This window comes from Coenobita brevimanus, chromosome 100 (assembly GCF_032717465.1).
Source record: "Coenobita brevimanus isolate Jiangsu-jjx chromosome 100, ASM3271746v2, whole genome shotgun sequence".
In the NCBI taxonomy this organism is placed as follows: Eukaryota; Metazoa; Arthropoda; class Malacostraca; order Decapoda; family Coenobitidae; genus Coenobita; species Coenobita brevimanus.
Genome location: NC_137053.1, coordinates 61,231,752 through 61,375,930, shown reverse-complemented (window position 1 = coordinate 61,375,930; position 144,179 = coordinate 61,231,752). Strand labels below are relative to the sequence as shown.

Genomic DNA, 144,179 nt, shown 5'->3' with positions numbered 1-144,179 from the left:
TTGTTATTGTTAATAATATCATCTTCATGCATTGTGTTAGATTGATTGTTAGACAGTTATTATGTTCGTTTTCCCTCCCTGATATGGATTTGCCACTTTTCCCTAAGCTGTATAGGTGTTGTGGCCCCAGGCTCATCTAAAATGGGAACTCAGTGGACTGCAGGCATGAAGTTACCCATCAGCAGTAGTCTGTCATCTTCCTTTCTGGGAATAAGGATGTACTTGAAGGACATTTGTATAGCCAGGGAATGAGCCAGGCAAATAACATAAAGTGGATCATTTTATCTTAGGCCCCCTGTACTAGTAGTTGAAATAGTTGCTACCCCAGTCTCATCAGAACCTGAAGCCATTGGACTGCAGGCCAAAGTTTCTTTTCCGTTCTCTTGGGGGATAGGGATGGGATTGTGGAATGTTTATACAATCAGGCAGCTCCTACATCAGGCTATATCAGTGCCACCACTAGAAGGCATCCTTCTCCATCACCAGTACAACAGGGTTAAATTAAGGTCTGTATTGAACTCCAGACACAAATAATTTATCAGCAGACCTGAGAATATCCCCTAAAAACTTGCCATATTTTCAGGGGCCACCTCCGCTACTCGTGGTGCTATTCCAGCTACTGCTGTGATTGGTGCTGCTGCTTCTGCTGATAGGAATAGTGCCGCTGCTGCTGCTGATAGGAATGGCGCTGCTGCTGGGATTGGCACTGCTCTTAACTGGGGTAGTAGTTGTTCCCTAGGCAGTCTGGCCGAACAGCCGCGTGCCACTGGGGTTGATGCTGCTGGTTCTGCGTTTTCCATCATAATGCAGTGGCCTTTAACCTCTGGGGAAATCTGTTTGACTGACCTGGAGAGCTTCCGGTAGGTCACCCATCTTCAGAATTTACCTACACCAACTATGTCATTGAACTCTAACTGGTACGGTACTATTACTACTGCAGGTACCACAACAGTTTTGAAACATACGAGTCACACAATTTTTTGGTTCATCCACCTGGACTTGGCTGAGATTTTTGTCCTTTGGCAGCCTAATCCTTTTAGCCCAGAAGCAGAGTAAGACAAGGATAGCATTGCTGTGGCTCTGCATCCTTTCCAAATCACATTTTAGTCAAGTTGTGGTGGACATAGTGTGTTAACAGTTGCTCCCCTACTTAGGAACTTATTTTGAGAATTCCTCACCTCATACTTGAGTGGAAAAGAAAAATAGGTAGAGCTGGCTAATAATGATAATACCTAATGATGATGATGGTAATCGTAATCAGTGGCAGTGCATGGCTTCATAGCTTGATCATTCCACTAAGGTATACAGGGTCAGTTACTTCATCTAGACACTGTTACTCATTTAACTTGCTAATGGATGACAAGGACGATGATGATGACGGTGACAACGATTGTGGTGTTAGGATGATGCAGTGCCAGGAATCAGTCCCTGGCACTATCAGGCTACCAGCTTCATTGTAACAGTGCTAACCACAAGGCCTAATAAAGTCTCAAGCAGGTAAGTCAACAACAGAAGTTTGAAACTCAAATGTTCGTAAGTGAGAGAGCAACTGTCTATTCCATCTAACTCCAGATGATTTTATTCAGCTGAGAATGATGCTTGGGGATCCAAGGATAATAATGATCTTTATTTTTAACTTATTTATTTATACTAGGCTGTGCACAATAGTTATAGTTCTTGCACCTTTAATTGGCCCAGCTTTTTTGCCCATTCACAAGCTTTATTCATGTAGCTGTGGTATAAGAGCACAAAACGAAGGTCTACATCCTTCGTATTGCACTTCTTCATGACAAGCATTCTGTTGGATAAACTATAGCTGAGATGATAATTTTATATCAGGTTAGAGGAATAATAGTATAGTAAGCATATTTCCCTGCCATACAAGTAGCAGATAGTTTTGAAATCTTTCCATTGCTTTTCTTCATGATTAGCATGTCTCCTTACGAACTATTGCATCAACTCAACATTATTTCAAGTTGATAGGTAGAGAGATAGAGAAGCAGCACACAGATATGTATAGATAATGAATAGATTGCTAGATTGGTAGGTACACATTACACAGGTACACATAGTGAATAGATTGCTAGACAGACAGGTACACAGATAGATATAGGCAAACATTACGCTGATACACATAGATAGTAGGTTGATTGCAATATTGCTTGAATTTTGAGACAGGTAGACAGAAAGGTTCCGCATGTTATTTTTTATGCCATTGACTGCTAGTACAGCATTTCTCTCAGTTGAACAGTGTGTGGTGTTAGTTCAGTGGAAGTGGCTTGTCTTTGTGGGTGTGGTGATTTGCTAACATATTTTCTTAGCAATCCTATGCCACCCAAAAGACACCCCAGTGAATTATGCATGTGGTTATTTACTAATTATTGTTATTATTGTTATTTTTTATTAGATGTGCAGTGAACAGATTTTTATAGCCTGTGGTTTGCAAGGTTGTTCCATTTCAGACATTAGTCCATTGGATTAGTATAGTGTACCGGTATACTATATATTGCAAGCTCCCAAAGCTGATGATCAGTTTTCCAAGAACCTCTGCTTCCCAGTTAAACTTTTTCATGCAAATTTCCTTGTGGCATTATCTATGTATGAGACTATTCCCTGAACTTGTTGAAGTTGCTGCTGTTTTCCATTTCAATCACCCACACCAGTCGACCCTGTGATGTCGGCATTGCTAATTGTTTACTGTACAAACCTCGGCCATTGATTCCCCTTTGTCTGTAGTTAACCTTATCGTTCCATGAAAGTGTGTGCTGCGGGAAAAGTGATTATGATATTCTGAACATGAAATAGAAATTAGATGTATTGTTCATTTTCATTCATGTACAGTATTGTACTTTTTAAAAATGTGCTAAAAGTTTGAGCAATATTAGTAACTAGAGACGTGGGACTAAGCTACCGACTGATGTAATTCCCTTTGGGGCCACGTCCAGCTGGAGTTCCTTAACTCCTTACACCACCATGTGTGTGTCTAGTTGTATGTTACCACCAGGTGTTGTAAATCATATCCTGGGTAGCAAGAAGCCACTTGGCTTGTCATTCACTGTAGTCATGGAATGTCCACTTTACTTAAAATTCATCAAACCATAGTTATGCGGTAGAAATGAATCTCCTGGGTTAGTAGTTATATCAAACCACCAGTTTCACTACATGGTACTGTCAGTTGAACAGAAGCAAGGCATCTTTACCAGATTTGAGTAAAGCGACTAAGGTTAGAGAGAACTGGCCAGCTGTACGCTGCCACAGGCTATAAATGTTTAGCAAGACTCCTGTCCTGAGCATGAACAAAAGTATGTAGGCACTACTCTGCCAGCTGTAGCAGTGGAAGGTGTTTGAAATATTTTATGCGATATGGACCAAAGTTTCCGTTCTTTCATAGTCTACCATCATCCTTTAGGGAGATTGTAAAGGAACTGTAGGGTGTTAATATAACTTGACTACTTCAGTATCTGATCATTACCATATGAAGGTGTCTGTTCCAAGCATCAGTAGTGTGAGTAGAAAGAATGCTACTCGCATGTCATATGGGGAAGAGTGATAAATATGAAATACAAGTTAGTGCAGGCAGAGTATTCTTGGCATACTTTTGCACATGCCTGTACATCACAGACAGATGCAGTAAGTCGTGGTTATATGCCACAGATGCTAAAAAATACAGGGTGGTTCATATATAACATGTCTGATTCCATGTGTTTTGTCCATGCTTTTTGAATCATACCTTACCCCATCCACAAGTGGGAAAAAGAGGTTAGGATGATGATGATGATGATTGCAATGATGAGTATAAGAATAGTGACTCTGATGTTGATTATTATATCGATTATCAATAATAATGATGATGATGTTATTGTCTCAGCATTACCATCTCTGCTATGCATCATTCTCTGTTTCTTATAACTCTTTCCTGCTTTATAGTGATTCCTTGTTTGCATTGTTTTTTATAAAGTATTCAAATATCTCTTCCTGCTTTTGGCTCCAGTAATTGAATAGAGCTCACTCATTTTAAGTAAGCAGAGATTTTTTCCCTTCTCTGTCCTTATCTAGCTATTGCCAGGCACTTCAATCCCATAATGGATGGCCACAAACAAATTAACTCTTCATCAGTCTGACTTCTGCCATGTGAATGCACTGTCTCCAACTCACATCCCCCACCCTCATACATCACTCCATTTATCCATATCAGCCTTAGTCTCTCCCTCCACCTCACTCAAACACACTCTTCTAGTCAATCTCGCAATTTCCATCCATCTTCTTTACATGGCCAAACCATCTCAAAGTATTTTTCCTAACAGCACCACAACACTTCTTTACTTCCTCATTTGTCTGTCTGCCTGTTCATAAAACTCCACACACTCCCCACTTCATTTCCACTGCTCTCTCTTGACTTGTGTCCTTCCAGCAGGATCCAAGCTTCTCTTCCATGCTCACTTCCACCCCCTTTCCTCATATATCCCTCCATTCCATTCACCCATCTCAGCCTTGGTCTCCCCCTCATTCTCTCCCCCTCCACCTCACTCACACACTTTCCTGGTCAGACTCTAATTCTTCATCCTCTCTATATTGCCAGACCATCTCAAAAGTATTTTTCCTAAGAGCACAACAACACTTCTTTACTTTCTCATTTGTCTGTCTGTTTGTCCATAAAACTTCACACACTCCTTACCTCATTTCCACTGCTCTCACTCCAGGATCCACGCTTCACTTCCATACTCACTTTCCTCTTCCTTTTCACAGCTTTCAGTGATCCAGCAACTTTTTTTTACACTGCTGTACCCTTTCAAGCACCCTTACTCATCACACTACATAAGTACTTGGATGCACTTTCATTCTCCATTTCTTCACCATCGAGCCTCACTGTGTATGCTGTGCCTTCATTTCCCTCACAGACCTAACTGTACTCCTCTCTATAATCTCTTTTAGATTCTGTTTCTTACATACATCCCCAGACTCATTGATCAATCCTTGCAGTTCGCATTCATTCTCACTTAACAATACAGTATCACCAGCAAGCAATAGTTCAGGAAGATTCCACACTTTACCCTTTCTCGTAAGATACTCCAGTGTATTCACGTTCCTACCTATAGCTCTCTCACTGTTCCATCCATATATAAATTGAACATCCACAGAGACATGACACAAAAAAACATGACATAAGGAGACATGATATACAAAGTCATGACATAGAATCAGGACACAGAGACATGACACACACAGACAAGAGATTTTTATCCTTAGGCAGACTTACTTCCCATACCACATTGGCAGAATAAGGTAATACTGTGGCATAACATCGTTTCCATAGCACTGCTTCATGACAAGCACCATGTTACAGTATTGTTTCAGCTAGCATTTACAAAGGAATGATGATAATTTAATCATTCCCAGTTAAAGTAAACAGAGCATAGTTGAGCTCAAGCCATCAAAATGCCTGCGTCCCCCGTACCAGAAGACTGAACCAACAACACACGATATATGGGCAGCCCTGTATTGTGGTTTATTTAAATGTGAGCTGCTGTTGCTGTGGTCCTGTATTCCTCTGCAGTAGTGCTGTAACCAAACCACTTCTCTTAATCGATATGGCGTCAATTTCAGCATATTTGCCAATGCAGTATTTGGTTCCTAACTTAATTGTCAGTTGTTTGGTACCTTATCTGTGTATGCTGATCATCTAACTTGTTGAATGAGATGTGGCTAAATGAGCTGAGAAATTTTTCTGAGGCCATATGCATGTCATTTTTCAAAGTAGACTGCTGATTGTAAGATACACACACACACACGCCTGAAAAAGATTATTAGAGGATAATCTGTGTTGTAAGGATAATTTGAAACTCACATCCAAAAGCTCATATGGCCTCGTTTCTTTCATTAAATTCCAGTATTTAGTTCCTTTGTGATTCTTGGGAGCAGTTAAAATGAACCTGGGACCACCACAACAGCATATATTATTAGCCCAAAAGATCATAAATAAATGTGGTATATAAAACGACCGCTGAGAAGAGCCATTGTTTATTTTTTTACCGACCAATAAAGATAGGTGTTTTGCCTATATTATCCTACCTGAAGTATTGATATTGGTTGTGTTATATTTTATGCTAATTTTCTTGTAATGATGTATGTAATTTTTGCATTTTTATTATTGCTATTTCATAGTGGTGAATTGCACAGTCTGCCACAGGAAAAAATATGCACCTATAGTTCTTGTTTGGAACATTTTAATTGGCAACAGGTCTAATATGGAACCGTCTTTCTCAATCTGTATTTCCCACTGCCTGTGACCTCCAGTCTTGTGCAGGAAGTTCAGAGTTAACGAATCTTGATTTTGGCTCTCTTCTGTTTTTCTGCAGCCTTCAGTTTCTTCTTTGCATTAAAAGCATTTCTGCCCTGAGTAGCACTGAGATATTAAAAACTAACGAGCATCCTTAGTCAGTGTCCATTTATGTCAAAGATTAATGAGCATCTTGAATAGTTTCCCGTAATTTATATCCAAGAATAACAATCACTCAGAGTAGACTATCTTCATCAAACATCCCCAGTTAATTCCATTCGTTTTTGTCAGAATTTAATGAGCTGAGTTTTTTCCCTTCATTTATACGAACATTTGTCATAATTGTTTACTTTTTTTTCCCTGTGGCTTACTGTGTGTATTTATACAGTGATGTGGGTATGTTTTTTGGTGCCTTTTTATATCTATTGATTTATCCTATAGTCAGTTGCTTTCACCTGAAAGAGATTCATAACCCCTTAGCTTGGATGATGGCCAGGTGCAGTCAGACTGAATAGCCGACTTGACTAGTACTCAAGGAGACTTATCTCTGCCTGGTCACTAGGGCTTATTGAATTTTACACTCCCACAACTTAGTATTGAAGTTATAAAAGTTGCCTGGTTTTGTCAGATGAAAACAAACTGACGTTAGGTGTTGAAGTGTAATATGTATGCTGTTTTTACTTTTCTGTTCTTATTTATATTACAGTAGTGTTGGAAAATATGCCATTGTATAGATATCTTCAGCTGTTTAAAGTTTAATTGAAATAAGGAAAGGTCCCAAGGTGCCCCAATGGACAGAACTGTTTTGATATATAAACTGTTTCAAATCACATAGTCATTTACCATAATTTCTGTAGCATGTGCAAGAACTAATTTTCCTGTCATGGCCCTTCCTGTCGTCTGTTAACCCATGGTGTCTCAGAAATCAGCAGTATTATGTGTTGAGCAGATTATTTTGTGCAGTATGCAATATTAGGTGAGGCAGACTATGCTGTATAAAGTTGTAAGGTCTAACATCACAACCAATTGTTAATTTTATACATTTTAAGAATTACTATCATTAGGCAATGCTGTTGATATTTCTCTTACTTTGTTTCTTTGTCTTGTTTTTTTTTTTATCATTTTAGGTGTTTGTGATAGTGTTCGTGTCTGTCAGGGTAGGTTGTGGTGGTTTGTGATTCTGTAAGAGAGTGTGAAGTACTGTATCTAAATGACAGTGGTTTAATTTCAGTTTTGGAGTGAGCAAGGATGTGTGTGCATGCTTTAAGATTCTGGGATTTGATTGGTGAGTGAGTGTATGAATCATTTCAGTGGTCTTGCAATTGGTTAGTTTCTTTCTTTGTTGGGTTTCATCTTTGTTTTATGGGTCCAGTTCATTTCATCCATATGTAAAAAAGAAAATGGAGTGGGTGGTGGTGGTGATTATTTGGGAAAAAAAAAAAAAAAAAAAAAAAGTTACAATGGTGATTGAAAAATAATTGGTTATGGTGATGATGATGATGACTAGTCCACTTCACTGGGCATGATACTGATAGTTCTTCCACTTTAATGCATGTCCATTCTTTGTTCCTTGGTCTACCTCAAGTGGTTCTAGCTGGAGAGAGAGAGAGAGAGAGAGAGTCATGGGGTGTGGCAGTGGGTTCCGTGTTTGTGTTTTTCTTGCTTGAGGATCCCTTGGTTTTCCTGTGTATGTAGCCACGCGGGATCTTGGTCGTTGAATCAACATCTGGTCCTTTGCAGTGGACATGGCCTGGCTATATCGGTGCCACCACATGAAGGTGTCTCCCCAGCACATTTTTATAACCATTGGGTGCGGAAGGTGAGAAGTGAACGTCAGGAGTAGGGTTGTGAGAAGCAGACCGAAAAAGACCTGGGATGAGGTCATAGAGTGTGATCTCAGGGATGAGTAACTAAACAGGGAGGCTGCTAGAGATAGAGCAGCGTGGAGAGCCACCCATTAGATGAAGAAGGCCAATGTATGCATGTTGGAACCTTGATAAACGATACGAAAATACGAAACCATTCGCAGAGGCCCATCATGCACTCCGAATTTGAGTATTGCAGCACCTAAATATGTGCACAGGATTGAAATATATTTAAACACAGTCATCGGAGATCTAATGGCACATTTTCCACACTATTACAAATTGAATATGTATTACATTCTGAGTTTCGTTTTTGTATAATGCCAACAAAAAGTAATTCCTCATTTGATAATTGATATATATTGTAAATTGCTGATAGGTGAATATTGCTTGAAGTTAGGGTTAGGTCCCAGCAAGAGGGATTTTTTTCTCGAGTATCTAAGGATCATATTTAAGACAGCAGCTATAAAGATGTGTATTAATGTTATTTTCAATTAAGTAATATATTAATTAAGAAGTTTGTGAAAAGTGTTTCTATTTGACTGACATTAATAGACAAACTGTGCTTAGTAAAAGTATCTTAAATGAGGAATTATTGATAGGGGTTTCACAGTTTGGTATTATTATTATTATTATTAATGATACCTCTAGTCGGCATTTTACTACAGAAAACAGATTTGAGTGTTATTCTTTGTGTATTTTAGTATTTCATATGTTTATCGTTATGTATTGTATTAGGCTCCCTCCCTCCCTCCACTCCCTCTTCCTTGTTCTTCTCTTCCTCTCCAGTCTCAAGTCCTCCTCCTCCTCCTCACCAAACCACCCATGCAACCTCACCACAGCCACCCTGCAATCCTCCTTGCCATCACTTTTGCCCTGGTACCTTCCCTACCACTATCAACACCACCTTGCTACCCTCCCTACCACCACCACCACCCTGCTAACCTTCCTACCACCACCACCACCACCACCCTGCTACCTCCCTACCACCACCAGTACCCTGCTACTCTCGCCAGCACCACCACCACCCTGCTACTCTCCCTGCCACCACCACCACCCTGCTACTTCCCTACTACCACCAATACCTTGATACCTCCCTACCACCACCACTAGCCTGTAACCCTCCCTACCACCACCACCACTCTGCTACCTCCCTTCCACCACCACCACCACACTGCTGCCTTTCCTACCACTGCCACTACCCTGCTACCCCCCTACCACCACCACCACCACCCTGCTACCCTCCCTACCACCACCACCACCCTGCTACCCTCCCTACCACCACCACCACCCTGCTACCCTCCCTACCACCACTACAGCCCTGCTACCCTCCCTACCACCACTACAACCCTGCTACCCTCCCTACCACAACCACTACCCTGCAACCCTCCCTACCACCACCACCACCCTGCTACCCTCTCTACAACCACCACAACCCTGCTACCCTCCCTACCACCACCACCACCATCATCCTGCTACCCTCCCTACCACCACCACCACCCTACTACCCTCCCTACCACCACCACCACCACCACCACCTTGCTACCCTTCCTACCACCACCACCACCACCCTGCTACCCTCCGTACCACCACCACCACCACCACCTTGCTACCCTCCTACAACCACCACAACCCTGCTACCTCCCTACCACCACCACCACCACCACCACCACCCTGCTACCTTCCCTACGACCACCACCACTACCCTACTACCTTCCCTGCCACCTCCACCACCCTGCTACCCTCCCTACTGTCAACACTACCCTGCTACCCTACCTACCATCACCACTACCCTGCTACCCTACCTACCACCGCCACCACAATGCTACCTCCCTACCACCACCACCCTGCTACCCTCCCTGCCACCACCACCACCCTGCTACCCTCCATGCCACCACCACCACCCTGCTACTTCCCTACCACCACCACCACCCTGCTACCCTCCATGCCACCACCACCACCCTGCTACTTCCCTACCACCACCAATACCTTGATATCTCCATACCACCACCACTAGCCTGTTATCCTCTCTACCACCACGACCACTCTGCTACCTCCCTTCCACCACCACCACCACCCTGCTGCCCTTCCTACCACTGCCACTACTCTGCTACCCCCTCTACCACCACCACCACCACCCTGCTGCCCTCCCTACCACCACCACCACCCTGCTACCCTCCCTACCACCACCACTACCCTGCAACTGTCCCTACCACCACCACCACTGCCCTGCCACCCTCCCTACCACCACCACCACCACCGTGCTACCCTCCCTACCACCACCACCATCCTGCTACCCTCCCTACCACCATCCTGCTACCCTCCCTACCACCATCACCACCATCCTGCTACCACCATCACCACCATCCTGCTACCACCACCACCACCTTCCTGCTACCACCATCCTGCTACCACCATCACCACCACCATCCTGCTACCACCATCACCACCACCATCCTGCTACCGCCTTCACCATCCTGCTACCACCACCACCATCCTGCTACCACCATCACCACCACCATCCTGCTACCACCATCACCACCACCATCCTGCTACCACCATCACCACCACCATTCTGCTACCACCATCACCACCACCATTCTGCTACCACCATCACCACCACCATTCTGCTACCACCATCACCACCATCCTGCTACCACCATCACCATCATCCTGCTACCTCCCTACCACCATCACCACCATCTTCTTACCTCCCTACCACCATAACCACCACCACCACCACCCCCCTGCTACTTTCCCTACCACCACCACCATCCTGCTACCACCATCACCACCATCTTGCTACCTCCCTACCACCATCACCACAACCACCACCCAGCTACCTTCCCTACCACCACCACCACCCTACTACCTTCCCTGCCACCTCCACCACCCTGCTACCCTCCCTACCATCACCACTACCCTGCTACCCTACCTACCACCACCACCACTATGCTACCTCCCTACCACCACCACCACCACCACCACTATGCTACCTCCCTACCACCACCACCACCACCACCACTATGCTACCTCCCTACCACCACCACCACTATGCTACCTCCCTACCACCACCACCACTATGCTACCTCCCTACCACCACCACCACCACCTTGCTACCCTTCCTACCACCACCACCACCCTGCTACCTCCCTACCACCACCACCACCCTGCTACCTGCCTACCATCACCACTACCCTGTTATCCTCCCTACCACCACCACCACCACCCTGTTACCCTTCTTACCACCACCACTACTCTGCTACCCTCCCTACCAGCACCACCACCAGCCCTGCTACCTCCCTGCCACCACAACCACCCTGCTACCTCCCTACCACCACCACTACTCTGCTACCCTTCCTACCACCACCACTACCCTGCAACCCTCCCTACCACCACCACTACTCTGCTACCCTTCCTACCACCACCACCACCACCACCCTGCAACCCTCCCTACCACCACCACTACTCTGCTACCCTCCCTACCACCAGCACCACCACCCTGCTACCTTCCCTTCAACCACTGTGCTACCTCCCTACCACCACCACCACCCTGCTACCCTCCCTTCAACCACTGTGCTACCTCCCTACCACCACCACCACCCTGCTATCCTCCCTACCACTACCACTACCATGTTACCCTCCCTACCACCACCACCACCCTGCTACCTCCCTACCACCACCACCACCACCACCCTGCTACCTATCACCACCAGTTCTCTGGTACTTCCTTACCACCACCTCCACCCTGCTACTTCCCTACCACCACCCTGCTATCTTTCCTACAACCGCTACTACCCTGTTACCCTCCCTACCACCACCACCACCCTACTTTTCTCCTGCCACCACTACCATCCTGCTACCTTCCTACCACCACCAGTGCCCTGCTGCCCTCCATATCACCACCACCACCACCTTGCTACCCTTCCTACCACTACCACCACTCTGCAACCTCCCTACCACCACCACCACCACCCTGCTACTTCCCTTCCGCCACCCTGCCACCTCCCTACCACCACCACCACCCTGCTACCCTCCCTACCACCACCACCACCCTGCTACCCTCCCTGCCACCACCACCACCCTGCTACCTCCATACCCCCACCACCACCCTGCTACCCTCCCTACTACCACCACCACCCTGCTACCCTCCCTACCACAACCACCACCCTGCTATCTCCCTAACACAACCACCACCCTGCTACCCTCCGCACCACCACCAACACCACCCTGTTACCTCCCTACCACCACCAACACCACCCTGCTAACTCCGTACCACCACAACAACCACCCTGCTACCTCCCTACCACCACCACCCTGCTACCCTCCCTACCACCACCACCACCACCCTGCTACCCTCCCTACCACCACCACCACCACCCTGCTACCCTCCCTACCACCACCACCACCACCACCACCCTGCTACCCTCCCTACCACCACCACTACCCTGCTACCTTTCTACAACCACCACTACCCTGCTACCTCACTACCACCGCCACCATCCTGCTACCTCCCTACCACCACCACTACCCTGTTACCCTTTCTACCACCACCACCACCGCCACCCTGCTACCTCCCTACCACCACCACTACCCCTACCCTGCTACCCTCCGTACCACCACCACCACCACTACCCTGCTACTCTCCCTACCACCACCACCACCACCCTGCTACGCTCCCTACCACCACCACCACCCTGCTACCTCCATACCACCACCACCACCACCATGCTACCTCCATACCACCACCCTGCTACCTCCATACCACCACCCTGCTACCCTCCCTACCACCACCACCACCACCACCCTGCTACCTCCCTACCACCACCACCACCACCACCCTGCTACCCTCCGTACCACCACCAACACCACCCTGCTACCTCCCTACCACCACCACCACCCTGCTAACTCCCTACCACCACAACAACCACCCTGCTAACTCCCTACCACCACAACAACCACCCTGCTACCTCCCTACCACCACCACACTGCAACCCTCCCTACCACCACCACACTGCAACCCTCCCTACCACCACCACACCACCCTGCTACCCTCCCTACCACCACCACCACCCTGCTACCCTCCCTACCACCACCACTACCCTGCTACCTCCCTACAACCACCACTACCCTGCTACCTCCCTACAACCACCATTACCCAGCTACCACCACTACCCTGCTACCTCACTACCACCACCACCATCCTGCTACCTCCCTACCACCACCACTACCCTGTTACCCTCTCTACCACCACCACCACCACCGCCACCCTGCTACCTCCTTACCACCACCACTACCCCTACCCTGCTACCCTCCCTACCGCCACCACCACTACCCTGCTACCTTCCCTACCACCACCGCCACCCTGCTACCTCCTTACCACCACCACTACCCCTACCCTGCTACCCTCCCTACCGCCACTACCACTACCCTGCTACCCTCCCTACCACCACCACCACCCTGCTACCTCGCTACCACCACCATTACCCTGTTACCCTCCCTACCACCACCACCACCCTGCTACCTCCCTACCACCACCACCACCCTGCTACCTCCCTACCACCACCACCACCACCCTGTTACCCTCCCTACCACCACCACCACTACCCTGCTACCCTCCCTACCACCACCCTGTTACCTCCCTGACACCACAACCCTGTTCCCTCCCTGCCACCACAACCCTGCTACCTCCCTACCACCACCACTACCCCTCTACCCTCCGTATCACCACCACCACCACCCTGCTACCTCCCTACCACCACCACCACCGTGCTAACTCCCTACCACCACCACCACCACCCTGCTACCTCCCTACCACCACCACTACTCTGCTACCCTTCCTACCACCACCACTACCCTGCAATCCTCCCTACCACCACCACTACTCTTCTACCCTTCCTACCACCACCACCACCCTGCAACCCTCCCTACCACCACCACTACTCTGCTGCCCTCCCTACCACCAGCACCACCACCCTGCTACCCTCCCTTCAACCACTGTGCTACCTCCCTACCACCACCACCACCACCCTGCTATCCTCCCTACCACTACCACTACCATGTTACCCTCCCTACCACCACCACCACCACCCTGCTACCTCCCTACCACCACCACCACCACCACCACCACCCTGCTACCTATCACCACCAGTTCTCTGGTATTTCCTTACCACCACCTCCACCCTGCTACTTCCCTACCACCACCCTGCTATCTTTCCTACAACCGCTACTACCCTGTTACCCTCCCTACCACCACCACCACCCTACTTTTCTCTTGCCACCACTACCATCCTGCTACCTTCCTACCACCACCAGTGCCCTGCTGCCCTTCATATCACCACCACCACCACCCTGCTACCCTTCCTACCACCACCACCACCCTGCTACCCTTCCTACCACCACCACCACCCTGCTACTTCCCTTCCGCCACCACCACCACCCTGCTACTTCCCTTCCGCCACCCTGCCACCTCCCTACCACCACCACCACCACCACCCTGCTACCCTCCCTGCCACCACCACCACCCTGCTACCTCCATACCCCCACCCTGCTACCTCCATACCCCCACCACCACCCTGCTACCCTCCCTACTACCACCACCACCCTGCTACCCTCCCTACCACAACCACCACCCTGCTACCTCCCTAACACCACCACCACCCTGCTACCTCCCTAACACCACCACCACCCTGCTACCCTCCGCACCACCACCAACACCACCCTGTTACCTCCCTACCACCACCAACACCACCCTGCAAACTCCGTACCACCACAACAACCACCCTGCTACCTTCCTACCACCACCACCCTGCAACCCTCCCTACCACCACCACCCTGCTACCCTCCCTACCACCACCACCACCACCCTGCTACCCTCCCTACCACCATCACTACCCTGCTACCTCCCTACAACCACCACTACCCTGCTACCACCACTACCCTGCTACCTCACTACCACCGCCACCATCCTGCTACCTCCCTACCACCACCACTACCCTGTTATCCTTTCTACCACCACCACCACCACCCTGCTACCTCCCTACCACCACCACTATCCCTACCCTGCTACCCTCCCTACTGCCACCACCACTACCCTGCTACCCTCCCTACCACCACCACCATCCTGCTACCTCGCTACCACCACCATTACCCTGTTACCCTCCCTACCACCACCACCACCCTGCTACTTCCCTTCCACCTCCCTACCACCACCCTGCCACCTTCCTACCACCACCACCCTGCTACCCTCCCTACCACCACCACCACCCTGCTACCCTCCCTACCACCACCACCACTCTGCTACCCTTTCTACCACCACCACCACCACCCTGCTACCCTTTCTACCACCACCACCACCCTGCTACCTCCCTACCACCACCACCACCCTGCTACCTCTCTACCACCACCACCACCCTGCTACCTCGCTACCACCACCATTACCCTGTTACCCTCCCTACCACCACCACCACCCTGCTACTTCCCTTCCACCTCCCTACCACCACCCTGCCACCTTCCTACCACCACCACCACCACCCTGCCACCTTCCTACCACCACCACCACCACCCTGCTACCCTCCCTACCACCACCACCACCCTGCTGCCCTCCCTACCACCACCACCACTCTGCTACCCTCCCTACTACCACCACCACCCTGCTACCCTCCCTACCACCACCACCACCCTGCTACCTCTCTACCACCACCACCACCCTGCTACCTCTCTACCACCACCACCACCCTGCTACCTCTCTACAACCACCACCACCCTGCTACCCTCCCAACCACCACCACCACCACCCTGCCACCTTCCTACCACCACCACCACCACCCTGCTACCTCCCTCCCACTACCACCACCCTGCTACCCTCCCTACCACCACCACCACCCTGCTACCCTCCCTACCACCACCACCACCCTGCTACCTCCCTACTACCACCACCACCCTGCTACCCTCCCTACCACCACCACCACCCTGCTACCTCCCTACCACCACCACCACCCTGCTACCTCCCTACCACCACCACCACCCTGCTACCCTCCCTACTACCACCACCACCCTGCTACCCTCCGTACAACCACCACCACCACCACCCTGCTACCCTCCCTACCACCACCACCACCACCCTGCTACCTCCATACCACCACCACTACCCTGCTACCTCCCTACAACCACGATTACCCTGCTACCTCACTACCACCACCACACTGCAACCCTCCCTACCACCACCACACCACCCTGCTACCCTCCCTACCACCACCACACCACCCTGCTACCCTCCCTACCACCACCACCACCCTGCTACCCTCCCTACCACCACCACTACCCTGCTACCTCCCTACAACCATCACTACCCTGCTACCTCCCTACAACCACCATTACCCTGCTACCACCACTACCCTGCTACCTCACTACCACCACCACCATCCTGCTACCTCCCTGCCACCACCACTACCCTGTTACCCTCTCTACCACCACCACTTCCACCCTGCTACCTCCTTACCACCACCACTACCCCTACCCTGCTACCCTCCTACTGCCACCACCACTACCCTGCTACCCTCCCTACCACCACCACCACCCTGCTACCTCGCTACCACCACCATTACCCTGTTACCCTCCCTACCACCACCACCACCCTGCTACCTCCCTACCACCACCACCACCCTGCTACCTCCCTACCACCACTACCCTGCTACCCTCCCTACCATCATCACCACTCTGCTACCCTCCCTGCCACCACCACTACTCTTTTACCCTCCCCACCACCACCACCATCCTGCTATCTCCCTTCCACCACCACAACCCTGCTACCCTCCCTACCACCACTACCCTGCTACCCTCCCTACCACCACCACTACCCCTCTACCCTCCTTATCACCACCACCACCACCACCCTGCTACCTCCCTACCACCACCACCATCGTGCTAACTCCCTACAACCACCACCACCCTGCTACCTCCCTACCACCACCACCACCCTGCTAACTCCCTACCACCACCACCACCCTGCTAACTCCCTACCACCACTACCCTGCTACCCTCCCTACCACCACTACCCTGCTACCCTCCCTACCACCACTACCCTGCTACCCTCCCTACCACCACTACCCTGCTACCCTCCCTACCACCACCACCACCACCACCCTGCTACCATCCCTACCGCCACGACCACCACCCTGCTACCATCCCTACCGCCACGACCACCCTGCTACCCTCCCTACCACCGCCACCACCCTGCTACCCTCCCTACCACGACCACCACCCTGCTACCTCCCTACCACCACAACCACCAACACCCTGCTACCCTCCCTACCACCACCACCCTGCTAACCTCCCTACCACCACCCTGCTACCCTCCATACCACCACCACCACCCTGCTACCCTCCGTACCACCACCTCCACCACCCTGCTACCTCCATACCCCAACAACCACCACCCTTTTACCTCCATACCCCCACCACCACCACCCTCCTACCTCCATACCCCTACCACCACCACCCTTCTACCCTCCCTACCACCACGACACTGCTGCCCTTCCTACAACCATCACCACCCCGCTACCTTCCCTACCACCACCACCACCTTGCTACCCTCCCTACCACAACCACCACCACCACCCTGCTATGCTCCCTACCACCACCACCACCACCCTGCTACCTCCATACCACCTCCACCACCACCCTGCTACCCTCCCTGCCACCACCACCACCCTGCTACCCTCCCTACCACCACCACCACCACCCTGCTACCCTCCCTACCACCACCACCACCACCCTGCTACCCTCCCTACCACCACCACCACCACCCTGCTACCCTCCCTACCACCACCACCACCACCCTGCTACCCTCCCTACCACCACCACCACCACCCTGCTACCCTCCCTGCCACCACTACTCTTGCTACCCTCCCCACATCACCTCTCCCTGCACCACCACCACCCTTGCCCTGCTACCTCCCTGCCACCACCACCACCACCCTGCTACCCTCCCTACCACCACCACCACCCTGCTACCCTCCCTACCACCACCACCACCCTGCTACCCTCCCTACCACCACCACCACCCTGCTACCCTCCCTACCACCACCACCACCCTGCTACCCTCCCTACCACCACCACCACCCTGCTACCCTCCCTACCACCACCACCACCACCCTGCTACCTCCCTACCACCAACACCACCACCACCACCTTGCTACCCTCCCTACCACCACCATTGCCACCCTGCTACTCTCCCTACCACCAAAATTGCCACCCTGCTACCCTTCCTACCACCACCACTATCCTGCAACCCTCCTTACCACCACTGCCACCACCCTGCTACCCTCCCTACCACCACCACCACCCTTCTACTCTCCCTACCACCACCACTACCATGCTACCTTCCCTACCACCATCTCTACCCTGCTACCTCGCCACCACCACTACTTTCCCTACCACCACCACCATTACCACCCTGCTGCCTCCCTACCAACACAACTACCCTGCTACCTCCCTACCACCACCACCACCCTGCTACCTCCCTAACACCACCACCACCCTGCTACCTCCCTACCACCACCACTACCCTGCTACCTCCCTACCACCACCAGTACCCTGCTACCCTCCCTACCACCACCACCACCCTGCTACCCTCCCTACCACCACCACCACCACCACCACCTTGCTACCCTCCCTACCACCACCACTGCCACCCTGCTACTCTCCCTACCACCACCACCTTCCTGCTACCTTCTTACCACCACCAGTACCCTGTTACCTTCCCTACCACCACCACCACCCTGTTACCCTCCCTATCACCACCACTACCCTGCTACCCTCCCTACCACCACCACCACCACCACCCTGCTACCCTCCCTACCACCACCACCACCACCACCACCCTGCTACCCTCCCTACCACCACCACCACCCTGCTACCCTCCCTACCACCACCACCACCCTGCTACCCTCCCTACCACCACCACCACCCTGCTACCCTCCCTATCACCACCACCACCCTGCTACCCTCCCTTCCGCCACCACCACCCTGCTACCCTCCCTACCACCACCACCACCACCCTGCTATCTCCCTACCACCAACACCACCACCACCACCTTGCTACCCTCCCTACCACCACCATTGCCACCCTGCTACTCTCCCTACCACCAAAATTGCCACCCTGCTACTCTCCCTACCACCACCACCTTCCTGCTACCTCCCTGCCATCACTATTACACTGCTACCCTCCCTGCCACCGCTACCCTGCTACCTCCCTACCACCACCACCGCCCTGCTACCTTCTTTACCACCACCACCACCACCCTGCTACCTTCCCTACCACCACTACTACCCTGCTACCTCCCTACCACCACCACCACCCTGCTACCTCCCTACCACCACCACTACCCTCCCTAACCACCACCACCACCCTGCTACCCTCCCTACCACCACCACCACCACCACCCTGCTACCTCCCTACCACCACCATCACCACCTTGCTACCTCCCTACCACCACCACTACCCTCCCTAACCACCACCACCACCCTGCTACCCTCCCTACCACCACCACCACCACCCTGCTACCTCCCTACCACCACCATCACCACCCTGCTACCTCCCTACCACCACCATCACCACCCTGCTACCTCCCTACCACCACCACCACCCTGCTACCTCCCTACCACCACCATCACCACTCTGCTACCTCCCTACCACCACCACCACCCTGCTACCCTCCCTACCACCACCACCACCCTGCTACCCTCCCTACCACCACCACCACCCTGCTACCCTCCCTACCACCACCACTACCCTGCTACCCTCCCTATCACCACCACCACCCTGCTACTCTCCCTTCCGCCACCACCACCCTGCTACCCTCCCTACCACCACCACCACCACCACCCTGCTATCTCCCTACCACCACCACCACCACCACCACCTTGCTACCCTCCCTACCACCACCATTGCCACCCTGTTACTCTCCCTACCACCACCATTGCCACCCTGCTACTCTCCCTACCACCACCACCTTCCTGCTACCTCTCTGCCATCACTATTACACTGCTACCCTCCCTTCCACAACCACCATCCTGCTACCCTCCCTGCCACCGCTACCCTGCTACCTCCCTACCACCACCACCGCCCTGCTACCTTCTTTACCACCACCACCCTGCTACCTTCCCTACCACCACTACTACCCTGCTACCTCCCTACCACCACCACTACCCTCCCTAACCACCACCACCACCCTGCTACCCTCCCTACCACCACCACCACCACCACCCTGCTACCTCCCTACCACCACCATCACCACCTTGCTACCTCCCTACCACCACCACTACCCTCCCTAACCACCACCACCACCACCCTGCTACCCTCCCTACCACCACCACCACCACCCTGCTACCTCCCTACCACCACCATCACCACCCTGCTACCTCCCTACCACCACCACCACCCTGCTACCTCCCTACCACCACCATCACCACCCTGCTACCTCCCTACCACCACCACCACCCTGCTACCCTCCCTACCACCACCACCAGTACCCTACTACCCTCTCTTCCACCATATTAACCACTACTACCCTGCCACCCTCTCGCAACCACTAGTACTACTCATGTGAGTCTTGCCATAGAAAAAAATTATTTAAAAGATATAATTAACATTTGGATTTAACATTAACATTATTTTGCGATTTATGCTTCTCAGAGTATAGAACTTTGTATTTGTCTTGATGTGCAGTTTTTGGTTAACCTTACAGTTTTCTGTTAATACCACCAACCATCCCAACACTACCACAGCAACCACTATCATACCACCACCACACAGCAACCACTTACACCACCACCACACAGCAACCACTGTCATACCACCACCACACAGCAACCACTGTCATACCACCACCACACAGCAACCACTGTCATACCACCACCACACAGCAACCACTGTCATACCATCACCACACAGCAACCACTATCATACCACCACCACACAGCAACCACTCACACCACCACCACACAGCAACCACTATCATACCACCACCACACAGCAACCACTCACACCACCACCACACAGCAACCACTCACACCACCACCACACAGCAACCACTGTCATACCACCACCACCACACAGCAACCACTGTCATACCACCACCACCACACAGCAACCACTGTCATACCACCACCACCACACAGCAACCACTATCATACCACCACCACACAGCAGCCACTTATACCACCACCACACAGCAACCACTGTCATACCACCACCACCAGCAACCACTGTCATACCACCACCAACAGCAACCACTATCATACCACCACCACACAGCAGCCACTTATACCACCACCACACAGCACCTACTGTACTTATCATACCACCACCACACAGTAACCACTTCTCATGCCACCACTACACAGCGACCACTGATCATACCACCACCACAGGAACTACTGTCCCTCTCAGCTTCTCCCTCTGCTTACTCTCCAATCCCTTTCCTTCGTCTCCATGCCCACCCCTCACACTCTTCCATACCCCTCTTTTATTTATTCCCCCCCCCCCCTTCACCCTTCTTACTCCCCTACCTATCTCCTTTATCCAGCCCCTCCTCTTCCACCCTGTCCTTTCCCCCCTAACCTCCCCAGGCATTCTCCCCACCCTCTCATAATCCCTCCCTCCCAACCTGCCTTCCCTCCCCCACTAAAATCGCACCACCCTACCTCTCCCCTTTCACGAACGCCACTTTAACCTCCCCTCTTCTACGACCACCGGTCAAACCTCCCGCTTGCCTTCTACCGGCACCACCACCTATCTGCTGTACTGTACCTGCCCCTTCCACTCAGCCACCAGTCTACCTGCCTTAATCCTCCCCCTCCCTGCTAGGAGTATACCTCCACTTCTAACAAGTACAGAGGATGGTGTGTTTGGTGAAATGTGGCACCACTGTGTTACCGTAGTAATAGTAAGTGAATGGGCAGAGCTTCCCTTCCACTATAGTATCTAGTACCCAAGAAACAATGTTTTATCAAGTCATACTTTGTCTGCAAATACAAGTGTTTGCCACCTATGTATAGTGGAAGGTAAAGAAAAATAGTAATGTCATTGGATCCCATTGTTTCTCTGACAGGAGATAACTGTGAGGCGAGGTGGAACGGAGGGGGGGGCAGGTAGTGAGGGAGCATGTATCGAAACTTTGTCGTGTTTCATTTAGAATGATGATGGGTGTGATTATACAGATGTTCTGAGGTGATCTGTAACTCCGTATGCAGTAACGAGTATTGGATAAATGTTGGAATCTTTATGTTCGTCATACAATGTGGTGAACAGCTGTGGTTGAGCATGAATGTTAGGTATGATGTCCGGTGTCTCGAAACGTTCACTTCAGTCTAGTGATAGTGTGTGACTCATCTACTGTAACATTTTGTGGCTGAACCAGGGTGGCCATAAATGATTCATGATTATGCATGTGACACACGATCATGCTATGTTGTGCATCATCCAGTCTGTTTTATTGTGAGGGAAAACAATCATTTTATCAAACCGTGGTATAAGTAGATGTCCTGTTGCATAGGATTATAGCTACTTTGAGTGCTGGACAGCTATTGGCTTGTTGTGTGAAAATGTTGTGCAGTCATCATACTGATGGATCATGCAGAGGTATTGAGATACAGTAATTGTTTAATGGTTGCATATCGTATAATAATTTAAATTACGCTGTTATGGATGTTCACACCACAAACGATGTTGCTTTCTTCGAGGTGCTATTTCGTAGTCTGGATAGTTGGGACACAACATCCACAAACATTGATCATCGTATATTTAAAACATTCATGTATGAGTTTCCATCCAAGTATTACACATTCAGGCCCTCCTTAACCCCAGACACATTTTACTATTTAATCGTGTGTCTACATTTACACACTGTTCATCCAGAGGTAGCAATATTTCCTTTACCATGCATGTCTGTCTGTTGTCTGCCATTATATCACAAGGTTTTGGTATGTGGTCACGGCTACACAAAATGTCAGTGGCGTGGTGTTGCTGGAAGAGTGTATAGTCTTCGTGTGTTTGTGCAGGGAGTCTGGTGATACACGTCAGACTTCAGACTCCTGCCAAGCCCCCAAAGTTGCGGTTTTGGTGACAGCACTGACCATTGAACATTTACCTCCCAGCAGTCTGAATGAGGTCCTGTTTTTGACCAATAGAAACAGTAATACAGTGAACAATGTAAAGTAAGGAGTGTTTTATGCCAGCGTCCAAGTAAACGTAAGCAACATTGGTGCACCTTCACTTAAATGGCAAAACCCAACCACCGCGCTTTATGCAATATACCCAAGGGTTCTGAAGCTGCCCCACGCCATCCAGTAGATTTACACAAGGTCATCGATATGGCTGCAATCGCGTCGTAGTGATACGATATAAGGAAGCCAATATCAGGTCTCGTTACCCACTATATGAGGAAGGACCGGAATTTTGTGAGAGGGAGAGACAGACAGACAGGTGCATTCATGGTGTCATTGCAGGTTACTACCATACGACATAATAGACCCAGGGAATTATAGGGTGGTCCTTGTCTCCCTGGGTGTGCACGGTAACCTCACATCACTCGTCTGTGATAGTGTGAGCATACCAAACCTTGTTTACGACCTATTGAGAGATAGAAGGTCTCTCTCTCTCCAGATGCATTATATTATTTAATAGTGTGTCTGCACTCACACACTGTTCATGCAGAGGGAGCAATATTTCCCTCACCAACACCACACTTATGTTGGTGGTGTTGCTAAGGGAAATATTGTTCCCTTAGTATGAACAGTGTGAGTGTAGACACACAAATAATAAAATGCATCTGGAGAGAGACCCCCCCTCTCTCAAACAGCCTGTAAACAAGGTTTGTTATGCTCACACTGTCACAAGCGGGTGATACGAGGCTACCGTCACTGTAGGACACCCATGGAAACAAGGACCACCCTATCCTTCCCTGGGTCTGTTATGTCGTATTGTAGCAACATCTAATGACACCATGAGTGCACAAGCCTGCCTGACTGCGTGTTCTCTCTCTCCGAAAATTCCAGCCCTTCCTCGTATAATGGGTAACGAGACCTGATATTGACTTCCTTATCATATCGCATCACTACGACGCGATTGCAGCCTTATCAATGACCTTGTGTAAATCTACTGGATGATGAGGGGCAGCTTCAGAACCCTTGGGTATTTAGCACAAGTGCGGTGGTTGGGTTTTACCAACCAAGTGCTGGTGCACCAATGTTGCTTACGTTTACTTGGACACTCCAGCAGCACTCAACCTTTATCCTTCCGTAGGTCCAGCTCATCCTTGGTCGTGTTATACTGTATAAGCCTGTATAATGACACCGTGCTTTAAACACTCCTTACTTTACATATAAACTTGTATTGTTCACTGTATTACTTAATGCTCCTCTTGGCTGAAAACAGGACTTCAGACTGCTGGGAGGTGAATGCATGTTCAATGGTCAGTCAGTATAGTCATCAAAACTGTGACTGGCTGCTATCTTGGGATGAGTGTGAATAAGTCAGTGCAGTGTTTTACCAGACTCCCTGCACAAATACGCAATTATGCACTCTCCCAGCAGCACCACGCCACCGATATATTTTGTGTAGCCGTAGCCACATACTAAACCCTTGTGTTACAATGGACAGTCATGCATGGTAAAAGAAATATTGCTCTCTCTGGATGAACAGTGTGTGAGAGTAGACACAGGATTAAAAAGTACAATGTGTATGGGGGTATGGAGGGCCTGAATGTGCAATACTTGTATGAAAATAATGTATGAATGTCTTAAAGAAAATATATACGATGATCAATGTTTGTGAATGTTGTGTCACAAGTATCCAGACTACTGAAATAGTACCTCGAAGAAAGCGACATCGTTTGTGGACTGAACATCCATAACACCGTTACTTAAATTATTATCATACAAGATATGCATTCACTTAGCAAATACAGTATCTCATTACCTCTGCATGATCCATCAGTATGATGACTGCACATTTTCACACAAGAAGCCAATAGCTGTCCAGCACTCACAGTAGCTATAATCCTATGCAACAGGACGTCTACTTATACCAAGGTTTGCGAATATAATGATTGTTATTCCTCACAATAAAACAGACTGGATGATGCACAACATGGAATGATCGTGTGTCACATGCATAATCATGAATCATTTATGGCCACCCTGGTTCAGCCACAAAATGTTACAGTAGATGAGTCACACACTATCACTAGACTGAAGTGAACGTTTCGAGACACCGGACATCATACCTAACATTCATGCTCAACCACAGCTGTTCACCACATTGTATGACGAACATAAAGATTCCAACATTTATCCAATACTCGTTACTGCATACGGAGTTACAGATCACCTCAGAACATCTGTATAATCACACCCATCATCATTCTAAATGAAACACGACAAAGTTTCGATACATGCTCCCTCACTACCTGCCCCCCCCTCCGTTCCACCTCGCCTCACAGTTATCTCCTGTCAGAGAAACAATGGGATCCAATGACATTACTATTTTTCTTTACCTTCCACTATACATAGGTGGCAAACACTTGTATTTGCAGACAAAGTATGACTTGATAAAACATTGTTTCTTGGGTACTAGATACTATAGTGGAAGGGAAGCTCTACCCATTCACCAAACACACCATTTTCTGTACTCGTTGTAGGTGTACTGTGCTTCCACATGGACATATGCGAAACATTGGAAATAAAGGATTTAAATAAAATTATTTAATTATATGGTTGTATTTATGAACACACGTGAAACCCATCCATTCTCTCCCCCCTCTCAACTGTGTTTCTTCTCCCTCACCTATACGTCCCCCTCCCCTATATATCCTTTCCCTCCCCTCTATTACATACTCTTTCTCCCTTTCACCTATATGTCTCCTCTGTCCCCTTCACCTATACATCCCCCCTTTCCCTTTCGCATGTCTCTCCTCCCTCCCCCTCGCCACCAATACACCCTTTCCTTGCAACCTATAAACCCCTTCCCCGCATGTACACCGCTTAAAAAGGTTATCAAGGTGTCTTGGGTATTTTTAAATCGCCCAGTTTTTATTAATAATCAATGTTCTTACACTTGTGACATTTATATAGATAAATGTATGTGTATGCAGTAATTTGACAAGTTACATCTCTGTAGGTTCATATGAATTTATAAATGTATGTCATAATGCCAGACTTGAAGATTGTGAACACAAAAATATATGAAATTTTAAAAGTTAGAGTATTTTATGATATGGTTGTATTTTCTTCAATATACAAAATCTGTGAAGTAAATACAAACACATAAAACACTTGACAGATTTGTTTAAAATGTTTCACATTTTGTACTCACGTTTTTCAACCTAAGCATCTTTACGAATGTGATAATTGAAAATAAGTTTATTAAAAGTATTTTATGATGTGGTTGTATTTATAATCTTTCTGTAGCCCCCCCCCCGGACATACTTAGGTCAAACTTGCAAGGTGGAATGCACCAGAATGGGTCTTAAAAATTAAGGAAAAATTCATATTTAAAGATTTTAAATACCATAGACTCTTAGGGCTACTTTAAAAATCTTCATAAAAATGATAGATTCTGAATAGCTGTCCATATTTATAAACTCAAACCTAAGAATCTTTATAAACATGAACAGCTATTCAGAATTATATGACATATTTATGAAGATTCTTAAAGCAGCCCTGACAAACTTCATATGGTCTTAAAAATCTTAATAAATATGAATATTTTGCCTTTTTAAAGACCAATTCTGGTGAATTCCACCTTGCAAGTTTGACCCAAGTATGGGGGGGGGGGGGCTACAGAGTTCATAAATACAACCATATCATAAAATCGTAAACTTATTTTCAATTATCACATTCGTAAAGATGCTTAGGTTGAAAAAACGTGAGTACAAAATGTGAAACATTTTAAACAAATCTGTCAAGTGTTTTATGTGTTTGTATTTACTTCACAGATTTTGTATATTGAAGAAAATACAACCATATCATAAAATACTCTAACTTTTAAAATTTCATATATTTTTGTGTTCACAATCTTCAAGTCTGGCATTATGACATACATTTATAAATTCATATGAACCTACAGAGATGTAACTTGTCAAATTACTGCATTCACATACATTTATCTATATAAATGTCACAAGTGTAAGAACATTGATTATTAATAAAAGCTGGGCGATTTAAAAATACACAAGACACCTTGATAACCTTTTTAAGCGGTGTACATGGGGGGAAGGGGTGTATAGGTTGCAAGGAAAGGGGTGTATTGGTGGCGAGGGGGAGGGAGGAGAGACATGCGAAAGGGAGGGAGAGGGGGAAAGGGGGGATGTATAAGTGAAGTGGACAGAGGAGACATATAGGTGAAAGGGAGAAAGAGTATGTAATAGAGGGGAGGGAAAGGATATATAGGGGAGGGGTTGTACAGGTGAGTGGGGGAGGGGACGTAGGTGAGAGGGGACAAAATGAGAGGGAAAGAGGGGACAAGTAAGAGGAGAGACAGGTGAGAGGGGGGAGAGAATGCATAGGTTAGGGGGGTTGGGATGTAGAGGTGAAAGGGGGGTTGGGATGTAGAGGTGAAAGGGGGGTTGGGATGTAGAGGTGAAAGGGGGGAAGGAACACAGGTGAGAGGGAGTAGGGAGAGGATAGGTGGGGGTAGGGAACATACATGTGGGAGGAGGGGGTGTATAGGTGGGGGGAAAATGTGATCACGGTATCTCCTGTGCCAGTTTAAGTATATCGGTGGGGGGAGAGGGCATATAGGTGGGGGTGATGGGGGCATATAGGTGGGGATGAAGGGGGCATATACGTGGGGATGAAGGGGGCATATAGGTGGGGGGGAAAGGGGCATATAGGTGGGGGAAAGGGGCATATAGGTAGGGGGAAAGGGGCATATAGGTAGGGGAAAATGGGTTGTATAAGTGGGGGTGGAGGGGGTGTATAGGTAGGGGTAGAGGGGTGTGGGTGGGGGGAAAGGGTGCGTAAGCGGGGGGGGGGAGATGCGTAAGTGGGGGGGGGAGGGGCATGTAGGTGGAGGTGAGGGGCCATGTAGTGGAAGGGTGGGGGCGTGTAGGTGGAGACGAGGGGGCAGGAGGGGGAAGTAGACATGTAGGTTGGGAGGGAGGGAGGGAGGGGGGGGGAGTAGGCGGGAGAACGCTTGCAGGTGAGGGAAGGCGTGTTGGTGGGGGGCGGGGGCATGTAGGTGGGGGGAATGGGGCGTGTAGGTGGGGGGAGGAAGGGGGCGTGTAGGTGGGGGGTAAAGGGGCATGTAGGTGCGGGGGAAGGGGGCAAAGGTGGGGGGAAGGGGGAATGTAGGTGGGGGGGAAGGAGGAATGTAGGTGGGGGGGAAAGGGGGCATGTAGGTGGGGGGGAAAGGGGGCATGTAGGTGGGGGGGAAAGAGGGCATGTAGGTGGGGGGGAAAGGGTGTGTAGGTGGGGAGGGTGGGCGTGTAGGTGGGGGGAGGGCGTATAGATGAAGAGGAGGAGGAAAGAAGAGGGACGACGAAGAGGTTGGATGAGGCAACAGATACAGATGGTAAAGACAAAGGAAGACGAAGACAGAAATGTGGAAGGAAGAGAGAGGGTAAAGGAAGGGAGAAGGCGGACAGAGAAATGTGGGGAGAGGTGACAGGAATGAAGAAAGTATAGAGGAAGGATGGTGGAGAAAGGAGGGAGGGTGGGTGGAGAAAGGAGGAATGAAGAAAAAGGGAGGAGGGAGGAGGAGGAACAATGAAGGAGGAACAGGGCAGACGTAATTAATGGGAGCTGGGAAGATGAGGAAGTAATAAAGAGGAAGGATGATGAGGTAGGGAGAGGAAATAAAGAAGGTGGGATGTAGGAATGGAGGTAAGGAGTGGTGGGGGGTATACAGGTAAAAAATATTTACAAAGTAGTAATTCAGATATAAGAACAAACTGCACTGTACATGTACAGTCAGTACAAAAAGTATCTCAAACATTTCCATCCATCCATCATCCAATCCTACGTTGCCCCATGAGGAGCGTACGAGCCCGGAGCTAGGCAAGTTGGTCCTGACATTTAAGATGAGAGTGACTAGCCTCACTCATCCCTGAGTGGCATTATGTGAGCAATAACCCTAACCACCCCTTGGATATAAACCTTCACCGGCTCAATCCGATTGGAGTGCTGCAATTACAAACATTTTCATCATATATATATATATATATATATATATATATATATATATATATATATATATATATATATATATATATATATATATATATATATATATATATAATCCAGTAACTTTACATAATTATGGCTGCTTTTATAGTGCATCATAAATAAGTAATTTTATATAATATACCAATCCATTCGAAATATTTGCCTAAAAAAAAAAAAAAAAAAAAAAAAAACTGCAACAATACCGTTTGTGAAACCAACAAATCATTTGGCTTATGATACGTTTTGGAAAGAGTGTACAGTAAAGCACAATATATGGTAGTAGCAATTCAGAAACTCTTACCTAATGTTCTGAGGGTTTACCTGTAAAAATTGCAATACTAGATTTTAAAAGACACTGTTTACCGTGTCATTTATCGTGATGACCTGCCGTGATGGAAATAGGGTGGGGGTGAGGCAGGCAGGCAAGTAAGCATGAGATTAGAGAGGACATGGCAGGAAGGCTGGGTGGTGGCGGGGTAGGATGGTATGAAGCAAGTGGGGCACGATGTCAGGAAGCAGGTGGAGAAGGATGGCAAGGGGGATGAGGCAGGATGACTGGGATGGGGTGAGACAGGATGGCTTAGAGGAGATGAGGCAGGTGTGCAAGAAGGGGGTGACACAGGAGTGGAAGGAAGAGATAAGGCAGGAAGGGAGGGGGGTGAGGCAGGCGGGAAGGGAGGGGGTGAGCAGGCAGGAAGGAAGGGGGTGAGGCAGGCAGGCAGGAAGGGAGGGGGTGAGGCAGGCAGGTAGGAAGGGAGGGGGTGAGGCAGGTAGGAAGGGAGGGGGATAGGCAGGTAGGAAGGGAGGGGGATAGGCAGGTAGGGAGGGAGGGATAGGGGAAGGAAAAAGGAGGAGGAACTGAGGAAGGCATGGAAAGACAGGGGTGTGGCAGGCACGCAGGAAGTGAGGGAGGAAACGAGAGGAGGCAGGGAGGGGTGAAGCATGAAGGAAAGGAGGGAGAAAGTTAGCTAGACAGGGAGGAGGTGAGGCAGCCAAAAAAGGTTGGATGGAGGAAGTGGGGCAGGCAAGGAGGGGGTGAGGCACGAAGGCATGCAGGGAGAAGGCGGGGGCAGGCATGGAAGAGAAAAAGATAATAGGGACAAAAGATCAAACTAACCACCAAACCCCTACTACCAAAACAATAGTAATTACCACCATGACTTCTGTTTCCCATCTAACGGCATGAAGTAGAAGTCTAGAGGGCTAGGAAACAATACACGATTCAAACCCTTGTTATGTGCTCTCCCCAGCACGTGCCAATAAATTTTTCCTGTTTTGAAATGTCAGAAAACGACTTGGTTTAATACTTCATCAGAATTTATATTTGATATGATTTTTTTTTTTTTCAAACATTCATTTCTTGGATCATTTATAGCCCCATCTTAATTAACTGTATAATCATGCAACTTTTGGATGCAAGTGTTTCTCACAAGGTTTTTGTACACAATTAGCAAACTTACACAATTTAAATGTATACAGTACTACTTTGTGAATGTAACTTATTTCTAATGTGACGGCTATCTTGAATTATGCAAAATGCTCAAGGGAGACATGAGAGGAATGTATCAGATTTTTAATCTCTGCAGTCTTAGCTTTCAAATGACACCAAGATCAAAACCATAAACAATATTCGAAGGTTCATCCCTATATCTGCTGAACTAGATGGATTGTTTGACAGCAACATGGTGTCACTTCCATTTTGTATGAATGAAAATTCAATGACTCTTGCAGCAGATTTCAAACCACCTTCAAGGAGTGTTCGACTGCGGACAGTATCATATGAAATTGAAACTGATTTTGTGTGAAATTGTATGACCAGAAAGTGACAGTACAAAACACAGCATCAGTCACATATACTCTTTTCACTGCCCAATTTATACACATTCTCTCCATATAACCATACCACCCAAACACACACATCTTTTAGTGTTACTGTCTACAGATTTCCTTATTTCATACCTCTCACAAATCGCAATATTTCTTATCCTATCCATTCTAAACTCCACACACACATTCCTTGCTAACCTTATTCCACATCTCTCACTTCTGACATTGTGTTCTCATTCCAAACTATACGATGATAATAATAACTGATCATCCAGACTTTCTTCCCTGTTAATGATGGGTTGCAATAAGGTTCAGAGACAGAAACAAAAGTGTTAGCAATGAACCTGATGTCCAGTGGAAAAGAACAAATAAAATAATAATAATATTAATGAGAGAAGGAGGTAGGTTACTTGAAAGGACAGCTAGAAAAGATTTATAAAAGGGGTATTTGAACCTCAGAACATTAAGTTGTTTACAAATTTCCCTTATTTTTCCACTTGTGCAGTCAACCAAAAAGAATCGCACACCTTGGGATCAAATATTTTGTTTTTAAATGCTCCAACATGCTTGCATGCATCAGCCTTGGTCACCTGACGGCTCTCCAAGCTGCTTGATCTCTTGTAGCTTCCCTATTCAGTCCCTTATCCCTGAGGTCAATGACCTTGACCCAGGCCCTTTTTGGTCTACCTCACGCAACCCTACCCCTGATGTATGAAAACTTCTCACTTTCTGCACCCAACTAGCATCCCCTAGCCTCTCCACATGCCCAAACCATCTCGATCTATCTCTCCTCATCACATCACCAATACACTCCAGTCCCATCCTACCTCTCAACACTTCCATCGTAAACCTAGTCCCCCCCCCCCCAGGCCTCACACTCAAGGACGCACTACACACCCACCTAATCATTGTCATTTCTGTATGTTTGAGCCTGGGATTATCCTCTTTCTTTACTGCCACAGTCTCAATACCATACAGCATCACACTCCTAACACATGCTGCGTGCAAAGATCCCTTAGCGTGGAGGGAGAACCCTCTCAAGGTCAGAAAAGGCAACAGCTCCCTTACTTCTTCCAACCACTTCTCATTCTAGCCACAGCTAGCTCCAGCCCCACCTCCAGCACATAACAAGTCTCCCAAATAACAAAACTCTTCCACACACTGGAGACTCTCAACATCAAAATCAATCCTTTCCTGCCTGACAATCTCACATGCTCTCCCCAACGCACTGCACACATGAATTCAGCATACATGAAATCGATGGTTGGGAAAATGAGCAAGTTCTGCAGATGCACGTGAATTTGGCAACACATTGCCTAAAAAATATATACCATCCAATATCGGAAGATTTGTGAGTTCAAATCATAATAATTACCAAAGACAATACAGTACTTGTACAGTATTTATAATTACAGGGAGCCCCATATATCAAAGCTTCATCCGTGTTTCCGAATGATAAATGAGGTAAGATGGCCAATGCTTTTTTTGGTTGACTGTGCTTCAAAATGTAAATTATCAACAAGAAGACTGCTGCTGTCCTCCACTTGGTAGATTAGGTGTTTACTCCATAGTTTCCTTTGATTTTCAAGTTGTCACTGTCTTCTCTGCCAACTTCTGCCTCGTTGTCTTCTCAGCCGACTTCTGCCTGCAACTCCGAGGCTGCCACCTATATCTGCAGTTTGACCTGCTGGGAAGGACAGGAAGTGGTGAAAACTTACTAGCACAGTTGCTTGAATTTATATGAAAATTATGAAATACCAAATTACAGTAAATAATACTTAACAGTATGAGTCTCAGAACCTGAGAGAGTACTGAAAATTTTCAACTGCACTTTTTTCATTTTGTTTTCAAAAACTCCAACATGCTTGCATGCATCGGCCTTGGTCACTTAATGGTGGCTCTCCATGCTGCTCGATCTCCGGCAGCTTCCCTATTCTGTCCCTTATCCCTCAGGTCACATTCAATGACCTCGTCCCAGGTCTTATTCGGTCTACCTCTCACAACCCTATACCTAATGTTAACACTTCTCACTTTCTGCACCCAATTATTATTCCCCATCCTCTCCACATGCCCAAACCACCCCAATCTACTCATCACAACACCAATACACTCCAGTCCCATTCTACCTCCTTGATGCATAGGACCTCTTCTTCATCACCCAGTCCTTAAACACCATGTTACACTCCTAGCCCCCTATAACTTTAACCTCTCTCATTTAACCTCCTATCAACCTTCCTGATCTGGAGATAGTCTATCTGGATGCTATTTCCCCCAGACTCATATGTAATCAACGTACACTCTCTTTTCATAACGTGTGTTGCACACAATAATGTTCACTGCTTCCACAAACTCGAGTATCCTTTCCCGTTCCTCATTTCTTGTACAATATGCATATCTCCCATGTAGTCTTTCATATCCTTGAGCTGCTTCACATACATGACCATTTAAGTCTCCTCCCAAAACTAAAATCTTAATCATCCCCCATACCACTTACTACACATATTAAGTCATTCCAGAATCTATCCTTCTCTACCTCATCCATGTCTGCCTGTGGAGTATACGCTGTTACAAATGAAAACATTATCCCACCTAACAAAATTTTCACTACCATTATCCTTTTGCTGACTCATTACATTCATGACATATTCCACCCACCTCTCATTAACCAACACACCCACACCACCACATCCAGCTGCCCGACCCTGCCAAAATAACTTGTAACAACAACCCCTCCCGGCAATCATTCTGGCTGATCCTCCTCTATATCTGACTTCATGACATATTCCACCCACATCTCTTTAACCAACACACCCACACCACCACACCCAGCTGCCCGACCCTGCCAAAATAACTTGTAACAACAACCCCTCCCGGCAATCATTCTGGCTGATCCTCCTCTATATCTGACTTCTTGAACAATCCAACATCCACCCACTTCCTACTCAATGCCTCAACTACGTCCCCCACTCTACCCCTCAAACTTCCCATATTCCATGACATAACTCTAATCCCCTTGGGGGATTTAATTTCCCCAGGCTTGCTTTTTTTTTTTTTTTCCATAATCGGTAAAGAATAATGGGGAGAGACACACCACGAGCCCCACCCACCGACACTGTCCCAAATCCAGGCATGGGATCTGGGACCCATAGCCCGCTAGCAGTGACCAGCCGCTGTGGCAATGGCCATGGGGCAACCTGCCAGGACAACTACAGGGACACCCTCCATGTATGCCTTGGCACCGTAACTGCCCCGCCATTATACACCCACTGTTAGGGCAGCCTTCTGGGGCGCTATGCCATGGTTCAGGCCCTCACTATTGGGCGGAAGCGGCAGCCTGGGAACCGTAAAGCCCTGTACCCTCCAGCATGTTTGAGCCCCATCCCATCCCAACCCCAAAATCTATGCTGGGTGAGTCCTCATCACGCCTCCCCTCAATAGATCTGCCACTAGATAGCGGGAGCAAAGTTTTCTGGTCGCATGCCCTTGCAAACTTCAACCCCTGTGACATAAAGGGGTACGCTGTGTGATATGTAAAGTGCATGTAGGGTAGTGCATGAGGTAGAGTGTCCGGGAGAGTATGCTGGTCTACTCTCCACGTTAGTGTCACACTGAAAAGGTCAGCAAAGGGGGACGGGCAGATATTCTGGTAGCTAGTGAAACAACCTCCAGCTCTCCCTATCACCAGCATTCCCATTCCCCTTGGGAGTAACACCCTGATCAGCTGGTGCTACAGCCTATCCCCTACTGTACTGTACTGTACCTAGAAATATCTACAAACAAGTACTTAAGTGCAACTTCAACAACCACTCCGACAACAACTACCTGAATGTTAATTATCCAGCTATAACAAGTAACCTAAACTCATCTAGCTTAATACCCAGCTAAACAGCCATTCCAACTCTCCCATCAACCATTTCCTACCACTATACCCTAGTATAACCCCACCCCCACCCAACCATCCCATCATATGTAAGCCACTAACCAAATCACCTATGCATCTATGGCACAGTGGAAAAAAATACAGTACATACATACATATATAAATCATCTTATCCTGTGTTGCCCCAAGAAGAACGTAGAAGGATGGGCTAGACAAAGGTCCTGACATTTACGATGAGTGACCAGCCTCACTCATCCGAGTGGCATTACATGAGCAAGAAACCCTAACCACCCCATGGATATAAGCCAACACAGGCTCGATTCACTTGGAGCACTTTTTTACCCACTAAACCACCAGGTGCTGTATTTGAGTATATGGTCACCACCCAGCATAGTAAATGGTTTCCTGGTGTACAAAAAACCATCTGGCTTGTCATTCAGTGTAGTCACCTGAAGGCAGAAGGAAGAGGAAAGGAAGAAGGCAAAAAAGGACATAAGAGGCAAGAAAGAAGAAAGGAAAGGGCAGCCACCCAAGAGCAGCACTACATTGAGTGGGTGGATGGTGAGTGCCCCCACCTACCACTAAACATTATGAAAAAATACATAGTGGAGTAAGCATAATGGCAGAAATGGAGGTACAGAGTGATAAGCTGGGGGGAAAACTTGTAAGAACAAAAAGGAAAAAATATAGGGATGGTCGAGAAAGAAATTAAAACCCTTCAGCCTTAGAATGTCACTCAGTTAACTCTTCCTGCTACTCAGGATCTTACTGCATGATTGAGCAATGTGGCATGAGACCATCTTGGATTTAAGGGGTCGATGACGGCTATCAGACTGCTATTATTCAGGCATTTTCATGTGTAAATTCAACCAGCAGTGTCAAGAATGAACTAATAAAGACATGGCATAAAAGGGCTTAACCCTTCCCGTCTAGGTTGTACGTATACAGTACATGTCGACTTGGGGACATCCGGGTGGCATGTATAAATGATCTAGTGTTTTGTAGTATTACTGTTACTGTATTACTATTATGATTACTGCATCATATTATTATAGCACATTATACTATAATTTTATATTGCAGGTGTAGCCGAGAAGTTATGGTTTAAATAACAGTGATTTTTAAGAAAAACACCTGCTGGTGATTTGGGTGGTGAAAACAACCCCCGGACATGATGGGTTAAAGATGCTGATAAAAAACTAGAATACTTACCTGGTACCTCCATCTTTATGGATGGATGTCAGCTCGGACCACTCTGTGAAGTAAGGGGACCAAGACCGCCACACCAGCTACGCCCTCCCTAACCACGGCCGGAAATTGGAAATGCCCCTCCTCCACCTCTCAACTGTCCGCCAGGCCACAGAGAGTTCGGGAAAGTCAGCTAATGTCAAGCGTAGGTCAAGGGGGTGACCAGGCCTGCCCCCCCAAAAGGTTTGCAGGGGTGAGATGAATCCATACCAAGCAACCGCCTTCATGGTCTTGCAGCTGTGCTGTAGAAGGGAACACTGTTTAAAACTACAGTGCTTACTGTATTTATATTCTTCACTTTAAAAGGACTAAAACTGTCTTAGAATCAACTGCTGAATTCTGGTGAACCCTTCTCCCACCTTCAGATTATCCCACCACTAAAAACATTCCAACCTACTAAGGACTTACAACTTCATAAATAGTACATTACATACCAATCTCATCTGGTCTGTAATGAACGATAAGTAGGAAAAACACACCATGGGACAAAGGTATTATTTGCTGGATCCCACCCCTCATACAGGCAGGGGAGAAAATCCTCATTAAATCTAATGTCCTTGGGGCTGAACTTTAAGAGGAATATATACCACACTCCACAGGGCAATTTCAGATTACAGTCCACTAGGTTCACAATCAGATGAGCCCATGGTTGCTTCTACAACTATTGCCACCACATTTACGTGCTGAAAATTGAGTCCATTTGCAAGAGTTTTGGCTTATGGAGGGAAATTTGGTTAAGTTCGGTTCTATTTTTTGCAACATTTTGGGCAAGGCAAATTTCTGGTTAACACTGTTCTGGGCCAGTGATGCACCAACGCATCGTTTGTTGAGCAATTTTTCAAAGTTCAAATACATGGTACAACAATTTCGTGAACTGCCAGACATGCACAAGTATTCCCACCAAATGATGGAATATGTGTGTGTGTGTGTGTGTGTGTGTGTGTTTCACAAATATTTTTTGTTTACTTCGCTATTTATTTCACTATTTTCCATCCCAGAGCTGAAATTTTTAATATGTACCATATTTCACACATTTTGATATATTATGATACAGTATGGTGAATAAACACAAATCTTGGGTGTGTTATTATACACTGTATATTTTTTATGGTTTTATATATATATATATATATATATAATATATTTTTTTTTTTTGGGGGGGTGGGGGGGGTTCTAATATCACAGACCTGAAAATTTTACGGGAAATGTGAAATTAGTTGCATTTTGTCACTATATCATCAAGTATTGAATAAATGACTTCTTTTGATGTATAAATGCACATTGTATTTTTCTTGAGCTGATGACAAGACAACTTGTCATTTTGGGGGGCGATTTTTCATTGCTCATATTTTTATGACACTGCTATATACCTTACTTCATATATGATACATACCTTACTTCATATGATCTGATTATGATACAGTAAATAACCACAAATCTTGGGTGTGTAATTACACCATACATCTTATACGCATACGGTTATTTTCTATTTTCACTTCGCTCATTTTTATGATACTGCTATATACCTTATTCATATGATATATAGCTTATTTCATATGTTTTGATATATGATACAGTAAATAACCACAAATCTTGGGTGTATAATTACAATGTATATTTTTTATGCATGATAGTTATTTTCTGTTTTCACTTTTTTGGGGTCAAATATCATCACAGAGACCTGAAAATTTTATGTCGTGCGTGAAATTAGTTTATTTTGTCACTGTATCATCAAATATTGAATAACTAAATTCTTTTGATGTGTAAATGCACATTGTATTTTTTTTACACATTCACTTTTTTTTCAAAGCACGTTTCCCAGTTATTTATGGTCAAAATCGGATGAAATTTTCATAAGTACGGTAAAACCTTACTATAACAGCCTAATTGGGGCCAAAGTCATTCCGAAATAAGCAAAATTCTGATAAAAGCGACATCCGTCCAGTTCACACCAATGGTTTTCAAACTGTTTTCACTACCACTGCCATATTGTACTGTATTATATGTTCATCAATCAAATGGTATAATATATACAATAATAATGTACTGTACACTGATAAACATGACTTTTATTAACCTTAATGTGGTGAACACAGATGAAGTGGTCAGGCAGTCTGGACTGCTTCTGGCTTTATCAGACTTTTTCCAGTATATAAGAATTACATCCAGTATCTCCTCGATTCCGATAAAAGCGAATTCCAGTCAACTGAAGTCTGTTATATCGAGGTTCTACTGTACGTGCAACATACGTTGTACATTAATATCACAACACCAAAAGTACGTGCAACATACGTTGTACATTAATATCACAACACCAAAAGTATATATATATATATATATATATATATATATATATATATATATATATATAGATATAGATATCTTTCTCTCTCCATACATATATGAAATAAAGTGCTATATTACATCAAGGCAAACCAATACAGACTACACACTTCGTGCAGTGCATGAACAGTAGGTAAATGCAGAGCCCCCCAGGGCAACACAGCTTTATTTCATTGGCAACTCACCACTGGCCCGGGGACAGGGTAGAAAAGTTAAGCAAGGTTGGCACAGTAGTGTTACGTTGCCTTACCGTATCTATGAATCATTCTTGCATCTTTGAGCATTTTAGGTTGTTAGGTTATGTAAGAATCTAATCAATTTTGGCATCAACCTGTTTTGGTGAAATTTATGCCATAATTGGCATTATAGGTGAGGTGAATTTGTGTTAGGGTACGGTATGTCACCTATGAATCTGATTAACTGGCATTGGCATGATGGGATCAGGGCAGTTATTTTGGGTGTTTAAATTCTAAATAATTTTCGGTTATGCTTGGCTGTCTAATTCTGGCATAATTATGTATGTGAGAATTTAAAATTAGTTAATCTAGCAATGTTTGGTGTGTTTTTCAGAATTTCGGGTTTTGTACTTGATTTAGGCAACTTCTGGTTAGGACTTCCTAAATCAAATATGAAACCCGAAGTTCTGTATTTGATTCTGGTAATTTTTAGTTAGGACTGTATTAAAGACAAATATATATCTACAGTATATAGCAACAAGGCATAGTATAAACTCAAAAAAACGAAACTGCACGATTGTTTTAATGAAACAATATTTAGTATAACTGAACCTGGGGTCATTATAGTCCCCCTCCCCTAAACATCTGACTTATCATCCTGTCCACCTAATTATAGTTTTCACCTGACATCCCTAACCCCTTTCAGTTCAGTTATCAAGTTTTGTCAGACTGGAGGGCTGATTCAGTTAGTAACCAAGGAGACTAATTCCTACCTCGTAACAGGTCCATTGAATTCTGTGCAACTTTTAATAGCCCTCTACTTCCCTCAAATGAAAATACTAAATACAGTACCGTACATTATACCAAGGGTTTACTGTACACAATGTGAAAAATGCTTCTGTGGTCCCGAATTAATATGGATAAGTACAACTGATATGGCCAGAAAATGATTATCTCCAACCCAGAATTATATGAACAATTTCCATCCCAGGAGAGAGAAAATGAAACCAACCCATAATGGAAATTAAAAATGAAACTGGCCCTGAATTAATGGAAAATTTAAAATACTCCAGCCCTAAATTATGAAATCAAATCTTCAGCCCTGAATTGGAAAATGAATCTCCAGTCCAGAATAAGTAGGTGGACAGAATAATACTGATTTACAGATAATTGGTAAAGCACATGGTTAACTGCTACAATAACACAAAGATACAAACTACAATAAATTATATATGGCTATACTTAAACATACAGAATAAACCCAAATGCTGGAATGAAACCTCTCCAGCCAATAACATAATTATAACATGTAATCCATGTAAAACTAACCAACGGGCAGTTTACTATTGCGGGTATGGCTCAGTTAACATCCTTCATCAATGCATTTGCTACTCCCACTCATACCCACGCCCATACCAGGCTATGCAGGTGTTTCAACGGGAAAACTATTTACAGGCCATTGCTTGGGACTTTTCCAGCTGAAATGATAATCGTCTGAAGTGATAGGGAAGCTTGGTAACATCTACCTTATCTATTTATCCTACATTACACATCAAAGACTCCCTCAGAATATATAAACAACATACAAAAGAATGATGATGTAATATGATACAAATACAGTAAATGCCTAGCGGGGACGTACTACGGGGTCTACACGACCAGTCTATGGTACTGCACGTACTTTCAGTATCATAATTACATTCAGCTAACATTATATCTGAACTAACAAGGTCATATATCCTGAAATCCCTGACTACTATGGTGCACCCTAAAAGATAAATGATAATCTAAAGGCAAGAAAATGAACTTTGGTATGGTAAACAGCCCTAACAAGAGGTAGCTACGCCATATTGGATGAGCGGCTCATGGGCAAAGAAATTCTCACATAATAGCTTAAAGTAATCCATCTCCAATTTAATTTTACCCTCTATACAACCAAAAGGACCTCTTTCACCCATATAAACAATAACAATGCCAAAAAATGACGAAACTCAGAAACTTACCTTGAAATTCGAACCACAACGCATCATAACCCCCGTCCAGTACACCTTCCTCGGCCGCCGCTACCAGCGTTGCCAATCTGTACAAGTACCGCTAAACCTGTAAAGAAAACGCTATATTGTAACCAAGTACAACATCTCTGGAAAATCACAATAGGGATTTAATCTGGAGTATAGCTAGAACTTAGTAAATTTGTTATCAAACATCCTAGCGGGTTTCGAGTTTATAATTTACTGGAATCTTAGAAAATAGATATAATCTTCAGAATATCGCTAGAACTTTGTAAATGTATCAAACATTCTAGCAGGTTTCTAGCTTTAGAATTTACTGGATTCTTTTTTACGGATTAAAGAGTTTGTGTCCAGTCCTCATCCTGTATGCCAGGGATGAAGCAGAGGGAATTTATAACATAATGCTCAATGAAGGCACTCGATTGTGCACCACACTAAACCACGTAGCAGAACCAACTTAATGTCTACTAAAGCATTATTGCCAAATTTAACTTGCAAAATCCAATTATCTGAAAGATAAAGTTCCTTTCGGATCTACGAGACTGAAGTAGGTGACGTTTGTATAACAGGGCAGAAGATTAGCTAATGTTCGATGCTACCATGTGAACACTGCTACTACAGTTAACACAAGACGCCACATAAACAAAGCAGAAGCAAATTATTTTTTAATTGCTTGTATAATAAAGATCTCAGTGCAGAGGATTTTAAATTCACACTAAAATTATTCCTGAGCAACTTACCCCACACCATTTACTGGGGCCTATTTCATAAAACTTGGTGGGACAAAAAAAATGCTACAGCTGTAACCTCCAATTGCACTTAAGTGCTGTAGTGCACGAGTAATATTTTAATATCTCCAAAAATGTTACAGATCGGGTCACGATGAGAAGGAAAATTTATAGAGGGGAAAAATTGCAATTATAAAGTACTGGAAGCTTTAACATTGACTAGGACTGACTATATGTTGTATAAAACGGCAAATTCTTGACAAATGGTTAGTCATCTGAGGGAAGGGAGTCACTCCCCATAACTTGAATATAAACTGAGGCTGCATGAATTGAGATTTGGTTATGAAACTGGAATGAGTCTCATCGGTATCTTATCCAACATAACATAGTGGCCATAAGAGCTGGAAGAGGTTATGGATGATGGGTCGATGTACCGTAGACATGGTAAACGCAAATAAAGTTTAATTCAAGAGCCTATTGATAAAAAATGGGTTACAATAAATTACTACACTAATGCTCTAAATAGGACACTTTCAAATGATTGGAATTACATAAATTACCACAAAATAAAGTATACAATGCTTTGTGTCTTTACGTAAGTGATAAAAAGGCAGAGCGGTGGAGATAAAGGATATGAGTGAAAGGAAGGAATAATAAAATTTCTAGCCACAGTCGTCCACAAGGAACCACTGAGTCACTTTCCCGAGCTAGCAGACAATGGAGCAATATCAATCCTATCCACATCACCATAACCCTACTGTATGGCTACTATATCCATCTATAGCCAGAGTCCAGACTCCATAATCCTAAGGGGTGGCCGTTTCTTTTGGTTGTTTTGCGGGGTTGGGCACTAATCCCACATCAACCCACTTAACACAAGGGGAACACATGTCGGGTGATTATATGGTTACCACTCAGCGTTGTGAATAGTTTCCTGACTTGCATGAAACCATTTGGCTTATCATTCAATGTAAGGCCAACTAAGAAGTCAAGAGTAAGAAATAACAAGTAAGACTGGAGAAACAGGAGAGGAGGGCACACACAGAAAAAAGAATGATAAAAGGTGAAAGAAGAAAAGGGCAGCACTACATCAAGTGAGTGGATGGTGGTCGCCACCACCTGCCACCGTTAATACTGCTGATTATTTTTCAGCCTGTCTTAGTGATATAAATATCTGTAGTTCATTTATAATAAACAGCCTATCCAGTTCTAATACTTGGACTGCAACACTGAAAACATATACCATACACTGTAACTCATTATCAAATTTACAAACATGGGGGAATGACAAAACATTCTTTAAAATATTGAAGCCTGTCACCTCCTGTAAACAAACATGGATACAGATGCCTGCACTGCTCTTTATTATACTTACCCATATACTATGTTAACAAAGTGGCACTATACAGTACATCACTCTTACATGGTATACTTCATCACCGTCAATCATCAGTATCATTCATCATCATCAATATCATGTCAGCATCAATCATCATATCCCTCATTTCCCACATGGCAACGAGGGAAGTGGGGTTTGGAGAAAAAAAAAAAAAAAAAAAAAGTCTGCCTAATTGGGCTACGCCCTCCACAACGCACCAATCAAGCTCCCAGAATCCTACAGTAACTCTACCTCAGATAATTTATAGCCATCCACATTTAAGAGCTTCATACCAAATACCAGCTAAACACTGGATTGAATCATCCCATAACACCACTTCCTATGTGATTTATCTTGCATATTACACTTAAGCATTGTCTTTTATGCAATTTGATCCAAATATCAACATAGTACTGGAGAGGGGCGCCTTCATGGGGTGGCACCAATGACTATACACTTCATTTTACCTTGGCCTAAAACTGCCATCCTTCCACCAAGAATGCTGAGTTACAATAATAGATTAACACTAGAATGAAGTCACAAAAAAGTGCTACAGAAAGTATGTGGTGCTATTATTATTTTTTTTTTCACCCAGTGGCCTACATGAAATAAGCTGCAAAAATATGAAAATCTAGGTAAGGTACAAGTGAATGAACTATAGGCAGTGGAGTTGTACAAGTGTGCGTCAGTCCAATCTCAATCTTCCCACAACCACACCACCACTTGTTTGGAGTTATGGAAAAATAATAATCAGTTGATGTTTGCATAATAAAAGTATTTATTAGGTTAAGTATAAAAATCAAACTATGAGCTAAGAGTAGGCTATTGAACCTTAACTTCGTGCCCAGGACATCAGCCTGTGACGAGTCCTAGAACTAATTTGTCTTGCTACCAACAATGCATAGATATATTTAAATACATTAATACAAAATGTAACTTGTAAGCTGTGTAAGATTCCATACTGTTCATGGCCATTATTATCCCACTCATTAAAACAAGAACATGTTAGTGTTAACTAAATTTAATACTGGAAATACTCAATACCTTGGTAGGCAGCCAAAATAATGAAATCTAATAATCAATAAACTGTACTACAACTTCAACTAATTCCACATAAAAAGACCACTAAATTTTATTAACTACGGCATGTAAAACATGTTGCTGATGTTCCTAAGAGTTACTGTAAAAGCCGTTTCTAGGCACTGATATTAATTAGCAAACTAAACGTGGCAAAAAAAATTACAGCCAAATAAATTAGGCACAAATTGCTTGACTTGTTAAAAACAGCATTAATATATTAATTCCAAAACATTAAATGCAAAAGCAAAATATGTCAGTTCTAAAAATGATAAACTCTTGTTTAGTATGAAGCCTAGGCTTTTCAATAAAATTTATAATTTACAGACAAGCAATATATTATATTTCATGGAAATTGTATCTACTATGCTCAATATGGTTCTCACAACTGTCATATTCAAGTGATACATTGCACTATGGCAAAAACATTTCCGGTACATTCTATACAATTTTAAAGATCTATTTAACCCTCTTCCTCCAACTAGAAATTATGAGCCAATGAAGTTAACCAATAATGAATAACTTAAACGAATCCCAAACTTTATAATTTTACAACTGTTATTCATTATTAAAAATACAGTACAGCACAGAAATGCTATGCAAATCTGTTAAATACATTGGATTTCTGTTTGGCTTTTTTAATCTTTTCATGATCAATGCATGAAAAGCAACAGTGACAACCACTTTTTATAATGCCAAACTGAATTGCACATCACTGTTTAATATATCATTAGAGATCACTTGAACTTTTCATTTGAATACTATTTTTAATGACTATGTGTTTGAACTGCAGCAAAGAGCTTGAAATAAACAAAAGCTCCCAATTATTTACAGCTTACTAATAAAGCTAAACATTAAAGGTTACTGCATAAGCAGAGTATGAAAAGTAAAAAAGTTTATAGGGTTCACGGAATGCAGAAGTCCTATTAACATGCATGAACATTACAACACAAAATACTGAGGATTTATTCCTTTGTGGAAATCAAATTTTGTTACACCTTATCATACATAAGACTTACAATTTTTGTAAACCAATCTGACTGCATACATTCAGGAACTATCTATTTCCACATATATACACACATATAAATGGTATGTATAAAAGTATAATACATATTTTGCAGCCCACCACCTTGTGAGTATGTCAGCTAAAATAGTAAAAATATGTACATCCCAAAGCTCTGACTAGATACTGTGACAGTTCTAGAGAAGCTGTGAAAGACGATACCTGCCACTTCTGTAACCTTAGAATGGCAGCTAGTTCAACTATCACAGTTACTTTCTCTGTAAGTCTGACAGTTACATCAATATTAGAGCTATTCAAGCTGCATGTCATAAATCAGTTGCCCAACTTGCTACTGTACTGAACTGATAAAATTTTCAGAGCTATCAACTCTCCTCATTAGTTCACAATCACGTTAATTCCATGAAACTGCAACTGATTATATGTCAGGCTTGATGAACAACACTTTTGCAAAACAATCACCTCACTTCCCACTGGGAAAATTTCAAGTTTGTCGCAAATGAACACAATGGAATCGAGAACTGGATGATTCTGCTGTAAGGGCAGGAGAAATAATTACACCAGAGGAAAGCCCTTAATTGTTCTTAAAGCTATCCTTCAACATACTGCCAAACAAAAGTACAGTGCTCAACTGTATATTTACCAATACAAGTTAGGTAATTGCTCAATATATTGAATATCCTAATTTTATCATCATTAATTCTTACCAAATTTGGCTCTTATTAACTCATGTTACTTTTAATATCACAGGCTTAAGTTAAGTTTTTGCTTGTTAAATACAGTACGTAAAAATATTAACTGAATACCTGTACCAGCAACTAAAGAATACAAAGAAAATGAATATCATCTTATAATTTAAAAAACAGAATTCACCACAATCCTAGTCCAGCAGTATCACACTCCTTAAAATAAAGGTTCGTCTGCACAGCAGTCATGTGAACCACGAACTATAGGTAGATATGTTCTCTCCTCCAGAGTCAAGACAAGAGCCCCCAGTGGGGTGGGAATATCGTGTCCTTATACATTAAAACTACGGCCGCTGCCACTCCCACAACCTCACACTGTCAAGTCCTCCCATTCCTCCATCTCCCTGGGTGTGATCTTGACTCTCAACTTGGTTACTTGGCTCAGGCCACTATGACTCTTGGGCGTGAGGGGGTTCTCACGGATGTCAAACTCTTCCAGGGTTTTCGCTCTTTCCACTTCCTCAACTTCAAGATCTGTTGAAGTCAAACAATCATGAAATAGCTATATCCACATAAACTATTCATTTTGTAATTAAGCTATGATTTCCTTTCCTGCTGAAAAACTGATCACTTAACAGACCCAAGAGTAAGTAAATAGTTTACTAAGTAATTATGTGTATTTAAACATCAGAAGTGCTCAGATATTGGCCACTGATATATGAATTCCTAGATTATAGTATATTAAGAGATACAAATGACAATATCAAGCAAGAAATCGATTTTTTTTTTTAGCTAATGCTGCAACACTTTAAATATCAGAGGTCAACTGGCACAGGCTATTATTCAGTAAGGGACAAAAGTTTACCTGTTATTTCACTGTGTCACCTTCACACTTATTATGAAGTATCATATCCAAGCGAATCATCTATGGGCTCAGAAACATACCAAGCCTCTCTCAGCTTACTAAAAATATGCCAGCAATGGCAAGTGAGAAACAGACGAAGTGAAATGCTAGATCTATTGCCCCCCACCTGTACTTGGCTTGATAATCAAAACATTTCATATACTAACCCATGATGTAGTTGTTGTTGGCATAAATGGCTTTGATTTTTGGGAGACGGAAGATGACACTGGGTAGATTGACGAAAGAGTTATGGCTGAGGTCAAGACGTTCCAGCTCCATGCAATCCACAAGCTCCTCTGGCAACTTCGACATCTTATTGTGGGACAGGTTCAGTTCTGGAAAAATTATGAGGAATTTTAGCCTGTTAACCTGCGTCAATGGTCACAAAACTATTGGTACCTATATATCTACATTTTTGTTGTTCTTACCCCATTAGAAGCACAGGGTCCTGAGGCTACCCCAGACATATAAGATTAAAGCAATTAGCTGCTTGCCTGAGAGGTATCACATGAACAACACGCCCAAACTACAGTACTTAGTTGTAATTATTTTTTGGGCTACATCCAGTTGGAGTACCTTAGCCTACTGAACCAATCAGATTTCCATTTGGATATATGGTTGCCATCCTATGTAGTAATGGTTTCCTGGGCTTTAAAAATTTGGCTTGTCACTCATCTTAAAGTCACCTGAAGGTAGTACTACATCATATGAGTGGATGGTGGGCCCCCTACTTAACTGCTTCACAGTGAAAAAAAAATGGATACTCTAGCTTCAACATAATGACGATATTAATTTCCTTCAGTTATTTGTACGGAACACCGTTAATGTCAAAGTGCATCTGGTCTCTCATTAATCATATGGTTTCTTTCAGTTTGAGGTGAAGGCATGCCTTTCAGAATAATTTGGTTTACCTGTTGCTAATGATCAAGCACGAAATGAACTCTTGGACCATTGCTAGGTATCCTTCTGACTGCCAGTCTCATTTGTACTATATCGTAAAAGCAGTGAAATTTTAGCAACTGGCTTCATAATATCCTGATCTCAGTAAGCTGTCAAATTAAACATTCACAGTTACACTGATTATTGTTTCCGTAACGTAGGAATTGACTTCGAAAATCTGGGGTGCAGATATGCGGTCACCCATCTCTTCCAGTAAATGACCCTTTGAAGTGGCACGTGATACTGTTGATTTTCCCCCCAAGTCCTTTAAATAACCACGGCATATCCAAAACTCCTGCATATTTAGTTTTCGAATAATTTAGCAGTGCTCTAAAGACTATTGGATACCCATTAATTAGTATAAAAAAAACAGTTCACAAGCACGTTAATCATGTGCCCATTCCACTCACTTTACCCTATTTGGTTATGCTAATGAAAACAAGACCTACACATCATGAGATTCAGGATTATTTGGAACTTACATGGCTTCAGTAAAGTCTACGAGAGTGAAGTACGGTAACTCGCGTTCGGAAAACTTAGAGGAGTGACTCACAGATACACACCCGCTACAAGAGATGTTCCCGCATCTAAAAATCCATACATCTATGTGAGCCTTTTTCAAATACGAGTACTGTACCATTGGAGAGGGGGTCATTGAGTTTTCCAGAAAGGGAAATGTCGACTATCATTACCATAAAAAACTTTAATTTTAGTACAATAAAAAAACTTTAATTTTAGTACAATCACGTGCAAAAGTCCACCTATAACCCCCTAGCACCACTGTCCTAACTTGTTTCTCATTCCTCCCCAACCTGTCATCCTGCCCTGACCGTCAGATAGCATCCTTCCTTCTCATAGTGTTCTGCTGTGTGGTTCATATTGCTGTCACATAAAACCATTTCATGTAACACCTTCCAACAGCCTGAGGAAGTGTCGGCGAACGTTTGATCGTTAATAAGGAAGTGGATCCAGACCATGAATCAAAGTTCACTGCACTACCATCTTTCCCCCTTGCAGAACATTTCACAAACGCAATTTAAAGTTTTAACAATAAACACCTGTATAACGAAGTGATTCCCGGAGAACGACTACAAGCCACGGGAAGGCGAAGACATACAATGCATGTATGGCTTCCTTCACTATTATTTTTCTTTCGAAATCCATAAATTAGCTGAAGTATGCATAAAAAAATCGTACTAACGAAGCTGACACACACATACACATGATATTAAATTGTATGTGTAATAGTCTTAGAATCAGAGTGAAATACTTAACTACTCTTCACCATTTGTATACAGTACATACCATCATAATCTCGTATGTTACATCGCTTCAGATTGAACGGTTGCCAACGAATTAATTTACTATAAGATCAAAGACCTCTTTAAACTACAACAAAATTAGATCCACGCCAAGTTAACTACGTAACATTCCCAATACTAAGTTAGTGCCTGTGCAAGTCTTAAAATAGACCGAGGGCACGTTGCCACTCTCCAACAGCAAATATATGCGAAGGAAGCACTACGACCACCACAACGCCAGATTCACAGATTTACGGTCGTTTGCCAGTCGTAACTGTAATTTATTTTAGCAAGAAAGTCAAGGAAAGGAGAGTTCAGAAACTTCCCAGTCTCTTGTTCTTCCTGCGTAAAAAATATTAAGTGGGAGATGATGGTTAAGTGTATTTGCGAATCTGCTGCACAACTGGGGCGCGGCAACCACAAAGTCGGCTCCTTTCCACAGGCATAATATTGAGGTGCCCAGAGACAAGGAAGAGAAGGAAGGCGATGCGCAGGTGGTGACGCCGTAGGGCAGGGAAGAGGGGAGAAGGGTGGGGATGGGGGCAGTGGGGAGGTTGGAGGAAGAGGGGAGAAGGGTGGGGGTGGGGACAGTGGAGGGAGAGGGGAGGGGACGAACCCACGTGGTCTTGTTGTGGGGCCAAGCAGACAACACGTGCATGGGGCTTCCCAATCTTTCTCCCATCTCACAAAATCTGGGCATTTGGGGTCACTGTGTCGCGAAAGAAGGCTTATATTAACGCCTATCGACTGCACGACGCTCATAAAGTCAGATTTTCAAAGTTTTCTGAGTCCCAATCTTCCTTTAGAATAGAATCCGCAACCGTTGATATTAATAAAAGTGAGGGTAATACTCTACGGAGAAGGTACAAGGATCCTGATTTTCATGACTGAACACTGAATTTCTGGTATTTTGCCTTCGCGGGTGCTGAAACTGATGATTGTGTTAGTCTGAAATTTCAATTAAGTTGATCCTTCTCAAAACCTGGGCTTTATGGATTCACTCTGTCGGGGGATAAACAGGGGGAATGGAAGAAGAATTTAGCGGTATATCTTTTCGTACGGTACACTTCACTTCTTTTACTAGCCTTGCGGAGTGTCGGGGAAAATACAGAAGAATTTAGCGGTATATTTCTACGTACGGCACACTTCACTTCTTATATTAGCCTTGTGGAGTACATAAGTTGATGCCTGTGTTCAGTGTGGGGGGGTTCAAAGGAAGGTAAATTGTGCGCGAGGTTCTTGGCGTGGGTACCGGGCACCGTGCCACCCCGGGTTGTCCAGGTGATTCAATGGGTTTTCCGCTGCCCCTCACCCCTACCACTCACCCTCTTCCACCACCACCCATCCACCTCTTTCCCCACCCCACCACCACCACAACCCACCGTCTTCCACCACCCCACCACCACCATCCTCTCCCCTACTACCCCTTCCCCAAGCTTGTTTCCCCTTGTCCTTGTCCACCTGGTAGTACAAAATATGAGAACCCGGATACAACACTCAGGGCTGCAAGTTGTATTCTAGGGGAACTCTGTCACTCAGCAGAACCTGACTGTCCGAACTTCACGCTGCTTCCACCCTACAGAGCTTCTACCTCTATATATCACAGCCCAAAATCCCTATATAATTACCTGGCCCCAACACCACTCACTTTCCCCTCTACATCCATCACACCACCCAAATCCTACCTACTTCCCTCCTACCTCCATATCCTATCTATTTCCCTCCTACCTCCAAATCCTACTTACTTCCCTTCATCTCCAACCTCCTAGTCCATTTAATCACCCCATTTCACTCCTCCACAGCATACTCAAATAAACATCGCTGATCACGTTTTTCATCCCCTCGTTTCACTCCTGCAACCTACGCCAGTAAACACCAAGATCATTAATTATGCCCATGCTTCATCTTGTTCCTCTCTCTCTCTCTCTCTCTCTCTCTCACACACACACACACAGCTACCACATCCCATCCACAAAACCGCACCACCCTATACCACGACGCAAACCGGCCACTAAAAAGACATACGTATAATACCTCTTAAAACTGAATTATCTTTGGCATAAAGCGTCGTGGCACTTCTTCCTGAGCGATTTATTTTGTATATTGCACCTAAACATTTTCTTATGGGATACGTACATCTCTTACAATATCGCCATGGTAACATACAAGAGAATATTAAGGCGTAATAGGGAAAATAAGTCACTGAAGAAGAGGTATTACGAAAGCCACTGAGAAATGGCCCTTAAGTCTGTACTCTTGCTGACTCTGATTTCGTAACACCTTTCCCTCAGCGCTCTACTTTGCATATCACACATTGATGACTTTCTGTTCGTTCAAATGCCCTCTTGCACGTTTAAATGCCCTCTTGCACGTTTAAATGCCCTGTCTGATGCAAACTTTACCGATATTAATTAAGCTATAAACACTATGCAAGAGACGAAAATGGTGCAATAGACAAAATAAGTCGCAGAGGAGTAGATGTTAAGAGGTACTAGGAAGTCTCGCTTCGTATCCCCCACGCCAACAACACGACCCTTACTCCTACGCATATACGCACTTACGCAATACACACCGCCATCTTGAACCATCCCTCAACCCGACACCAACACCACCATTTTTTTCTCTCTCTCTCTCTTTTTTTTTTTTTTTTTTTTCCATACAATTAACTGCTGTTGCTGGTACCTCTTTCAACCCTGTGTCCTTCATGCCATACCGCACCCTCCTCCTGTCAACCCCAACGTCCCCTACCATCCCTTTTTGCTTCACTGTTTCCATTCCCGCGCTCCCAGACACATTCCACCCGCCCTCCACCTCACTCTTCCCTCCTCTTTCTCACTGAACCCTTTCACTCAGGACTATTTTTTTCCCTAGTTTATCCTTGCTACATCCAGACGATTTTATTCAGCTTAGATTTTTCGGGGATAAAAAATACCTGTGTTAGCATAATTAAAATGAAAAACAGGTCACCGAATTAAGCGGGTTAACCTGTTCTGTAAGGAGGGATGCGTCTGTTTTTATCTTATCTTTACTGCCACCAGCGATTTATTCAGCTTGGTCTGGTAGTAATGAGGTAAATAAATAAAGACTATATACTTCCACAATGACGCTGAGTGGTTAATATCAATTTGTACGTTATTTATGCTGAAAATTGCGGTGCTGGTATGATTTAACGAATAGAGAACAGTAAGAAGTAATTAGCAAAATAAATCGCTTACGAAAAGGTATTAGGGAGCTTCCGTTAACGAAAAGAATACGGCACTGTGGACGGACCTACTGTATTAAGGAAAACTACTTCGGTCTACCGGATCTCACGTGCTGGACGTCACCGGGAAAGCCACACAACACAGTACCGTCACCTAAACCCTTTCAGTACTATGACGTCACTGTTCTCCCGATGTCACTATTTTACTGATGTCACTGTATTCTACTCCTGATGTCACTGTATTCTACTCCTGACGTCACTATACTGATGTCACTGTATTCTACTCCTGATGTCACTGTATTCAGCTCCTGACGGCACTGTACTCCTGATGTCACCTGTACTCTACTCCTGATGTCACTAACTCAAGTGAAGGCTCGCATGGAAAACACACGGGGTTTAATCCTACACTGTCTCCCCCTAATATGACAAGGATAGTCTGATGGTGGCAAAAATAAGCCACTGTAGTGAGGAGGTTACGACCTCTTGATAAAATAACACCAAAAGGAATACGAAGACTATATCCAAAAATGCAGACTCTAGAAATTCGCTTTTAAGTAACCGAATTTCATCTCTCAGCGGAAATACAACTTCCATTCGCTGCAATAAAACGGTCCAAGGCAAACATAAATATCAGCGATTCCTTTACCCGCCCTGCCTTAGCGAAATGCGTAAACACCACCTGCAACACTGACAAAAATAAATAAAACAAAGATTGGGAGAGTTGCCGAGTTTAATAAGTATACTTGACTCTGGTACTAAAAAATGGGCTTGAAATTCTGGCACACACACACACACACACGACTCACGACAATTAAGAAAAAGCCACAATCGGTTCAATTTTTGGGGGGGACTAAGACTAATTCGCCATGCATAACTGACCACCATGTTACTAAAAACAGGACGTCAGTATATGGTACACAAGCTAATGCAACGCTCATAAATTTGGAGAAAAAACACAAATACCGTAACAACACTGACACTTGCTTCGTTCACCACCATCTATGTATCTGATTCCCCTGTGATGCTATAAAAAAAAAAAAAAATCTGGTACACAAAGCAGAAAACGTGTAAGCCAGGGCCGAAATTTGCGCAGAATTGACACTTTTTGGAGGGAAAGTTGCCTAATGCATCATGATGTAAATATGTTCAAAATTCGGTAGTCTACAAGAGGTAAATCTGCAACAACGACACTCAAAAAATTACGAAAGTCGTGTTATTCAGTGTGCTGAGATCTGAACATAACTGAATTATCATACGAGTATTTTTTTGTCTTGTTCTGTGTGTTTGTGTGTGTGTGTGTGTGTGTGTGTGTGTGTGTGTGTGTGTGTGTGTTCGTAGTCCTTAAGGCCTGTGTAAGCAAGAAAGCCTAAATGTCTCCAAGGCCAGAGGTGCATTGATTATTTATTGTAAACAGTTTGAAACGTAAACAACAGATGAATGTGAGCATACCTGGACTGCATCCACCTGACGTATTTCCCACGTTTTAAAATGCTGGAGGCAGAGAGAGAGAGACAGACAGAGAGTTGCATGCGTGGCTGGTAACAGATTGGCGTTGGGGAGGGGGGGTGTAAAAAATAAAAAAAATATATAAAAAAGCGAGAGGTGTGGCAAAAGACAACCTCATTTACAGAAAGGAAATCTGACAATGATGTGTTGGAAGAAAATGGAGAATATTGTGGAACTGTAGTAATGTTAAAAAAAAAAAAAAATGGGGATGGTGTAGAAGAGTAAACTGGCATAGCAAAAGCAAACGGGTCCACTCTGGAACTGTTCACCTCAATCTCTACAGGTACGAGTATTTTCCTCTGCCTGTGACCTCCAATCTTTTTAAACGCAATGTGCCCAGACGTCTAGAAATGAACGAATCATGTTTGTGGCTTTTGTTTAATTTTCTTGGGAAGAGCAAATTTTAAAAGGCTTCCAATTTGGGGTTCTTTCTTTGTTTTTCTTTTCAATTCTTTCCCCCATACGATAAACTCACTGGGGTTAAAAAATGGGGGAGGGGGAATGGTACAGAAAATGGGGACTGGTACAGGAGGGGGAGATAATGGTGACTGGAATAGGAGGGGGAAAAATTGGGGACTGGTATAGGAGGGTGAAATTGGGGACTGGTATAGGAGGGAGAAAATGGACTCTGGTATGGGTGCTGTCTCCTCACGTTCAGCAACCCGGACTCTGAGGCGAAGGGCGTGGCGGCGGCGGCGGTCTGACTCATTCACCTAGTCCTTTGTTCACCCAGCACTCACCCACCCTACCCACCTTACTCATCTACCTCCGGACTTCCTCTCATTAAGTTACTCATTACCCGTATCTAATTACCTACTACTCATCTACCAGTTTTAGTCATTCACCCACCCAGCTCGTATTATTGGGTTATTTCTCTCTCTCTCTCTCTCTCTCACACACACACACACACACACACACACACACACACACACACACACACACTCCTTCCCTGTCATCTTCAATTGCGTCACTCTCTCACTCACCTCGACTCACGACTATCCCTTCATCACGACTTCCTTTCCAAGCCTGACTCACTGTACCCACCCACTTCACTACGATAAAGAATTAATTTATTTTTCCTAATCCCAGACGATTTTATTAAAACTCTGGAATGATATCTTGCAATGATGGAGATTAATGAAGGGCATATCTGACCCCCCAGTTCGAAAAGCCACTCTTGAAGTAAATAATTGTCTAGTGGTAAGATTAATGTAAAAATGTGTCATCTTTATAAACAGGTTACTTACGTCATTAATTTTACTCCTTTACTTATAACAAACTCACAAGTCCCCTTCGTCACAATCGCGTCTATACATTTCCTGAAGTCTGGTGAGCATCAAAGTTTTATATTCAGCTCAGGGATTTCCGGTAGTGAAAGTGTAAAAAAAAAAAAAAAGTAAAAAAGAAATCTCCATTCATCCTTCCCAGACCGTAACCTCACGACCAATTCAACGCGAGAACGTACCGTGAATTCTTGTCACCAATTCAACGCGAGAACGTACCGTGAATTCTTGTCATCCCCTGGCGATTTTATTCAGGTTAAAATATTGCTGAGAAAGCCAAACGATTTTATTCAACTTAGGTGATTGAGGTAGCGTCCCTTTCTCCCCAGCCTCACTCCCTATCAACAACGTATCCCTCTCACCACTCATCTCTTCACCCACTCCTCACTCATCTTTCTCTTATACGCACCTCCACACTCACTACCACCCACCCACCTACTCATTACTTTTCGCTCAACTCCCTTATATACGCATCTCCACCCATGATCTCACCATCTTCACCTACACACTCCTCGCCTCTCAACTCCCCCAACGTAAGCGCTTCTACTCTCACTATCTCATTCTCTTCACCCACTAACCCATCACCTTTCATTCACCTCCCTTGTATATGCATCTCTACACTCACCACCTACTCACCATTATCATTTACTCACCTTCCTCATATACGCTGCTCTTCATTCACCACCTCATATTCATTCGATCACTCCTCACCTCCCTCACGTACGCATCCCCCCCCTCTCTCTCTCCTTCCTTTGTTTACCTTTGCGTTCACCTTTATTAACCATCGCCTGACGTTTTCCCTTCCTCATCCCCTTGGCACCCTTCCCTACAGAGCACTTAGTCTTCTCTCTCTCTTTTTTCTCCCCTTTCTTTCTCACGGCTTCGTTGTACGCAGTCTCTCTCTCTCTCTATCTCTCTCTCTCTCCACATTCCGACCTTCGTTCACCCATCACCTTATCATTTCAGCCTCGACATCCTAAGTGGCACTAAGAAAGCAGTTCCCTTCTAAGATGCTCCTCATCCTCTCTCTCTTCCTTGTCTCTACGCCATGACCTCCCTCCTAATTCTCCTGACATTTTATTTTTCCTCCTCCCTTCCCTTCCTGTATTTCTCCTTGTCCCTTCTCCCTTCCTCAGGTCTTTACGCCACAATCTCCCTCTAAAGTCTTTGAACGTCTTTATATTTCTAACCATAATGACTTTAGATCGTTTTATTCCCCGCTGTCTCCTCCCCCTCCTCCGTGACTCAATACCTTTAATTCCCTTCTAATTCTTTGATCATCCTTGACTCTAACAGCAACAACTTTCTTTCTCTCCTTCGCTGCCGACAGATTTTATTCCCACGAGGTCAATTTCTGGTTTAAAAAAAAAAAAAAAAAAAAAAAAAAAAAAAAAATGTACCAGAGTAACCTTTCTACTGCTATGAATTTTGCTCCACTGAATAAAATCGTCCTAGGCTAAATAAAATTACGAACTGCGAGTAGGTTAAGAGAGCCGCCCAAAAGTGAGGAGTTTATAGGATGGCTGAGTCTAACCCCTCCAGTCTAAATATATATATATATATATATATATATATATATATATATATATATATATATATATATATATATATAAAATGAATACTGTACTCGGGCTGAACGGGTTGGTGGGGGGGAGGGGGGTCCAGGAAGGGTGTACTGGAGAAATGAAGTATGGGGACTGAAGGAGGAGGGGGAGGTGGGGGTGGCTTGGACTGGGGGAGGTGGGGGTGGCTTCGACTGTTTTGGGCCCGGAAATTCTTGGGTAACAGATTGTGTGGGATCAATAACCCCCCCCCCACCTCTCTCTCTCTCTCATGGCAAGGTGAAAGAGGAAAGGCGAGGATAATGATCACGTATCTTTGTAGGTCTCTGGAGGATTTTACTTTTTCTATTTTATTTTCGAACTGGTGGGGTTAGGTACAGCCTTCATTAACCCCTTCACTACCTGGGTGCCCTCTCTAAGCTGAAGAAAATCGTCTGGTAACAGCAACAATTAACCAGATGTCCGGGCCGAATGGATTATGTTAAAAATCGTCTCGTAGCAGCAAGATTAACGAAAGCAGTATGGTCAGTGGGGTTAACTTGACGGCTGACTTGACCAACATTCCACAGCTAAGGAGGCGACTCTGAACGCTGTACACCTACACGCACAAACAGGGCAGTACACGCTTATTTACCTGAGGCGGCAGATAATTTTACCTGCGACGGCTGATCATTTGGCTGACGCTTCGACTTTACCCGTCTGACACTGCCCAATATACTTCCTTTTACCTGGCTGACACTCTACTTCCCCCTACCTGACCTGATGTTCTATTTCTATCCCTACCTCTATGTGCCTGTCACTGCCTCTACGCTATCCATATGACACTCCACCTCTACCCTCCCTGGCTGACATCCTGAACCGTATTATCGTCAGTCAAGCACCTGTTTCTCGGCGATTTACTTTTCCTTACTATATTCTTATCTCTTATCGTATTCACGTGACTTTAATATCAACATAGACAGCATCAATACAATGCGAGTGACTATTTGCAAGCCACGTGAAGAAATTAACTGGCAAGGAACACATGCTTGGGAGTGTGTTTTTCATTTTATCTCTCGACTCTTATTCACCAAACAACAGACTTAGAACTAGAGGGGTTAGAAACAGCTTTAACCCCTTCAGTATGAGCTTTCCCCCCGAAGCTAAGTAAAATCGTCTGGTGGCAGCATAAATAAACAAAATAGGTCGTCTCGCGAATTCCAGAGGGTTAACTGATGATAATATAGCCTTGTTCCCCTACCCTACCTAACTGACGCACTACCCCAAACGGCTGGCCAGTTGGGGTGTTGGTGGTTGAGCTGGGAGGGGGGAGAATGAGGGGGGGCGACAGGACAACGCTCCCCGCAGCTGGTAGACCTGCCCCTCCCCTGCCCGCACCTCACTACCCCCTCCCCTTCCTACACCTCTCTACCCCCTTCCCGTGTCCCCAATCTCAGTACCCCCCTCCCCTTCCTCTCACCTCTCTACCCCCCTCTTCACTATCCCCTCCCCTCCTCCTCCCCCCGCACACCAAGCCCCCATTCTCCCCCCCTTCCCTATCCTGCCCACCTGCCAGCCCTCATTCCCTTGTCTTCCTCTCTACTCCCTCAACCAACCTCATTAATCCCACTCAGTGTCCCAATTTCTCACTCATATCACACCTCATCACCATTCTCATCTTTCATCTTTTAACCCCCAAGCCCCTTTAACACTCTGGGTGCTGGGATTTCTCTGGTGTTACCCAAAATAAACATTCCTGAAGTCTCCCAATAATAAGGGAAGATGTCACTGAACTCGGGATTTTTAGCTACTCACACCATGCGGTACTTATTTCCAGACATCCTATTGTCGCCTCAGCCCGTTTCCTCATTCTTAGCCTATCCTTGTCCTTAACTAGAATCTATAACCCCACAAATCTTAAAGTAACCCCAGTAGATCCTTCATTCTACCCTATCCTCTGGTTTAATCCTACGCAAGCCTTCCTATTACTCTATAAATCCTCCCACTCACATCTCTCACTCTCGTCCAAGCCCCTTCACAACTCTATAAAAACATCTCTAACCCTACCTGATCATATCTAGTACCTCATTAAGTCCCCAACTCACCCATCAGCAGAGTCTATTCCCCACCCCCCACCATCCTTACCCCCGTAACCACACCCTTACCAAGCTTATCTCTTTCTTACATGTCATCTTGCCGCTCATCACCTCCTTACACTTCTACTCACTCACCAACATGCAGATTCCCTCCCCAGCTTTCTCTCCACCTTCCTCACCCTCTACTGAGCCTACTCTGTTGATTCTGCGTCGCTCTCTTAGCCTCCTACTTCCTCCTTCCCCAACCTGCCAACCACCCCTCACTCCCCTCCCCCTACTCCTCCGCACCTCTGCATCTTTGTCACAGTACTAACCTCCCGCTCCTTCTCCCCCTACCGTGCCAACCCTCCACCCCTACATCTTCATCACTATTCTAATCCCTTTTCCTATCCCCCCACTACAACCACTCCACAACCCCTTCCCTGAGGCACCTCCACACTCCTCTCTGTCACTACGCTAACCCCCAACTCCCCCTCCCCCTCACTACCCCCTCTCTTGCCTGCCAACCCCTTCCCCCCCACCATGTCCAAGGCCCACCACCCCAGCACCCCCCTCCCTTACCTACCTTTACAACACCACATCGTCGCTAATCCCCACTCCCCCCTCCCCTCCACGTGCCAAACCCTCCACCGCCTCCCCACCACTACTCTTGCATCGTGATCTTTTGATTGGTGGGATTTCCCCCCGGTATTAACGAAAATAAAGTCACTTAACCCTTTTAATCCTCTAACGAACGTATTTTCATTTACTGAGGATTTAATTTTATGTTTGGTAAAGAGTTTTTGGACTGGAGTTGGATACAGCCATTATTTACCCTTTCATTACAAGAGGTCTCCTAAAAACTAAATAAAATAGTTGGAATAGCAAGAATAAACAGAAAATAATAATAATAATAATTCACCGATCTTGCGGGGTTAGGTATGTATTAAAGCTGAGTTGGTAAGGTACCGTAGCGTTGAACCTTCTAATCACTAGGATTTCTCTCAGGGGAGAAACTTCCTTTAGTGAGCTGCATATATCACCTAAATATCCCCTAACCAGCAAAAACAAAGGCAACAGCGGGGTCAGGAAGAGGGTAGGCTGGATACAAGGCGCAGGCGGAGTAACAGCTGTAATAGACACTATCTTCCTACCCTCACACTCATCCTCACTCCCCTTATCTCCTAAAACTCTCCACCCTACTACCCCAATATATACTCCTTTCCCTACCACACTTGTTAAATAAAATAATCACAGCAACATCTTAAAAAAAAAAAAAAAAAATCTCGCCAATGCCCTTCCCCCTCACGTCACTACCATGTCTCTACCACCCCTTCCCCTCCCTCCTCACCCTGCCAACACCCCCCTCCTCCTCCCCATCACCTCGTCTCTCTCAGGGCAACGACGCATATGACGGCTACACAGGGACAAAGAACACAGAGGGGAGCTTGGGGGAGAGGAAGAAATGGGAGGAAGAGATGAAGTTGGGGAGAGAGGAATGAGAGGTAAAAAGGGAAGGTAGAGATGAACCTGGGAAGACACAAGGGGGAGGAGAAAAGGGAGGAGATAAACTTGGGAAGGAAGACGGGGAAGACAAGAGGAAGAGATGGAGTTAAGGAGAGAGAAGGAGGGAGTGAAGCTGAAAAACAGAGGAAGAAAGGTGGGGAGGAAGGGAGGGAGAAACCAAGAGTGGGGAGCAAAGGAAAAGGGAGAAGCAGGAGTAAAAAACAAATTAAAAGCCAAGAGGACCCTGAAGGGAGATTAAAACAAAGCAAAACAAAAAGGGAGGGAGGGAGGGAAGGAGGGCGGTATGATGAGAAATGGAGAAGAGGAAACGTGATCATGAAAGGGAAATGGAAGAGAAAAAAAAATAAGGAATGCTGGGAGGAAGACATGGGGAAGGGGAGGGAGAGAGAAAATAGAGGCAGAGGGAAATTATAGAATAAAGTGAGGGGGAAGGCACGAGTAAGAGGATAAAAATAACGAGAAAGAGAGAGAGGGAGAGAGAGGTGGGGGGGGGGACTGACAAAGGAAATGTGTTAGTACCCATGTGCTGAAGTGGAGGGCGAGGAAGCAAGGACAATGAGGTAAGACAGAACAAGGAAAACAATGAAAAAGACGGGAAGCAAGACACACAGAGCAAGGGTAGAGAAAACGGGGCACAACAGAGGTAAAGAAAACAAGGCACAACAAAGGTAAAGAAAACGAAGCACAACAAAGGTAAAGAAAACGGGGTAAAACAAAGGTGAAGAAAACAATAAAAAGTGAAACAAAAACAAAAACACCATTAACCCTTTACACATATATAATGGCGTCTTTATTTTGCTACTTTAATTCAAATTTGGGGATGTCGTCCGGACTGATGGGGTTGAGAAAAACGACAATGGAAGACTGAAGGAAATTAAAGCAAGAGGCATAATAGGAAAGCAGATAAGGAAAGGGTGACGTCTGGAATTAACAAGAAAAAATACTATAAATGACCTGAGAGAGAGAGAGAGAGAGAGAGAGTCAAGGGATAAAGGAAAACAAAAACTAGAATAATATCAAAGTTAGAACTAGGCAACAATGAAAATAATAACAACAAAGGATATGAGACAAGGAATTACAAAGAATAAGACAAACGCCCTCACAAAGCCTAAGTACAAAAAGCGGAAAATCAAGACAGCAGAAAGGCGGAACGAACACATGCAAGAAGGGAGCGACAAAGAAAATGAGAACAGAAAAGAAAAAACAAGCAGCACTGGGGAGAAAAAAAAAAAAAAAAAAAAAACGCAGACAGTACGAAAAGTTGATACGCTAATAACAGCACACAAGACGAAAAGGAGAAAAATGTCGAAGACAATACAAATGAGGCAGAGACAACAAAGTATGAAAAGCAGGAAAACAAACGGAAGCACAGAGAAAGTGATGAAAAAACGAGAAAGTTTTACAAGGATGATGGCAAGAGAAAGGGAAGCAAGTGAACAATAAGCAGTGAACAATAGAGGCAGAAATGGGTACGAAACAAAAATAAAGCCACTGACAAAAACAATAATAACAGGAACGAAGCTGTGACGTAGCAAGGACAAGGTTAACAGGGAACAAATGCAACAATAACTGCAGAGACGGAAAAGGTGTGACAAGGGCAGGGGGACAAGGTGATAAGGAAACAAATGAGTGCCCAAGAAGTTAAGAACACACGCTGCCAACCCCAAACATTCGAACGTGCCACAATTACCAACGATTAACGGACGGAACTAAAAAACGGAGTACCAAGGTCTTGCTATCGACAAGAAAGTCTAATAATAATAATAATAAACTGAGGCGAATCAATTATCTAACCGTTTATCTCTATCTGCAACGTAGGAGTTATGAATTACCGTGCTACAAAAATCTACATACAAAGATCTTGCCGTCTACAAAAAGTAGGTAAGCAAGCAGTGGCAGGTCAGTTAATAGATCGCATATGAATTTTTGAAACGGGAGCTTAAGCCCCAATCACACGTACGTAAAAAAAAAATGTCCCGTATAGGTTAGTATGGCCACGTGTAAGAAAAAAAAAATCGTGGTCATACTTGGCATTTTTGTGCATGGCTATACGAGGTCAAATTGTCTCCAATTCCTTGTCTCATACGTGACCTCAAAATATGCACGTGTGACTGGGGTTATACCACAGTGTACCCACCACAAAATACGCCCAACAAGCCACGTATGGGTAAGAATGACTAATGCATACCTTGCGTACTACCCAGCATAAGTTAGGTATGGTCCCGCTTTAGCTGCGTAATATTACCCACCCGTTGCGTATCTACTTTTACGTGGCCACCCCCACGTAATTTTAAACAAGGTAAAATTTAGGTAACCCCCTCCCGTATGCCCACCCATGGCCAGGTATTTCCGCGTATGTTCAGGCAACCGTTACGATTTACCATGAATGAGATAGGTATTACCCCACATATTGCATACTGTACGTAGCTCATTCGTGGCCTCAAAATACGCACGTGTGACTAGGGTTTAGTCAACGATCCATGGGACACATCTACTTGTGTGATCTAAAAAACGAATATCAAGATCTTGACATCGGTAAATACATAATTAAATAAAAAGCTACGAACGAATTAATAGCTCTTTATTTTTCAAACATCGGGAGTTATGAATCTACTGATGATCTTAAAGCTAAATATAAACGTGTTACAAGCGATTATATACAACAGCCGCGAATGAATAACCTGTAATTGACAATGCTGCGTTTATATTTGCACCATCTGACGACGTAAGAGTACAAAATACGTTCTTTCTTTCTTTCTTCCGAGGTACATGACTTGCTTCTTTAGTAAGGATTACGATTTAAGACTATCGACCTGATTTAAAAGCAACACTGGGACTTAGCAGTGACAAAATGACCCAACAAAGTAAATCAATATAAAGTGTAAATCATCAGACTGTAATGCAGATAGCTCGTAGCATTGTGGTACGTAGAAAAGGACCCAGACCATACTTTTCATGCACAATTATAACTGCTTTATATACGTATGTTGCAGTGCTCTATATACCTTACTGTTTTGTATTTATTACCGTGCTTTATATATTACTCTGCTTTATTACTGTGATTTATATAATGTATACTGCATTACATTATGGGGCGTGCCACATAACGGCGGCCAGCAAATCGTGATCCTGGCTGTCTGGCCTTGTGGGGACGGGTACTTGCCACCGCCGAGCAGCAAGGCCAAGTCAGGTTAAAGCACATTCTTTAACATTATATACTTTTTTTTTTTTTTTAATAAATTTTCCGAAACCCTATATTCTATCTTCCCTCGAACCACCAATTTCCTCACAACATTGAATACTTTTTTTTTTTTTCTTCAACATCGATTTTCCAAACCCCTGTCTTCCCCCAACCATCAGTTTTCCTACACGTTTGTATTATTTTACGCTAATCTACCCCTTTTCATACACCCTTCCCCAACCATCACTTTTTTTTTTTTTTTTTTTTTTCCATATACATTTTCATTCATTTTTCATTTTCCATCCACCCTCCTTTTACAATACCCTACTGTATATTCCATCCCATCACCGCCACTACCACCTATTTTCATACAACTTTTATGTCACAGTTTTTCCCTCCATTCAAATACATCCCATTTTCTTTTCCACTCACCATCAGTATTACAACACCGAATATTGTAGCCCACCTCCATCACCGATTTTCCACACACCTAAATATTAATTCTTCTTCTTCATCCAATTTTGTATTCTTATATTCCACTTCTTTGTTCACCAACCAGTTTCCTTCCCCCTTTTATTCGAACTCCTCCCCGCCGCGTTCAAATGATTGTTACAACTGTCTGGTACCAAATGCAATCTCAAAACCTGATTCCACCGTCAATTTTCTTTCCCTGAATGCACATGACTTAACAGCTTCGGTACAAAACACTGAAAATGGCAGCGGTATAAGTAAACAAGAAATTCAAAGAACTCTCAGCTTGCAATATCAGCACGTCCTAACAAGACAAGGTTGTCAAAAATTTATAATACAAACAAAATAAACAAAATGACAAAATTATTGAAGGATTGAGCGTTCGTGGTGTGGGCGTCCACCATCCATTCACTCGATGTAGCACTGCCTTCAAGTTAGTCTACACTGGTTAACATGCCAAATAGTTTACTGTAACCCAGGAAACCATTTACTACACTGGATGGTAACCATATGTCCAAATTTCACCAGGTGGTCTAGTGGGTTACGGTGCATCAGCCAGACGGAGACAGCAAGAGTTAATATCTGAGGAATGATTGAGGTGTATTGCTCTCATAATACCGCTCAGGGACGGATGAGGTTGGTCACACTCGCCTTCAATGTCGGGACGGAGCTGAGTAGCCTAGTTTTGGGTCCCTACGCTCCACATGAGGCAATAATGGATTTGATGGAATGACTGACAAAGTACTGCATCACAAAATCTTTCTTACAAACTACATTAAATTCCAAAATAATAAAAATAAGTTACAAAATATCAAAAACATTCCAAAATATTACACAAAGAACAAAAAAAATGCTAAACTTACCCGTGATGAGGCAGAACTTTAGCGCAAACTTTGGCGGGATTTTTGAGAGGAGGTTGCCGGAGAGATTGCAGGTGGTGAGGGGGGTGTTCCTCATGAGGTGGAACACTGCATCTGGCACCTGGCACAGCTGGCACTCGCTCAGATCTGTACCGGGGAGAAGAGGAAATTAGGATACACGCAAGCATACTCACATGAAATTTTATAAACACTGAAATTTTATAAACGACTCAAAAAAATTCGAATACACGCAGTCACAGGATTTTTTTTTTTTTTTTTTAAATAAACGAAGATGAAAGGGAATTATGATTCATGTGAACTATCCAGGAAATTATATATTGTTAGCTGAACGGAAATTGGGATATCATAAATAACAAGCCTATTCAGGGGAAATTAAACACTAATTTGAAAGGAAATTATTATACACGTAATCATACTGAGGAAATTATCTGGGGTATAACCTAAAAATAAACAAAAAATAAATACATACTCATATTAAACGGAAATTCTGATACTAGCAAATTATTATAGGCGTGAACTAAAATTATAGTAAATGATAAACGTACATACCGAGCTGTCTAATGGTGTCCATAACTTTGATATGCTTGAATTTACTAAGGCATACTTATATCTCATGATAATGTATGAAGAAAAAAGTAGACACACAAGGTAAAGTAAATCTTGAGGAAGAACACAGTATAAGTAAAGGGAGGCAGGCTACTGAAAATCAATCATAACATTACAACAGGTCAGTAAGATTGCAGGTAATGAAAATACTTAGCCATCTATAAAATGTTCATTTGTAATATTAGGCACAGTAACTAAGCTGTCAACGTAAAAAGCATAATGCTGCCTAACTAGATTTTAACCTCAGACGAAAAAGTCCACAAAATACAAAAGCCCCTAGGATTTGTTACATTAGCCTTGTCACTAACTTACTCGACATGGAAGACAGTACTATGAAACATCACAAGGCTTTCCAGTTACCCAACGAAGGAATTCCCGGTATTCAAACGCCACAGGGCCGTTTGAAGTTTTAATTTACCGAACAGAGACGGAACTCCGGTACCAAAACAACTTGAATTTTTATTAACCCGCCACACAAAGAGCTCGCAATATACAATCGTCGCTGGGCTGAGTGAGTGTTTAATCTACCGAACAATCAGAATTATGAGTACACATGCATGACTAGGCTCTTGAGTTACCCATTAGACAAAGGAACTGGCATCAAACAAACGTCAGAGTGGTGTGTTTGAATTACCTTGAGCGCCGGGGTGGTCATGTCGCCACTACACAACGAACACTATCATCACCTAACGGAATGTTCACCCACAATATTGTATTACGATTTGTTACAGTGGAGTCGTCCTGGATTTGCCGCGATATACGCTCTATATAACCTAAATTGCAAACGTATCATGACTATAAAAACACGCCCAGGTCAAATACACACACATTGGGTACATAATCGTAACGCCAACAGTATTGCGATTATTTTCAAAAGTATAGCAACAGACACTAACGACTTAATGATCCATCAAGAACAGTTATATTTAGTTTTATATATGGAAAAACGTTGGGCTTAAATTTTAAAGATGAAAATACGTAAAGTTTAAACTCTGAAGATGATGGAGACTAGGAGAGGTTGGTGGAGGGGTCGAGGGGTGGAGTCGGTGGGAGGTGGCGCGCGCCGTGGCCCAAGAGGTAATGCGTAGTAAGTGAGGGAGGGGGAAGGCGAGTGAGGGTCGGGCGAAGGCGAGGAGGAATGAGGGGAAGGGTAGGAGATGAGTAGGGGGAGAGAGAAAGGGAAGTGACGGGAGAAAGGAAGAAGGGGTGAGACGAGAGAGGGATAGAAGGGGAGAAAAGGAAAGGGATGAAGAAGAGAGGGGAAGAAGGGGAGAAAAGGAAAGGGATGAAGAAGAGAGAAGGGGAGAGACGGGAGTGGGAAAGGGGAAGGAAGGGAGAACATGAGAGAAGAGGAGGTAGAGGGAATGGAGTGGGATGAGAGGCATCTGCGTATCCCACTCTTTTCCTTCAGCATTCCGCTTTCCCCTTCCCCTACCTTCTTCCCTCCTTTACACTGGCTCCTTCCTTCCCTTTAGCTCTAACCTTCAAGGCGTAATTTTTCTTGGATAAGGATGTTTGCTGGATTAATGTTCTCGTCCTTGCAACCTCGCAGCAACAAAACTCGTCCTTGGTTGAAGACGTTCTTGCATAACCAGTCATGAGGCGATAACTAAAGCAAGAAGTGACCCTGATTTTGTGCGCCAATCCCAGGAACATTGAAAAATATAAACACTAAAGGCGGAAAATTCAAGACAATAGCTCGATGGAGGGAAAAAAATAATCAGGAAGTTATCAGTACACACAAACTAACCCTGGAAATAAATATACCACATCCTTGCGATTAAATAGGTAAACGGAACAATAACAATAACCGTTCAAAATTTGCGCGCCACATTTGAACGCGCTTTTTGTAGATGGTGCCAAACTCCCCCTCCTCCCTTCTTCACCTCCTCCACCTTCCCGTTACCCCCGTTGCCTCCCAGATTGATGAGGTCAAAGGGCGGCGCGTGTTGCCTGTAGTTCGTGACTTCTATGTTCCTGGGTCAATATTCACAAAGGATATTAACTGACAATTTCCCGATAAACAGGTCTCCATAAAATTAAACTATAATTTGGAAGACCATATTTTTCACTAATATTCACTCTAGTTGAAGTCGTAACGGTGAGCATGAATGAGGATTAATGTATAAAAACGCTGTCGTATACACAACTTAAGACAGCTTGTGAATACGATCCATCAGTCTGACAAGTTCTCGGGTACCTTGTTCTGTTCCTACCCCCCCTTCCTCGCTCTCCCAGTCTCTCTCTCTCTCTCTCTCGCGGCGCCACATCCTCCTGGTATCTCATCCAGTGATCACAAACCCCTTCAGCCCGAGGGTCTTAATTTATTCCTATCAGACGATTTTTAATATGGGGTAGATAACAATACAAGTTAAATATAATCGCCTGACAGTGGCAAATAATAAATAGATAAAAACAACCTGCACTCCCTCAATCAACCACACTCGCCACTCAGCATTTACTCTTCAATTCTCTATTAATTCCTTCCGTATAAATGCCAAGGCGTTATCGAGAAAATCCCCGATATTCGAGATCCTTTACACGAAGCCCGCAACATCCTGGAAGAAAACGGGTCTAGTAAACATTAGGAGGAGGGGGAAACTTTTAAATCTTTAGAGGACCTAGATTTACAATGGACAGTTTCAGTGCTAGAACTTACGCTCGGTTGATGAAATTTGCGTTTACTGTAAAATTGTTGTCGAAATAAATGTTTAATGTGAGTATAATAATTTCTACCACCTGACTTTTAAGTATATACGAAATTAATGCTGAAATTGTTGGTCGCTTAGGAATATGAAGAACGCGTAGCTGAGAGAGAGAAAGAGAGAGAGAAGGGGGGAGGGTACGATCCAGACACAAACCACAAAAGTACGAAAAAAAAAAAAAAAAAAAAAAACGCTACTCGCACATTATTCACGCCTCAGAAAATTTGGCTCCACCGAAAAATTCCTAATACGATGGATATGCATGAAAATGATGAACATAACTTTATCGTCTGTCGAAGCGTTGAAGTAATTCCCTTGACAATTCCTATGAGTTGTACAGTACTAAAATTACTGGATTACATGGGTGGGAATAAACATGGCCGTAAATTATGTGGGTGTGGGGTGGCGGTGGCGACGGTGGTGGGGGAGCCCTTTTTGACCTCGTCTGCCCTGGGTGGGTGTGGTGAGGTGAGGTAAGAGTACAAGGAAATACAAAGGACTACAATGGAAAACAAACAGTCAGGAGTACAGGGGAATATAAAGGAGTACAAGGGAAAACAGATAAGTACAAGGGAATACAAAGGAATACAAAGGAAAAACAATGAGTGCCTGGGAACACAAAGGAGTACAAAGGAGAACAAACAGTACGGTAAGAGAAATGGTTATGTTTTGTTCTTTCAAAACTTTTATAGGAAGGGTTATAAAAATGTATATTCTGAGAGAGAGAGAGAGAGAGAGAGAGAGAGAGAGAGAGAGAGAGAGAGAGAATAATGAGGAAATGGGTTATGAGCAGGATACAGGTGAGTCATGGAGGAGGAGGAGGAGGAGGAGGAGGAGGAGAAGGAGAGGGGTGGAGGGGGCGAGAGGGCGGTGGCCTTGGAGGAGGTGGAGGAGGAGGAGGAAGAGGAGGGAACAATGAAGAAACTGAATGGGAGAGGGAGGAGGGGACTGGGGTAAGAGAGGAAAATGAGATGTGGCGAGTCTGGAGAGAAGATATTAGAGTACGAGGAAGAGGAGAGGGAGGGAGAGAAGATTGATGAGCAGGACGAAGAGAAGAGGAGGAGGAAGGAAAAGAGGGAGAAAAGATTGAAGGGTAGGAGGAAGAAGAGGAGGAGGAGGAGGGAGAGAAGATTGAAGGGTAAGAGGAAGAAGAGGAGGGACAGATGGCTGAATGGTAGGAAAAAGAAGGGGAGGAATGTGTGTTTTGGGCGAGACAGTGATCATGTAACCTACGCCATACAACCGTCACTTTTTTCTTTCTTCTCTCTCTCTCTCTCTGTCTTTCTCACCGTATCATCTCAACCATATCATAAAAAAAAGAAAAAAAGTGGGAAGCATGTACAATACGTGGAGAGGATCTGCGTATCAATGGAAGGGGGGGGACTGGTGAGAGGGGGGGTTGGATAGTCTGGTCAAGGAAAAAGGAGGGATGAGGATGTAGATGGCACGGTAGGCGGTGAGGATAGTACACAAGGATGACTGTATAAAGGTGAGAGAAGGAGGAAATAATGGGTGGGGAGGGGGTGAGAAGAGTGAATGGGGGTGTGGGGGAGGAGGAGTCAGTGTGGGGGATAGTCTAGGATGAAGGAGCGGAGGGGGATGGGGTGGAAGAAGTGGCTAGTGTGATGGGGATTCGGGGGTGGATGCTGTGGGACCAAGGGGATGAGGGAGAGTGAGGGGGAAGGGGAGAAGAGGGAGTGGCTCATGCGGAGGTGGGTGGGGGGAGTGAGGGGTAAGGATGCTGATGGCCTTGGTAGGAGCCATACGGGAGGGTGGGAAGATAATGGAAGAAGGGAGGGGAGGGAAGGGGAGGAGGAGAGAAGAGGACTGAACAGAAGAGATGACAGAACACGCGTAGAAGAAAATTATAAGACAGGTGGAGAAGAGGGAAAATGAAACAATAAGAGAGGACAGACGATAAAAAGAAGAGAAGTGGGAGAAGAGTTAGGGTTGGAGAGATGAGGAAAGGATGGGACAGGAATGGAGTGTTTGGGAAGATGGAAAGTAAAATAGAAGATAGGATGGTGGCGCCTAAGTAGGAGTAAAATGGCAAAAGGAACTACTATAGACCATCTAGCTTCAAGTAGGAAGGGTGAATATGAGTGGGAAATAAGACTGAGAAAATGTGTGAAAGGGTGGGATGGGAAAATGAGTGAGTAGGAGATGAGCGTGAAGCTGAACGAGTGGGAGTTGGGTGCGAAGTGAGTCAGTGGGAGTGGGGGGTGGGGTTAGTGAGACAGAATTGGGAGTGGGGTTTTAGAGAGGGGTAGGGGGCCTGGGTTGGGAAATGAGGGAGTGGACAGACTAATCATTTGGTGGAGGTAGGTTGGGTGGAGTGTGGTGGAAGGGATATGATAAATGAGAGGGGGTGTGAATAATGGGGTGAGGTGGAGTGAGTGAGAGACGAGTACGGGGACAAGGTCTGGAAATAAGTGGGAGTGGACATGAGAGGGAGAAGGGTGGGGTAGTGACAGTGAAGTGGGAGTGAGGCGACAAGGACAAGTGCAGGACTCCTTATTACATGCGTGAGAGGCTTCAAGAGGCTCCACACCTCAAAGTCATTCTCCCAGGGTTACAAGACTCACTACTTTTTAAACCTACCGCATATCTGTCTACCTCTATCTACTTACCTACTGCCAGGTACTTTAATCTCAGAGGAGGCGACCACTAAATTACCTTCACGCCACTTAATTTTGCTTGTTAACGCAAATTACGTCAACAAAAAAAGACACTCCACCGTTACTACGCTGCCATAAAATCATGGTGCAAGGTACTACGCAACGTGGACCGCTACAGGAAGAGATACTGTGACATAATAGTTCATAAAAGTCGCACATTAATTCCAGCACAACCCTTTATGGACAACAAAGCATAAGGAGAAAATTAATACAGGAGAGGGACCAGTCAAGGTGTTCGCGTCAAGCCAAGCCAAGCCACCTTGCCCGTTCACCCTACCACCCCCTGCTCACCCTAGCTCCCTCACGCTTCTCTCTTCCTACTATAACGGTACAGCACCTGTCCCTCACGTCTTGCAAGGTAATGTTCAGCTCAGCAGTTCTTTTACAGTCTCGAAACTAACTAACGATCCTGCAAAGATCATCATCACCACCACCACCACCACCAACCATCACCACCATCTCGCCATTTTTTCCCAATCATGGGTGAAGTGAGGTGGAGTCCAGAAAGAAAGGAAATAAGACTGTTGATGAATTAACAGCATGACCAATAAAATAGGCCACACACCCAGTAATCTTCAAACTCCGATCATCAGATGTGTAAACGGATCACTGACAAAAGCTAAAATCGGAGACAAAAAGTTCACCCATCTCAATTTTCGCTGGTGGGTAATATTCCTAACCTGAGAAGAGGCTTGGTCTATTTCTCCGCTCATAACACTACTCTAACCTACCTCAACCAGTACAATAACTAAACACAAACTTACCTACACCCGACACATCTAAGAAAAACTCTACACTGCCTCATTCCAACACACACACACACACACACACACACACACACACACACACACACACCAGCGTTCCTCTCTAAGCCGCCCCCAGCCAGCGTGTTTACTTGTCCCCGCTTATGTAACACTAGGCTTCCCAAACAGCGTGCTGGTTGTTGACACTGGGCACGGCCAAGTTTGAGATATGCCCAACTTTATGATAATTTCCCTTTCGTACTGTCTTTCTTTTGTAGTGACTGGCCAAGCGAAATAATAATAATAATGGCCGCGTAACTACCATCATATGCCACCGAAATCAAGAGATAACAAAGACTTCCTCTCATAAGTAATGCGTTTTTCCAGGAACGTGAGGAGGCTTGAGAACAGAGAAGGAAAGAAAAGAACTTTAACATACTTTTCCTCTCGCAAGATTTTTTTTTTCCAAGACAAAGAGGAGGCATGAGAAGTTAAAGATGGGATAATTATACATAACTAAACTGCTACAATTTCCCTATGGCACGATTATTTTTTCCAGTAATAAGTGGTCTGGAAAGATTCGGGTGCTTTTCTATTCCTTGTCCTCCCACTAGCTAACAAATCCTAACGACGTGGCATTAACCATGACTCTAAACTCCCTCCTTACCAAACCACAACGTACTTACGGCAAAGAATATCGTACGTCTTTGACTTTACGTAAATAATATCGTACGTTTCTGAATCTAAGTAACAACACTGCGACACGTCTGTTTTTAGCAGTTCCTACGGGTTTAAAAGGGAGTGGAAAACAGTGTGCAACTGTGGAGCATACCAACACAACCATGCCAGACCCCCATTATGTAACCTGTTAAAGAGAAGTCCAACGCCACGACTACCCACGCATCTTGTCACTACCAGAGATCTCCACCGAGCCATAAAAAAAAAGGAAGAAAATGACGGTAGCACAAAAAAAGGAAGAAAAAATGTCTGACGTTAGCAAAAATAAAGGAAGAAAAAAGTCTGACAGTAGCATAAAAAATGAAAAGAAAAAAAACATGAAAAAGTCTGACGGTAAATAAAGACGTCACTGTACTTAATGGCTTTATGGGGACTATTTTTTCCCCCTAGAATTAATAGAAATCTAATATGAATAAAAACAATTAACGGGAGAGAGAGAGAGAGAGAGAGAGAGAGAGAGAGAGAGAGAGAGAGAGAGAGAGAGAGAGAGAGAGAGAGAGTTCTTCCACTTTTTATTTCCACAGCTGTCATTCCACCCCTGGTTTTTGCCGTTCATGTCATTATTTCAGGTATTATTTCATCTTCCCTTTGTTCCTTGCTGTGAATCCCTGTACTACCTGCACGTCCTCTGCCAAAGCCACTCACCACCAGCTTAGCCACAAGGAGGGACTGCGCACCTAGGGCTTCCTCACCTTGGCGACCTTGAACGTTTGCACACTGTTTATCTTGCATCAGCTGTTTTCGTGTGGCTCCCTTTTTACTTTAGTCAGCTGATTTCCCGTCCATTTCGTCTGCTGATTTCGCGTGGGTGTTTACCTTTAGTCAGCTGATTTTACGCGGTTGTTTGTTTACATTTGGTTAGTTGATTTCACGTGGCTGGCTTTGTTTAGATAGGCTAGTCAGCTGATTTCACGTGGCTGTTTGTTTACATTTATTCAGCCAATATCACAGCTGTGTTTACATTTCGTTGATTTCACGTGGCAATGTTTGTTTACAGTCAGCTTATTTCAAGTTGTTCCTTGTGTTTACCTTGAGTCAGTTGTCTTCGCATCCTCTACACCACCTGCTTAACCATCAATTAATCTATATATTGCCTGACGTCGCATCCTGTGAGGAGTGGTCTTAACAATACGAGTAAGGCTTTTCTGTCAACACATTCAATGCTCTCGTGTCAAGGTGAAGGCTTCGTTAGGAAATGCTGAACAGACCTGCCTGGCAAAAAAAAATCCCTACACAGTAACGACCCTTTTACTAACGACACACTATCCTCCCTGTACACTAGCACACCTCTCTCCACGTGCCTGCTGCTAAGATGAAAAAGAAAAAAAAAAAGTGATGAGATAGGTATGCTCTCTCTCTCTCTCCACTGAACTTGTTAAGTTCTTCTTTACTTGTTCATGCGTGTCTTACTTTTACTCATTTTCATCACGTCTCACATTAGCGTCAGCTCCTGATTCTAGTCATAATTAATAGTAGACAAAAACTTATAACACAAGCTGAGTTCAGGTTTTTCTCAATTACTTAACATCTTCCAAAGGCGTGATCAGCTGATTAAGCTTAAGGCTCATTGTAACGGACATGGAATGCTACCCGGATATTGTCGGAAAAAATATATATATATATATATATACATATTCATCAGGATTTTTCTTTCACATAAATCTTGGTTTCATCGATAAGGTACGTTTTTATGTTGAACAAAAACATAAATGCCACTTTTAAATTAACATGATCCTGGGAGCAACTACTGTGTTTAGATTCAGCATTTAATCTTCTGTCCTTGTGGTGTCTTAAAAAATGGTTACGATGTTTGTGGGTTAAGTACGAAAGGAAACAGTCACTGAAGGGTTGTAAAGATTGTTTCCATAGCCAGTCCCTCGAGATGCATATTTTAACCCTTGTAAAATCGACTGAAGTAGCGGTGTGCACGCACGCGTGCACGCACACACAAATGATCTATTACAGTCCTGATTAATGTGCAGCAAGGAAATGGCTCACACACAAGGACAACATTATGACCAAAGCATTCTCCTCAAGACGTGAGGCTGGATAATTATTTCACGCACACTGCTGTGTTCAAAGTTCAAAGGTGACTTGTTCTACTGTGGAGGGGGGCCAAGGGAGGAATGAAGGTGGGCGGAGGGAGGAGTGAAGGCAGAGGGGGAGGAGGAGGGGGGAGTGAAGGCTAAGTGACCAGTGAACCGTCGTAACAAGTTGAAGGACACTAAGGAAGAACAGGTTCCACACTCCACATTAAATTAAAAAAAAAAAAAAAGAAGTCTAGATGAATGGAATTATTATGGAACTCTAGTAAGCGGAAAACGCACTAGAACGGTTAGAGTGAACAGATTTTTTTTCATTCATTGCCAGACGCCATGTATCCCAAACGGGGTGGCCAAGGGCTTAGAGTTAATTGTTTTAGAGGGAGGTGCAATCGTTAGAGATTAATGAAAATGCAACTGAAAATGAATAAGTGAATACATATACATGGACAAATTTCATAAACACTACGAGGTTACAGACTGGTTAAAGATGAAGGAAAATGTGAAGATGAATGGAAATGAATAAGTACTCAGAGACACCAGAATGGAGATGAGTGAATGCATACGACTAAGCAGCTGGTGAGAATGACAGCGAACAATGTAGAAGAGGCACAGGAACGGTAAAGATGAAGGCAGATATTGGAAAGTCACTGGGAATGAACGGAACTGAAAAACTGAATGAACCAGGCACTAGAATTTTTACTGAGGAATGAAAATCTAAACTTAAGCTGAACAGGAGATAGTCTCGTATCAGGGTATATAGCATTGCAGCTGGAAGGAAGGAAATCTGAGAGCATAAATAGAGGAATTAGACTTTTGTAGGTAGGTTCATTATGGTAACTGATAATGAAACAAAAAATGACAACTTGCACAGCAAAAAATACCATCACACACACACACACACACACACACATTCATCGCCGTGTGAATCTTCTGAGCAATGAAACCAAAGTCATAATTACTGTAGATGAAAGGTACCAAAACACAAAGGGGTCACCATCATCTTGCACCCCAGTAATTATCAGAGAGAGGGGGAGGGGAGGGAGATTTAGTCATTTGAATGTTAGGCAACGGCAAAAGAACACCAACCATAATTACGAAGAAAAACGAAAAGAAAAGGCCCCAACGTCAGCATTAACTACTTGTATCCGGCGCTTTTTTTTTTTTTTTTTTTAGATCTCCAGAATATTTTAGTCACCCTCAGGATCCTGCTCGAAATTAGGGGGTTAAATATAACTTTCATTAACCAATTCAGTACAAACGAATAAAACCACCGACGTAATAAGAATAAACTAAAGAAGACCGACGTCACGGTTTGATACCTTGGTCTATGTATACCGGTACGGTACTTTCTTCATTAGTCCCTTCGATACGTGGTCTATCTTGAGTAAAACAGTCTGGAAATAGCAATTATAAAACACCATCGTGGTGAAGGGATTGACTAAGATGGAGAGGCGATAACTCACGATGCATGTTACTAAAATGAAAGACGGTACCATACTACAACAATAACAATAAAATCTTGATCATCTTTTGAAACATCTCAAGAAAACAAAGGAAAATGCGTCACACACACACACACACACACACACACACACACACACAGAAAATAAACAGGCATATCTAACCGTGGGGACGAAAGTATTAGATGGGAGAGGGTCACTTCTCCAGAACCCGAAATACATGGCTAGAACGTTTAGAACAGAGCTGCCCATTCATGCCAGGCGAATGCAAGCCGACCACTAAAATACATGCACAAGGAAAACAATAACAGGTGCAGTGATGAGAGAGAGAGAAACCATAAGCGTACGAAAACAGAAGAACAAGCACCATCAATCACGTTATATGAAGAAAACAATAGCTATCACCGACGTTCGAACACACACACACACACACACACACACACACACACACACACCGAGTACACGAGCTACAGAAACAAAAGAACATGCACAATCATCCTCACCCACAATAACACCACACGCGCCATAAGGTACAATTACTCACGATGCTAATAGCTATGGTGAAACCCGGGATTATGACTCACCAACCGGATCACGAGGTAGGGTGAAGTGGGATTTAAGGTGTTATCGCGCAACAACCACTTCAACAAAGCGTTTGAAAGGAAAAAAAAAAAAAAAAACACTGACGCTGGAAATATCAACTTTGGTAAAAAATTTCAAGTCTGATATTCCTGCTCGAATTGGTGATTTTTTTTAGGTTTGGGGTGTCCTCGCGTTATCTAGTGTTCCGCTCGTTAGCAATGTAAATCATAAGGAAGAAATAAAGTCTGACATTTGTTGGTCTCAGGGTGCGGCCACACTTACCAGAAACATGTGATCGACAATGTAAAACTGAGGAACGAGTTACAGCCGCCACAGTATCCGAGTCTGATCGCTGGACGGACCCCTGGGCCTTCTTTTTTCTTGTCGATCACATGTTTGTAGCAAGTGTGGCCGCACGGGGGTACAGTACTGAATGAATTAATGCTTACATACGTACCGTTTATACTGAGTACGGACGAACACCCCAGTACGGCATACATCCAGTGTGAAAGACCTTCCGTGATTTGACATCTGCAAATCTTATTCTTAACTGCTGGCCAGATAATTACAAAAAATAATACGGTGTACAAAGACAGCCACAATCTCAAGTAATCCCAACTAATAGACTACACATGGAAATACCCCCTTCAATACGTTGTCACATCATTATTCTTGCAGCCACTTGGCGATTTACAGTAACTCGTGATAGAAATGTACAGAACTCTCTTGTAACGTGTTAGAAACAATCTCAGCTTAAAACCGTCTAGCGGAATAATAAAAAGGCGTTACTGTACTGAAGGAATACAACCCAACGTACCACACACACACACACACACACACACACACACACACACACACACACACACACACACACACAGTGGATACAACACTAAAACAAACATAAGCCGTGATACAACTCCCTGAACAACAACAGCAGCAGCCTCAGGAGACAATCGGGCTCACCCCAACCTTGACTACATACACGTTACAAGAAAAAGTACTCACGCCAGCTACCTGAGAAATTCCCACCCATTCTGTGATTTACAAGGCGTTAACTTTTACCTGGAGATAATGCATTAACCTTGACATTTTTTATAATAGTCTTACATGCCTTGATGTAATCCATACACCTAATAATTACCGTCTCAATCATCCACCTCCATAAATAAAAATATCATGAACAGAGCCCTGACGTTTTATTATATCTTTACGTAATTCATACACATCAACACTCGGCTGGATATTCTTATGGCGTTAGCTAGTTATTGTTGGTGACAAATATCAACGGTTCCTATAACTCATTTAGCTAAATTAAATCGTCAGATGATAGACGAAATAAAACAAGAGCTGTCCCGATCGTGAGTTAATTACCTCTGTCGTATGCAAATAAACTACAGGTACGTGAAGAAAATCAGGTTACGAAACAGTGAACTTACGTGAGACTTTAAACATGATAATAATCAACAAATATATAACTATCGGTAATCTTTATCATTCAGTTTACAATGCCAAACTTTTTCGCAAAAAATATTTACTGAATGAACAAAAGAACTGGACTTTGAAATAATGTAAGGACAGCACTCTTAATACTGCACATTTACCGAGGAACAAAAACTAGTGTTCCGAATCAGTTTTCTACTTATTTTTAACAATGAAAATAAACAAATGCACGATGCTGAATGACAAACTTCCACTGAAACGTATTACACACACACACAATCAATCAATCAAAATTATATCGAACAAGGAACGGGATGCTAAATGCCACAGCTTCTCCCTCCATCATCATTCACTTGACGCCACCAGACTAAAATGGAAACTAGCCCCCAAATGCTACTGGAATCCTAAGTAACCCTCGCCAGCATCCACGGCGCCAAACACACACACACACAGCTGACGATCATATCCCTTCCGTAACTATGTTTATTTTTAATTCTGTAAGGCGACACACAAAATACTTTAGTTACGAGAGGAATATTATCGCATATATCCTCATGTGTCGTTCTCCCTGCTAAAATAATCTTAGATATGAAAAGATTGTATCGTAAAATAATATTCACGTATGCTTTCCCTGCTAAAATAATCTTAAGTTACGAAAAGTATCTTAAATCTTCCCAAACTCTTAATCTTCCTGCTGACTATATCATCTTCGCTACGAGAGGAAAATTATCGTAATATCTCCACCCTGGTAATACAAATCTTAGTTACAAGACAAATTGCTTCTAAATCTTCCCTCGCTTCCCGTTCATCCTACAATTAATCTTAGATACGAGAAACATTATCGTAAATCTTCCCACGTCTCCCTGCTAATAAAACCATCTTAGTTTCGAAAGGACTATCATCGTAAGTTGCTTTGTTGTGGCGACGGGTGCAGGCTGGCGACACTGTGGGCAGGGTGGTGAAGTGGGTGGCCTCGGGAAGCCTGGTTCTTGCTCCCCCAACAAAAATAATACAAACACCAACGCCAACACATGGTTTTAATCGTACTTTTGTTTGCATCCTTTAATTTGTATATTTTACCAGTATTTGTGGACATTAACTAGTTCACTTTACATACATACAATCTCTCTCCAACACTGATAGAAAATTGTCAGTCTTTGTACTCAATAAATTATACAAATAAAACAGTCGATTTCTTCTTATTCCCAGCCACCGTGAGTAATTCTTATTTCGTATTGTATGTGCTCCGAAAAAAAAAAAAAAAAAAAAAAAAAGTAATGTTACTCATGAGTTTTTGTACCTGTCAAATTCTTATATGTAGGTTGATATTCGTGTTAAATACACTTCAATATTTATTTTTTATTATTATTATCGTTATCATTAGTATTAGTATTATCTCATTCACGCCAGGGAATCCTCAAGCTGTTTTGCATTTAACGTGAAGAAATCGTCCGATATAATTTACCTGTATTCGTAACTTGGCAACCACATAATATTACTCTGCGCTAGCCTATTGTTGCCTCTACATAATACTGGTGAAATTCCAATAACGCAAAAATAATAATCTCTAGACATCACGAAACACACACAATAACAGGATGGATGAAAAAGTCAGCAACACCCGAGATACAATACAATGGCTCCCTCCCTCCCTTCCTATTTTTAATGCTCGTAAATAAACAAGGGGAACACCCACTGCCGATGGCTATGCGTCATTATTACAGAGAAACCATTACAATCCATACAAACACCAACACCCTTCAGGCAAGACTACACATAAGTGGGGGTTTAAAAGGGGTTGTTTCTTATCACTGGAAGAGAAAGAGGGGAGGGGGATCATGCAGACACTAACCCATCTGACTTCTGACGTCATGATACCACCTTATATCTAATCAGCTGAGGTGTGACGTCACGAACACAACCTCCAGCACCACCACACGGGCAGGGGTACGGTTATAAATAGACGCCTGGCCCTCCACTCGCCGGCTCGATTAACAATGATTTATTCGGGTTAGACACACTGATATTCGCTATTTTAATGTTACCATCTATTTCTGGCGCTTGTTAGCGGTCTGCACATACCCAGGTGGCCTCCATTCTCTTGAGACTCTGCACACTTTGAAGCTACGTGTGCTGCCTGAACCGCCATCACTACCTCTCTCCCTCCACCGCTGTAACAACACTACTGAAGGCGTTCGGGCTGCAGCGCTGTCTTCGGCTTCATTTTTAGACCAAACCTGCCTCTTTACCCTATTTGCCCACTAGCCTGATTTCCATATTTATATCCTACACTGCATTTAGCCTAACACTATATCCTCGCGTCTAATTCTACCCTTACTCCTTCCACCTTTACTTGGTCCAATATTTCCCTCTCTCCACCTTGAATGCTGAGCTGTAACAAGAGAGTAACACTAAAATATGATGCTAGTTACGAATATGTGCTACAGGGAGGAAGTAGAGCCACTGTATTGTGTTATTCTGCCACCGAGTTACGTGAAATTAGCTGCAAAGGGACGAAAATCTCTGGTATACTGAGAACGAAATATACCGGTAACTGTGCGCTACATACTTCCCTCACACTACATCCATCACAGTGACAGTACCATACGACACATACCGTAAGCATCATTGCCAGCACCATACCAGTGTCTACCATTAGCCTCCATAGCTACCAGTGTTCTACCACTGACCTCCATAACTACAATTTTTCTACTATTAGCCTCCATATCATTCGTCTATTACCCTCCTGTCACTACCATTCCTCTACCATTAACACCAGTCACTAGAATTCCCCTACCATTAGCCCCAGTCACTGCCATTCTTCTCGCCTTCATCGTTACAATCAGTGGGGCCACCACAACAATAATGATTCCCAGACCCAATACTATAGTTCTTGCACATTAACTTGGCCCAGATTTTCGTCTTGTTGCAGCTTCTTTCATGTACATCTGTGGCAGAGGAAGGTATTACTACGGCTCAGGATTCTTCTCACAGGGCTTCTCCGTGACTAGCATCAAATTATAGTACTAATCTATCTTGACAACTCCGCATTCGTGGGGGAGAGGGCAATTTTAAGCCGAGTTAGAGTAAAAGAAGTCACCGAACCTTTAGAATTTCCTACGACTCCTGATCACTATACCAAACACTATAATTTCGTTTAACACCATAATTCCGTCACTAACTTGGCGGAATTTTCGTCCTTAAGCACCATCTCATGCAGATCAGTGGCAGAGTACGAAAATACGACTCTACACACTTTCCATGGCACTTCTTTGTTATAGCGCCATATCCTAGTGTAAATCTCTTTGTTACAGCTGAATACTGAGAGATGGCAAATTTATGCCAAGTGGAATGTATATATTTCCAGCCAACACATCTTTACCTCAAACATCTTAAAACATACGATTATTTTGGCCGAATTCTCGTTGATGGTGGATTCGTAACAAATTTTGCTCAGCAACTAACTAGAGATTTCGCAACAGCCTCAAAGACCAACTCAAAACTAGATAATTATCTTTTTGTATCCTGCTGATTTTCGTACCATCTCGATATACTGTAGCTACCACACAACCATCACACCACTCGAAGACAAACCACCATTACGTCCACTAGTACCATTCTACTGTAACATACCGCAACACACCATCTCTACCATCCCCAAAACACAACTATAAATATCACACCACCATCACCATTCAAACACACCACACAACAACCATCATTCCCGCCACACCAGTAGCACCTCAAAAGCCATATAACCACCATCATCATCACCACCACCACCATCATCATCAACGACCATTATCATCACCACCGCCATCACCATCATCACATCACCACCATAAGTACCATCTCCCTACCACCTGCCATTCAGTCACAAGCGGCCACAACTGTTGCTTTGTAAAGTGAAAGCCATTTTTACACTTGGAGTAACACACACACACACACACACACATCACGGTTCCGCAACATACCACCCGCTACACTTTTCCCGCCAACCGTTCAAAGCAGTTCCGCTAGCTTGTATTTTTACGCTACGAATCTGGTGACAATTTTCCTTTATTCTTGCTAACTTCTGGAAAAGCTTCTCGTACTGAAGTGACTGAATGTCGAGTCCTTTATAGTCCCCTGCAGCCAAGAATCCTACCCACGATGGCTTAGGTCGCTGGGAAAGGATTTGTAGGGAAGAGGTGGGGTGGGTGAGGTAGATGGTTCCATTATGACTGTTGTTCTAGTCTGTTTTAATGAAGGCTATATCTAACCCAATCAATTCACAGTCTCCCCAGAGTTGAATAAAATGGCCAGACAATTGCTTAAACAGGACATAACGGTATTACTGGTGTTATGAATGAATGTTAAGGTTTTCTTCATTGCTTAAAACATTAAATATTCAAAAGTTATTTTCATCTACACATTCCAATCACACTAAATACGTGAGCTAACCGTTCAAAGAGCAGGGAATGCATATTGTAAAGCATCAATTATGAGAATTATTTACCATACATTATTTACGTTTTACAGTTCCACACAACGCACACGATGCTGAAATTTATCTTAAAACATTCAGACAATCAGACAACAGAAATTCCAACAGCTTCCCAAAAGTCGAGTCCAATTTGTTGCGGAGTCTGTACCTTCAAAAAATGACGTCTTACAGGTCGCTTTCTCTGCATATTCTTAAGTACCGGTGATTATCTTACATTTCCACAAGCATCCACTTAACCTCACATCACGCAACTCTCAGGAACAGACTTTTGGCGCCAACTATTGTGAGAACTTCGTCAATTTTGTGAGCACTTCAGGTAGCAAGTTGTTGGTAATAATTCTAAAACCCACATGACCCACGACCAGTCAAAAATTTATGAAGAAAAAAAGGTGACAAAGAATGATATTATACAGAGGACTGATATCCTGACATTTAGCTGGAAATGTACAAAAAAGGGAAAAGAAACTGAAAAGTACTGGTAAAAATCAATATCCGAGAGAATCGCACAAAAACTATCGTATTTTTTATATTACGAGTTTACCTTGACTATACGCTGTTTAGTAAGATTTATAAATATTCAAATGCCAGTTTCATAACATACGGATTAATTATTATTTTCAACAGCTGCTTAGTATTTATCAGTAGTGTTCATATATGATTCGATGTTTATTTATTCCCTCAAGACAAGACTTTTCATGGTTTCAATACTTGCATATCCTTGTTGAGATTAATACGTGTAAAAATACTGTAGAGCGTAACTGAAGGGGAAAGTGTAAGTTACGTCCAACATCTGTCGCCACACACACACACACACACACACACACACACACACACACACACGATTATTCTGAATGTAGGCTACGTATTTAGACGCGTGAATACTATATCCTTATTCTTTTGCCTATGACAGATGATAATATAAGCACGCACAGTGTTCTTAAGGTTATTTAGAGTCCCAACAATCATATCAAGGACTACGGAGCAAAAAGATAATATATAACGATTGTGTGGTGTGGTGTCAGGTGTTGGCTGTCGTGTCAGGTGTCAAGTATACGTTTAAGTAACAAATATAACTCAAATGATCACTTCCCGTATGTTAGGTGGCAAAAATCAGGCATTAAAAGGTAACTGAATATCAGGTATAATATAGTCTATGCGGTGTCAGGAGGCGGTTACGTGGTGTTAGGAGGCGGTTACATGGTGTTAGGAAGCGGTTACGTGGTGTCAAGTGAGGGCTACGTGGTGTGTGTGTATGTGACCTTGTTGACACCAGCACAAAGGGCAACCGGGAAGCCCACCTCGCTATGCTTGCCTTCCCTCCACCACCCCACCACCACTCCTCTCATTTATCTTTACTCATCCATATTCACAGTTCAGTTTGGGATAATCTTTTGAAAAAAATCTAAGTTGCCGAAATCGCGACAAATGTATGTATGGATAATTTTTTTCCACAAGCAAGAGTAGCATACATAATTTCTTAATTTTTCTCAATAATAATAAAAAGAAGAAGAATAACCACTGTAACACATATAGTACTCATCAATCCATCTTTTGCTTCAAGAGATCATTCAGATGGTTGTGACAAACTCTTCCAAGCCTCTCTGTACCAACGTATGATCACCAGCCTCTCTCCCGTTTGCTAAATATATCTTAGAAATTCATTAACAACGTCTCCAAGCCACCACAAGGCATAAAACACACACACACACACACAAGAGGGGATATAGTGCAGTACATACCGGCACCATTTTCAGTGTAAAACTAACTCGTACCGCTTATATGTGTAGCTTTCACTGTAGGACACATTAGGCTACGGGGGAAATGAGAAGAACACGATCTCCGATACATATACAATCCACTTTTTATACTTCCTACTACATATATAGCCCACACCTATAAGGATTCTTATTAGTATTAGGCCATTATATATAGTATCGAATTCCTCTAAATGGTATCTATTTCTGGTCTACTTCCCTACACAATCTATCTACCTACCTACCTACCTATATCTATGTTTTTACCTCTTAGTTATGGTCAAGTGTTGCACAAGTAATGGCAGTTTCCGATCCTTCAAACAATGCAAAATAATTAACGCTTTCCAAAACCAATAATTGCAAGTTACGTATGCAATTAAAGATTAAGAAACTGACAGTGTTTTGCAAGTCGTTATTCATCCTTCTGTTGCAATAAATAGACGGTACATAAAGACTGTTTTTAATGTTAACTTATAATAACTGTTTATTTCTCAATCTACTGAATATATTTACTTCTTTTACACAACCTATTTACTGACTCCTACAATGTGTGTGTGAGAGAGAGAGAGAGAGAGAGAGAGAGAGAGAGAGAGAGAGAGAGAGAGAGAGATTGTGTTTGCGTGTGAGTCAGAGCAATTCCTCCACCATGCTGTCTGATTGCGTAACTCTCCGCTACGCTGCTGCTCCTCTCATCTTACGCTCAGCTTACTCAACAACACACACGCTGCTCTCACACTGCTCTACTTCCTGACGGCTTCACTGCTAAACTGCGCCATTACGTCAATTTGGGTCATGAGAGAGGCGGCGAGTGCTATGACGAGCTAAATTTAAAAGTTGTGATGATTTGGCAGCTCAATGTGGCAAAATAAAAAATGAAATACAAAAAATAAATTCGAAAGCCTTAAATATTACCTCGCTGAATATCTGGCAACTGAAAAATTTTATAACATATGCAATGCTAAAAAAAATAAACGCTAATAAAGTACATTAAACACTAGATACAAAATCGCAATGTTGACGATCTGGTGCTTTAAATATGCAACAATATTTCAATCACAAAATAGTAACTATTGATTCTTTCTCTCTCGTCTCTCTCTCTCTCTCTCTCTCTCTCTCTCTCTCTCTCAGCAGCAAATTTATACCAGACTTCGAAACTAAAAAGCTTATCTTATCTCTCTCTCTCTCTCTCTCTCTCTCTCTCTCTCTCTCTCAGCAACAATTTTAACGCAGACTTCCAAACCCTAAAAACTTTACCTCATCTTTCTCGGCATCAAATTTAACTTAGGCTTCAAAACTAAAAAGTTTCACTCCCTTAGTAATACAAATCCCCTAAGCAGAAAATCAAAGTTTAAAATCCCTACATACAATAAAACTTACTGTAGCGTCATTAGTAATACAATTCCACTAACAAGGCGAGGGGGGAGGGATCAGTCAGGCTAAAGTGGGAACCTTGATATCGTTAGCTGGACTAATATTTATGACGTGGTGATTCAGACAGGCTCTCTCTCTCTCTCCTAATACTGATGGGTGGTCAAGCGAGAGTCAAGGTAACGAGTCAATTAAACAGTTCTCTCTTTAAATGGATTCTCTCTCTCTCTCTCTCTCTCTCAGTGAATCATACAGGTAGACTCAATTATGGGCGGTCAAGCGAGAATCAAGGTCACACGCAAATGAAACTTTTTACATTTACTCTACTCGACAATCAAACAATTCTCTTGATTAGCTAGCAAGACTAATAATACTGATAACTCTCATTCTTAGTTATTCCAAGGTAGGGAATGAAGGTAACACGCCAATCAAATAATTCTCTTTAAATGGATTCTACTTACCAAACTTTCTCTCATAGTCTCTAATCTTCAATCTACCGACATTTTAAATTACAATATGGCTGCTACCAGTCGATTTTACTTCATTAAAAGCAGGCCATTAGCAGTTACTCGATTACTAAAGGCTGCATCTAACTTGTCCAGTCAGATTGGTCTCCTGAATTAACTAAACCCGTCTGAAGTTAGCAAAAATGACACTACGTAATCTGATTAAAGAGGCTAAATGGATTTCACCGCCAACGAAACAGTTCTCTTCAAAGTTTGCTAGTGTTATGGTTTCAAGGTAAGGGGTGGCTATTTTCGTAACAGCAACTTTTTTTTTTTTTTTTTTTGCGTGGTATCTGCTACTTTTTAACATTATTAAATATCTACAAAACTGAATTATAATGTTTACTATTATTACGGTACTTTGAACGTCATTCTAGTCTGATATATTACAAAACAAGAATGCAATGATACAGACGTCAACAGCATGAAGTAGGAATGGAGTGACGGGTATACGGTAGTGTGAAAGCGTGGTCAAGATGGTGTAACGTTAGCAGGGCCTTCTAGCTAGCCTTGACGGAGCTTTGACGTGTCTTGCAGGGTTTCACAAAGTCTCCCCTCCTAACCTCCAGCCACACGCCGCTAATTCACTCAGTATTGTTTGCTTTTATTATACTTCCGTTTGTCCACACAGCTAATTCAGTCAGTATACATCTTTTATTTATTCATCCGTTTATCTACTCAACCCAGGCTTCCTTTCCATTTATCAATCGTCTGAATCTTTGTCAGGTTCACTTATAATTATCTGTTTGTCTAAATTTATTCCATTTTCTTTAATACCTTTATACACGAAGTCCACACGTTCCTTTTGCTCACCTGATCAACTGTCTACGTCAAAGTCCTACGTCCTTTCCTTCATTCACACGTCCCTTTTCTTTATACTTATCAATTTATGTAGACCGAAAACGTTATTTATCCTTTCTTCGCTACTAATCAACTGTTGTCATTTAAACAATATCCTGTTTCGTCCTCTGTTTTTCATTCCATCCTCATTCCTGTCTATAGGTATTGCTAAATAATGACTGTTTTCCCTCCTCTCACATCTATACCTTATCCTATCTCACCTTTCGTCTTTCATTTCATCCCAAACCACATTCCTGTCAATATCGGTCCTTCTGTTTCCTGCTTCGTGGTTTATTTTTCCTCTTCTCACACCACTGCATTATCACACTACTATTTATCCACCTTAACTTGGCAGAAATTTAACTACGCTTGTAATTACTATCCCACAGTTCAATGGCTGTTCATCCTTTCCACAGCAAAGCATTTAAGATGAAGAGGTGGCAGTTCTAAGTCTAATTTAAGAACTGCGTAACCATCAATAGTATTTAGTCACTATTGTAATAAGTCACTACTGTTTATGCTCTCCTTAAAACTATCCAACTATTCCTTGCAACAGCCTAGTCCTGAGTACCGCATAGTTTCAGTACTTTAGAGAATATTCAAGTACTTTTATATACATATCTGCTGGTACTGAGGCACTCTTGAAGGATTTTGTACTGATAATGGGACCTGCCAGCTCAACATAATGGACAGTACTCACAGTAAGTTTCGAAATACTCTGTGCGGATATTCGCAAGCACATGATCCACGCATTCGAAAATTATTGGTGCAGATCTTCGGATGAACGTGTTAATAAGTGACGCCAGGTTAACCCTCCCCATGCGGCCTTGAACTCCCTGACCCGACTCCAGTCAGCTGCGTGTTGCTGTGTACACCTCACAGATTAACGGAACGCGCGCCGCACAATCAACTTTTAAACCTCCAAAATGAGTCACTTCATTGTTCCCGCTAAAAAACTGAATTATCAGCTGAATATAGGCTCCGAAATTCACCCAATACATCTTAAACAAATCTACATAAGCAGAGAAACAGTAAAAAAAAAAAAAAAATACTAGGGTTTGGAAATTTTGATTTTTTAAGGGAAAGTGGCGTGACGCCAGACTGTCACCTGTTAACACAAACCTAGCAACCTTCCTGACTAATTTTTCAGGTGTCCCACTCGTACTGAAATATGGTGCTATAGAGTAGAAAGGAATGCGGGCGTTAATCGGATATATTTTCGAGTACAAACTGTCTCCTTGGGAGTGGGAGGGTGCAAGGGGTGGATGGAGGGAGCGGGAGAGGTGAGAATGCAGTCATAATGCTTCCCTGTTAAATAGTGGTAAGAAGTTTATTATTCTACATTAGACACCATTTCTCTATTCAGCCACTACAAAGTACTGGAGAGAGAGAGAGAGAGAGAGAGAGAGAGAGAGAGAGAGAGAGAGTGTGTGTGTGTGTGTGTGTGTGTGTGTGTGTGTGTGTGTGTGTGTGTGTGTGTGTGTCTGTGTCCCACCACGTTTTCTCTCAGGCACAACTATTTCCAACAACCTCACCCCTTACTCCCTCCTCCCGGATCTCTGAATGAACACGCATGCAACACTACCCAACCGCAAAATAACTGTACACACCCATCCTCATGCAAGCCTTTCACATTATTATTTTAAGCTACTTTACATTCAGATTATTCCATTAAATATACTACACACTATGATTTCAAAACTGTGAAACTGTTTATTTTTACTTTCATACGTTACGCGTCTTTCACAACTTTTGTTCTTTGTTCCTGAGCTTATTACTGTTTGCTTTTATACTTTACTTAATTACTAATACAAATTCATTACTTATCACAAAACATCATGAGTGCCGCTCTGACTATAACGTACTTACATGAAGTGTGTCTACTTAACACTCCTTCCCTTCCTCTTAGCTCCATCACTCTCCCTTCTCCATCATTTTTCCATAATTGTTAGCCCTATGTACCAACATTTTTTTTTTTTTTTTTTTTTTTAAAGGAAACAATAGCCATATCGAAGCGAGCGGCAGCCTTGGTGGTTCCACGCACGGGTACCGCAGTGTTGCCATGGCCCAAAAATGAAGCAGCCGACTCTTCCATGACCAGCACTATTGACAAAGACACACACTACACTCCATCTCTGCTAGAACAGTGTTAGTGCAGTGTACAGGAGTGAGAATATGACGCACTATGCCGCAGTATACACACACGCACGCACGCAAAACAATTTCTGACAGTACAACATTACGTTAATGCAAGTACAGGACTATTTTTTTTTCTTGTGAACATAACTATATATACCTTATAATAATGAACAACAATCCACGGTTACCAGGTGATAGCTAAGTATTGGCACAAGGGCATTGTCTGCCACTCCAGTGCTTCTCAACGGTGAGGTAAAGGGCTAATTGTTACGTCATATACACACGTGGTGATATTTGCTGGGGCAACAAATGGCCGTAGGACACGACCCATAAAACACGAAGTTGAGAAAGTGAACGTGCAAGTAAGGCAGAGCTGAGCATGCCTTTTAACCCCTTCACTTCTATTCGGTGACATCTTTTTATAGTTTTATTCTTGCCACTTGAGACTATTTTACGTAGCCCATGAGGAACTTTTCGAACTTTTCACCCCGTCATTACAAAAGCTCTCCCTTAAGCTGAGTAAAATCGACAGAGGAAGTAAGAATAACCTAATAAAAAGCCAAAACCAGATTCAAGGGGATTATAATTTTAGTAACCTAGCTCGTACCGTCAAAAGTAGCTTAAATAAAAGGTAGAGCGTCGCCAACCAGCACGAAGGGGGAGAGAGGAGGGGAAAAGGGAAAAAAATGTCCTTCAGAATCCCACACCCGTCCTGCCTCAACATAAATAACAGCGCTAGATTACAATACACTACGGAGCTGGTAATTACTGCGTTACGTTACGACAGGCGGTGATGCGTTGGAAGATAATAAAACCGTATTTTTTATAGCGTTCATACCATCTCTCCTGTAGCAATTTCATGTACAAGTTCCGCGTTAATATGTTGTATGGTTGTTCATGATAAAGGCGTTTCATCCCCCTCCCCCACCCTAACGTCAATTTGTGGCTGCCATTCATAAATCAAGGAGCCTCTACCGTGACCAGGCAGGATACGTCATTCTCTCCCTCTCCACACACACACACACACACACACACACACACACACACACACACACACACACACCACGCTTTCTTGAGGCAAAAACATTATATGACTTGGCCAAAGGTAAATTCAACGTTGCTCAAAACACACCCACAAACAACTATATCAATGCCATTAGGAAATTTCTCGGCTAGCATCAAATATAAACACTCCTACATATGCCACAAACAAACGTTTTACATCCTCATGGTCGGAACAATGCGTGACTTCCATTCAACCTTACGCACTGCGATTGTATTCATGCGTTAATTTATAGACCAAATTTATTATTATCATTATTATTAAAGAAACATTATACAAGTGAAGCAAGCATTCCTGCCAGTCACACAACCTTCAACATCACTGACAAATGTTAAATCAAGAAACACGTTGCTCAAACCAGTTGAACACAAAAAGTATAACACACTGCACCAGTGATCTGTGCAATATATATATATATATATATATATATATATATATATATATATATATATATATATATACACACACACACACACACACACCTCAATGACTCATTCTAAGTGGGTTTGGAAGTTTCCTAAAGCCTCATCTTTAGCGATTTATTCTGCACATTACACTTCAATGCCCTTTTATGTTATTAATGCAGAATGTGTTGATAACATGAGTAGTGCCACGAACGAAAATGCAGAGGTGTTATATCCAAAATAAATCGATAAGGAAGAGGCGCTACGAAGTCTCCTGAGGCCCACTCAGAAATAAAAATCGTCTGGAAGCAGCAGGAATATAACCCAAGACGTCCTCGGGGTGAAAGAGTTAATTATTGTCACCAAGGAGTCTCACACCAGCACCCACTCCCGCCTGTAAATGACAAGAACCTGGTCACTCTCCCTACCCACAGAGTTACGACACTCCTCCTGTGTGTGTGTGTGTGTGTGTGTGTGTGTGTGTGTGTGTGTGTGTGAGAGAGGGGGGGGGCCGACACTTGCCCAGAAAAATAGAATAAGATCCTTTAAACATATGAACTTATCAAAATAAACAAGCAATTCTGATCCAATTCCCTGAAGTACAATTTTGTGTTGTTCTCGAGATTTAACTCGATTTTGTGAATCAAGATACGTCCGGTTACAAAACTTTATATACAATTTGTAAAGCTTGTGACTAATCCTATATAAACACACTCAATTCTTATATGCGGCAGAATTAAAATGATCTGGCATTATATGATTTCGATATTAACTTCCGACCCAGAGTTAACCTAGTCACTTCGATTACGTAGATTTCAGTTTATTCTCGCTGCCTTCAGACGATATTATTTTGTTTAGGAGGCATATTTCTAGCTGGGGGGAGGGTTAAATATAGCTTTAATAAACCCATGCATAAAAAATTTAATAAGATTGTTGGATAAAATAGCCTGGTGGTAGTCTGATTCAAAATTGGAAATTGTCATGGCAGTGAAAGTATTAAAATACAGCTAAAGATCATTAATTCCCCCTACTATTCACAAAAGAGTACATATTTAGACATAACTAAAATCCCAAAAAGTAACAAACACAAATAAGTCAAAACATCAAAAACTATAAGCTACCATTCTTCTAGCTCCATGCATGTCGTGACGGCCCCTGAACAATTCGACACCAGGCTATAAACATCACTTTCACCTTCGGCTCTCCCTCTTGGCTAACGACGGTCTCATATTCAGCACATATTACAACCTACTTCTGTGTCCCGTGTCGTCTGGGGGTGTAAAATTGTGTAAGTGTGCAATTAAAGCTGTGGAAATGATGGTGAAACTATTGTAAAACTGTATATGGTAAAAATGTATAAACAACGAAACTCGATGGTATACAGGACGACTCTGCATAGTAACTTGTAAATGTGTATAGGGTAAAAAATGTGAAAATGTGTAAATGGTGTAAAATAAATGTTTACAGTATCAGACTGTAAATGTGGTTTGTGTAAAACTGTAATTGGTAGGAAACTAAATATGTATATGGTGTAATACTAAATGGTTCAGAGCTGCTAATGAGTGGATGGCATAAAACTGTACATGAATACTGAACACATGGTGAAAATCGTGTATATGATTAATGAAAACTAAATCTGCAAATGGTGACAAAAGTAAATCTGTAAGCCCTACATGGTGTAAAAGTAGTAAATGGCGTAAAACTAAAAATGTAGCTAATGTCTCACGGTCAACCACAACCTACTTTTTCCCCTCCCTTCCGCCCCACACTAATGCACGCGGACATACTTTCTTCTTTAATGACAAGTCCCTGGGACTGTTAATTTCGTAGGTTCCGGAGAACGGGCTGCCTGGGAGAGAGGAAACTTGACGTAGGAAAAGATGGGGGGAACCTATTTACTACTACGCTTCGCTTGGGAGAGGAATATTATTGGGAAGTAGGAAAAGGGAAGAGGAACCTGTTTACATCCCATGGCAAAACTATATGAACCGTAATTTGAAACAATCGCGCATTATTTCTGAAGCTTATACAATGAAGCGTAACAGAATCATTTATTAACTTTTTGGCACCTGGCGATTTACCTTATTCTATACACACACTGAAATACAATCAAGAAAATCCAGACAAAAAACTAGCCCAGTGTATCTCATTATATTCATTAAGAGAATCTGCGGTTTTTGCGGTAGGGTGGGAACAATTCGAGCGAGTTATGTAATGTTACGTCACATGCCCGCAGCGCCACCCCGTCTGTTGTGACGACGAGCACTCAGCTGTGCACGGCCCAGGGCTGCCAACCCCACAAAAACACACTCACTTTTTACGAGATTTAATTGCAGTCAGACTACGCAGTTACGAGGGGAAAATGAGAATGCAACCGTCGGACATGTTTCATCAGTTAAATTATAACAATCTTAAGTACCAAAGGTAGAGCCTACACTAAATACCGAAGTGAAGGGTAAGGCTATAAATGTCTGAATATCTACCGTAACAAATAAAGTTCCCATTTAGGCTTGTAAGTGGTTTTTATCCTAACAATAACTACGAACGCTCCAACAGAATTTTGTTTACAATGAACACTACGTAATATTTAATAAGACTTCTCAGAAACGTGCATATATCCAGTTGGCAACACTTCGAGAGTTGCCAGTGAGCCAAAGTCCCAGTCGAGTCAGCTGAGAGTATTGAACATGGGCTTTGTTCTGTGCTGCGCCAGGATACTACCACATACCACTTATGATCAATGTTTCACCATTCCTTCCATCTCTCACACACTGGAATAAACACCTGAATTTTTTATTTTACCTGTCACATACTTTATCGTTTCTAATCGGTGTAATTTGGTCCAGAGGGGGAGACAACTGCTCTCTATTCAACCTTTGTCTTCATGTAGCCTATTCAAAGCAATCCACTTGTCAGCCGTCATAATTTGAACTTCAATACCGCAGTGCATTGTCCGTCATGAGGCATTTTTCAAACATTGCCTATTTAATGTAAAGTCATTATACCATCATTACCACGAAGACCATACTAGGTCATGCATCACCTTTGAAAAAAAATCCAAACTTTGCCAGCAGTTTTGTATTAACAATCCAGTTCTCTAGCATTTACCGCTCCTACACCACTTCGAGGGCTGCATTCCATCGGGGAAAAATTATGAGTAGCATATAACTAAAAGCAACGCAATTAACAATGAAATCCTCGCTCAATACATGGGGAATAAACTACAGAACATGAAGATAAACTTCTCGATAGACGTGAATTTACCATACATGCTACTGGTTAGTTAGGCGTCTACAGATTCACTATAACCTGTAAACTACACAAAACACTAAATACGTACTTAGACTGTTGTTTTCTTTTGCGTCATTACATCTGTTCACCACCTTGATGACAGCCCTTCCTGCCATCCGGGTCTGCACAACCTGAGATTGGCGAAGGATAACATTGGTCAAGTCGTTTCCAAACTTGGGCTTCATCTTGACGAGATTTCCTTACTGCACTGAGAAGAGAACAACACTGAAGTGCGTCGATGTATCTAGTACGTTCAGTTATGGTTTCAGGGTGCGTGGTGTTGCAGGCTTTATACAAGGCGCCGCGCATGGCAACTCGCTCAGTGTTGTCGTCTGGAGGGCAGGTAAATATCGCGCATATTTTGCCAAGTTGACGAACACCGTTGTTCAATAACTTCAGCTTTCGTATTAACACTAAGAGACATACTTGTCTCGCCATCATATATTAATTAAGAAGTTCTGAGTTGTGCTCAGTACATTATAATTTACAATATATCGCTCATGGGTGTTTACTCTCGTAACCATGGCACTGCAAATATCACTAAAATTATTAATGCAGGGACGCTTGGAACATCGGATGATAAACAAACTCTGCATTTGCATCACGTCATTGGTCGTACTGAAGTACATAACTGTCTGGAGTACAGCGTGCAAGTAATAACGTAAAATATATCGTGCACAATCGAGGATCATCGTACACTGACCAACTTTGCAACAATGACTTCTACGTAACACTGACGTCATAGTCACTGTTCGTATAATGTTTTCCCATCACTGAAAGATGCTGACTCAAGTTTTACAACACAGGATTGAGAGTTCCTAATGTACATGATAACACAAGACTTGGATGGATTGTATATACCATCCAAAGATTATTTTAAAATTAATGAAAATAATTCATAAGGTATTGTGGAGGAAGTCACTGTGTTGTACGTGGATTCGAACAAGGAAACCTTGGTGAGCGCATGGCAAGAGAGAAGTTGGCCGTGATTGGTCCGAGGTGAACGTCGAAACAGTTTCTCATTGGTTGGGCTGTGACGTAAACAAAAACATTCCTCTACCACGAGGTTCATGTAAACACAACACGGGGGTAAATTGCCATCTGCCGCTGTTTACAATAACTGACATTTTTACCTGTGCTTTGCAAACACATGCAAACAATTTATATGCATACAAGTACACCAATATATATGCATGCTAATTATATACGTATATAATATATACACCACAGATACAGACGCGCGATACTTTAATATCAATTCTTAGCCCAATCACATGTAATAATCAGTTTCAGTTGTTCTTGTGCGCGATAATTTCTTTTGTTGGCACCGTGTGTGTGTGTGTGTGTGTGTGTGTGTGTGTGTGTGTGTGTGTGTGTGTGTGTGTGTGTGTTCCTCAGATAATCCCTTCAGCCCAAGGACGTCTTTAAAGGTTATCAGACGATTTTATTTGCCATTCTTTTTGTAACTTCAGGTCTTACATAAATAACATCACGCCATTCACAACAACAGCAGCAGCATCGACGGCGGAATCTTTTTCATGTTCTAATAATACTCGTTCATGACAAAAGTGAGGGAGTGTGTAAATATAGAGTACTCCCGGGCAGCCCCAGACGTCAGCAGCAAATATTTAATGACTCCTCAAGACCCAGCCTGCAAGCTGCGCAAGAACCCACAAACCCCGCGTGTGGAAATCTAGGTAAATGATATTATAGCCCGTTGACAAACAACTTGCCAATGTGATCTCAGCAAACAACAATAATATGGCGGGGAAAAAAAAAGGGGGGGGGGGGGAATCTTTGTTCTCGGTGTATACAGGTTTTGTGGAAGATGGAACGAGTTTTTTCCTCTCATTATCTGCGTCAACTCCCTTTGCTCCTTCCTGAAACCAGACCAGACGATTTTAGCACTCACGAAACTTCTTGCAGCTAGTGGGTGAACAGCTACTATGATTAACTTGTCATTATAGATTCACTGCTGGTATTTCATTCAGGCATACACCAGAATATTTTGGCTAGCTGAGGGAAATCCAAGAAACCAAAGGTATACAAACCTTACTGCTGTTATGAACTCAGGCAAAGGGCAGACGATTTTTGTTCTGCTCAAGAGGCTTCGTAGGAGTCAAAGGGACGATTTATTTTGTATACTGCAGTATAGCGGTGTACAGTATATTCATGAATGGTATTTATCAATCTTTTTAATATAGAAGTACTGCATATAAAGATATACGGTATATGATATTTACGTTATCAATAATAATAATAATAATAATAATAATAACCATCACTATCATCCCATCATTTACAACCACGCAAAAAATTGAGGGTGTTTATATATATATATATATATATATATATATATATATATATAATGAACTGGTTTAGGAAGATTTGTTAAAGGAAGTCTCCTACGACCACTACAACACGGTCCAAAAGGCCTGTTAGTATCCTCGCAGCTGAAATAGGGTCAGAAATGAGAGAGAGAGAGAGAGAGAGAGAGAGAGAGAGAGAGAGATGCAAAGGTTGATTGATGTTAGAGTTCTAGTTAGTGGGGCCTCTCGCCCTCAGTACCACATTCTCACTAGCTTTCCCGTTGCACATCTTTCTCGGCGATTTATTCCGGATGTTACATTTCAGTAGCCTCTTGTATGTTACCGATACAAATTAAGGCAATATGTAAATAGCCATAAACTACATATACAGCTGATATTAATGTGTGATATGCAAAATAAGTCGCTAATGGAAAAGGTGTAACTAAATTCTCCCCGTGCCAACGAGAATACGACTCGGTGCCAGATGGTTTTGTGTGTGTGTGTGTGTGTGTGTGTGTGTGTGTGTGTGTGTGTGTGCAGTTGGCTCTTCCTCTTCACTTGTCTTCTTCCCGGTATCCACTTCTTGCACCACCTCCCTTCCCGGTAATCACTTGTCTCACTCCTCGCCACTCTTACCGGTACCTCTATTCCCGGTACCCACACGTGTCCTCCAGCACATCAACAAACAACACTCATCTAGCACAGCCCGGTACGTAAACAAAAGCATTCCTCCAACACATCTTCCCCTTTCTCCACCGCTGTTCCCGGTATTCTTTCCCCCTCAAACAACTCCTACTGGTATGCTCGTCTCCACCAGTATTACCGGTACCCCTACCCCGGTATTCCCTTCCCTACCGTCCTGTTGAACCTACAATAACAAAACAGTTACCGGTACTATTAACAAATTTCGGTTTCTTCCCTCCCCCTTCTCTTTCTCTCCTCCTCCTCTACTACTACTACTACTACTACTACTGCTGCTGCTACTACTACTATATCTATTTGTTCCTTGTGACCGACAGACGTTTTTCCTCGGCTTTCAGGTCTCGTAATGAAGGGGTTAAAATCTCCAATAAACCTTTCACTACGATGACCTTTTTCATTCTTGCTACAGCCGGACGATTTTCCTCAGCTTTGGGAAGGCCTTTCGTAGTGAAAAGGAAAGTAAGTTAGGCTACGTTGCTACCAAACTCATTTATTCAGGTGCGGAAAATCCCTAACTTCTAATAGGTTTCACAGTTCAAGAATTTCCCGGCAACTCTCTCTCTCTCTCTCTCTCTCTCCCTACTGCCAGACGCCTATTTCCAGGGTAGCTATATCCAGGGTGGCCGAAAAAAAAATAAAATAACTTGGCTAGTAACTTATATATCTCTTTTCCCTCCTGCCAATCCAAGTCTTCCTCCCTCATGCACTCTTACACTTTACCCTTCCACATTTCTTGATGTTCCTCTTTTCCTATTCACACATTCCTCTGCAGTTCATGGATTTTTCTTCCTAGTTGCCCCTGTATCACTTAACGCTTTTTTTTTTCTTTTTTTTTTTTAACCTAAACTGACCCATACCAGTAACGTCCCAACCTCTACAGTTTTCCGGTAACTTCAAATTTATCAGGCGCCTCCCGGTACACAGATAAATCCCTCACCCAGCCTAGCACTTTAATGTAACTTCATCCATCTCCTAGCAATCTACAGTAATTTTCCCTAACACATAGCACTTCCCGGTAACTTTCTCCACACTGTTCGGTAACCTCTTTCATCCAGCTAAGCACTTCTCGGTACCATAACATTAATTTAACCTTATCTAGCACTGCAGATTACTTCTTAATTCAACCTTATCAATTACTTTCAGGCAGCTTCCTTCACCTAGGATTTTCAGGTATACAATCCTCGCCTTCTCACTCAGCCTAGCACTCCGCAGTAACCCCCACACCAAGCACTAACAATCAATCAAACCCAACTTAACCTCTCCCACTAACTTCCCCCACACGCAACCCTTCCCGGTAACTCAAGAAACCCTCCGTAGTATGGTGTTTAGCATCCACGAGGGAGACCGGGGTTCGATTCCCCGCCGAGGAGGACGACGTTTGGGGGGAAGCAGTGGCCAAATCGGCAGAGAGGTGGCCTGCAGGCTCGAATCCCGGCAGGGGCAGGGAACAGTTTATGGATATGTAATTTCATTAAAGATTTTACAGATCTACCGAAAGATCATCTGACCAATCGGGTGTTAGCCCCGATATGGTGACATGTGGAGGTATATGATTATGTAGGACTACTGGGCTTTGGGAACGAGCTGTGAAGCCTATGCCCAGGGTAGTATAACCCCCACCCCCACCGTAGCACTTCCCGCTATCCCCTCACCCAACCTAGCACTTCCAAACATCACCACAATCTTCGTTTCATGTCTTCTTGGACCTGACATTGGCCTCACCCCAGAATAGGCTGTCACATTATTAAACTCCTATATTCTGTCTAACTTTTATAGTTTTATTTACTGCCAAGTGTGTGCGCATTATAAATACTTCTTCACTGTTCAACTTTAATTTGTTTTGCTACGACATGAGTCTACATTTTCTTAAACTAAGCAGGTACACATTAAACTATACTTTTTTTTTTTTGACAGATCAGTAACCAATTTTCAGCTTAGCAGATGGCCAAGTGTCGTCAGACTGTAGGATTAAATAAGACTGGTAACCAAGGAGAGCCATTCCAACCTCATAACTAAGGTTCATCGATTTTCACGCAACTACGACTTAGCTAGTATTCAAGATGTGAGTGGCCCAGTTCCACCAGATGAAGAGGAACCAGAGAGACAATCCTCCTACGATGCATCAGACACATGCCCTAGTAGAGATAGGGTTTTCACTGTACTTCGCCCGTTGCAAATTTTCTTCATACGAAACTGGGAAGAGTGATTTCTCTGAATAATTCTCAAAAGTTATACTGTACCCGGGATTTTATTTCAGCACAGCCGGTGTGCATTACGCCTTTATAATCTCATACTTCTTTATTTACATCTCAGTGCTACGTATAAGCATGACACCTTTACATTCTCTCATAGGCTATTTTTTTTTTTTTTTTTTACATGTCAGTACTGCCAAGAATGTATATACGCATTATACTCTCACATTCTGTTTTTGCTCGTTTGTACTGCCAAAAGTGTGTACGCATCATACTTCTACATTTTCTCATCCTTTTTCATTTTATTCATACTTTAGTACTGCACAGTGTCACGCCATGACACGTACGCTTATCAAACTTTTTATTTTTTATTTTACTCTTCTATCTTTTTGTTTTTTAGATCTAGGCTACATATCAGAACAGCCAATTTCATACGGTACGGTACGCACTGAGCCATATATCTCAGCGTAGGAGACTCACCAACACCTCTTCCTCACCAGTTTAAGTTCTTCATAATATGGCATGCAATAGCCTTTGACACTGGCGCTTTAATTATGCACAAAAATTATATATTAGAGATACAAACAACATATACGGGAATATTTGCTAATCACTTAAGCAAAAGGACGTGCATTTATCTTACTCTTCTTACACTTGTTTCATCATCATCCGGACCTCATTTCCCACCCATGGGCAGGGTGAGGAGTAGCAATGTCCAGACAGCCCAAAATTGCCCAATCCAATGGGCCACGCTTCCATTCACTCATCATTCAAGCCCCCGGAATCCTGGCTCTATCGGATACGCCAAAAACATTCACCACGTTCTGTAGCTTCACATTATATAAATTTCCATATTCCCTCAAATTTTTACTATATTTTACAGTACTGGCAAGAGAGGACAGACATTATTAAAATCATAATCTTAACCCACTTGCCCATCAAACAACGGTGTGCGGTACAATTCAGACACAAGGTAAGAGAAAGTACAGAACTGGGGAACCTAATAACCTACCCTGTGAAATGGGCCACCTAATCATCCACATAACATTCAAGCCCCAAGGAACCCTGATTTCCATCTCACAGGTCAAACTGTTAAAAAAAAAAAAAAAAAATGCTCTTCCTATAGTTATACCAGTCAAAGTTAATCCGTGAATTACCAGGTTTAATAAGAACAAGAGTATAATGCGAGATTTTAGGGACGTTTGATTGGTGTGGTATTGTGTAGTGTGGGACGGTGATGTGGTGTACTGTGGTGTGAGAGGGTGGTATGGCCTGATGTATGGTGTGACTTCCCTAAAAAGTAAAGCACTCTGCGTCGTTAGTGAGAGACAGACGGACAAAACCGCTCCCAGAGATGCTCCCGGATCTAAGAAAGGGATCTCAATTCTCGTCATGTGTTTCTTCGCAACCTACAGGCTTCATCCACTCAACTCGCTCCCCCGTTAATTCCCAGGCCTCATCAACTTCTGTATCCCTCCCTCCATTTTTTTTCCTTACACTTATTCGCTTTACTGAGGACAGCTGGGGAGTTCATTTCTCATTCTGAAATCTACAAGCTTTTTTTTTTTTTTTTTTTTTTTTTTTTTTGCAAAACGGATTTAGGACAGCACCTCTGCACTTACCCTAACGCGAACTGTGACGCATTTTCATTCTTAAGATATTTCGTAACATCTCGTTCTGTGATAAAATTTCCCTGACATACTAATATTGTTTGTTTATGTTACTGGAAAATATTACAGTGTACAACCGCCTCTAGTTGTAAGTACTACAGGGGGTGGAGTGTTGGAGGTTTTTTGTGACGTTCGTGTATCTGTTTACGTCATAGGCCTAAGTCCAATGTGCCAGATAAATTCTGTAACAGAGGTCACATGCAATAGACATGTGAGGTACATTAATACATTTATGCCACATGACCCCCAACACACCACCTCACTGTAGTACTGGAGGTGACTGCATTATGCAAAAATATATAAATCACCAAAGAACTGCAAAGGTTCTTGCGATATGTGGAGATGATAATTATAGCCTCCATATCTGTGTTGTTTCTGGGAGGTAAAGTAAATATTATTTGCTAGCTATAACCTACTGTAGTGTGTAACGGTATATACATACATATATACTATATATATATATATATATATATATATATATATATATATATATATAAAATTCAGTGCCGCTCAGTGTACGCACCATAATGTGGGGCAGGTAAATCGCGTACAGTATCTAGGACATTTATTCTTCACTTTAACATACTCACTACGAGCAGTCTTTAAGCTGATTACATCGTCTGGCGTTAAATAAAATGAAAAGTTCTTAAGCCTGCCAATGCTTAAATCGGGACAGTTTTTAACTTTCTTGCAGCGGCGGGTGTCGAGCTGTATAGCCTATATTGGCTACCGGTACTTGTCTGACACCATAATAAAGCAAAAATGTCATAATAAAACGTACAGTTCGCAGATTGTGGTCAAGGAGTTAAGCACTGGAATCTACCGTAAGTTACTATACACAGTTTACTCTCACTTGGCGTAAAATTGCCACCTCTCCATGTTGAATGCTGAGCTGTAACAAGTGATTATCGCTGGAACACTGTTAGTTACCAGGAAGTATTATGGAGGGGATGTACAGCCACAGTATTATCTTGCGCTGTGCTACGAGAAATAGGCTGCAGAAGGACGAAAAACTCCGCCAAGTTAAAGTCAATGAATAATACAAGGTCTTAATTGAATAGGATCATCTGCAGGAGGTAATTATAAATGCAAAATAATCTTGCTGGAGGTAATAATAAAATAAATGTAAACTTGCTGGAGGTAATAATAAAATAAGTGCAAAGTAATCTTGCTGGAGGTAAAAATAAAATAAATGGAAAATAATCTTGCTGGAGGTAATAATAAACTGGAAAATATTCTTGTTGGAGGTAATAATAAAATAACTGGAAAATAATCTTGCTGGAGGTAATAATAAAATAACTGGAAAATAATCTTGCTGGAGGTAATAATAAATGTAAAATAATCTTGCTGGAGGTAATAATAAAATACCTGGAAAATATTCTTGCAGGAGGTAATAATAAATGGAAAATATTCTTGCTGGCCATCATAAAATAAATGGAAAATATTCTTGCTGGCCATCATAAAATAAATGGAAAATAATCTTGCTGAAGTGGTGAATTGAGGCTAAATACTTTTAAATATTTTCAGCACTGTCTTCCCCTGAGCTAAATACAACCGTCTAGACTCGAGGTTACGAAAATAAAGCGTCTGGGAGTTACAAGAATAAACCGTCTGGGGGTTACAAGAATAAACCGCCTGGGGGTTACAAGAATACTGTCTGGGAGTTACAAAAATAAACCGTCGGGATTTACAAGAATAAATCGTCTGAGTTACAAGAATAAACCGTCTGGGAGTTACAAGAACAAACCGTCTACGACTTACCGTTCAAGAATAAACCGTCTGCGAGTTGAAAAATAAAACAGCAAAGACGGCGTACAGCTGAATGGGGGAAAATGCCAACTGGATTTAGGACAACACCACTCCATCTGCCTTACTTTCAGAGGATGGTGTGCCGTAATCTCGTCCCTTCCTAGCACCTCTTCCTTTGTGATTTATTTTCACATACTCTACAGGGTAAGTCAAAAGTCTAGACATGTGGGGGGGGGGAAGGGAGATATTACTGCAATACTACGTTCATTATATCCCCCCCCTCCCTCTCTCTCTTTCTTAGCTGAATAAAATCGTCTGGCGGTAGCGAGAATACAATGCCAGAGGAATATTATTGTAGTGAAAGGTTCGAGGGAGACCTTTTGACCAGTAAGCTCCTGATGGCAACAGGTAAATAATAATAATAATAATAATAATAATAATAATAATAATATTATTATTATTATTAATTATAATCGCTGTGAATGGGTTTGGGCATCCAAGATAAAGGATTCTTTTACGAAGTCGTGATGTTTCAGGAAAATAATTCTTAAATGTCACTTCTACATTTCCTCATACCCATATCTTAGTTTTAAATACCAATATACTTCTACGTTTTCCCAGGCCTTTATTTTATTTTTAAATAATAATATACTTCTACATTTTCTCACACATAAGTGCTATTTCTGAGCCCCCTCCTCACAAAAAAAAAAAAAAAAAAAAAAAAAAAAAAAAAAGGAGGGTGCCTCATTGAACGATGTAATTTTCCCACCCCTTAGACCCGAACAGGTTTCACAATAAGTAAAAGTGTTTGAAGTTAGCTGGGAAAAAATCAACTTATATTTATGGGTTAACATAAAACGAATTTATGGTTTCCTTTGGCGAATCCGTGTAGGCTAGTGTTGAGGGGTGATGCAAGAATAAGCAGAATTTTGAATATACCACTGAGCAACTAGTGTGCGCTGTAAAATAAGTCTGATATTACCTGACTTTAAAACTATTTGTTGTTAGAATGTACTGAACTCCTTGAGGGAAAAAAAAAGGAAAAGAGAAGTTCGTACGATGGAAAGTGTAACCAATATGATCCTCCAGCCCTAACAATACTCAAAGGGTTTAAAAAAAAAAAAAAAAAAATGGCGCATAACAGAAACTGGACTTCTCCCTAGGATGGGATAGGGGGTATGGGGGTAAGGGAGAGGTAAACAGCAGTACTAGTAGAAAAAAATAATTAGGAAAGTTACAAACGAGGAACATCAACCTTATTAAGAGAACTGAGAACACCTCGAAAGCGTAGCCAACTGTATTATTATTATTATTATTACTACCGGTACTACTACTACTACTACGACACCTCCAATCACTATAAATACTCATGATGAACTTTGCGCCCTGCTAAAATACAAAATAAATTGTTGCTTCCTGGGCTTTGGTGTGTGTGTGCGTGCGAGTGCAGGTGTGAGTTGCGAGTTCGTTGCCCGCCGAAGTTTACCATCTGACCAACGATGAACTCAAAGCAGGAGGCACTATGACTTACTACCCCTCATTACCTTTATCACTCCCTTCACTCATGACGCCGCATAGGCTAATGGAAAATATCAATGGACTGTGGGCTGTGAAGCGAAAGACAATTTTTTAACGGGTCATGCTGATCAGCTGATAGCACATGGCAACAAGCCCAAAGTGTGAGGGGCAACAGAGGGATGAGAGTGAAAGACGCTCGCCTAACACCCACCACATCCATATTTCTGTACAAGCACGCTGCGTCTTCATCGTATATATAAACTTCAGCTGCTACAGAGCACTTTTTGTTTTCTTTTTTACGGTTCAAGATCTAACGGGTATCTTAAAGCTGGATGGCGCGGAAAAATTCAAAATGGTGGACAAAGACGAGGCTAAATATAACGTCTGACATTTGTGTGAACCCTTGCAAAACATGGACTTCCCCATACTTATGCCGTAAAATCTGGTTACTTTTAACCACTAAAGCTTTAATAAGCATCTTTTTGGAGGATGGCGAGAAGAATTCAACTGGTGGACGTTAGGCTAAATACAACGACCCACAGTTGCGTGAACCCTTACAAAACATGGATTCACCCATACTTACGCCTTAGCTACAATCTAGTCAGTTTTTGCGATTAAATCCCTAATAATACTCTCTTCGGGGCATGGAGAGGAAACTATAAATGGCAGACAAAGACTAGGTTAATGGCGAGGAGGAAAAAATTCAAACGGCAAATACTAGCCTAAATATAACGGCTGACAGTTGCTTGAACCGCTTGCAAAACACGGACTTCCCCATTTGCTACTTATACCGTACAGTCTGGTTCTCTTTTGCTGATTCTGCTGACCCATTTCGGTGTTCCCTGACGAGCACCAACACAAAGCCCTAAATTTGCAACAGTGATGTGGATCTGTTGGTGCTGTAGGGATTTTCGGCATCTCTCCCGTCATGTCACTGACAGGTTTATAATTAACCGCGGCTATTGCGTCGTTTTGAGAGAGAGAGAGAGAGAGAGAGAGAGAGAGAGAGGTTCTTGGTTGCGATACAAATTAAACGTGCTAGGAATCTATTTATAGCCAACTGTTTTGTCTGAGTGTTACATATACGTGGTGTTAGCACGACTTCATTACTTACGAACCAGTGTTTCACCTTACCCCTCAGGTCACCGAAATATTACTAAGACGGCTTAACCGGTGTTCCTTGGTGGTGTGAGGAGCCTTGAGGTGTTGATCAGTTGCCCGCGGAAGTGAAGAGGGTCGTGGCTGCTGCGGAAATTCAGTGTGTCTTGGTTCCCGCGAAAACAAAGTGTCTCTTGGTTTTCTTACAGGTTGTGTGTGTGTGTGTGTGTGTGTGTGTGTGTGTGTGTGTGTGTGTGTGTGTTTCTTAACTGCCGCAAGAGATGGGTTATGTTTAATGGTTGCTATTAAAGCTTGGAAAGTTTTTACCATCATGCGATTTTATTTGGCTTAGGCTTAACGCTACGAAGAGGTTACAGTGTTTATTGGTTACTATGGAAACCTTGGAGTGCTTTTCCCCCCCTACCATCAACCGATTTTATTTGGCTCGGACTTAAGGAGCTGAAGGGGTTAAAGTGTTTCTTGGTTCCTATAGCATTAACCATGGAGTGCGTCCCCCCTATTATCAGCCGACTTTATTTTAACAAGATGAAGTGGTTAGTGTTTTTCGTTAGTATGGAAACCTTGGAGTGCGTTTTTTCCCTTTCGCCGTGCGTTTTTGTTTCCTTTGTTCCTACCACCAGCCGTGTTTATATAGCCAAGACTTAAGGAGTTGAGGAGCGTTGGAGCCAGCCTTCTTTACCTCATTCATTACAGGAAGCTGTGACGAAACTACAACTGACGTCGGCGCGTTCACTCCCGATCCTACGCTGAATAAAGCTGTCTACCGTTGGCCAGGATAATAATAGAGTACGTCCTTGGACTGAAAGGGTTGACTGTATACCTTGATTGGCATGAAAACCCTGTGTAATTTTTTGTCTGCCTCGGTGATCCAGTTCGTTGTCATGGTAACCTATTCCCGTCGGTTCAGGAAGAGCCCTAACACCATTTCCTAAGTAATTTATTTTGCCTATTACACATTACTGTCCTCTTCTGGGTTACACAGATCCTTCCAATATCGCCATACAGGACATAAATAACGTACAAACGGATATTAACCACGCATACTAAAAATAAATCGCTAAGGAAGAGGCGCTGGGGGGCTTCCTTATCGACTAGCATAGGAGCCATGGTAACGTATGCCCGTATTTTTCTCGACACCTCTTCCTTAGCGACTTATTTTGTCCATTAAACTTTTTTCTCTTTCATGGTCTTTGCAGCTTTTTAATACTGTTACACTTTGCAGATAACATCCAAGAGAACATTAACATGCCAGATAGACATAAACTAGAAAGGCCTTTGGTCCCTTCTTCATTGCATAAGAAAAGTGCTATATATCCTGGGGAGCCATATTACAAGTGACATTAGACTCAGTAACACGTGTTTCTAAGTGATTTGTTTCGTCCATTACCCCCTAGTGTTCTCTTCCATGTCATCTCTATAGTCTTATAACCAATACAGTTCGCCTAAGAAGCATACAGAGGTCAAAGAGGTGTAACACGCAAACCAAATCGCCAAGGAAAAGGTGTTACATCTCCAGAACAACTTACCAGATAGGGCCTATACCCATTTTACCCACTCTTGGCCCAGATTTTCCTGTTGCAGCTGATTTCACTCAGCTCGATAGTAAAAACAATAGCATACTACACCTCTAAATCCCTTCCATAGCACTTCTTCGTAAGCATCATATTCAAACGCTGCTCCCTTGTTACACCTGAGCATTCAAGATAGAGGGACGGCAATTTTAAACCAAGATGGAGTAAAATATGTACCAGTATAGTTTGACAGCTTTCGCATTGTAGCATTCAAGATGGAGGGATAATTTTAGGTCAAGTTACGGGAAAATAAGGATAGTTTGGCTCCTTTCACACCTGAGCATTTAAGATGGAGGGACGGCAATTTTAGGCCAAGCCAAAGCAAAATAAGGATAACGCGACACCTCTCTTCTTAACCAGACACAAACTCTTAACGCTCAGTAGCTACCACCTGCTGAGTGACCGACTTACCAGGCCGGCTACTGCAGGATCTGGCAACACTGGGGCTAAATGTACCATGCTGAGCCTCCGCCAAAGCATGAGAGAGAGAGAGTGAGAGGGGAGGGGGGGCGGGTCCCGTTACGCAGTCTGCCAAGCATCATGGGGCGTCACCACTACGCTTGGGACTAATCGACAAGGCGAAACCATGTGACTCGCGGGAGATGCTTTGGCCACTGCGTAGTTGAAGGTGTTTGGAGATTTTTTACGAAAATTAGTTGCGTGCCAAGTTATTTCTGAAGATTGTTTTATGAAAATTTGTTAAGTGCGAAGTTATTTCCATTGTTTTATGATCCTGACTGCACAACTTGCTTTCTCTTGGAGCTTTACACCGTCAGTTATACATTTCTTCCAACCGAGTAAAATTGTCAAAAGGTAACCACAAAATAAGCCATAGTACTGAGAGGGTTAAAATCGTCTTATTTATGCACCTAAGTCAGCAACAACAACACGTCCTGTGACATTTATTTTGGCAAATCCGTAAATTCCTGAGGTGACCAAGCAAGACGGTCATGGTAACAATGTATTAATCTGGCAATCCTAATAAAAATAACTTGAGACCAATCGGTAGGAATGATGAGGACACTGAATTAGTGGCCGAAAACTCGAATTTTACGCATAAACTCACAACATAGGGCCTACCGGTACGTACATTACAAGAATCCAGCCAATTACTATTTTTACTCTAAAGTGGCCTAAAACTGTCATCGCTTCATTTTGAATACGGTACTGAGTTCTACAATGAGTTCTAGAATGATATTTACTGTTGAATATGAAACTAGTCACGAGGAAGTGCTACGCAACTGATGTGGAGTCATGCCAGTATCTTTTTGTCACTGAGCTATGCGGAATGTTAAAAAAAAAAAAAAAAATAAAAAAAAAAAGCCGGGGGGGGGGGGGGGGGGGCAAGTTGAGGTAAAAAAAGAGTACCATACAGCAAGCAGTCAGTTGCACATCACGGTCAAAAATCTTTAGTGAAGAAAAACCACAATATTCTTCGGGGTGACTGCGAGACTGGATGCGTCACGTTTCATTAGATAAGCTGACTACTTCCAACGGTTCTAATCTTAAACCCCTTCAGTACTGCGACCTATTTTTACATTTACCGGACAAACCACTTTACGAATCGGAGTGGCACATTTCCCTGGCTATTATGTTCAGCTACACCTTATCCTGAACCTCTCCAGTATGATCACCTTTTTTGTCATTAAAATAACAGGCTACAGTACCAAGGCATCAATCTGAAACGTATTACGGTACTCAAAATCACAAAAGATATACTGAAATTTGTGAAAATAACAAAATCGCTCAGATCCAGTGTCCTCGAACTTCTGCGTTTGGCTATACAATGTGGAAAGCTGGGATGAGGTGATCACAAGTGCAGTAACGAAGATGCGCATATAATCAAATTAAAAAGTTAATGTTGCCACTGACCATTATGAACACCTGAACGAGTAGCCTACCTGAGACACAAAGCACATCATTTACCTCTTCAGTCCGAACATGTCATCTGCTGTTAATTTTTGAGTATTTCATTGAAGTTAGGAAGGATCTTTAATACTGAATGCTATATCTATTCGATTGTTTTTTTTTCCTGAACTGAACAGAATTGTCTGGAGGATACATGAATAAAACGAAAAGACGATCTGATGGCGTTCAAAATACTTAGTCCTCTTTTTTCTGATAGTGCTATTAACCCCTTCACTCTAAGGCGCCTCTCGTAAGCTGAATGAAATCGTCTAGGGGTACCAAGACTTACTACAACAGAAAGTCAGGATCTCACGGAAAGAAAAATAATATAGTAACTAATGAGACACAAGGAACACCGAAAATATCTGGTTCTCTTTCATCTTGACTCTGAAGCATACAATCTCCCGCCAGTCTTTGTTGACCCACCTACCCACACTAAGCAGCACGTGAGTCTGAACATCAAGGAACCTCTCTCGTTTTATCTCCATTTCCCTTGTAGCTAGTAAGAGAAAAATGTGCCAAATGATTTAATTTTCTGCATCATCCTGACCCTTTCTCCCTTCCTGCTGCTGCGACTAATACTATTACTATTACTAGTCGTCTACGAACATCTATCAAGAGCGATTTACGGTAAACAGTTTAGTGCAAACTCGATTTCATTTAAGCCATTTTTTCGAAGCTACCACCAGTCAGCATGAACCAAATTGTGTGTGTGTGTGTGTGTGTGAAAGAGAGAGAGAGAGAGAGAGAGAGAGAGAGAGAGAGACAAGCAGGGAACCAGTGTGAATTAAATTTTGTTTAATTACTGTTATTATTAACCCTACTAATCCCAGGCACTACGAAGCCTATAAACGACTTACTGCACCTTTAATGTAGTTCTTCCATCTTAACTTGGCCAAGATTTTCGTCCTTTTGCAGCTTATTGCACGTAGGTCAGTGGCAGAAAAACTGTTATAGCTCCACATCCTATTCACTGCACATCGTCGTGGCTTGCATCATATTCTAATGTATAATATCCTTTTTAAACTGAGCATTCACCATGGAGAGATGTCAATCTGGGGGCAGGTGAAAGTACATGGAGTATAATAACCAAAAACAGCAATGCCAATTTAGTAGTTATGCGACCTATCAACACCCAAAAAGTGCTAACCTGATTTAATTTTGATTTTCAGGCTAACCGTAACAAGTGCACAACCATCTTCCCCCCAAACTGACGAATACATGGCGGAAAAATCGAAACCATTTGAAATACGCACTAATAGAGATTGGCTTTTCATTATTTTCCCCCGTTGTAAATTTACTTCAGACGGAAATGGGATGATTATTGTTTCCTTGACTGTCTTCTTTATTTCGTTCAATTAACTGTCTTTCTTATTTCGTTCAATTAACTGTCTTCCTTATTTCGTTCATTTAACTGTCTTCCTTATTCGTTCAATTAGCTGTCTTCCTTATTTCGTTCAAGTATATAACCGTTTCTTCCTTATTTCGTTCAATGGGAGATCTACAGTAGCGTAAATCGAATGTACTTTGACTACCAATCGCTGCAAGTGTTATACGGCTATTTTTGCCAGCTTGCTAGGACTATCCTCTCATAAAGGACAAATATACCTTGCATTCCTAAAACAATCCCTGAGCAAAAGCAAGGGCAATGCGTTCGTTACACATACTGGCACTGACGGTTATTTCTGTTCCTTCACCGCTACCAAGGTATACCGTCCTTGCTCTCTCTCTCTCTCTCTCTCTCTCTCCATACAGCATCACCAAGAACACCTCAGGTTGTACTTTACCTCTGCGATGAGATATACCGGGTAAAAATATTCACCAAGTTTCTTAACTAATGTTGTAACGAAGAATTAGTTTCAATGGCTGCTAATTACTTTCACAAATTTCATCTTGGTATTTTTTTCAGTTCATTTATATCTCCTTGGTTTTATTTATTTTTTTTTTTTAATAGTCACTCTTTTGGCTTCGATGTGTTTGGTTGATATGTGGGGAAGATAAGGGAATAAACAGTCGTAAGTTTATAAATACCTTCCCTGTACCGTACCCAACCGGAAGAAGGTGGTGGTGGGGGGGGAGCCGAGGTCAAATGATTCAATCATAGCCTACCAAGGTCACTGTATCTGTATCTCATTTCAGTCGTCTTTAGCACGCTTCTTTTTCATAATGTTACTTTGTCAATCAAACGAATCAATGTGCGTTACAAGATTTGTCAACTTTAATATTACAGGTTCGTATCTGGCTACCATCTGTGTAAATCTAACAAATTAAAGTGCGTTCAGTTACAGATTTTCCTACGCTGCTAACCTTCGGAAATCAAAAAACAATATGTACCGGTATTATTTTAGTCATCTATGGTATGATTTTCAGTAACATTTCCGGCGTTTGTCGTTACCTTCTCCGTGAATAAACAACACTAAGGTGCCTTAATGTGTGACCGACTGACAAAATAGTAACAAGTGAAATAAAGCACTGTGGTTCACTATTTCAATCCGTTGACGTTTTTCCTCTTAATATTCCTGCTAACACTATCACAGCTGTATTCAATTTTGACTACGATAGGCTTTTCAAACTATGGGATTACCATATTTTCCCCAAACAGTTAATTTTGTCGATACGGTATACGGTAGTATGCCATAATCCTTATGGAGAACCGACATTTTCATTGGTGAAAATGAAAAATACCGTCTCAAAAAAAAAAAAAAAAAAAAAAAGCTTCCTGTCGTAACTATGATCTGCAGTAAGGGCAAGAAGAAGGTGCACAATCTTCTTAGGATGGACAAGTGAGTATACAATTTTCCTAAATCTTTTCTTTAAAAAAATAAATAAATAAATAAAGGCACCAATCTTTACCAGTCTGTTTATGAATCCGAACCACTGTCATATGATGTGTACTATATATAGGGCGCCAGACGGGCCTGACGTATCGTTCGTGATTTACCACTTGGCCTGACATGTGCCTCAGGTGATGACCCAAGGATCCTGAGTTCTCCTGGGGATATTCTGGTACATCCACAGCGATATAACTTTGATATTACACTTTAATATTATCGCATGTATTATAGCTACTAGTTTATAGCAACTAACCGTGTATATATACTTTATTTTTACGGTATTATTTATTTATTTCTGTCAAAGACAAGTGTACCGGTAGTAACGTACTGCCAAGGCCAATCATTCATTCAAGTTCCGTCATAAAGCTGATAAGTCTAATGAGACCTTGACAAGCTAACCGAAGCCATGCGAATTGAAAGGGTTCGTATCTCGATTCTCAACAAGAACCCATACGTGATAAAAAAAAAAAAAAAAAAAAAAAGACCGCAAGTACCAGATCTTGCTGCAGGGAAAAATGCTAACTGGCTCTGGAGATTTTGTTATACCTTCTTGCTGATTCCCTATATATATATATATATATATATATATATATATATATATATATATATATATATATATATATATTATAAAGCTCACCTCAATATCCTCTTATCTGTTACTGATGAAAACGGTGTCGTTATATAAAACGATAGCATTACCACACAAGAGAATGTTGAAGTGTAATATGCGAAATGAGGCGTCATGGAAGAGACGCTATTAAGCCTCGATCGTATAACATGATACAATGCCACCCGGAACACGATACAATGCCACCTAGACAGAACACGAGTCTCCTAAACCCGTGGGAATCAAAGGAAAGTTAACATCCACGGCCCGGGGTGGTGTTAAGTGCTATTGACGATGAGACGGTGCTGTTTATTGCTTTGTCAATCTCTTCTGCCTGAGTACTTCACCTTCACTTCTATTCTAGATATTAATTGACGATTTTTATTTTGCTTAGAGGAAAACACCCAATCAGGGAGTTAACGAAGGCTGCATCTAACCTCTCCAGTTTCAGTAAGTTTTCTCCTTGCTGAGCAATACCGGTACCAACAACGATTTTTTTTTTTTTTTTTATTCTTCACAGTTTCATTCAATTCCGGAAAGGTATTTCGTACTGAACTGGTTAATGATGGCTGAATCAAACTCCTCCACTTCGAAAAGTTTCGCCAACGCAGAATTTAAGTATAAGGTTTATGATTTAATGGCAATGCCATCAGGCTTCAATGGCTGAGACGTTTTGGCAAAGTTTACTCCAACTGTCAGTCGATTTTATACAGCTCAGATATACCCAACCCCTGATGAAATAACAAATGACGGCGAGTTTCTGAACCACCACCACACCAGAATGGGTTTGGTTGTATTTCAGTATCGTTATCCATTTTAGCATAATGCCCTAAGTTCCTTTTCCCCAAAGGATTGCTATTTTAATTCATTATACCAGAAACCCCGACCTACCCCTAACGGCATTATCTAATCAAATTTAACCCTAACAAACTAACCCGAAGTTAATCTAACCTACCAGACTAAGTTAACCCGCGACTTAAGCTAACAAACACCTAGCCTACCTAACTCAAAATATCCAAACCAAACCAAACTAACGTAATTTTACCCCGTAATCAACCAAGCTATTGAAGAATTATGCAAGTGTATAATTACCATATCCAGCTGGAATGAAGAAAAAAAAATAAGGTATGCGAGTAAGTGTTACTTCCATAAATCTAACTTCGTCACAGTGAGTACAGGCACAGTTCACTATCCTAATACGATGCTTGTGCCCTGACTAAAGGAATAATTCAAGTTGCAGTAATTAAAAGTGCTCATCAGACTGTCGAACTTCATCCAAATCAATCTAACCAAGCTGGTCTTCACATTCAGTATTCGATGTAATTAATCTCAAATACAAAAAAGTAGGTTTACTCACCTTACCTGTTACTGTAATGGATCATGGAGTACACGGTGTCATGTTCTCGGGGAATGGAAATCATAACCCTGAAGGCGGCAGCGTTAGGGCCATCAAAACACTGACAGATCATGATGTGCTGGATTTGTACTGGCAATGCGACGAAACCCAGTGCACAGTATTCTGTAACTAACCACCTGCAAATGGCGTCTTTTTTTTCGTCTTCCTTCTTCGAGTTTGAGCTACCAAAGCACATGATATTCCACAACAACAATCAAACAAGTTATCAAGAATCGCCACCTCTAAAAACACAACCAGCAAAAATCAAACTTTTTCAGATGAACTGGGCTATATAAACAACGCAATCCAGTTTTTCCGCACACACACACACACACACATATACGCCACAAACTCCCAGAAGTTGCCAAGTCTCACCTGATAACTTGATTGAACACTACAAGTCGGTCAACCACTACTTTCTCTTATGTGCTTCAAGTATCACTAGCCACAAGTAAAATATTGACATATCTACTCACTACAGTAAGGAAAAGACGCTCCATTATGATAAAGTAAAAGGAAATCACCGTAGTACATTAGCATACCGTCTCATTTCCGGGACCAACCTTGTTCTTAGCTCACTCCAACGATATTCATGCTCTCATTATTTGAATGAAGTGAAAACATCATATACATTTATCTACAGTATTTAAGAAACTAATATTAAATACTTTGATTGCAAGAGGTTAGTACCTCAGGTGAAGACCGTATGCAACTCCCTCTCGTAACTCGTTTACGAAGAGGACTCGAGACAGATTCTGCACTCTCCTTTCCTTGATCTTTCTGCATAAAACAGAATAAACGAACGATAATTTTCTTCTCGTACCAAAGATTGTTTTGTGTCAGGAAAATTGTATTCCCTTCTTGTCCTTCCTGCAAAAACAGATCATAGTTATGACTGGAGACTGATCCTACTGTAGTTTGTTACTGAATCCGGCCCTAATACTTTTATTCAGGCATGGCAAATGACATGCTCGTATGCCGCTGCCTTTGATCTTCGGCTGCCATTGTCGGATTATCCGCCGAAAATCTGAGTTTCCAAGAACAGGGTATGGCTATATACCACACCTGTTTCAGTGTTCATACATAAACTTTTTGGCAATCATGCGGATTTACATTGAATTACACACACACACACACACACATACTGGAAACTGTACCATCAAGGAGGAATTCGAGGCAAACTGTATTGTTGGATGCAAGATTTTCTCATAAGAAGAGAAATGAGAACAGTAGGCTACTAAGGGGAAATTACTCATCATGGAAAGAAGTGACTAGTGCAGTACCACTGGGCTCAGTGCTGGCACCAATCATGTTTTTAGTGTATATAAAGGATATAGACAGTAACACTGGGAATGAAAGCTATCTAAATATGTTTGCAGATGATGCAAAAATACAATGGAGAATAACTAACAGACTTGTAAAGAGCTACAAGAAGAATTAAATAAACTTCATGAATGGAGTAATGCATGGCAAATGGAATTCAATGTGGACAAGTGTCATGTAATCGGTAAAAGTGGAAAAAGACCTGATTGGGATTATACGTTAGGAAATAAAACCCTACACACATCAGAAAGAGAGAAGGACCTAGGTGTGATTATCAATAACAGACTATCTCCGGCTAACCACATCAGTGAGAACATACGGAACATGTATACACTGCTTGCAAATATGAGAATAGCATTCACATACATAAATGAAGACATGCTAAGAAAGATAATAACATCATTCATCAGACCAACCCTGGAGTATGCATCAGTAGTCTGGATTCCTCATCTCAAAAAACAGGTAGACAAGACTGAAAAAGTTCAAAGGGGCGCTACAAGTTGGGTACAAAGCTTAAGGGATCTAAGCTACGAAGAAAGACTAAATAAACTGAATCTACCAACACTACAGGAGAGAAGGAAAAAAGGTGACGATTATGCTATATAAATGCATATCAGGGAAGGAGAAAATAGACATAAATGATTACTTAACCTATGGGGAAGCATCAGCAAGAGGACACTGCAAAAAACTGCATAAGAAGAGAGGTGATAAAGACGTAAGGAAATTTAGCTTCCCAAATGGAGCAATTGATCAGTGGAATGCACTGCCGAATGAAATAGTGTGTGCCAAAACAATTCACAATTATAAGATATACGATAAATATGATTTAAGACACGGGACAATACGAGCTTGACTCATAAGAGACAATTAGGTAAGAACACACACATTCGACCATCACCTGATCCTGACCGACCCGGCGAGTTAATGGAACGACTGCCCAACTTTCAAAAGTTGTAGAGTGGATTACTTGATAATTCTGACGAACATATTACCAAAGGCATACGCAGTTTTCTTCCTTGATCATCATTTACCTCCTTTTTTTCTCTTCACTAGTCTCTTCACGTTTTACTCGCTCTCACTACATTCAGTTCTGATTTCAACTGAACCCGTCCTGTATTCACTCTAGCCACTTCCTCTTTTCCTCCACTGCTCTCTTAACCTCTTCATCCTACCATGCCATTCATGTCCTCGTTGTTGTTACTCTTGTAACACCACACACCGCTTTAGCGTTCCTAAACAATCCCTGTGACATGACAACTCTTACAGGTATTATATTCCAGCAAACCCCAGACGATTTTGTTCAGCTGAGTCATAGGCACCCAAGATGACATAAATCATTACTCTTACCTAAACAGTAGTGGAGAAGCGATGCTGACGAGCTGGGTTCCCTCCTTATCTTCCCTCGTACACATAGTGAAGAACCTGGTACAGCATAAACATAACTGATTAACCCGTAAACAACAATGACATTTTTTTTTCTTTTAAAACTTCGGACTACCTTGCTCAGAGCACATCCTCAGACAGACTACAATACAATCTGATGATGGTCTCTGTGGTCCGAGATTTCAGAAATACAGAACAACTTTATTGTGCTTTCCCGCTTGCCACAATGTATCTTTTATCAAATTCACGAGTTTAGCACTAAAAAAAACTCTAAGCGCCTGAACACGGATTTTTTTCAACTACCGTTATTTATTTGGGGACTCTTTATAGGGTATCCTTTTCACATAATACTATACTCCTGTTTAAATTTTAATACTATTATCATGCAATCTTTGGATATACATAAAGCCAACGATTTTCTCCCTAAACTGCGTTAAATACCTGAGAAGAGGTATTTTTAAAGGGGAGACTTGGGGAGGGGATGGTGGGGTGGCAAGAAAATGTTAGTAATATGCACTCCCACCGTTAAGGCAAACCTGAGGAATCCGACTGTTTCGTAAGTGTATCCTTACAGTTCAGTCCTACCCTTCACTCGATTGCAATTATCAAACATTTCATACTTGTCTGAGGGTTAACTCTATATAAAAAAAAAAAAAAAAAATCGAAACATTTCTGAATTGAACTCATGTTTACAATTACGGCTAGCGTATTCCATGCTGGCTGACAGGACTGCTTCCAGACACAACACGCAGCATGAACTAATTTGGGTGTAGGCTATTTTCGAGAAGAGTTTGAATATATTGCTGGGATAATGGTCCTAATGTTATTATTTTCCTCCATCACAAATCATCATTAATCTGTCATGCACAATTTTGATCGCAGAGCAATGCCTCGGATGGCATTCTGGCACTTGGCACTCGATGGAAGGAAGGGTGGGGAAGTGTGGTGACGGTGGTGTGGGGGTGTGGGAGAGGGTGGGGTTTCCCCGCGCTTTAGGCACGTGGTGGCATCTGCAGCCGTATTTATCAAGGAGCTTATTTGCAAGATAAACAAGGCTTCCTAGTTGCTTACGATAACCAGAAATCGCCTTTTTTTTTTTTTTTTATTACTTTCCACTTAATATTAATTCTACTTTGTTTATGAAATGTATGGCTGCTGGGTGACTGAAGACATATCTTATGATCAATTTGCAACCTCAAGAAAGTTTGTAATCATGAAACCACGGCCCTGCCAACCCGAGAACTAGGGTGCTGGCGTAGTTTCTCTGCTAGCCACTATCACCACCACCATCACTGCATTACTTTTCCCCAAGCATTGCACTATATGTTCAGAAAACTGAATGCATATCACGGAATACACGTACTATAATATGCTTTGGAATGGTTTTGAAGAAGTTTCTGCGCTACAAAGATTCTTATCATTTGTTTCACAAATATTTTTGTTACCAAATACCTGGAATTACATAAATATGCAGAAAATACAGTGCTATATTTCGCCCTGGGACTAATATATATATATATATATATATATATATATATATATATATATATATATATATGAGTGAGGCTGGTCACTCTCATCTTAAATGTCGAGACCAACTGCCTAGCCCCGGGCTCCTACGCTCCTCTTGGGGCAACGTAGGAATGGATGATGGATGGATGAATATATACATGAGTGAGGCTGGTCACTCTCATCTTAAATGTCGAGACCAACTGCTTAGCCCCGGGCTCCTACGCTCCTCTTAGGATTGGATGATGGATATATATATATATATACTGCTGTCCTCAAATAGCTGCAATGAAATGGTTTCTTGCAACTCAGAGGAGTGACCATGTAACAAATGACACCTGTGGTATATAGGGTTTTAAGGCATTCCTCCCAGATGAGGCTAGGATACTAAGTTCCAACATTTAATAAATGGGTGACCAGTCACATTACCCTGAGTGATATACAGTATATGTACAGTAAATCCAAACCACTCTCAGATGTTAACCCCTATGGACAATATCTTGTTGGAGTACCTTAACCAATTAGACCATCAGGCATCCAGTTGGTTATATTGTTACCGCCCAATGCAGTAAATGATTTCCTGGGCAACAAGAAACCATTTGGCTTGTCAATCACTGTACAGTCACCTGAGGGCAGCACTACATCAAGTGGGTGGATAGTGGGCATCCCCACCTACCACGCAAGGAAAAGGCAACAACAGCAAAGAATGATAAAAAAAGGATGTCAACAAATAACTTTGATCCTGTAAGGAAACCAGTAAATTAGTACACATGCAGTATTTATTTATTTTTATTTTTTTTTTTTTTTATTTTTTTTTTTTTTAACATCATGTCCCTTTTCTCGGTAAGAGCTAGGGTGTTGTCACTGGGTAGGGGACTTAGGTTTGGAGTGTGTAGCACCTTATGACCTGATGCCCTTCCTGATGTCTACCAGTGACCCTTGGGTGGACTTGAACCTCTGACCCTTTGGCCAGAACACAGTGCTCTAACCCACTGAGCCACGGCTGCTACAGAAAATCGCTAGGTGACAAGAGGGCGCCATCCCTCGCAGTAGGGTAGCTACCCAGGCAAGAAGCAAACTCTCAACCCTTCGATCTTTTGTCTGGCACATTACCACTGAGCCACCCTGTAATAAGTACACCATCTATGGTGCTGTATAAGCTGTAAAAAAGATATACTGTATATCGGTTAATGAAACCACTGAATTGCAACCAGAAATAAAGGTTTTTGAATCCTCATCTTGTGGACTTCTGGTGATTTTTCCAATGTAAAATGTGTATGGCCATACAAGCTGTGGGCAGAAAACAGACTTAGGGGATGTAGTAAGGGAATGATGCAGAAAGAGAAACAGTAGAAATGATGAAATACTTTAGTCTCTAACACATTAAAATGGTTGTACTAATAGTAGTAGAGCAGACCTATCAACTGCAAGCAAACAGTTGCCCATGCAGGGCCAACCTATGGAGAGAACCAATGTTCCCTTGTGGTGGGCAACACCTCACCACAGTGTGGCCAACAAATCTGAAAATGCTCATGTGATTCTGATTCTGAGAGACAAGTAAATATGTCACTTCAGCTGGGTGCTCCTATTCTTTTGTTGAGGGCATATTGAAGGACTGTGTTGTCAGAGCGAGGTACTGTACTTAAATAAGCATTTTGTTTTATGAGAGATGGCACTACAGGCAGGATACAGTAGAGTGTTTTTAAGTTTCAAGGTGAACCTGTGTCTCTGAAAAGGGCAATTTCTGATGGTTGTACTGTATTTCTAGAGGAAGTTTATGAAGGATTTTATATATATTTTTTTAAATCAGGATGCACAGAGTGAAGAAGGTCAGTGATGACGTAGAGGGACTAAAGAGAGAGAGATATGAATAAGAGTGGTTGTTGGTGGAGAAAGGACAACCTGATGGCAGAGAACAGGGTGACAGGGACACAATTTTTTCATGACCACCTTCTCTTTTAGGCAGTAGACAGACAGATGAACAGGATGATCAGAGAGAGATAAAAGAATGATGTCTTTGTACAAGTTTATTTTAAGCATTAATAACTTAGCCTTATACGATGACAAAAGCAGACACACCTGCCATTATGTGTACTGATATAAATGCTGAAGAATTAAGAAATAGTTCCCTGGGTGTTCTGTAACTTCCACCAAAGAGCATACACATAACAATATTGTCTAGATTTCACATATACATGTATTAATTGAACTGAAATTTAACGAATTAATCACACTATCCTGACCGAGATTCGACTGTAGGCCCTCACGCTCTATACATGGGCACGGTACCACTGAGCCAAAGAGAGGATCCCTGCTTTGCTTCTAGGAAATGTAGGCTTTTATAAATCCCATTACATCACTATTTTCTCCCCTTGGTGATTAATTTGGTGAGTTCTGAACACATATGGCAGAGTAGCATTGGAGGCCACTATTGGGGACACTGCAGACCACACTGGACAGCTCATCCCTGGGATGTAAGGACTAGGACACTGCCAGCTAACCAACATCATTGCCCTTCAAGCTTCGCCTCACATCCCACACGGCTGCCAACCAATGTAATAACCATACTGAAACTTAATAAAATTATTCACACTGTCCCAGCCGAGATTTAATCACAGGCCCTCGAGCTCCACACGCGCGCACGTTACCACTGAGCCAAAGCGAGGATCCCCACTTTGCCTCTAGGCGATGCAGGCTTTTATAGACACCATTACATACATACAATCACAATTTTCATACAATAATACCCCTGTAATTCTGACCCTCCAATATTCCTGCATTCCATTACTCCATCCCTACCTCCTCCAAGACCATAACAGTAACTCATTACTCTAGCCTTGACTTCTCCAAAACCATAACAGTATCTTATCATCTGAATATTTTATATACTGCATTTAGTGGCTTGTGACTCATCACCCTTGTCTTCACTGAATAACACAGACCCAAATCTTTACACATATATTCATATTCATAATTAGACAATAAAGAAGGAAACTGAATGATGAACTGATGGTTAATGATACAGTATATATTTAAATGACATATTTGCATACGATTACGTCCAATAAAGTGGTTTTGTTACCCCTGGCTCGTGCAGATGAAAATCCCATGGACTGCTAAACCAAGCAATGCCAGCCAGGCACTTTCAGAGATCCTCTGTAGAGGCTATCTTTAAAGACTATGATTGCAGAGTGACTGGTGTAGAATTATGACTAGTGAGTATATGTGGTTTTGGTGTGAGCTGTAATTTATGATGGTAGAGGTGTAAAGTTAAGCTGATGGTCCCATACTCTACACTTATCTCTTTGTGATGGCTAATTTCTGTGGGACATACAGAGAGTCCATAAATAGGTCATGTTTTTTGTACTTTTTCAACTATTAAGGCAATGGTAAGTTACAGAGAAAGTGTAGTACTGATCAAAGTTTTATTGCTACCTATAAAGCTGATTTGCCAGGTCCCTCAATTTACACTACTGAATGTATGGAAAAAGTTGAAATAGTTTGAAACATATCCCAGACCTGTAATAACAGTTTACACATTAAGTTCTTTTTTCAGAATTCTTTTTTGTATTGCTAAATCCACAGTTAAATACAGCTTCACCTAATGCATGGTACCAACTGAATGAAAAAATTTGACATTCTGGAACACATCCTTTACTCATAACAGAGATTGTCTATATATCTAAGGGTGGTTCTAAAAGGCTCCTGTTTACTGTACTTGGAAATTTTGGATGGCTGTAGTATGCATGTGTTTACACAGTGTACTATTGCATGGTGGAAAAAGTTAATTATCAAGGCATTCTCTATAATGAAGTGCAAAGAAGTAATTCATTTTTATTCTTTTTATTCTTTACTGTGATGATGGTTTGATATATGGTCACATTAAAGGTGGCATAGGAGGCTTCAGAGCACCTCTTCCTTAGCAATTTATGGTATAGTGCACATTACTTTAAAACTGTATGTTACATGTATTTCTATATCGACACAGTTTGCATTGATAATGTACAAGGAAATGTTGAAGTGTAATGTGAAGAATAAATTGTTAAGAGAGAGCACAAATGTTCAGATCTCTAAAACCACTCAGGATACAACCCATTTTTACTTAAACATGGATGAGGCAGTAAACTATGTTCCTCTAATGCTAATGTCATCCTTGATTGGGAGTATTATTTGGTTCCTGCAGAAGGCAACTTACATATGATATCTTTGTTTAAACTGCAATTACGCCTACTGAAAACAAGAGAGCATTTATTTGTAGAAAGCAAGACTAACTGTTTGTAAATAATACCCTATTTTATAACACGGCTCCAAAATCCACTTGATCTGTAGGCTTAATTAGGGATGAAATAAATCAGTATAACTGTAGACTGAAGATACATCATAAGGGAATGATGAAACTACTAGATTTTACAGGGGAGGTTTTCTGTTATAGTATTAAGATTTGTTCATACATTTCGTTAAGAAATTTTATACCATACACTGAAGCTAATGACCTAACGATCAATCTTATACAGAAGTGTATAAAAGCTAATGCAAATTAATTGTACTTTTAAAGTACGATACTGTATACGTATACCCTGGTTACAAGGATAATTTTTACCAGTGACATGTGCAACACAAGCTGTTTACTTTCTAATGCATTTACCACAGTAATATATGAGAATCACTGTTTCCATTTGACATGATGTAGCATAGGACAAACACAAATCAAATATCTGCAAACAACATCAACTTGCTTTCCTAACTTTCTTCAAACTTACATCTGACAGCTGTTCTTCAATGGCAATGTAAATATATTAGAGTACTACAGTTCTGGATAATATCTGTAAAGCATATTCATGACATACTAAATACTGCACTGGAACAAAAGAGTAACGAACTTTGAAAATTTATCCACCAATCAACTTATGAGTACACCACTGAAAAACAAACTATAATGAGGTAAGTGTTCAAAAATCTATCAATATCATATTATAATGAGGTAAGTGTTCAAAAATCTATCAGTATCATAAACACACTCTTCATGTGAAAAGTTTTGATGCAGCTGTCAAACTCTGAATACAACTGTACTGTAATGCATTAGCATACTACTTGTATGTGAAACTTTGGTAAGGTGTTCAAATATCTATTTAATAATATGGCAGCAAAATATATTGCATTGTATTTCTTCGCTAAAAAGTAAACTTACAATACAGTACATAATTATCCTTGTATCATATCATTTATAAAGCTCCAATATGCTTGCATGGATCAGCCTTGGTCACCTCTCAGCTCTCCATGCTGCTTGATCTCTGGCAGCCTTTCTATTCAATCCCTTAGCCCTGAGATCACACTCGATGACCTCGTTCCAGGTTTTTTTTGGCCTGCTTTTCACAACCATACCCCGACTTTCACACTCTCACCTTTCACACCCACCTGCCGCCTTCCATCCTCTCAACATGCCCCAAAGCATCCCAATCTACCCGTCCTCATCACGACATCTTGAAATTCCAGTCCCATCCTTCTTCTCAATTCTCAAATTGCAATCCTAAACCCCTTTGGCCTCACATTCAAGGACACACTGCATATCCATCTAATAATCATTGTCATTTCTTTATGTCTGAGTCTATGAATATCCTCTTCCTTTACTGCCCAGGTCTCGCTACCTTACAGCATTACACTCCTAACACATGTGGCATACAAAGAACCCTTAGCATACAGGGAGAGCCCTAATGTTAGGAGAGGCAACAGCTCCCTGAACTTCCTCTAACCACTCCTTACCCTAGCCACAGAGCTACCTCCACTCCTACCTCCAGCATACAACATGTCCCCCAAATAACAAAATTCCTCCATACTTAAAAGACTCCTACAAGTTCAGTCTCTTTAAGACTGACACTCCTTAAATGCTCTCCCAGACACACTGTGCACACAAAATCAGCATTATTTCACAGCCTACCTTTAATACCACTACAGTTAACCCCCACTATTCATGGGTTTACATATTCGCAGATTTTTCTGGGAAATTTTTTCATGATATTTCCTGCCTTTCCCAAAGCGACAGCTGTTCCTTGTGGTTCATGTTCCTAGTTTTTCATGTTTTCTGTGAGAAATACTATACTATACACTTAAACGTGCAGTTACCCTGTATAGGTACGTGCTGTTCTGCACACAGCAAACTCTCATCGTCATCATTGCATGGTTAGTACAGGACACTGTACCCAGGAGGGCTTGTGTATTATCCTGTACTGTCTTTTTGAGATGTATTAATGTGCCATAAGATGCATTTGCATGTGTTATAGTGGGTTTGTAAGTAATAGGGATAGCTAAACACTGAAATCAGTGACTTCTCTGGTCAGTTTGGGCTATTCGCAGAATTCAACATGCGTGGGATGTTCTGGTACATAACCCCGTGAATAATGAGACCTGACTGTATATATCTTATGCACACACTTATCACAAACACTGTACAAGATGGAGTTGCCTCCTACACCCTTGTGACAAACTGCACATGGCCACACTCCCTCAGCTTTGACAGTATCATCACCAAGCCTAGATATCATGACTTTACTCCAAAACCTTTGTGCCCCATTCTGTCTCCTGATTTCTTAAATCTTTTCTCCACCTCCCTTTCATTCTTTGCAATCAACATCAAGTTATCAGCATATAACATTTCCCATGGGGAGTCCATTTCAGATGTCATGTTTGGAAAATTCACGCACCATGACAAACAACATGGAATTCTCAAATAAAAAAATAAATATATACTGCACATACCATACTAATCATAAGTTTATAGAATTTTCATATGAAATTTACTGATCATCATCATCAGTTTCCTCATAACCATCATCACTTTCACTTGATGTCTCTGTATTACCATCTTCTTCATCCTCTGTCATGGATTTATCATCACTGATCACACTTTGCACACCATCTGCTTCCCTTTTTGTGCTCTTGTTTTCATCATGGTTTTCTTCAAATTTTGACTCATTTAGCTTCATCTTCTTTCTGGGAGTTGGCAACCATTCCTCATCACTATTAACTTCATCTGAACTCTCACTACTTCCGATTTCTTCATGGTTATGATTGTGGGAGTTTGCTTTTTGTTTCTCTTCAACATTCTCTAACAAATGAAGGGCCAAGTGTTTATACAAATGTGGCTCATCTGGAAAGCTCAGTGAACAATCACTACATTGATACTGCTTCTTTTCTTCAAAACTGGCATCTTCATTTACATCCAACAGTCCATAACGAGGCCTAAGATTTTCTGATGAATCAAACAAGTGTCTCAGCATGTGAACCCAAAAAGCATGCCTATATTTAAATTCTGTGTTGCACAGTGAACAGCTAAAGTAATCAATTGGTTCATTACATTTTGATACCAGTAGTTTTTCAATATTCTCATTACGTTTGCTTGTATGAGAACCATATTCAGTTGTTAACTTGAGTTTACATATCCAGCACTGCCTCAAGTTAATTTTATTCCCCAGGTCTCGTGGAACAAGATTATCCCACATGCCCAGATCACAAAAATGCTTAGCAATGTGCCTACACATCCAAGTATGTCTCTTAAAATTTGCACCACATAAATAGCAGTTCATAGGATCCGTAAAATTTTCAGTCATTTTAAATTTATGTAATGTAAGAACATGTTTAACTGCAATATCAACATCATCAAACATTCCATCACAACGACGACATTTCCAGAACTTGTTAATGACACTTTTAACAGATTCCTCAACTTGTGGCTGCTCAAAGTTAGGAAATGATTCAATGATGATATCAGAATCTACTGCTTCAACTTTTATTTCAGGTACTTCAGGTGAATCTTTTCTTTCTTCCCTCTGTGGAATAACAGAGCAATCTATGCTCTGTGTCCTCCTTCTCAACATCCTTCGAGATGGCAAACTAAATTCTGCCTCCACAGTTCGTGAAAGAAAATGACTAGCTAAATGCTCAGTTACTTTCGATTCATCTTTAAACTCACATGAACATTTAGAGCAATAAAATACTTGTGATTTGGGCCCTTCATTCTCGTCATGGGATACATCCGTTGGCCTACTGTCTTTACAGCGGTACTGTCCTACATTTTTATACAAATGGAGAAAAACATGCTTCCAGTGAGCATATATATTTGAGCACTTGTGATCACACAATGAACACTGAATAGGCTCTTCAACATTTAAATCTCCAGCTCTGCTTGATAACACTCTTTCTATATAATCATTTCTATCCTTTAAATGCTTCCGAGCCTTATTACCAAGCATATTTTTGCATATCCAACAGTATTTTCTGTCTAATGATTGGTTTAACAGTTTTCTGGGAACAAAGTCCTCCCACATGCCAAGGTCTGTGTAATGTTTTAGTATGTGAGAGCACAAAACTAATGGTTTTAAAAATGTCTTGTTACATAAATGGCAGGCATGGCTTGTCATCATCTTTTTTAAGTATATCCTGTGGCTGGTGACTGCATGGTGCACAGCAAGTGGCTTTGATTCAAACTTTTTATTACATTTTTCGCATCTGAAGAACTCTGGATGGCTCTTTGCTCCCTTCTCCATATCCTCTTGCTGTTTTTTGGTCACATTTTCTGCTGCATCCCCTCCTTGTTTATCACTTTCTGATGGCTTGTCTCTTCCATCTGCTGTCTCATGCACTTCTTTTTGCTTATCCCTTAATGCCTTATCCAATCTCGTTTCATTATCCAGCACTACCTCATCATCTTCCTTCTTATTATCTTCATAAGCAATGACAATTTCTTCTTTATCTGCAGACTCTGCTTCAATAATCTCAGATGATTTCTTAGATTTGTTAACTTTACCCTTGAGGGTCATTTTATCACTGTTTTCTTTTCTTTCTTGTGACTCTTCAGCTGCATCTGCAAGTGTCTTTGAATATTTCTTGTTTTCTCTGTTCTCACCATCATTCTTGTCATCAGTATCTGTTTTTTCCTTTGTACTATTAGATCTCATTTTCCTACCTCCCTTAACCTCCTGTTTAACAAGGTGTTTTCCTAGGTGCATCAGAAGTTCACTTCTTCCTTTATATGTCATTGCACACCTGACACAACTGAAACGTTTCCCTCCTTTTATATTTTTAAAATGTGGACTACAGAAGTGAATCTTGATGTGACACCAAAAAGCATACCTGTGGGGAAAAGATTCATTACAAATGCCACAATTAAAAACTTCTTCTTCAATAGTCACCTGTTCTAAGTTGCTTGTGAAATAACTGTCAATGATACGATCTCGAGAAGATAGATGATACCTTGCGTAACTTGAACCACTGACATTGCAGATCCAACACTTTTTTCTAGCACTTCCTACTTCTATGTTGGAAGGAACTAGTGCATTCCAATTCTTAGAGTCACCATAATGTTTGAGGATATGCTTACAAAATGCTGAACCACATGACATAAATGATTTGTCACATATATGACATACCTTTGGTGCTTTGGAGGTAAACGACAAACCACTTCTATGTTGTTCCACTATGTGACGGATACCTACTTCTGGACTTTTAAATGACTTTGGGCAAAAATGGCACTTATGACGAACAGCAGGTAGACATCCTGACTTATTTTCTAGTACACGTTCATCTCTGACATTCCGTGTAGATTCAGGGGGATTACTGACAGCATGATCAACTGGTGTGGACTGTTCACTAGTGAGATCATGGGTAAGTTCAGACTGTTCACTGGATGTCTGCTGATCACAATCTGGCTGGTTATCGTTGGTCTGTTGGGTGAGCTCCGCCAAACTGCTATCCAATGTAGTCTTGGCCAGCAATGTACTCTTATCTTTTCCAGACTTTTCTGTATTTACCTGATTAACTGAGCCATCTGTTTTAGGGCCATCAGAATTTTCTTTAGAGCCTGACTGTTGCTGTGAATTTTTTGTACGTTTCTTTCTGACTGGCTTGGCAATATCTTTATCTGGTGGGGCATCTCCAGGCTCAGCAACACATTCTTCAACATGCCTGAAATACTCATGTGCAGCAACAAATTCCTCACCACACCTCTTACAAGCTCTGGGTTGTCTTACTATAGGATCCTCTTTGCATTCCTTTAAATGCTGTGAAAACATTCCACGTGCATACTTTGCTCCACAATATCTGCATTTTAGATCGTTATCCTTATTGTGTACCAGTTTATGATGAGCAAGCTGTTCTTCCCTTGTGTCAAACAACGCTAAACACATATAATGACATCGCAACTTTTCTTTGTGAATCATCTTTTGATGATGAAAAACCTTCCTACTACTTGTATTTTTCAAGCCACAAGCTGGACACTTAAGTTTAGTTGAATGTCTTTGTCTTTCATGAATTTTAAGGGCAGTCATATTTTTGAATGTTAATGGGCAAGAATCACAGGTCAGGCGTCTACTAATTCGAAATCTTGATCTTGATTTTCGTATTCTGCCCACAGGTGCAGGATTTGGGGCTAAAATGGCTTCAACAATTGAACTAGGATTATCAACTGGCTCTTCTTTGATATTTGCTTCTGTAAGATTTGGGAGAGAAGTCTGGACTCTGCTGACAATTGTGGTGGACACAGGGACTAGAGGATTATTCGATTCTACTGGGGACTGATTATTTGACTCAGCTGACAAAGCAGGTTGTTTTTCAATGTCTGTCTGTGTTATAAAATTAACATTACCAAACCTTAAGCTTCCAAGAGAAAACTCACTCCCCTGATTTAAGAATGTCTGTGTGGTAAGATTAGTGTTACCCAATTTTACGTTTCTAAGGGAAAACCCCCTAGCTTGGCTTGAGACAGTCTGTGCATTACCTAATTTTAGGTGTTCAAGAGAAAGCCCACTTGCCCGACTTGAGACTGATGGTTCATCACTATTATATTGCTTACCATATGATGCAGAAGCCAAACCCATCTCAGCCCATACCTGTTCTTTTCCATACAAGTTCTCATCATTGATCATTGTGACAGGTACTCCCAGATGTTCAGCCACATGAATTCGTAACTGCTTTTTACTTCTTAGTTTCTTATCACAAATATAACACAGTAGCTTTGATGGGCATCTCACTCTAGCAACTTTTTTCTTCGCTACAGGTGCCTTCACTCCTTCACTTATTGATTCATTTACTGCCTTTTGTGGTCCACTGGGTTTCTGTTTAGATGAGTCTGGGGTTGCAGCTACTACTACTACTGGCTCTGTAGTTACATTTTTATTTACTGGATTCTTGTGTCTATCTATATGCTGAGTCCACTCAATTCTATTATTAAATTCAGCTAAGCAGTGCCTGCATTCATACAAACAATGAATCTTCCTCCTATGCACTGTATATGTGATAGGACTGGTAAAAACCTCCTTACAAACATTGCATTTTAGTTCTACTTGCTTTTTTTGATGAGTCAGAATATGCATTCGAAATGTTTCCTGATCCTTAGTTTTAAACTTGCAAATGCCACACTGCTGCATTACCAAGTGTACTTTTTTATGAATGAGGTAAGATGTCTCATTTGGGAATACAGCAAAACACTCTTCACATACCTTATTTACTCTCTGCACTTGCGCATTACTAGGCTTCACATTTTGTTCAGGCTGCCGAGGAATGAGTAGGATGGGACCTTGTATAGTCGGTAAGGCGAAACGTGGTTGCTTGAAGGGCATCATACCTGTTGGGATAACTCGTAGTCAAAAAATAAATAACTACCTTGTTCATAATACTTTACAGATAATCAAACTTTCACATTTGTTGAAATTGTACAGTGAAGCATTTTACATAATTTAATGGTGTTTGGTTGTGTTGTACTTGTCTGGTTCAGTACAGTACTAAATAAATGAACCCCTTCAGCACAATGATGCACATTCATTATTATTCTTGTTACCAAGAGACAGTTTTAGTCAGCTAAGGAGACCCCTCCTGATGAAAGGAATAAATGTGCACCATCACAATTTATGCTTTGAGACCACTAATCATGCTAGTTTATGTAGGTCTATTTACTTAATGGTAGCTTTTAATATGTTGTAATCTTGAGGCCTTTCCCCACTCTGTGCCCAATACCAGAATCTCCATGCAGAACCTTATTTCATGTCTTTCTTAGTCTGTCTTTGGGCATTTTCCCCACCATACTGTATTCATAAATGTGACTCTCCTCAACCAAACCCCCTCACACCTTTTCTCAGCTTACTCAAACTATCTCAACCTATCAGTTCTCATCACTTTTCAAATATGGTAGCTCTTATTCACAATCTAGTACACTACTGTACACTATTCTCCATTAGGTCATTTAGTGATACTGTATGTACCCATCACAACATTCTCTGATTGCTCCAATCTATCTGTATCCTCTTCTCACACTGGCCAAGTATCACTGCCATAAAGTATGACACTTCTTTCAGATATTTCTAGAGAAAAACCTAAGCACAAAAGGGCAGCCCCTTCTTAGTAATAAAACTAAAAAGTATAAAAGTATGATTTTCTAGATTCTTCCTCCCCTTTCCAGTGGTGATATCCTCTTCTAGTGCTCTCACTTCCTCTTCTACATGGCCAAGAAAGTCTTTATTATATGCTGCTGTTTTTTACATTTTTTTTTTCCCTTTGAAGAAGTCCACAGTAATCTGCAGAAAAATTGCTTAGTAAAGTTCCTTTGCTACCTATAAAGATGACTTGCCAATTTCCTCTGATTCACAGAACCAGTTATGTGGAAAAAGTTGTGATACTTTGCAACACATCCCCAACGTATTGCAAGAACTTAATATACTAAAGGCCCTGCAAAAGTAGGCAGGTCTTTGGAAAGGTAAATGTGTGATTAAATACATAAAGATAAAAGCACGTAACAATCCAAAAGGGTATTTATGGGTGTTAAGCAAAAACCAATTTAACAATCCAACTTGCTCATGTGAGAGCCACATTCCTCATTCCTAACCTTAGCAACCTCCACTTCTAACCTTGACATTTCAGTTCTAACTTGGCATCCTTCAGTCTAACCTTGACATATTTCATCCTAACCTTTATATTCTTCACTCTTAGTCTTAATATTCATTCCAAACCTTACCATACTTCAGTCTTAATCTTGCCATTCTTCATTCCTAACTGTGATATTCCTCTGTCCTAACCTTGACATTCTTTGCTCTTGACCTCAACACTGTTCAGTTTTAACCTGGCATTTTTTCATTCTGACCCTTAGTGCTTTTTAGTCTTAATCTTGGCAACCTTCAGTCCTAACCTTAGCACTGTTTAGTCCAAACTCTGGCCTTTTTCAGTACAACACTCACATTCAGTATTTGGTTCAAATGAAGCAATTAAATACAAATACAATCCTAAATAGTACTCATAGGTACTGTCATTACTCTGCTAAGGTTGGTGCACTTGGGCAGTGTATTCAGGTGAACAACATAAGATTTTGTCTAACAGAGAGAAATCCCAGTAGTCAGAGGCTTCAAAAACTACACTTGCCCATTCTCTACTACTGGTACACCTGTGAATCTTAGAGATTTAGGCTAACCATCCATTCACCCATCATCCAATACTTTATTGCTCCATCAACAGCCCAAGTGTTGTGGGCTAGCCTAAGCTGTTGCTCGTCCAAGTGGCAAAATAACACCAAATGATGACAAGTAAAAGATGAGTAAGTCACTGACAATAAAGGAAGCTCAACTTGAAATCATTCTGAACACTCATCCAGTTGTATTTAGGCATGGGTAATCAAAGTCTAGTCATCATCCTAGATCTAATTCACACTGCAAGATAACTTGCTAAAATAAAACAAGTGCATTGGAGTGCTACTGTACAAGTAACTGAATTCTAAGCACACTTTGAATACGATACTAACAGCTCAATTGGTCATTATGTGATTAATCCAAATATAATCTCCAAAATCTATGGTTGTCAAATATCTATCTATGGCCAGACATCGTAATCCCATAAGGGGTGGCCGCTTGTCTTTGAGTGTGTGGTTTCATGTGGTGGTGCACCAACCCTCCATCAATCCACTTGTTGACACATAGGGAACATGTGTGGATGGGTTATATGGTTATCACCCAGCGTTATAAATAATTTCCTGACTCACTGGAAACCATTAGGCTTGTCACTCAATGCAAAGCTGCCTGAAGAGGGAAGAAGATAATGAAAAGTGACAGGAATGATGGGAGAAATAAGAAGAGAGGAGGGCAGACACAGAAAAAGAATGATAAAGGTGAAAGTAGTATGCAGCACTACAGCAAGTGAGTGGATGATGGTCACCACCACCTACCACATTTGTCAAATATAACATCCAAAATAAAGTGACCACATTAAAAATCCACACCACCAGGTGGTTAATTTATAATAAGAAATATTTTCACTGTACAGAAATAACTATCTACATTCCAACTTTAGCCTGCAGTAAAGTATAACCATTTCCAATCCCCCATTATACATCATTTTTTGTACATTACTTACGTCTTGCTCTTTTACAGCTAACCAAAAACCCCCGCAAATACAGAAAACCAGACGCATCATAGTGGAAATCAGAGATATGTTCTGCTTCTCAAACAACTGAACCTTGTCAACTTGATTGCAAATTTCTTTCACTCTTAGCTAATATATAATACTGTACATAGTTACACTGTAGTATTCCAAACAGTACTGTAGTTCACCAAACAATCCGGTAGAATAGTGCAACTGCTATATTGTCCTCCCTCTCCCTTTGTAAGTGAACCATTTCCTATCATAATTACACATCATTTACTGTTTTGCTTATAATGTTTTTAAAGGGAGAAAGCATACTACGTTTATGTTCCCAGAATGCTACAAAAAGCACTAACAACAGATGATGTGGAGACTTCAGCCCCTCACATCTTGTACTGGTGTAAAGATACAGCTTCATCTCCAATCATCAGTTGTGATGCAAGGAATGTTGTTGCTCCTGTCACAAAGAAAGGGAGGGGACAGTCGAAGGTTGGGGGATGGTGGAACCATGGCCTCCCTCTACTCTGACTGGAAAAAATGATTCATGATGATGGAAAACAGGACTAAGATATAAAGATGGAATTGATAAAAATGTGGAACTGATTATCTGTAGAACATTGGTGATTAAGCTTCTGCTCCCACTGAAATGGCCATAGTGTACAAAGGTTTGTTGAAATCATATACAATGTACAGCAGTTCTGAAGAGTACAGTACTAGTAGTAGCAGCACTAGTAATAGTAATAGAAGTAAAGTAACCCCAGTCTGTCTGGCTGATCATACCTGTCAACCACTGGCAAGCAATTGCCCCTGCAGGGCCAGTCCTGTTCAGTGAACTAAGTTCTCTTGGACTGGACAGTGCTTGCCACAGAAATGTGCAGAGAAGTGCAAAGGTTTGGTTCCTGGATGGATGCTGCATTTGCCTCTCTCCACCTAGTTAACAGGAGTACCATAGAGGGCTCCAATCATCCCGTATTTGCTTTTATGGTTACCATCCATTGTCACATATGGTTTCCTGAGTTACAGGAGATCATTTAGCTTGTCACTCAAAGTAGTCACCTTAGGAGGAAACAGGCAGAAATTCAAGTTGAGTGGATGGTGGTCACCACCATCTACTGCCAAAAAGTATCAGTAATTAAGAAATACAAATTTGGGAGACTGTAAAAGCCAATTAACATTCACACTGATAGTTTAATGGCTGGGGTATGACACTACGATGGATATACACAATGCTGCTGTTGTGGACCTAGGGTTAGCTGGATGTGAGTAAAGTGGATTGCAGCCTGAAGTTGCTATACTCCTGAAGTACACCATCCACCTTCTGGGGAGAGGGAGTTGAGAGGCATCTGTATAACACGACAGTGAAGGTGCTGTTATAATGTTGCCACCGCATGAAAACATCCCTCTCTGGCACCTCCATGTAAGTATCAAGAGGAGTACTGAAACATATTTTGTCTTTACTATAAATATCATGTTTATTTAAAATTTACACTGATGAAGACACCATTTATAAGAGCAGACTACCTACAAAACTCCCTAATTAAATACACGAAGACTTAATTACATCAGCATTCTCAACACTTACGAGTAATCAGGCTAACTGAGAATCAATAGTTAGCCCTTCGGTATTCACTCAGTCTGACTACTCTATGACAATATTAGTGCTGTACTATATATATATGTATATATATACATATGTATATGAAAAAGAAAAAAATGAGATGGAGAGAGTATAACAGAAGGGTTGTTGGTGCTAGTTTAACTTAAAACCTGTGGGAAATATCTTACAAGGATAGCCTAACCACATTCCCCAATCCTGCTAAACAAATGCAAGTCAACAATTCAATTTCTTAAACTCCACTTAAAGGAGGAAACAAGAAGGGGTTAAAATGAGAGAAGTAAAAGTGTGTAAGTTCAGCGAAATGGATGACCTGCTGTGTTAAAGCATGGTCAAGTGCATCCCAGTACAGCTTGGGAGTACAGGTATGGAGATTCTTAATGTTCCAACAACCCTACTGTCAGTCTTCTTAAAGCATGTGGTATACTGCATGAAAGTCAGTAAAAACTTATCAAACTAACTTCTTTACAAAACAAGGTAGAAAAAGTTCATAAAACTCAGCTATGAGAAGCCAAAATTAAGTCCCAAGCATATTTAGGAGCCATTTTTTTTTTTTTTTTTTTTATCATGTAATTTTTACTTTTCATTAAAAAATTAAAACTGACTTTGTGATCTAATGCAACAGTCCAGAAACCAAGCATTAGATATTAAATCAAGCTATACTACTAATGAGTTATCATTATCAATATACAGTACTTTCTGATCAATTTTAATCTAAATGTGAAGTTACAGAACTACATTGCTTAACTTTCTGACAATGGAAAACTCCAGACAGCAATAGTAATGCACCTTAACAATTACTTTATTCACAACATGCTAAGACATAAATATATGCTACTGCTTGCTACCGACTGTTCAATGGGTGGCACAATTGCTGTAGTACTACCCAGCAAAACTTCACAGTGTATGCAGATGCCTTGCCCCGTTTCCTTGCACAGTATCATACGGTAATCTTTTCTGGGACATTTACACTGAAGATTATTAATCTGCTGTGCTGTGTCAGTCAAGATTATACTATACATACCTCCCTTAACACACTAAACTCACTTCAAAAGTTTCATATCACAAATGAGTCCAGAATAAAAATACTGACTATACAGTATTACAAAATAAATAATGGATTTATTCCAGCTTAGCAAGATAAGTGGCTAATGATCTGGTACAGTACTGTAAGCTGAGTAATACACCGATGACTCAAAAAGAATGTCAATATAGTACCATATTTGTTCTAAATACCAATCAGTAACTACAAAATTATATAAAAATAACTTTCCCCACAACATGTACCAGAACTGCTAGCCTCTCAGTTATCTTCAGAACAGAAATTAAAAAATGATATCCAAGTTTTGAAAATCATCTTTACTCAAACACTCCTCAAACCTGCCTTCTTTGCCATACACCACTTATACAGTACTGTACATTCAAATAATATAGCCCATGCTCACAATTCCAATTTCAGAACAAATATGGCACTAAACTGAGTGGACCACATAGTTCTGGTATTAAAAAAAAAAAAAAAAAACAGAGATCAATGTATATTAAGAATTCAGCTGTGGTATATTCCAATCCCTTCAGCTTTTATCATTAGAGTACCTTATGCTGTCTGATAAAATGTACTTAATATATGTACCGTAAAATTAAAATACCAATTCAGTACAGTATTAACTAATATAGCACACTGCTGACTATTCACCACAAAGTATCAGATCAATGTCATAAAATTTATCCACACAACCCCAATTATTTTCACTCACAGAGGGTGAAATGGATAACTAACTAAATTGTAACCACAGTAGAGATTAGTCTTTAAGACTACTTCGATCAGGATTAGTGACTAGGTATTTTCTTTGCTAACAAAATTTAAATTCCTTAAGTGTACTTTGCAAATTTCCCCATCGACAGGTGATGGTAAATCAGGTTTGCAGTCACACACCAGTAATACTACCAGGAATGATATATTCGAGCAGAATATATGAAGATTTTAACAACCGTTCAACTCCACATACTACTGCAATGATTTACTGTCAAATATTTCATGCATTCCCCAGAGATCACATATGAAACACATATACTTCACAAAAATATATAATATTTCTGGAACAAAACTTAATTTCTATACTGACAATTACTCCACATACAAACAGCATGACTTTCACACAGCTTATGAAAAACCTGATAATTATATACTTAAAAAAAAAAAAAAAAAAAAAAAGCAGTTACAGATACTACATGCTGTACAGTCTACCTTGAATTATTTACATAAGCAATATATGAGAACTCAAATATAAAGAAAAAAAATGTAATAGTTTTTCAGAACAATGCAGTACTGTATACTACTACTGTAATACAGTACAAATTTTTTTCCATAGGTAACTGCTGATTAACTAGAGTTTCCATTACGGCATAGCAATCACTAAGCTCAATGCTTTTAAATTAATACATCTGTCTTGAAAGCCAAGCCCTGTACCATCAATTTTAAGTCAGGCATACTATAATACTTCATGCTAAAATTGGCACAGATGTGTAATTAACTTTGGTACAATGGCAGTCAGTCTACAGTAATTTCAATGGAAAGAGCAGTACAGTATCATGCATCACTGCATATAGCACACCTCTGAAGATGAAGAAATTAAAACTCCTGGTTTTAAAGCAGAAGATTTACTATTATTTTTCCAGTTTTATGGAAGATCAGAACATAATTTTTTTCATCTCCAGCTCAATACTTTACTCATATTCCCTGTACACAAACAAACAATACTGAACTAATGTCACACATGACCATTTAGCAAATCATCAGTTTATTAAACTAACTACAGGAAGACCCGCTCCATTAATTGCAGCTGTCAGATACAGCACATGAATGCCCAATTTCCTTGGGGTATACCAGTCAGACAAAAGTACAAGGCAACCTATCATGAACACTAATTCGGGACCCCTTTCAAGACAATACAGTGTATTCACATTTACCTTTATACCATGCACTACAACTCATCTAGTTGAAACTGCCATTAAAAAAAAAATAATAATAATAAATTAAAAAAAAATCATATGCAAATAAGTGTGTGAAGATAAATGTATATTACCATCTTCACCACCCTCTCTATCACCGCCAAATGAACAAACATGGTCACTAAATTCATTACTGTGATGTTTTTCTGGAGTGGCTACCAACTGTCAAAACTATTTTCCAATGACTGTGGTCAGTGTACATGATGTCAAGAGACTAATCAAGGCAAAACAATTGGGGTTTGTTGCACTTATTCATAATTAACTGTTTATAAATTTAAGTACAGCTCAGGCCCACCATGAAAGGACTTCATTATTTAAATTTGCTGTACATACTTCGGCAATACCCAACTTTTGTTGCAGATCTAAAAATCTGATACAATATTATTGAAATGACTACTAGCAATACCCGGTACCTGTAAAGCCACTGAAGAGAAAATCTGTTTAAGTTAATCTATTTCACTTCTCACAAGCATGTTTTGACTGCCAATGTTATTAATTACAGTAGAAGTTTAAAATGATTAATTACAACACACTACACTGTACTGCTTTTCTCCACTTCAAGTACTTGTTCTGAAAGTACAAATACTGATATATTCAAAACAAGGCTGCATCCAACAATGTTTACCAAGAATATAAAAATACTGTATTCCAAACTATCACTTTAAAAAAGCAAAATATAGGACTGAGGAGAGAGAGAGAGAGAGAGAGAGAGACAGAGAGAGAGACAGAGACTGTAAAGATGTTAATGCCATTACTGAGTACTCCAACAAGCCACTACAATAATGTCTTCCAACATCTTGAGAAACCCTCTGATGATCCCAAAACCCCTATTCTTTTCAATATCTCACATTTTATCTACAGTACCTCTTTTATATCTCTCCCTCTAGTAGTCCCTCCTCCCCTTTGGCATATATTTCCTCTTTTATATAAAGTCCAACAGTTATTGCAATTCATTTATTAATTGCTGTATCATGATGTCTTAGTTAGATTACAACCAATGACTTTCATTGTCTCAAAGCATAATTTTTACGTCAGCCATGAGAGCACCATTGAAACTGTTAGAATGCTGCATATGACACAGCATAAAAAAAAAATAATTACCAATGAATCAATTAAACTCAAAGGTGATGAACTTACTAATACGGTATAACTGATATGAGGATTTCTCAGCAAAAATGTAACTTTCTGGAAAAAAAAAAAAAAAAAATCTGTACAGGCTATTACAAATATTTAATTTATTATGCAATAAAAATAATAAATTCTAACATCATACAATCTCAACCTCTATACTGATTAGCTGGCATTTTACAACACCTGTGTCACTCTGCTGGACATGAGTACATTCAGTCTTTCTTTACTGCAGTGCCCTCGCACAGTGAACGAGTTTATGGCCGGGAGACGTGCTCATTCAAAGTGAATTAGTTCACTGTGAACAACATATCTTATGGAAAAAATAGCATATGGGTGGCACCGCTCCCTCAAAATCCACTTTTTGAGCCACAGAGATGTACTAAATGGCACATTTCAAACATACAGTTCAGATATATAAAACACATGGTTATTTACCTTAAATGAAGCAGATGGCGGCCCTGATTGGCTTGAATACAGGTGGTTCCGAGGCAAGGAGATACATTTAGTTTGTCCTCACCACAACACCTTCCACTCCCTTGTTCCCATCACCAGTTTCGCCCTCATCACTTAACTGAACCAATTCCCCACGTGCCTCTACCTCATTCACATCCCATAAAACCTTTAAGTCCAAAGATGACACCACTGACATCACATCATCACTGTCTTCACCAGGAAGTGTAGCAGACGATGTAGAGGCAACTGGTTCCTGTTGTTATTGAGTTCGGTAGTAGCGTGAGATGAGTGTTTCTTTGTTTCTTCTGTTGACCTCCATACTGTGTCTTTCAACGTAAAGACGAAAAGTGGTTTTTACTCCACTGAGCACTTCCTGTGTCCTAAGGTAGCTGGTTTCAATTACCTTGACTTCTTCTCTCAGAACATACATTGCTGCTAGAATTTTACTGAACTTGGGCAAATGAACATAGGCAAATCTTCGTCCTCCATTGGATTCTGCTCAAAGGGTTGCTCAGATCTGGCTTCTTGTGCAGCATCTACTGGGGGGGAGGGGGGTCATTCAATATGGGAGATGGCAGTTATGGCCTACTCTTTCCACCGATTTCATTCATTCGGGGTTCAACTCGTTCATTATGGTTTTGTGAACCTCATTACCCCCTGCTCGTTCACTAGGCGAATTGTTTACTCTGAATATGTTTACTGTGCGAGGTCACTGTATTTAGGATTCTTGTAGGCAAACTGCTACTTTAAGTGAAACCAACGAGCGAAACATGCACACAGATTCATGGTGAAGGGATTAAATAAAACATGCATGCATGCACGCACTCTCTCTCTCTCTCTCTCTCACACACACACACACACACACACACACACACACACACACACACCAAACACTTATTTCTGACTCAAAAGCATTTCATAACGAATTATGTAGCAATTTTACGTGAAGTAATTTTAAAACAAGAAATAACTGTATTTTTATGTACAAAGAATTTACATTCACCTGTTTAAAGCATGACCATACTGCACATGCAGACACCAATTTGCCAATGGCTGCCTGGTAAGACAATTTTATGAGATGATATGGTCACCCCTGAGACCTTTAACTTTGTTGTTGTTATAATTTTTCTTTTGTCAGAGCAATGTTCAATATGCAGTGATATACTCTAGTTATAGTAAGAATTAGCTGTTGTTGCCAAGAATACTGAACTAATATATGTTACAGGGGAATGGTTCACCAATACTGTACTTTCAAGTGCAAAAAACTACTACCTAGTGTACGGTACATATTAAAAATTTTCAATACAGTGCTGTATATTAATATAAATAAACAATGAGGGAATGTTCCAGCTATATCTTCACTAAGAGGAGGAATGGTCTGAAGAAGACTTCATACATCCTGGCTGACAGCTTACACTAAAATTCAAGAAAATACAAAATTAATGATTTTTTTTTTTTTTTTTTTGCATTATTCAAATTCCACTGTCTATCCCAGTCCATACTTCAAGTCCAAGCTCTTCTCAGACAGTGAGGACAAACACAAAAATCAAAACAGATCGGAAGTAACTACACACTCAGAGGTAAAATTTCCTGCATAGGGCAATCACAATGCCATTCAAAATTTAGTACTTCGTATACATCCCTCAGGAGTACAGATCTACTTGTTATGTACAGACTGTATACACAATATGCATTCATATACACATACCACAAATCAGTTCAGCATTTCAACTGTACATTAGAAGGATAACTTGCACATAATGCTACAACTAAATTCAATACCTTTGGGACTCATTAAACATCAGAAAATGTAGCAAATACAATTAGTACTTGTAATTAACAATACACTGCTGCATTAGCACAAAAAGTTTGACATGTAACATTACAGATACATGAATGAAACCACTATAAACCCCTTAAATCCCAGTGATGTTCTTTTTAGTTTAGTTAGGTACTCTTACTGGCCTGCTCAATCAAACTGGGGTAGCACAACAACAACAAACGGTACCACACAATTTTATCCCAATTAAGATTGGCCACTCATAATGGAGGGGTCTATTGAGGCTATAACTAACCCCTCCAGTTAGAAAGGTCTCTCCTAAGCTGAGGAAGATTGTAAGGAGATGGCAAAAATAAAATAAAGACTTCCTAGGGCTCTATGGGTTAAAGATATTTCTAAACTTTACTTTAACCTACGGATTGCTAGCCACAGCTCAGGCTGTGCTGGCCATGCCTCACTGCTACCTACTCCACCCCTATGCAAACTTACGCACAGTGCTACCAAAGACAGAGAGAGAGAGATTTTTTTCTTTTCACCAGATTCACCAGATAATGCCCTGGATGTTTATCTTCAGGTCTTTAATAAACGAGCAATTTTTTTTTTTTTTTTTTTTTTTCCATTTTTTCACAACTCAACTACATAAACTTACGCATGAACCTACGCAAAGATGGAGAGAGAGATTATTATTTTTTTTTTACCCGATGATGCCCTGGATGTTTATCTTAAAAAAAAAAAAAAAAAATCATTTTTTGCACACCACGGGGTGGGATAAAAAAAGGTAATTGCACAATCCACGGGTTAAATACTCAATCACAACATGTTTTCAATATCTGTGAAGAACTTCCTTTTACTTTTCCAAGATACTGTATCACATTTATATCTAGATAAGATGATCTTCCGTGAATAAAGCAAAAAATACGCAAAACATTATCCACAGAAAAACAATATATGAACTATAAATGACTTTTGCATAATTGTAAGCTGAAAGTGCCAATTTAACAGCATTAGGCTGGGTCATACTCAGGTAGAAAATTTAATTCCATCTCAAACTGATAACACAATATACTGTCCTGTACATAAATAAACCCTTGTAATAAAATTATTTTTCTTAATTTGCTGATTACTACCAGCCAATATTATTCAATTAAAGGGCCCTCTAGTGCTGAAAGGTGATATGCTGTCAAAAGTAATGGGAAGAGGAAATTCTTCAGTTTTTCTGCAGTCTCATAATAGTTGTGAAATTTTCCATTTTCACTATAAGCTTCAACACAATACCATTTCTACAAAGCTGGCTACAAATTTCCTATGATGTACAACAATAATACTTCTGAACAGTGTATCAGTATTACAACATAAAGATTCAAACTCAGAACAAATTCCAATCATTGTTGTGTAAGAGAACACTGAAAGTAGCTGCCAACATAATTTTATGACAGTGCTACACTAACTTGAGGTAACAAAGGAGGCAAGAAATATTAGTATCTGCACCACGGAAAATAATCCAACATGGCTATATGCTATAAAATACAATGGCCCATCAAATACAAGTGAATTGCATATCTTAAGAGATATGAGAGAGAAACCATACTGCAGCAAGATAAAAAATAAAGGCTATCCTTTCATTCCTCTTCTGAGATTCAGCTATAGCACAAGTCAATTTATTTCTTATGCTTTCCTTCCTTTTCTACTACATCATCACATTTTGCCATAAATATTAATATATGATAACAAGTAGCCAATATTGCTCACATAATTTACTAAAGGCTTTGTAAATATAGTTAAATTGTATTTTACTTTCAAGCATGAAGAGACACCACACTGCACCGAACTCCGATTTTCCCATCACTGGGATTTGACAGGGAGTGAGATCAAGTGCGCACAACATAATTAAAAAATTCAGTATCTAGTAAATTATGGTATATATACAGTAATACCTTCATTTAAAAAAAAATCTTGACCCTGCTTCCCCCTCCCCCCTAAAGTACATGATCTACACACGTTGTGAACCTAGCACTGTTCTTGAATTAAAAGAACCATCAGTAATGGCTGTGCTCACCCAAGGGTACCTCTCTTTTCCTAATACATACTCAAGATGTCCCTGAATTTGAATACATCACATATCTTTTGGTCATTATTGTGTTCTGTAGTTTACTTACACAGGTTTGACCTTGAACTGCACTAACAACACAACAGTTACATATCAGAGGTGACTGAATCATCCCTTCACCTAATTCTAAGCCATGGCTTATTATAGCACCCTTACTTTGCAACCAAGAAGGGCATCACATGCATATGTAAGACATATCATTTACTTTATGAGGTGGATATTCTCCATCCACAACCATCAGCTGACTTATTTATACCCATACTGGAGTGTCAAACACATACAGTACTAGTCCGAGGAACAAGACATGGATTCATCTACATTTTCTTGTTCCACTTGCTGAGCTAAATCATGGTCTCTGTTATCTGTACGGTCACTTCCAAACTGGTCAGCAGCAAGAGACTGCATTTCATTAAGAGCACCTGAATCTTTGTATATTTTCTCAGCATTACTTTCTAAGCCTTCACTTTCAGAAATCCTATCCTTACTCTGTCCTAACAAAATATTCTGAATATTATGAAACAAATCTGACATTCCTGAAAACTCAGTGCTGTCTGATAAATCAGAAAATTTCCTAACTTTAAGGATATTCTCTGTAATCAACTCTTCTGGATTTTGTTTGGGGACTGATTCACTTGCAACCCTCTCACATTGTTTGGGTCTATCACTTGTTGGTTCTGATTCGAAGTCTGATGTCGTGTTCCTTGATGATGGAGATTTGGTTCCAGGATTAGATACATTAGCTGGTGTAAAATCATTACTTATTTCCACTGATGGTGATGATTCAATATTTGACATTTCTGGTTTACTATTTGGTGCCGAATAATTGCTTCTATCTGCTGACTGTGCCACCTTAGTACTTGTAAATGCTGATCCACAATTAGATACTGATTTCTCATTTCCTGAACGTCCACTTTTTACACGTGAATCTTCAGTTGTTGAAGCTAGTGTACTACTAACAGTTGATCGTTCATCTGTTGACAGTTTAATACTTACTGCTGTTCCCTCATTTGCTACTGATCTACTGTCGGTGTTTATTGCAGCCCTTTCACTAGAAGTTAATTTAGCTCTTGGTGATGATTTCTCAACTGCTGCTGTCAGTCCAATATCTGATGACTCATCAATTGCTGTTGGTGATCCACTTTTTACTGCTCCACAAGAGTTCGTTGTTAATTTTTGTGATGCTGTTGAGCTGCAAATTGTGGAATGCTTGCTATATTCATCAAAGTTGGGAAGCACAGCACTACAGGTTTTGCAGGTGTGACATCTCTTATCTTCTGGCCAGTTTAAACAAGTATCAACGTGCATTGACATGGTCCGCTCACTCCGACATAATCGAGGACAGTATGGGCACATGTGTCTACCAGTCAAATTCTGTAAATGCTTGCTTTTATAATGTTCAGACACTTCACTTAAACTATTAAACAGTCCACCACATTTGAAATGGCAACGAAATTTCTGACTGTGAGAAGCTCTCAGATGATTATGCAACTTCCTACGACTCACATGCTGTGTATTACACTCACTACAATAAAATTTCTGACGATGAACTTTTTTGTGTCTAAGTAACATTTTCCTTGTGCGAAATGACTGATCACATTCATCACAAGTAAACCACACTATCCTCTTCCTGCGTACATAATGCCTTTTCTCTACAGTTTGTTTTCTTTTCTTTTCAGTTTCATCAGCTTGTGCAATTTTAACCATTGCTATGTACTCTTCCAATTCAGGATCACGTGAAGAGCTCATGGCATGGCACCTTAACATCAATTCATCAGTAATATAAACTCCAGGTACCCCTAAATGCTCACCGATATGGTCTCGCAAATTATTCAGAGTTTTATTCTCTTTTCCACAAATTCCACAAGCAAAGTCACTCCCTCTCATTCCACTTGCATGTCTTTGAATGTGCAAATGAAACAGGATCAACTCTGTGAAATCTTTACCACAAATATGACATACCTCCCTAAAATTCTGGCAGGGTTCATCTACCTGCATTCTCTCTCTTTTCAGACTTTTCATAGGAGTATGAGAAGAGGAGGGACACTGGGATCGAGGAGACGTGATCTCTGCTGAGGAAGGGGTTGAGGACTCCTCTTCAGGATCAAGAGGCAGCACAGTGGAAGGGCCCGAGCCTGCAGGCACAATCAAGTGTCAGCCAGTATCATTACCTTCTGAGAGTGCAAACATCAGTCACCCAATGAACAATCACTGACAACTTTAAATACGATAAAACAGTCATTGTACCTTAGGATATATGGTGTTACTTATGTCATCACTGGTCAAACACAAATAACAGTACAGATTTAGCAAGTGTACAAAATTACAAATAGAATTTAGAAAGGTTTGCAAGCACGTATTCATGTCTTGGCTGTATGATTGTATTATTAATGAGTTAAATTATGATTTTATATCACAATCTTTAAATTATTTTTCAATAAATTATATATATTTGCATACACATTAAAAATACGCTTGCACCAGTTTTGCGTTCACCT

At 41.9% G+C, this 144,179-nt stretch overlaps 3 protein-coding genes across 4 annotated transcripts in view; all 3 read right to left on the bottom strand.

Moving 5' to 3' along the window:
- Positions 1–43,716: 43,716 nt before the first annotated feature.
- Positions 43,717–93,665, bottom strand: LOC145414557 (leucine-rich repeat-containing protein 40-like). 2 transcript variants are annotated; one of them, XM_080284075.1, is made up of 4 exons: positions 93,458–93,665; positions 64,543–64,686; positions 46,821–46,988; positions 43,717–46,283 (listed from the first exon to the last, which is right to left on the bottom strand). In XM_080284075.1, exons 1-4 carry the CDS (start codon positions 93,591–93,593, stop codon positions 46,120–46,122), a joined length of 612 nt encoding a protein of 203 aa, XP_080140201.1. In that variant the 5' UTR covers positions 93,594–93,665; the 3' UTR covers positions 43,717–46,119. The 2 variants fall into 2 exon arrangements, with proteins under 2 accessions (XP_080140201.1, XP_080140202.1); XM_080284076.1 differs by lacking the exon at positions 93,458–93,665 and adding an exon at positions 79,640–79,720.
- Positions 93,666–123,989: 30,324 nt separating this feature from the next.
- LOC145414676 (uncharacterized) lies at positions 123,990–127,409 on the bottom strand. The gene has a single exon (XM_080284194.1). It carries the CDS (start codon positions 127,407–127,409, stop codon positions 123,990–123,992), a length of 3,420 nt encoding a protein of 1,139 aa, XP_080140320.1.
- A 140-nt stretch (positions 127,410–127,549) lies between these two features.
- The window catches only part of LOC145414675 (uncharacterized), a 75,620-nt gene continuing 58,990 nt past the window's right edge, over positions 127,550–144,179 (bottom strand). The window contains exons 4-6 of the mRNA XM_080284193.1: positions 128,688–128,812; positions 128,042–128,177; positions 127,550–127,593 (exon numbers count right to left, since the gene is read on the bottom strand). Coding sequence (XP_080140319.1) covers positions 127,550–127,593; positions 128,042–128,177; positions 128,688–128,812 — 305 coding nt within the window. The remainder of the gene's footprint in view (positions 127,594–128,041; positions 128,178–128,687; positions 128,813–144,179) is intronic.

Coding starts and splice junctions, on each gene's coding strand:
- LOC145414676 (XM_080284194.1), bottom strand. CDS start 127,409: ATGATTCACAAAGAAAAGTTGCGATGTCATTATATGTGTTTAGCGTTG.
- LOC145414557 (XM_080284075.1), bottom strand. CDS start 93,593: ATGAAGCCCAAGTTTGGAAACGACTTGACCAATGTTATCCTTCGCCAA. Junction 64,687..93,457: donor AAAAGAAAACAACAGTCTAA/GTACGTATTTAG, acceptor TCCCCGGTACAG/ATCTGAGCGAGTGCCAGCTG. Junction 46,284..46,820: donor CAACAACAACTACATCATGG/GTTAGTATATGA, acceptor TGACTTCAACAG/ATCTTGAAGTTGAGGAAGTG.